This window comes from Buteo buteo, chromosome Z (genome assembly GCF_964188355.1).
Source record: "Buteo buteo chromosome Z, bButBut1.hap1.1, whole genome shotgun sequence".
NCBI classification, from domain to species: Eukaryota; Metazoa; Chordata; class Aves; order Accipitriformes; family Accipitridae; genus Buteo; species Buteo buteo.
This window is the reverse complement of record NC_134204.1, coordinates 56,360,619-56,470,816: the sequence shown is the minus strand read 5'-3', so window position 1 is coordinate 56,470,816 and position 110,198 is coordinate 56,360,619. Positions and strand designations below refer to the sequence as shown.

At 41.5% G+C, this 110,198-nt stretch overlaps 1 protein-coding gene across 14 annotated transcripts; it reads right to left on the bottom strand.

Annotated features, from left to right (window-relative positions):
- Window positions 1–8,294: 8,294 nt before the first annotated feature.
- PIGG (phosphatidylinositol glycan anchor biosynthesis class G (EMM blood group)) lies at window positions 8,295–100,481 on the bottom strand. 14 transcript variants are annotated; one of them, XR_012648966.1, is made up of 15 exons: window positions 100,293–100,481; window positions 97,288–97,493; window positions 95,915–96,124; window positions 94,216–94,404; window positions 92,597–92,735; window positions 89,903–90,115; window positions 84,633–84,850; window positions 81,660–81,941; window positions 71,281–71,738; window positions 62,570–62,761; window positions 57,495–57,804; window positions 45,868–46,031; window positions 11,789–12,027; window positions 11,214–11,251; window positions 8,295–9,922 (listed from the first exon to the last, which is right to left on the bottom strand). XR_012648966.1 is itself a non-coding variant. In XM_075020507.1 (14 exons), the coding sequence occupies exons 1-13, from the start codon at window positions 100,450–100,452 to the stop codon at window positions 11,802–11,804; spliced, it is 2,967 nt and encodes a 988-aa protein (XP_074876608.1). In that variant the 5' UTR covers window positions 100,453–100,481; the 3' UTR covers window positions 8,295–11,251; window positions 11,789–11,801. The 14 variants fall into 14 exon arrangements, 5 of the variants coding, with proteins under 5 accessions (XP_074876608.1, XP_074876607.1, XP_074876609.1 ...); XR_012648965.1 differs by having other exon boundaries at window positions 11,214–12,027; XM_075020507.1 differs by having other exon boundaries at window positions 8,295–11,251.
- Between the last annotated feature and the right edge of the window lie 9,717 nt (window positions 100,482–110,198).

Sequence of the window (110,198 nt, the reverse complement as noted above, 5' to 3'; positions counted from 1 at the left end):
TCAGCAGCTGCAGTAGATAGAGCAAGAGAGAGTAGAAGTTGCCTGGGAGGTAGAAGGGATATCAAGGAAATAGGCAAAACAAGCAAACACACATGCTGTCTTCTACTTGCAGTGATCTTGCATGTTCCTGTAAGAGGGCATGTCCAGAAAAGGAGGGATTTCCCAGATATAATACCTCTTTGCAGATTGCTGTGGTTTTTCTTTCACCATCAAACCCCTCTCTCTTTAAAACAAAGAAATTCCCAACTACTTTTAAGACTTCTGGCTTGTTCCTTCTTAAAACAAGCTTCCCTCCTTCATTCACAAGCTGTGGGCCTTTCCTTAGACATTACCTTCAGGGCACAAGCAAATCAGTGAAGTAAGAGTCATCAAATGAGTGTTTTGTAAAACATTCATGCATGAAAAAGAAAATTGTTCTGTACTATCAACTCTAGCAATGCTCAGGGTGTAAAGCCTATGGATATTTGTACATTACATTTACAGCTTTCCCAACCCCTCCCTGTTTTTCATAGGATCATAGAATCATAGAACAGTTTGGATTGGAAGGGACCTTTAAAGATCATCTAGTCCAACTCCCCTGCAATAAGCAGGGAAATCTTCAACTAGATCAGGTTGCTCAGAGCCCTGTCCAGCCTGACCTTGAATGTTTCCAGGGATGAGACATCTACCAACTCTCTGGGCAACCTGTTCCAGAGTTTCATCACCCTCATTGCAAGTAATTTCTTCCTTACATTGAGTCTGTATCTACCCTTTTTTAGTTTAAAACCATTACGCTTTGTCCTACTGCAACAGGCCCTACTAAAAAGTCTGTCCCCGTCTTTCTTATAAGCCCCCTCTAAGTACTGAAAGGCCACAGTAAGGTCTCCCCTGAGCCTTCCCTTCTCCAGACTGAACAACCCCAACTCTCTTAGCCTTTCTTCAGAGGAGAGGTGTTGCATCCCTCTGATCATTTTTGTGGCCCTCCTCTGGACCCGCTCCAACATGTCCATGTCTTTCTGTGCTGTTTTTCTGCCTCCACTACATCAAGACACTGCTCTGAACACATTTGTAGCTGCAAGGGTGACCATGACAGGATCCCATGAAGTGCTGGCTAGTCAGAAAACCAGTCTAAAGATTAATAGGCAACACAAAACACTACGGATTATGAGATCTCAGCACCCTTAGCTTGTAATGAGGGACACTGCTCAAGAGAAAATATGCAATGTAAAACAGAATTAATATTCCTCAAAATGGAGAGGTAGGGTGCTCAGTAAAAGCAGACATTTTGAACTGGCAACTCTTATAAATACTACTGGTCTTTGAACTGGTCTGATTTTCCAGCACTGCTCATTCTGTCCAGCCTATCTTTCCAGACCCCCGCTTTATTTTCTTGGTATTTCAATTCAGGAATAGAGTTGAGCAAAGCTAGTCACAACAAGCTCTCTACAAACACCTTGAAAACAGATTTCAACCTAACTTTTTCTTGTTACCACCAGTAATTTGAAGGATCACTGACTGACCCTGGATTCACACATTTCCCAGTCCTCCTTTCTTTTTCCTCTGTGAATTTGTCTTCCTGGTGTTCTCTATGCCCCATCTGGCTACTTCCATCTGATTCCAAACACTCCATTTGTGCTGCTCTTCTCCTACCTGCATCTGTCCTCACCAGTCCTTCTCCTTCTCTCCTGCCAAGCCCCTCCCTCCAATGACCAGTACTGCTCAGGGGTGAGATGCTGTGTGCTTCTGCTGGTTTCAGTCTGCTAAATGTGGTCTCCAGCCTTGAACACAAGAGTAGCTGGATGTCTGTGTCATCCCTTGAGAGGGCTTTCTCCACATGCTTAAGCATCTGCAGGATTTGGATCTTTGATTCTCAGACCCTTGAGTCAGAGAATGCATCATTCTCTTTGCACGATCAACAGCACTTAAGGCAATTACACTCAGAAAATAATACTCAGTATGCATATGCCTACATAAAAGCAGCATGACACTGACATTTCATATGCAGAATTAAGCCGATTCGGCCTTTATTTTCTAAGAGTACTTAAGACATTTTAAACAATACAGCATCAGGCAAGCAGAAGATTTCAATGATGGGAACTGGAAATGATTTGCAAGTTAGGGTTCTCTTGGCAGTATGAGCAGAACTCCCCTGATTTCAGTGGGAATGGAGCAAGGCCATTAAACAATAACATTAAAAAGCCCATTCCAAGCAAAAAGTATCTTCAGAAGGGTTTGGGAGGCATGTCACATGTAAGAATGTAACAAAATCTAATTGATCTGATGAAAAGAATCCAGCAATCTGAGTTAAGCATCCAACAGCATGTGAAACACTTCCGGAGAAGTTAGACTTGCTCTGTATTCAGCTAAGACATTTTCAAACCATCACATACAAAAATACGCAGTAATTATAATCTTTGCATCAAAGAGGAAAACTGCCCAATCTCTGTGCTTTTGTTTCAGCTAATCTATGTTCACTGCACTCTTCATGTAAATGAGGACATTTGTTGCAAATGGAGTAAAATTACTTTGCTAATCATCTAGTATTTTATCATCAGAATTTCAGGCTTTAAATAGCTTTTTTTGTGCTATACCTGTCTGCTAGCCATGCTATAGCACATGGTATACTTTTGGTATCATCATGTTGGCTCTGCAAAATTCACCCTAGGGCAAGCAAGCAGGGTCTACACAAGAGTTTTGCAGGGGACACAGAAGGAAAGATTGACCTTTCTTTAACTGTGTCTGCTTATCTGCAAGCTGGGAGAGTACTGTGAGTCCCGTCTGGTAGCCGATAACCCCCAGGTATGTCTCCACAACATTTTGTGAAGGGGAAAAGTCTTTCACCCCCAACTCACAGTCCAAGTCCCAGGCAGGCTGTGTGACACTTATGGCTCCCCTTCCATTGAGGTGAGAGTCCAGTGCAGACAGTGTCATATATACTGACAGATGCAGCAATGCAGAGAAGAATGGAAGGGGTGTCTCATTTCTACACTGCACTTGTACTCAGGAGCCAGAACAGGCAACAGCAGTCCAGACTCCACTGCAAGGATGCTAAGGCAGAGCTGCAGGTGTTGACCATGGTCTGAGCTAAGAAGCCTACATCAAAAGCCTAGTAAAATTCTGCTACTGAGGCACACTTGCCAGGTGACTCCAGCTACTACTCTCTGGAGGGAGTAAGAAGGAACTTGTTGGAGCTTCTTCAGTATGCATTTAAGGAAAGCTGTTCCAGAACCAGGAAAACTAGAAAAACCTGGTTTCAACATCCATCCTTTGTCCAAAGCATACCTGCATGGACTGGTCAGATAGCTGCTTTTATGTGGACTGGACACTAGCTAGGTCCTGACTGCCCAGCCTTGAGCAGGGGCATGCCCTGAGATCCTTGTCAATGACACATTGCTGATGCTTAGCAGAGAGTTACAAGAACTCAGGTTATCCTAAGACCTCTGCTTTGCTCCAGGTTTGGTTGAAACAGGTCAGCAGTACAAATAAGGTCACGCACATTTTGTTTCCTTACGTCCCCTTTCTCCCCCACCAGTAAAACTCTTTCTCTGAGTTGGATGTTGAGAAGAAGGCATACTGGAATTCACCTACTGTGAGCTTATGTGTAGGTGAAGTATTGCTCCCAGTCAGACAACTGTCTTGATTTTGTGGTGGTTTTTTTTCCCTGCAGTTTTCGTAAAATGGCTTAATTTTGGCTCGCTCAGAGATGCTGCATGTGTTAAAAGGGCAGATGGGATTTACAGCACTCTCCCCTGGCCCTGCCCACCCTGCAGAAACTACCTCACAACAGGAAAATTCTTCCCAGTTGCCTCCAGCAACTCTTATTTTGTTTTGCCCCTGTACCTCCCTCCCCACAGCTCCACTTTCCCTGAAGTGCTCTTCCCATCCCACCTGGGGATCATCTCAGCTGTCTACTGAAAGCCTCAGGAAGGAGCCCCAGTGCCTTCACAGGACTTCCCCAGATTCCCCTCCTCCACACCTGAAGAGTGTGGAGCTCCTAACCCCCCAGGGACCTGCTTCTAGAAGGCCAAATATGTGAGTGAGAGTAGTTCTCCATGCATTGATCTTTAATATGTTTCACACATGAGGCTCTGCTTTGTAAACCAAAGCTGTGTCCACGCTGCTGTTCACTGAAGGATTTATGACATACATGCACCTCAGTGCAAGTGCCTGCACGAAGTGCTTTGCTGCAGTCTCCTTGGCAGTACACACATGTCTACCTTCTGTGGTGTATCTCCACAGGCTAGCCCAGTAAGTTTATGGGAAAGCAGGAAGCAAGCCCAGGATTTCTGTGCTGTGGCATTCTGCCTAGCAAGATTAAACCAGCAATGCTGGATGCTTTCTGTCAACACCCACAGCAGAAAGGAGGTGTTTACATTGCCACAAACATGTCACTGGCAGAGCTGCAGGCAACAAAACCCCAGTCATAACTGCATCTCCAGCTGTGGCAGTCCTCTCTAATGGGCCTCTGCCTTTTCTCAGCAACTGTCTCCTGTGTCCCAGTTGTGAAAAAGGAGGACCAAGGACCTTCTTCCACTGGCAAGGCACCTCCAGCATGGCTTTTGTGGAGGAACTAGGCTCTAAGTGACACTGCCGAAAGTCCTGAGCAGTGACGTTCAGGGGAAGTTCATGTGCAGCCAAAATGCAAGAGGCTGCTCACCCACTCCTAAGCTGCTCCTGTGGGCTGTTGACTCCAGCCAAGAGAGCTGCACTGGTCATGTTAGTCTCTTTTTAAGCATTTATTCAAAACAAAAAGCCACCCACAATACATGCAAATGTTGCCCCAAATCTTCCCTTCTGTCCCCATGCCTTGTGTTTCTCATGAGTCAAGCACCTCTGGAAGTCTACAGCTTACTACACGCAGGGACCAAGGCAGAATTGGGGCCAGTGGATCTGTTTGTCACTTTCCCTTTTAAAGGCCACTTTTTGATAATAAGATGTTGATTTCCAAGGCCCTAGGTATGATTCTGTGGCATGTTTTCTTTAATTTGATCCTGTGCTCAGCCACCCAAAGGATCTACAGACTAACTCTACTCAGCAACTGCTGTACACAAATAGTGACAAACTAACTTGTGCCAAACCAGCAAGGCTTAACAACTGCAGACACTACACTGCTCTTCAGCACCATCACTGGAATCACAGACTCAGCTTTTTTGAGGGACCATCCCATACAAACAGGTTCTGCAGCTCAGCAAAAGCTTGGGACCAGGCAGGGCTATTTTGACCCACTGGAAGGTCCTACAGCCTCCAAAGACAGCGCTCTTCAAGCAGCTTTCGGGGTTTTTTTTGTATCAGGAAAAGTTCAGCTCAAGTCTTCCTATCTCACCAGATATAACCAACTCTCAGGGTAACAGCTGCAGAGGCTTTTGAGTGTTTTGGACTTTGTGTCTTCCTGATGGTGACCAATACACCATCCATGCAGTATGAGGTGCACATTTGCTGTGTGAGCCCTGCTGTATCATTCTGCATCACCAGTGGTCTTTGCAGTCAACATCACCAAATATAACACACCACAGTGGTAAAATCAGAGGCATGAAAAAGGCATAGCTGATGCAAGTTTTACCATGGGTAGCTCGTCTGGAGACTAAGTGTTATCCTGAAGCCCATCTCTGCTGGCTAGCACCCTCATCCTTAAGCTGACAACAACGTCATGCAAAAAGGGTGTGCTTTGAGCTACAGATTGAATTGAGTTACACCGTCAGCTAGTACCAGGCTGAAAATGTGTCCTCAACACCCTGCCCAGCTGGGAGGACAATGGTGTTACACTGAGTGGGGGAGACAGCGGCTGAAGGAATAAGGCTATTCCTCATAGCAACCCCAGGTTTTTATCAGATGTTGGGAGAGAACATGTCCTGTGGGATGAACCTATGTCCCCCATCAGGCAAATAGAGGAATTAATGTTCATAGGCGTAGTTCTCAGTCTGAAGCCAGAAAAACACCTTCAGAAAGTAAGTCACCTGTGTGTGTGTGTGTGTCTTCCCAGCATGGGCCTGCAGTGATAACAGCAAGCCCACAAACTTTCATTTCAGGCCTAATAGGCAAGCTGAACATTTTGGGGAATCATCTGAATCATAACAGAAGCAATGGCAAAATAGCACCTTTCATCATCGAATCTGGGAATCCTCAAGCTATGGAGGCACTGAAGCTGGCAAGGCTACGGGCAGATGGCATTAAACTTCTCCTTCCAGTGATGCTCACTTCTTGTATCTAACATATAAATACAGGGCTGCGTAAAATAAAACCAAAACTAACAACACTTTTCAGCTGCAATGTTTATCTCTTAAAAAACCCAGTGATACAGATGTTTTATTTCCTGCTTGTTAATTTTTTTTAATTTTTGTTGTGAAATGAATGACAAAGCTCTTTGACTTCAGGAAACAGCCTGTGAAACAGTCAGTAAAAATGGTAGAGTCAACTTTAAATATAACAAAACCACAGAATCCCTGAAAAACACTGGCTGGAAGAGACCGCTGGAGCTTACCCAATACAATGTCCAGACCACAGCAGGGCCAACTAAATGAGGTTGCTTCACGGTGGGAAAATCCCCCACCTAGAGAGTAAACACCCAGAGGAGAAAAGGCTCCTCTGACATCCTGGCAATGTCCCATACTGCAAGTTGTGCCTGTTGCGTTTGGGGCTGTCCCTGTGCCGTTCTGAGAAGAGTCCACCTTCAACATCTCCATGCCCTCCCTTCTGGGAGCTGACTGCAGCCAAAAGGGTTCCCTGAGATTTCTCATCCTCAGGCCATAAGAAGGCACTAATCACTGTGAACTTACGTAATTAAAGACTATTCATGATTAACACAAAGGTCTGGAGAGGGTCAGATGAACAAGGACATGCTGAAGATCTCTACTAAGCTAATTGCTTAATCCATAGTTTATAGTAATTTATTTAGATGATGATCTTATCACTCACTAAGCGATTAGACAATTGTCCCTGCTGTGAAGCCCACCAGGATACTGCCTGAATGAGCACAGGACTCATTATGGGATGCAGAGGGAAAAGCACTTGGGGATTCTGTAAAACTTACAGGACATTTTTAAGGGGACTGATAGAACATGTAAGTCATCATGCAATGCTCAGGGAAAGGACCAAAGGAGGGGAAAAAGAAGGATCAAGATGGCTTGGGGAGGAACAAACATGGGAGCACAGAGGAAAAAATGGATAAAAAGGGCTGGCTGAGTATAAACAAGTTGCTAGTCAGTGTATTTCTCTGATGGAGCCCTTCACTTCATTGCCGCTATGTGCCCCATCCTCTCACTAAATCCTACTTCTTCTTTGCGAGTGCAGACTCTACTCTAAGTAGGTATGTGTGAACACCAGTGAACTTCAAGCAGGACTCACCAGTAAGAGAAGAGGTCTGGATACCAGCAACCAGAGCATGGCTGCAAACGTCTGGGGTTCCTGTCTGGGTGCCAGCAGCAGGGGAGGCCATGGGGATTTGGGCCAGGTGTTGGATAAACAATCTATGCAAACATGTGTGTGCGTGTCTGTGTGTGAGTGTGTGCACACATGTGTGTCTGCTCCATGAATACTGATCAGCTGGGGAACAGGATCGGGCTGTCAGTGCTGCTCATGGTCCACTTTGCTGTCTACTGGGGCTCCAGAGCTGTTCCTCAGCCCATGGGCCCCATCCTGCACCACTACCAGGCTCTTCCCAGCCAGGGGCAGGACTCAGTGTTTGCCCAGGCCATACTGCAGCTTCACAGAAGCCCATTTCTCCAGCCTGACAAGGTCCCTCCAAAGGGTGGCCCTCCCCTCCAGCATATACCCAGCTCCCCACAGTTTGGTACCATCTCCACACTTGCTCTGGTCTTGCCATCCCCTCATCCAGCTTAAGAAAAATCTTAAATTGCCTTGCCCTAGCATTGCCCCCCAGGGACACCACTGCTTACCAGATAACCATGAGACCACAAACCACTCAAGTCAACCCTCAGAACCCAGTGATCCAGTACACCTTCAAGCCCACTGATCTATAGCTCACCACCTGGGCACCAAGTACACCATGTTGAAGGCCTCGCTAAAGTAACGTTGTCCAACATCCAGTGCTCTTCCCTTCTCCGCAGAGCCTGTCATCTCTTCAGAAAAGGGAATCAGGCACCAATGGGCAGGCACAAGTTGTCCTGGTAAATCCCTCTTTGTCATTTTCCCTCCATCTAGCTCTTGGGAAATAGTCTCCCACTCCATCACCTGCCTGGGGACTGTTGTGGTTTAACTCCAGCCAGCAACTAAGCACCACGCAGCCGCTCACTCACTCCCTCCCCCACCCCAGTGGGATGGGGGAGAAAATCAGGAAAACAAGTAAAACTTGTGGGTTGAGATAAGAATGGTTTAATAGAACAGAAAAGAAGAAACTAATAATGATAATGATAACACTAATAAAATGACAACAGTAGTAATAAAAGGATTGGAATGTACAAATGATGTGCAGGGCAATTGATCACCACCTGCCGACCAACACCCAGCCAGTCCCCCAGTGGCGATTCCCCGCCCCCACTTCCCAGTTCCTATACTAGATGGGACGTCCCATGGCATGGAATACACCGTTGGCCAGTTTGGGTCAGGTACCCTGGCTGTGTCCTGTGCCAACTTCTTCTGCCCCTCCGGCCTTCTCACTGGCTGGGCACGAGAAGCTGAAAAATCCTTGACTTTAGTCTAAACACTACTGAGCAACAACTGAAAACATCAGTGTTATCTGAAAACATTCTTCACATACTGAACTCAAAACATAGCACCATACCAGCTACTAGGAAGACAGTTAACTCTATCCCAGCTGAAACCAGGACAGGACTGAGGAGGGGCTGATGGCCAGTCATTCCCCAGACCCTCTTTACACTTCTGGAAGACAGCGCAATGCTAGCCTCATGAACATCCCCCCATCACAGTCTTTCACAGAGTGGGCAGCCTACAATGAGATCAGCCATCTCCCTTTCCTGCCCCACTGATCAGTTGCAACCAGTTTCCTTCCCCTCCTTGTGCTGCTGAAGCACTCAGGGAAGTCTTGGTTATTCAGAGGAAGCCCTTCATGGCAACTTGCATCTGTGCCCCCTCCTCCTGTGACTGTGCAGTTGTGGACATAAATCTTGTTTAATTTGCAAATGCTTTATGTGAGGAATTCCAAAAATTGCCCTGACCTTTACAGACGGCACCACACAGGAGCAGTGGCTTAGCATGTATTCATTGCCTGCTGCAAAGGCTGTGGCGGATGGTGTGGATGTTCTGCTGTCTTATACAGAGCCAAGGAAAACTTGTTTTTTTTTCTACAGAGCAGAAATACAGATATATAGTATCTGAAATATCAATAGGTTGGGTTTTTCTTCTTAAACCTGAATTCATTTACAAGAGCCTTTTCTTAGCTCAAGTTTCATCACACTCTGGATCTTTAGCACCATACTGGACATATGTTACAAGCTTTGAGTGGCAGTGAGCCACACCGACCAATGGTGATCTAGTGAAATCTAGTAGAGGAAGCTATAGACTGGCTGAACCTGGCAGTGACCAGCAGCGAAGATGCTGAGTGGAAAAATTTACCATGTGTCAAAACTTTATCCAAACAGAGAAGTACACAACATCCTTGCTTAGAACATATTTAAGGAGGAGTCTGTGCCTGCGCACAGGGTACTCCTGTGGAAGCTGCACCCCCAGCTGATAACCACACCAGAGCAGCAAGAACCAACTCACTTCTTCACTGTCTCCCCAAAAGCTGATGAAGATAAAATAGTATTTCATTTGCCTATACCCAAAGAGAAAGGGTGAAAAAGAATAAAAATGGCAATTCTGAAGCTGAAAGCACCATGTTTTCTTGAAATATCACCCAAACTCATGTGTTAACCCAAGACAGAGTTGCAGTCAAAGTTCCTCCTTCTTCCTTCCTCTCCTGGTCTTGAAAACCATAGTTTTTCCAAGCCATTTATTTTCTCCTGGATTCAGTCTGGACATCTTTCAACTTCAGAGAAGAAAGGGGACACTAGGATTATTTAAGTAAGTAATCTGAAGAAATGCAACCTTAATACACACACAATAGTTTAGATTCCACTATTTGATAAAATGTCCAAGAGATATACTAGAAGCAAAAAATACCAGAAGAAAGGAATAAAAGATCTTGTGAATGTCAGGCCACATTGTTTTAGGATTCTGTACCCCAGAAGCAACTTCCCCTCCACCTCTTCCATCTCTTTATTAGCACCCTTTCTCTCTGAGTTAAATCTCTTATGAACATATTCTGTATGAACATTAGGGAGAATTGCTTAGGAATTAACCAAGTAAGCAAACAGAGAAGATGTCAATAATCCCCATATGGTTGCTAGGCAACAGGTAACCAGAAAAATAATGAGAATGATGAAAATGGTAAATGTGTACAATATTCACAAATACAAACTATTTTAAATACTCCGTAATTTGCAGTGAAAAAAAATTTATTAAAAGTATTTAATTTTCAAACTTCCAACAGGTCACAGTGAATCATTAAGATCCAGTAGTCCCTTCTCCAGGTGAACAGCAATATGTGGCCAGGGTACTGAAAATTTTGTTGTTTTACAGGTGAAAAAAATGTCATTACTAGTGATCAAGATGGTGTACTATTAATGTGTAAAAACGAAAGGCCTACTTTTTGAGATTTGCTCTATCTGAAACATGAGATGAGAAGTTTATCAGTGATCCTAACAAATGTGCTGTCAGCTATATAGGGCCTAAAAGCTTTTTATTTTCAGGTTTATAACAAAAATTAGAGTTCCCTGCATGCTTCTCTTCTGCTACAGCTCTAATACATTTAGATTAAATCCTATTGGCTGCTAACATGGACAAAAACATGAGGCAAAAAAAACCACATAAAGAATACTGATGCTCAGTATAGTCATCAACGTGTATCTTCTTGACAGAAGCAAGGAAACCAACATTGTTAGGAATTAATTATAGCACACTCAAGTGAGGTGGCTGGACAGGTCACTAGGGGAAAGGTGATGCAAACACACCTTTTATTCTGTTGGTAACTTAGCCCGTTAAACTATTTCCCTGCTCATGGCTCATAAGTCTCTACACTAGTGTGGAAAACACGATCAGATGTTCAGCACAGCTGCCACCAATCTGATTTAACATTTATACATTAATAAAAAGAAACACAACACTTTAGTAGTGAATGGACTCCATAGAAGATTCATGACTTTGTTAGCCCATTAGCATTTCTTATCCAGTGCCTGAAGTGCAGATCGAAATCCATTACAGATAATGATTGCACTCACCTTACAAAGAAAATACCGCCTTTAAGTAGAAATGCTGCCTATGCAAAACAAACAAAAAAATCTCTTACCTGGGATATTTGTAAAATATTACAATAATTTAATAATACTTTCAGTGCACATGCTAGAAACAAAACTAATGAAAAAATCCCCAAAGCTAATGAATATAAGATCTTGTGAACAGCACAAAGAAATCCTACATATTTTTAGGATTCTGTAGTCTAAGAAGGTAAAAAAATTGTATATGCAAAAGATTTTTCCAGTGCCCATGAGGTGCGGGTCTGTATTTATATTAAGATGTACATTTTTTAATTCAAATCATGTAATATTGCCATTCTATTATTTGGAGAGTGCTATAATGACAGCTATAGAACAAAAGTTATCCATGAAGGAACAGTTTATTTCAATTCAACATCGTTAAAGCAAACTCAGTTTTGAAATAGGACAGGCCCTTCAAATCCTGATCTTGACTAAAATAAACAAAGTTACTCATCAAATTCTACACAACAATTTAAAGCCATTATTCTCCTTCTCCAATTCTAGTGACACACTGGACATTGCAATGCAGAACTGCATACCACACACTTATTTTCAATCTTGCACTTTGTGAGAGTGGTTCTGATCCATGGCTGTGAAGAACAGGCAGATAGCGGCTGTGATGAACACATGCACTCCCTCATAAAGTAGTTTTGGCGAGAAGACGCTCCATATGAACAGGTGGTAACGCAGACTTGTTACCAAAACAATGTAGATGGCAACTGGAATTGAACGCATTAGGGCGTAGCAGAAACAGCCGTGACCCACTGCTGCTGAATTCCTGGTAACAAAAACAGAGAGTTCATTCTCAGGCGAACTTAGTACAGGCATCTGAGTTCCTCCACTCTTTAGCATTATTTCACAACACAAAGAATATTCACAGATCTCCACTTTGTGTTAGAAAACTGATTATTGATGCAACAATGTAACTAATAAAGCTTGTCCTTATCACCTCTATATATGCTATAATGTGTAAGTATGTTAAGTGTAAGCATAGCAACTGTCACCGCAGTAAAGGCACCCAGCAGTTCACCTCACACTTAGAAGGTTCTGTGCTTTAATATAGTTTGTTCTAACTGTTAAAGTCTCCATTAAGCAGTTTCAAGATAGGTTCGTCTCTTGTTGGCCTTCCAGTGCCTTTCCACAGAATCTGGATGGTAAGAGGCAGAGAAGAAAGACTTCAGTACTCTTCACAAAGCTGCCTAACCTGTACGATGGATAATCAGATGGAGTCTGCTCTCCTTGTAAAGGGCATAAAACTTGCCAGAGTACACTGCTGCCCACAGCAGCAACATTGTACAAAACAACACAAAAATTGTGCCATTAGAAAACTTTGCAAAGCTAGCTAACGTAACATTCTCCAGAGAATACAATATTCTTAGGCTTACATGAGCAATAGATTGCATTCCTGTCACAGCAGCTTAGATCAGCTGGGCCCACTGTATTCCAAGAAATGTCTGCCCCATACATAACTTACATGGCCCATATCTGCTGCACTGAGGTATTCCGGTGGGTGACAGGAGTCAGATGAAAATGGAAGTGAAAGGGTTTTCTGCACTTTGATTTTTCTCCCTTCCCTGAGGTACAAACGTGCAGCAATGATGCTGCGTTGGCATGTGTCCACTTTCCCCAAACCACATGTGCAGAGACTAATTCACACCGAATTCAGATACTCACCTGTTCAGACAAAGGAAGGAATAAAGCTATTTCACTGGAATAATAAGCAGAACATTTTCCTCTCTGGATCAAAATATTTTATATCATCAGTTCCCCAACGAACATATTGGCAAAAAGCGGAAATGATTTACACTGAAATCCTGATCTGAGAATCTGTTCTGCTCCTCCCGGTTTTTAATTCTGATCTTGTTCCAAGTAATAAAAATTAAGGTGACTAGCACTTCCATCAGATGTAAATTAGTCACTTATGGCTAAGTAAGGTACAGAATGCAGTATTTTACATAAACCATTAAACTTATTATTCTTTAATTCAAAATAATTAGGATACAGTCCTGTTTTCCAGCAAAGTCAAGAGCAAATTCCGAAGGCTTTCAGTGGAAGGAAGAACAGGTCTTGAAAGCCGAGTTGAAAAATCAGCTGAGAACAGCAGGTGTGAATGATTGCAAAACATACATTCAGTTCACAGAAAACTATCTCCCTCGCTGCTTAGCCAAGGAAACTGTGACTTAGGAGTGAACTAGGCTGTTCCCTGCTTCTGCATCACTATCTTAAGTCTTCAGTGAGCCTGTGTAAATAACCAGCTTTATGTTTAATAACTGATTTTGTTGACAAGGATTAAACAACTGCAGTTCACTCAGTCTTAGCTGTTTTCATACTGTAAAACCAGTATTTGAAATAAAACCAGTAGATGAAATAACTGAAGAAACAGAGAAAATGGTTTTTGAGTCAGGCAAACAGGCAATTTTTAAACCATTTTCTAGAGTAAAAAAATGCACTTGAAAGACCAGCTAGATGAAGGCTATCAGTGGTTGTGGCTATCATATTTATTAAGCGCAATGATGACATTTTCAAGGGAATCCTAAAAGAGAGATGTAAGAGTGTCCACAAACTTATACATTTAGGTTGTTCAAGAGCCCTGCATTTTAAATTTAAATTTCAGTTCATATCTTTTTCCCTAGTTTGTGCTCACCTAACAACACATTTAGTACCCTATTGTGAGAAAGCTCCTAATCGTAAATCAATGGTGTTAAAAATTTTTGAAATCCCTACTTTTTTAATTATGAAGAAACTGGCTGGAAGATTATTTTTGAATCGAATCTCTGTGTGTTCACATCTTTGGCTCAAAAATTAGGTAGATGTAATACTTTAGACACTTACATTTTAAACTAGAAGGAGAGCACACAGTAATCTTTACTAGTAACATTTAAATTCTGCATGTTCACATTATGATTACTAGCAAAGAATCCCCAAGTCAATAAGTATGATTCTTTCTGTATTCTGATACAGTAAAAATAATGAACTGTTTTCTGCTTATATAATACCTTTACATCCAAAAGGTCTCAGCAATCGCTTCATCTTTCAACAAAAGATAGACACCTACCTGCAGAAGGAAATCTTGGGACAGTTTCACAGTATAATACAGTGGTGCAATTTAGAGAAGGCAACAGAAGCACACTGTATCCACAAAGTTAAACTGTTAATGCGGTTCAATAGCAGGATAATTCAGTTTATTTTGGAGCTAGTATAAGAGTTCACACATGTGTTGTTGAAGAAAGAGCACTGGAATGACTGAGCACAAGCAGTTAGACCTACTTGGCTATTCTGATGCTAAGGCAATGACTTAGTTCTTTGAGCACAGCACCATTCTTTCTTGCTTCTGCCAGGCACCCAGTTTGTGGAATAGCTAAGAATAATGACTTTGCACACTCCTGCTCATTCTATGCTCATAGAGTGACCACAGCATACAGGGCTTCGCCAGGCTACAAGGAACACAGTCAACAGGGATCAGGGTGCTGCTGATAACATGACCAAGACAATCCAGGCAGTTCAGCTGGTTCCCAAGTTCTTCCAAAAGAAGTCACCAGGAGAGCACATAAAGCTGGCTGTGGCATGCCACTCATGCATCCTACCATTTATGAACTGGATCAGCCAGTAATGAATAACCTTGCAACCTCTCAGTGCTGTTTTAGTGGAAGATTACAGGAAACATGTAAAGCACCAACCTGTAACTACTCCACACTGAACTGCCTTTGCAGCAGTTAATGCCTTTTCTTATTTAAAGGAGGAGAGCATAGAGGGATGTAAACCGTATGCACTACCTCCATGTTCTGACAGAACCAGCCCAATATTAAGGCCTCTGCATAATGCAGGAGTAAAAAAATAAGTACCCAGCCTCTGACATTGAGCTCATTTAGCAAGTTAGCTTTTGGGGACTTGAATGAGAAATCCAAATTTGTTAAAGATGACAAAGCATATCCAAACTTCATGTGAGACTGATGCTGAAGATTGCTAGATCCAGAAAAAACAATGCTTTTGGAAGCTTCTGAAGCAAAGAACACTACAGATGCACATCACTGAACACACCATATTTAGACTGCAAACATTAAGCATAGTCTAGAGCACATACTGGCTTTCAACAAAAATCCTAATTGAATTTTAATTGAATATTTAATACATAGAAAAATACGGCCAAGAAATTGTGCTATTAATAGGTTTTCTGCTTCTTGGGATCTCCGAAATCCTAACTGCCAATGTTTCGTCAACAAATCCTTCACCTCTCACTCCATCTTTAAGGTGGTATTAAAATGGGTAATACAATGTTTGTAAAATGAAAAAATTATGATGCCAAAAACATGAAAGAAAAACAACTCTTCTCTTGTGAAAGCATGTCTCCCTTTTATATAGAATATTTGGTGGATGGTGGCACAAGTTCTGTAGTTTAAAAATCAAGCAAATAACCTCCACAGACAGCCCTACAAATGCTTCCACAAGGAATTTTAAAATACACTACTTTACATTGTTCCAACCCTTGTTCTAACCCACCAAATTAAATAAACATTTTAGAAATATGTAAGCATATGAGTGAGGAATACCTTAGGATTGTCATTTTTCTGGGATTGAGGGACAGGGGTCATGTCTGGAGGGTTTCAGTAGGAAATGAGCTGAATCCTTTCAACAGAAGCTATCCTCTAGCATTTCTGCCCTTCCAGCTCCTCTTTTCTAGCTGAATATCACTGCCTAGATTACCTCTTATTGGGGATGCTGAATTTGCATATTTGAAGGCAATTTTTACGGTATTAACATTTTTTACTGTATTAGTGGTACTTTTCTTTCTAGGCTTTCTGCAGTTTCAGTTTGCAAGATCTCCCTGTTTAGTGCTCTCTGAAAAATAGTTGGCTTGTCGTTAATCTGTCCTGCATATATTAATAAAAGGTTACAGTCAGAAACAAACCCTGTAGCACTCCAACAGTCTGTGACATCTTACAAGTATCTGCAATCTGTAAGAAATTCGTCTAATCTAAGCAAATATCAATTAGTTTAGCAACAAGAACAAATTTACTATGCCTCTCCCATATGCCTACTCTCAGCTAGTATAATTCTTACAGTGCTGTTTTAGATTATAGCACACAATCCTGCACTGACATGGAAAAACACTTCATATTTTTAGCAGATCCATGGGAACCAAAAGTCCTTTCAAAATCTACATGATCAACTCTGGCATAGACTATCAATCAAAACAACATTAATTCTATAGATTCACAATTTTTGACACCAAATCCTATCAACAGGCAGGTGTCAAAAAGGGTAGTTGCCAGCAAGCTAAAAGGGTTGTTGAGTATATTCTACAGCCATGGAAATGAAGGAACTTGGACATGGCCATTGATTTTCCTGTGTATCCTCCTTCCCAGTAAGAAAGGCAGAGAAGCTACAACTACCTGAGCAAGGTCAAGTGTCCATGGCAGTAAGTTACAGTGGACTGCAATATAGGGTTCAGCAGTTTCTCATGAAGACTTAGCTGTAAGAGGCTATTAAGACCTGAAAGTTCAATTCTCTTTATTTCAGCATCAAGAGCAGGAAAATAGGATCATAAAAATGGTTTTGCCTGTTTTCACTGCTGGCATAAACAGTTGTGCTGGGAGCTTCCTGTCAGAAAGAGAAGTAGTATCAGTCACCCAGCAGAGGTAACTCTTCTCATTGACATCCACTACTAGCTAACCTGCTTAGAACAGAGCTCTATCTAAAACACAGGGCATGTATCAATTAAGTTTCAGATTCCTTTTTCCATTCTTCAGTCAGGCTTGGCCCCTAAAAATAGTTCAGAGGAACTCCCAACAGATTTATATTAGATTGCAAGTAGGAATCCAATTATGCTGGTATTGGGCCAGGAGGTCTGAACAGCCACTCTAAATGGCTATTATCTTTTAACTGCTAGGAAAAGAAATCAGCTGTACCTTTAGTAAAGGCTTCCAAAAATCTTGGCAACCTAACTGGAAAGACATCCCCTGCATGTGCTCATTTCCCCAAATATACTGATCCTGCGGCAATCAATTTACAAAGGACTGGAAACCCTCTGCTTTTCAGCTTCACTTGATCAGTCCTCGCCTTCCCTTACAGAAAAAAACACTTCACAAGCTCAAACATCCGTGTCTATTTCAGGATTGCAGGCAAAGAGATCGCTAAACTGCACTCTTGGCAACCTGGCCATGTAATCTCTAGATTTCTTCACCACAAAGAAGGTACTCCTTTTCAGTAGGTACCTTTGATTCAGGAAACCAGCCTTCTCCATGTAAGCTACAACAGCTATTGATGAGTTCCAGCCATTCTTCAAAGACAGGATTTGCATGAAATCCCGAGTGCTCTGCTTGATATGTTTTTCCTCACTACTTCTGCAGTGGGCCATACTGGTATATATCCAGTTCCTGCCTGTTATCACTGCCTCAAGCTTTCTCATAAGGCTCTGTTCAGCTCCAAGAAAACCTGTTGACACTGGCCCAGACTTTAAAGCAACAAGATATAACCAAATCATTAAAACTTCTAACAAGCAAAACACAAGTCATAATATTTCAAAGCCCAGCATTAGTCAATTTTCTGCAAGTATTCTTCCAAAATCCACTTAGCACTTCTGAAGACTTCCGCTAGCAAAAAGCCTGAAGCATTTTACATCAGCATCATACATGCAGGAAACAACAAGGAAACTTATAGCTTGATTTTCTGTTAAGGTGTATCTATAGGCTTTCCTGCCCACCTTCGTAAACAAACAGCTCTTCATCATCTTAGCTAAAGATGTAAAGAAAAATTGTATCCAAAGATTCTTCTGGACACGCAGACTCTGAAGAGACTTAAAATAGACTGTTACCATGTTATTTAATTAAATTCAAACTTACCAGTTCAGAATACACCAGTCTAACAGGACACGTTAAGTGTTGTAAGGCATTTCTAGAGGGGTGAGGCACAAATATTTAAGTAATGGGCCACATTCGGAGGGTGATAATCAATGGTTTTTACGCAGGCTGGCAGCCTGTCACAAGTAGGGTCCCCCAGGGGTTGATACTGGGCCCCAAGCTGTTCAACATCTTCATAAGTAATCTGAATGACAGGATTGAAAGCACCCTCACCAAGTTTGCTGATGACACTAAACTGGGTGGTGAGGTGGACACATCAGAAGGGAAAGCCATCTTACAGAGACCTGGACAGGCTGGAAGAGTGGGCTAGCAAGAACTGTATGAAGTTTTAACAAAGACAAGTGCAAAGTCCTGCCCCTGGGACAGAATAACCAAAGGGCCCAATACAGGCTAGGATCTGTGCAGCTGGGGAACAGCCTTGCTGAAAGGGACCTGGGGGTGCTGAACATGAGTTTAGCAGAGCACCGCTGCAGCAACAAAGGTAAATCAGGTCCTGGGCTGCATCCATAGGGGGATTACTAGCAGAGATGGAGATGTGATCATCCCACTCTACTCAGTACTTGGCAGGCCACACCTAGAGTACTGTGTTCAGTTCTGGTCCCTACAATTCAAAAAAGACACGGACAGACCGGAGAAGGTCCAAAGGAAGGCTGGAGATGATCAAAGGGCTGGAGAGCCTGCCCTACAAGGTAAGACTTGTAGGAGTTAGGTCTCCTCTTCCTGGAGAAGAGAAGGCTCAGGGAGATCTTATCACAGTATTCCAGTACTCTACAAAGAGATAGAGGTGGTCTCTTCACCAGATAATACATGGAGAAGAGAAGAGGCAATGGGTACAAGTTCCACCAAGAGAGGTTTCATCTCCATATAAGAAAGACGTTTTTTACAGTGAGAATAATCAATCACTGAAAAATCTTCCCAGGGATGTGGTAGAGTCCCCATCACTGGAGGTTTTCAAGATGTGACTGGACAGGATGCTAGAAGATCTCATCGAGGCTCCCTTTCCCATGAAAAGCTGGACCAAATGATCTTTCAAGGTCCCTTCCAACTTCTATGGTTCTGTGAAGCAATGCTTGCTCTTCTGCACTGAGGGCAGAGTCAGTTCTTTCTTGTATTTTTCCATTACAGTAACTATTTTTAAACTTGTGACTTCACTAAAATAACAGCTCTCTCCTCAGATTACTCCTGCCACCCCAGTAACATACACATTTCAGAAGAACTTGTGCATTTCAAGAAAAGGTGTGAGAACAGAAGATAGAAAAATCCTGGATAAATGCAGAAGGACAGTAGCATATGTACAGTCCTATCCACAGCTACCAGAACTAAGCAGTCAGTTATGCTGGCCACAGAACAGAGAAGGAAAGAAAACTAATGGTAAAAAAGAAAAAAGCCTGCAACTAAGAACAGTAAGACAAAGCCATTAACAGCAAAAAGTACAGGTTACTTCTAGAAACATTTCCACAGTAAAGAAGTATGTAAGCAAAAGTCTACAAGTGTGATCCTCTCTTTCCAGAAGTGCCCCTCTGAATGGCTCTGCTCCTGCTTGAGCAGTAATATAAACCACTGAGAACCCAGCATCATCATGCATCCTTTATTAATTGTAGAGAAGAAATAAAGTTGGTACTATGCTTCAATCTGTAGATTTCTGTTTCAGAATTAAGAGGAAGGAATATCCAAAGTACTGAAGAGGAAGGGGAGAAAATTCCTTCAGTGCACTGTGTATACTTCATGCAATGTATCAGAATATTTCCCCCAACTCTCTTCACAGCTTTTTCTGGTGCAACGTGCAGCGAATTCACCTTCAGAGTCTCATTATTCCTTGTGGTGCAATGAGATAACTTCTGGGATTATGCAAGGATACTCTTACTGAGCCCAAGTATCATACGTACTTTTTACTTTGGCAAGTTTATAGGAGTGTTGGACTTACAAATAATTTGGATGAAGTTGAATAATTAAAAGCAACAATACTCAACGTTAGTATAAAGATTGTAAAGCCCCACATGCTTTCTCCTGAAAGCAGAATGGATTACAGAAGGATCTGTAAACCCATACCCTAGGATCTCTGCAAAGGATGAGACAATGCTAATACCATGAAGCACAAAAGGAACAGTAAACAAAAATGGTTTCACCTTGGCAAGAAATCAAGTGCAAGACCAATTTGATTTTTGAGAAAGATACCTTGGTACACTAGCTGCAGACCACCTTCCTCACTGGACTTCAGCTGAGGACAATGCAGAAAAATCAGCACAGGACTTTTCATGCCATAGCTTTGGTGATACTGTAATGCTAATCTTGGCTCTGACACAGAAAAAGTAACGTAAACAGACAGTATACAACTTTCAGAAGACTGCAGATGTTACCTCGCAGTTTGAGTATGTTCAGTGGCCATGGAACCTAAAAAGACAGCTCTGAGGAAAATGTGGACATCATCTGCTGGACAGAGGGAAGCAGAGAAAGAAAAGGAGACAGAAAGAATGAGGGCAATAGCAATGGAAAGAGAGACACTGCAAGCAAAAAGCAGGGGGAGAGAAGAGCAGAGATGGCTGAGGGTGCAGGAGGGGAAGGGCAAGGGAGAAAGAGGAAGCAGGAGAAATGGGAGGGAGAAAATAAGTGCAAGTAAGAGAAAGGGAGTAAGTGAGAAGACAGGGTGCGAGATACAGGGAACAAGCAGGACAAAAAGGAGGGAAGGGCAGAGAGGAAGAGATGGAACACAGGGAAAAGAGCGAGATGGAGCGATATGGAGACAGAGAGAGAGGAAGAGAGTGCACAAGGAGGGGGAGTGAGGGGGGGAGAGAGAGGGAAAGCAAGAGAATGAGACGGAATGCGAGGGAGTGATACAAAGTGGGCTAGTAATAGGGAAAGAGAAATAGAAAGAGAGGGAATGGGGACAGGGTGAGAGGGACAAGGGAGTGAGAACAAGAGACAAGAGAAATAGAGAGGAAAACAGAGTGGGGGGGGAAGAGTGGGAAAGAGGAAAAGACAAAGGTGGAAAGAGAATGTGCATGAAGGAAACTGCATGTGCAAGGGAAATAAAAGAAGGAAAGGGAGAAGCTGGGCATGGGGGGGGGGGGTAGAAAGAGAGAAAGACAGTAAAAGAGCACATGTTGGCATGAGAGAGAGTTGAGGTGGAGACCAAGACCAAGAAAGAAGGGAGCACAGAGCAAAGGGAGAGAGGGAAAGAGATAGGAAGGCAGAGAAAGAAAGGGAAAAGAACAAAAAATAGCATGATGGGCACAGTGACATCAGGAGATCAGGAGTGAGCAGAGGGGATGGCGAGAGAGGTGAGGAGACCAGGTGGAAAGGGTGAGAGAAAACAGGATTGAGAGAAAGGTGAATAAAGAGGGAGAGACAAAGGTGGAGCCACACAGGAAAGGCAGAAAGAAAGAGCAAGCAAGACAGAAAGACAGGCAAAGGGAAAGAGAGCAAATGAGAGGGAGACTTGGAAAGGAGCACATGGGATAGACAGACTGAGTGAGAGGCAAAGAGACAGAAATAGAAGCAGGACAAAGAAAGCTAGAGTATGATTGAGAGGGAAAAAAAGCATACAGCAAAGAGTGAGAGGGAAATAAAGTGAGTCAGGAAGAGGTAAAGAAAAGCAAAGGTAAGACAGCAAGCAAGAAGGAAAGGAGAGGCAGAAGGAAAGACAATGAGCATGAGGTAAAGAGAGCAAAAGGGAAAGAGACATGGTGGGACAGTTTCAGAGTGAAAAGGAAAGGGAGAGACAGCAACAGGGACAGAGAGATTGCGAACAAGGGAGGGGAGCAGGTGAGTGGAGAGAATGAGCAAAGAGAGAAAAGGTAGAGGGACAGACAGCAACAGGTAAAGAGCGGCAGAGGGAAAAGAGAGAATGAGCAAAAGACAGTGAATGGGAAAGAGTGAATGAGAGGGAAAGCGCACAAGTGAGCCGGGGAGAGTGGCAAAGGAAACAAGTGTGAGGAAAGGGAAGAGCAAGAGGAACAAAGAGCAACAGAGAAAGGAGAGGGAAAGACAACTAGCAGGAGAGAAGGAGCTAGAGAGCAAGCAGTTTGCACAACAGTTTCTAGGTTCTCCTTTGGGATCTTCTGGTGACAGGGTCCAGGAACACTGGGGGACTCCTGGGAACCCTCAGAGAAATTTGAGGGTACATGCTCCTGCAAGGTAAGAACAAGGTAAGGGGAGCCACAGGGCTGTGGGCCTGAGGAATGTCGTGGTTTAACCCCAGCCAGCAACTAAGTACCACACAGCCGCTCACTCACCCCCCCTCCCCCCCAGTGGGATGGGGGAGAAAATCGGGAAAAGAAGTAAAACTCATAGGTTAAGATAAGAATGGTTTAATAGAACAGAAAAGAAGAAACTAATAATGATAATGATAACACTAATAAAATGACAACAGCAATGATAAAAGGATTGGAATGTACAAATGATGCATAGCGCAATTGCTCACCACCCGCCGATCGACACCCAGCCAGTCCCCGAGCGGTGATCACTCCCCGCCCACTCCCTCCAGTTTATATACTAGATGTGGCATCACATGGCATGGAATACCCTGTTGGCCACTTTGGGTCAGCTGCCCTGGCTGTGTCCTGTGCCAACTTCTCTTGTGCCCCTCCAGCTTTCTCGCTGGCTGGGCATGAGAAGCTGAAAAATCCTTGACTTTAGTCTAAATACTACTTAGCAACAACTGAAAACATCAGTGTGTTATCAACATTCTTTGCATACTGAACTCAAAACATAGCACCATACCAGCTACTAGGAAGACAGTTAACTCCATCCCAGCTGAAACCAGGACAGGAAGCTCCAGCAGTTTCTAATGTGTTCAGTCAGCTGCCCTTGACCCAGAGTGCCTGAAGCCTTTGTTACAGCTGCTGTCTGGCAAGAAAGGGTCAAGCACCTGTACAGCTGGTAGGCCTAGAACATAGCTAAGAGACACAGCGGTTTGTGCAGTAGGGTGCAATGAATGGATCCTGATCTCAATTCAGGGGGTCATGTGGACACCAAGCTGTCATGAGCCAGCAATGCACCCTTGCGGCAGAAGCCAATGGTAACCTGGGCTGCATTAGGAGGAGTGCTGCCAGCAGGTCGAGGGAGGGGATCCTTGCCCTCTATCCAGCACTGATGAGGCCACACCTGCAGTGCTGTGTCCAGTTCTGGGTTTTCCCAGAAACTACAAAACACATATGGATCTACTGGAAAGAGTCCAGTGAAGGGGCATTAAGATGATGAAGGGACTGGAACATCTCTCCTATGACAAAGGCTGAGAGAGCTCGTTTTGCTTAGCCTAGAGAAGGGAAGGCTCAGGGAGGATCTTATCAAAGTATATAAATACCTGAAGGGAGGCTGCCAAGAGAATGAAGCTAGGCCTGTGGTGCCCAGTGACAGGACAACAGGCAATGGGCACAAACACACACAGGAAGTTCACTCTGAACATCAGGAAATGCTTTTTTACTGAACGATGAGTGACCACTGGCACAGGTTGCCCAGAGAGTTTGTGGCATCTCCATCCTTGTAGATATTCAAAGCCATCTGAACGTGGTTCTCAACAAGAGGGTCTAGGTGGCCTGCTAGAGCATAGGGGCTGGACAAGACAACCTCTACAGGTCCCTTCCATCCTCAACCATTCTGTGATTCTGTGAAGCAGGTATGAGAATGAAAGGAAAGCAGCAAGAGGAAAAGAGGGGGGGCAGGACATAGAGGCAGAGGGAAAGAAAGCAATTGAAAGAGAAAGAAGCAGAAGGAAAGAGCAAGAGGGAAAGGGAGTGAGTGTCAAAAGGAGCAGTCAAGACTGAGACAGGAATAGGAAAAGGTAGCTAGAGGGGGAAAGAGTGAGCAAGAATGGAAGAGAGGCAGAGGAAAGAGCAAGCAAGAGGGGGAAAGTGATCAGGACAGGGAGAAGAGAGAAAGATAGAATGGGAAAGAGGCAGAGTGCAAGAGTGGAAGAAATACTGCAATTGAGAGGGAAAGAGATAATAATAAGAAGAGGCCAAGCAAGTGGCAAGGTGAAAATGTATGTGAAAGAAAATCGGTGGGATAGTCAGTGAGAAAGTGAGACAGCAAGAGGGACAGAGACAGAAGGAAAGAGAGAAAGCAAGCACAAGGGAAAGAGTGAGAGGTAAACAAAGGGAGCAAGAGGGAATGAGAAGCAGACAGGAGAGATTGTGCAAGTCAGAGCAATCAGGACAGAAGGTGAGACAATGAGAGAAAGTGAGGGAAGGACACTGGGCAAGAGGTGAGCTGAGACAGAGGGGAAAAATGAAAAACAACACATGAAAGTGAAAGACATCAAGCAAAAGGAAAGGAGAGGCAAGGAGAGTCAGAGGGGACAAAATAGCGTTAACAGTGACAGGGAATGAGGAAGGGAAGAGTGAAAGAGTGAAGTAAGTGGATATAGAAGAAAATAAGAGAGACAAGCAGAAGGAAACAGAGCAGCTGAGAGGGAAAGAGAAAGTCATCAAGGAGAAATGCAGAATGAAGCTAAGTGAGTAGGAAAGAGAGAGGGACACAAAGGCAGAATGAAAGAGGCAAAGAGAACAGGAGGGAAAGAGTGAGATGGAAAGATTGTGAGAGCAAAAGAGGGGCTGATGGAAAGTGAGTGAGAGCTAAGAAAAGCAAGAGGCAAAGACAGCAAGCAATAGGGAAAGAGGGAAAACAAAGGAAAGAGAGGGGAAAGCAAGCAAAAAAAAAAGGGAAAGAAAGATGGATAAGTAAGCAAGAGGGCAAGAGCAAGCATAAAAGGGAATTAGTGAGAGACAAGGACAGAGAGCCAGCAAGGGGGGTGGAGTGTGAGAGAAGACTAGAGGGAAAGTGGGAGGGAAAAGAGGGAGTGAGAGAAAGGAAAGGAGAGAGAGGGAAAGCACATTGCAGGGAGGCATTAGGAAAGAGTAAATAAGAGGGAAAGAGTGAGCATGAGAGAAAGAGGGAAAGCAATGAGAAAAGGCAAAGCATGCAAGACAGGGTAAGCATCTGCAAGGCGGAAAGCATGCTTAAGAAAGAAAGCACACATAAGGGATATCAAGAAAAAGAAGAAAAGAGCGAGAGCAAGTGCATGTGCAGGAGAGGGAAACCATCTATGACAGAGGGACAGCATGTGACAGTGTTGATAACACACCGGAAAGCACATATGTGAAAGTGAGAGAAAGAGAGGGAGCACACACTGATGTTTTAGTTACTGCTGAACATTGCATGCATATCATCAAGGCCTCAATTTCTCATGCTGACCCCCAGTGAGTAGGCTGGGGGTGCACAGGAAGTTGGGAATGGACACAGCTGGGACAGCTGACCAACAGGGTATCTCATATGTTGCGCTCAGCAATGACAGCTTGGGGAGAAGAGGAGGAAGGGGGGATGTTTGTAGTTACAGTATGTCTTCCCAAGTAACTGTTATGCATGCTAAGGCCCTGCTTTCCAGGCAAGTGGCTAAACATCTGCTTGCCAATGGGAAGCAGTGAATAAATTCCACATTTTGCTTTGCTTGCACACATAGCTTTTCTTCACTTATTAACCTGTTTCTATCTTCATCCATGAGTTTTCTCACATTTGCCCTTCTGATTCTCTCCCTCATCCCACTGAGAGGAGAGCAAGCAAATGGCTGTGCGGTGCTTAACTGCGGACTGGGGTTAACCCACAACAGAGAGAAAATTCATGAGAGAGGGAAAGCCTACAGACAACAGAGGAAAAGTATGAGAGAGACTGAAACATGCAAGAGGAAGTACAAGCAAGCAAGAAGGAAAGCACACAAAAGATATGGAAATGGTACGCACAAGAGAGGAAAAACATGCACTGGAGGAATAGCATGTGAGAAAGGGATAGAATGGAAGAAAAAGCATGAGAAAGTATGATGGAGAGGGAAGGAAAGAGTGCACAAGAGAGGAAATTACAGGAGAGGACATAAAAAGCCCATGACAGCAAGAAACAGCATGCAAGAGAGAGAACATGCACAAGACAGAGGGTAAGCCCTCACATGCAAGAAAGAAGGAAAGAGCATGACAGAAAGAGGAAAGGGGCACAACAGAGGGGAAGCACAAGGAGAAAAAGGAAACATGCATGCAAGAGAAATGGACAGTGTGCAGGTGCGAGAGAGAGCGAATGCCCGAGATTAAGGGAAAGAGTACACAAGAGAGGGAAACTACACAGAATCTATAAGGAAAGCAGACAGGAGAGGTAAAGACAGAGTACGCATGAGAGAGGGGGAACCATTCAAGACAAAGTGTGTGCAAGAGGTAAGCATGAGATACAGGGAAAGCCTGAGACACAGGAAGTGTGTAAGACAGGAGGGGAAGTGTGAGTGTTAGCAAAAGAAAGTGCAAGGCAGACAAAGCACAGGAAAAAGAGGGAAAAGCACATGTAAGATATGTGAAATGCAGGGGAAAGTGCAGACAGAGCAGGAAAACAGGCAAGGGAGAGAGGGATGAGAAAGAGAGAAAGCACTTGTGGAAAAGCATGTGACAGAGAAAGTATAAATGTGACCAAGAAAAAGAAGGCAAGGCAGAATGTCAGGGAAAGTGCATCCATGAGAGAGGGGTGGTAAAAGAGAGAGAGGAAGTGTGCCAGGGAGGAAGGGAAAGCACACACAATAAAGAAACAGTGCATGACAGAGAAGTAATGCGGGGGGGGAGAGAGAGAAAGAGAAATCAAGGAAGACTTGAAAAGCATGAAGAGTGTCCAAGAGAGAAGGGAACAGATGTATGGGACAGAGGCAAAGCATGTAAGAGAGGGAAGGAAACCTTACACGACAGGGAGGAAGAGAAAGCATGCGAGAGGGAGTGAAAGAGCATGAGAGAGACACGTTAAGTATCTGAGAGGGAAAGGAGGCATAAGAGGGGAACATGTGTTAACCGAGAAAGCTCAAGAGAACATGAAAGTAAGAAACATTCACAGTAGAGACAAGGAAAGCTTGAGCTAACAAAAGGGAAAGCACCTATGAGAAAGTGAAAACATGAGGGGGGGAATGTGCATGATAGAGCGGGAAACTGTCTGAGAGAAAGCACATGAGAGAAAAATGAAACAGATGAGAGAGGGAAAGTATGCCAGAGACAGAAAAGGAAAGCAAATAGTGGGGGGTGACAGGGAAGTGCACATATGTGAAAGTGAGAGAAAAGAGAGGGAGCATGCACAAGAGAGGTGAAAGGTGCAACAGAAAGAGCACGGGAAAGGTGCCAGAGAGGGGAAAGGCACACAAAAAAAGATGAAAGATACGAGACAGGAAATATATGGAAAAAAGAAGATGTTCATTAGAGATGGAATGCACACATGAAAGAGAGAAAGCATGTGACAGAAGAGGAAAGTGCACAAGTGAGAGGGAAAGCATGCAAGGCAGCACGAGGGAGGAAGGAAAAGGGTTGCATAAGGAAGGGAAAGCATGCCAAAGAGAGGGAAGGTACAAGCAAGAAAGACAGATGGAAAGCACAACCAATAGACAGAAAGTGCAAGGTAGTGAGAAGGGGGAAGCGTGCAAGAGAGGAAAAGCACATGCAAAAGAGGGGAAACACACAACAGAGAGAGACAGAAAGCATGCATACAAGATGGAAAATTTGAGAGAGGAGGAAAAAACAATAGAGCACGAGGGAAAGAGAAAGGGAAAGTGTATTCACACACAAGAGAGAAAAGTGTACAAAAAAGAGCAAGGAAAACTGCAATAGACAAAAGGAAAAGCACGCATGAGAGGGAAAGCTCACTAGAAATGGAGGGCATGCATGAAAAGGAAAGTGCAAGAAAAGGAGAGGGAGGGAAAGTGTGAAAGAGAGACAGAAAGCATGAACAAGAGAGGAGAAGAGGGAGAGTGGAAGAGCCAGTGAAGGGAGGGAGAGACAGACATTGTGCATGAGGGACGAAAAGTACAAGTAAGAGAGATTGGGAGACTGTTCAACGGAAAGAGAAACTACATGTGGTAAAGGGAAAGCATTAAAGGCAGTGAAGTACAGAAGAGAAACAAAATGTGTGAGAGAGAACCCACAAGAACAGGAAAAAATAAGAAAGGGCACATAAGAGAGGAAAAGGGTGCAGCAGAGATAGGGAAGAGCATACGCAGCAGAGTAGTAGACAAGGAAAACATGCTAGGAAGGGAAGCCATGTGAGGAAAGCATGAGAAAGCATGCAAGGAAGTGAGAGAGTTAAGTGTGTGAGAAAGGGGGACATGGTGAGAGAGATAAAGAGGAAGTAAGAACAAGAGAGGGAAAGCACAAGCATGAGCAAGAGGAAAAGTGCACGAGGTGTGAGGAGAAACAAAAAGTGCACAAGAGGGTGAGAGGGAATGTGTGAGAGATACAGAGGAAAAAGAACATGCACAATGAAGAAGGAATTCATGTGTGAGGAATGGAGGGAGAAGTAAACCATAAAAGTGAGTGAAAGAGAAAGCACATGCACTAGAAGTAAAAGTACACATAGGAGGAGAAGCGCATGCAAGACAGGGAAAGCGTATGCATGCCAGAGAGAAGGAAAGCACACATATGTTACAAATATTCTGATAAGTTAAAATTTTATATATAAGCTGGGTTTGATCAAAAGGTAAAGACTGTAGAATATAGGGGTTTGAAGCTCGCAATGTAGTCATCGAAACTTAGGAACATACAAAATGTGCTGTATACAGTCATAAGAAAATAAGTATTGTCTAAAATTAGTTAACCATAGAAACTTCGACCGATTTGTTAGTTTGTAGTGTTTTGTCCTAAGAAAACTAAGAGAGATCGTTATGGACCTTAGTTCTGTTACTTAGAAACCCCACTTTGATCAAGATTCCAGTTAGTGGAATTAAGTATGATTAACCAATGAATGTTTTAGTATAAGAATATTGATAAGGTGGTGTGACTGAGGGCCAATCACTAGAAACGTTAAATTCAAGAATTAACATTGAATGTACTTTTATGTAAATCTAATACATGATGGCAAAAATCATGCTGCGCAGAATCACATAAGAGAGGTCAACTATTGGACAAAGTGAGGAAGACTATGGAAGACCACCAGAGGGCTTCTGAAGACCACCAGAGACATCACCATGCCTGCGTAAAAGGGACATTTACATATGCTAATGATTTATCGGACAGTTGATGATTATGTATGACATTTCCCAGAAATTTAGTGAATATGTATAACAGGTGTATATTTAACCTGCATGATTAAACCAGACAGGTGCACACACTAGGTGGAGTGATCCCCTGTGTGCCCAGCGCTGCAATAAAGAAGTGCCTGCTTCTTAACTTCTCATTGCTGTTAAGGAGTTTTATTCCGGATTTCGGCAACACATATAGGAGCAGGAAAGCACACCTGTGGAGGCGGAAAGCACAAGGGAAAGCAAGCACTGGAGAGAAGGCAGAAGAAAGGGAAAGTCCATGAGATGGGAAGCACAAATGAGAGGGATAGCATATGTGAGTGAAAGCACACAAGACAGGGCAAATACGACAGAGAGGTTGCAGAAGTGAGAAAGCGGAAGTGTTGAGAGAGGACAAGCGTGCAAAAGAGCTCAAGCATGCTAGGTTGCACATAACAGCATGCACAAGAGAAGGAAAGCATGAAATGGAGAAACTTGAGACAGAAAAGATGTAATGAATATGAGTAAAAAAGCTTGTAAGGCAGAGACAGAAAGCTTATTCAAGGGAGGTGAAAAGTGTGCAAGCGAAGTCAAGACCATGCAGTAGAGGCAGTGAGCATGCCAGACACAAGACAGGGAGAGCACTTGTGAGAGAGGCAGTGTGTCCAAGAAAGGAAAATATGCAAAAAAGGGAACATGAGAGAGACATACAAAGGGAGAGTGATAGATGAGAGAGAAAAGGTGTAAATGTGTGGAAATTATGAGAAAGGGGCAAGGACAGTAAGCGTGAAACAAATGTAGGGGCAGTGAGAGAGAGAAATAAAGAGAAGTAGGGACAACAGAGACACAGAGAGGAGAGGTGGGGAGCAAGATAGGGAGAATATAAGGAACAGTGAGGTGGAGGGAGAGCAGTAGGGGCAGTGAGAGGGAAAGAGAGAAAGGTGCAGTGAGGGGAGAGAGTGAGTGACAGCTGGGGATGGGGGGAGAAGACCAGGAGAGACAGTGGGAGGAAAAGAGTGAGAGGGATAGACAGACAGCAAGAGTAGGGAGGGACTGAAGGGGAAGGGGGGCAGGACACTGAAAGGGAGAGAGGAAAGGATCCAGTGAGTGGGAGAAGGGACACTGTGCAAGTGAAAGGAACAGCAAGGGCAGCAAGAGAGACAAAGGGACAGAGAGGCATCAACAGTGAGAAAGATGGGGGCCACGAGACAGAGAAAGACACAGGGACAGCAAGAGAGATGGAAGAACAGCTAAAGAGATGGAAGGACAGGGCAGGGGCAGGGGGGGAGCAGCGAGTGAGAAAGATGGGAACAGCAAGCAAGACAGAGGGACAGGGAGGCATGGCAGGGGGAGTACGGGGCGGGGGAGAGATGCGGACAGCAAGGAGGGTGGCATTGATAAGGGGGCAACCAAAGAGAGAGGGAAGGTCAGAACAAGGGTGGTACTGATGGGGGGAGCCAGAGGGCCAGCTGGGGTGGGAGAGGAGGGAGAGCCAGAGAGAGAGGGAGAGGGACAAAGGGGGGGGCAGTGAGAGGGAAGAGTGAGGAGTAGAGGGACTCCAAGAGAGAGGGAGCAACCAGGGAGGGGGAGCAGGGGGCAGCATGTGAAACTGACAGAAATTGTGTACAACAGAGTGCAAAAGCATATGAGAAACAGAGGGAAAGGCTGCCTGCAAGGGAGGAAAATGGGGTGGGGGAGCAGGGACAGGGGGAAACAGAGGGGAAGCAAGAGAGAGGGAGTGTTGGGGAGAGAGGAAATGGGGAGTGCTTGAGGAGGAAAGTGAGAGGGCAGCAAGACGAAATGAGGGACTGAAAGACAGCGAAGGATGGGGGGAGGGAGAGAGAGGACTAGCAAGTAAGACAGTGAGATGATGAGTGCTAGTGAGCAAGAGACACAAAGAAAGAGCAAGCGACAGACTGAAAGAGAGATAGCAAGCAACAGAAGTAGGAAAAGCATGAGCAAGAAACTGACAGCATGAGCAAGAGGGAAAGTTTGGACAAGAAAGTAGAAAAATGTGTCAGAGATGGAAAGGCACGAGAAAGAGAGAACTAGAAAGTAAGAGTGATGAGAGGGAAGTGCAAGAGAAAGCAAAAGCACACAAGAGAGGCAAAACATATGAGAGAGGGACAAAGGACATGAGAGAAACCGTGTGAGAGGCAAAAAACATAAGACAAAAGGGAAAGCACGTGAGAGACTGAAAGTGAAAGAGGAAAGTGTTTGAGAAAGAGCAAAAGCAAGGAGGGTGAAAAGAGACACGCGGGGGAGATGGGAGGGTGGAGGTGGGGACAGAGTGAGGCAAAGGGGGGGAAGGAAAGAGGAATAAGAGATTCAGAGGGAAAGTGAGAGAAAGAAAGGAATTGAGAAAGAAGAATAGTGACAGCTAGGGATAGCAAAAAAAGGGGGAGAAAAACCACAACAGACAAAGTGTAAGTGAGGGAAAGTACAAGCAGGAGAGAAAAGCATTGTGCAACAGAGAGAAAGCATGCTAGAGAGGGGGGAAGAGAGGGAGAAGCAAGTGCAAGAGAAAGAAGAAACATGCAAGACTGTGAAAATACAGAGAGATGCAAAGTGCATGTGACAGGGAAAGGGCACCTGTAAGAGGGAAGGCCAAGAAGAGAAGAAAGCAGGTGACAGAAAGTATGCAAGAGAGAGGAAAAATAATACAGAGGGAAAGTGTGTCAGAGACAGAGAGGGCAAACGGGGATAGTGAGAGGGAGAGGTGAAAACAAAACGGGTAGAGAGGGAAGACAGAAGAAAAGTAAATCGATAGGGAGAGAAAGAAAGGAGTGGGGGGAAAGGGGGAGAGAGTAAGAAGTGAAGGGGGAAGCAAGAGAAAGAGATGGATAGTAAGGGTTAGCAAGGACTACCACAAGAAAGGGAGGAAAATCACAAGGCACAGGAAGCATGAGCAAAAGGAAAACTGCAAGCAGGAGAGATGAAAATTGTACAACAGGGAAAAAGCATGCAAGATGAGGAAAGGGAGAATGGGAAAGCAAAAGAGTGAGAGAGGGAAATACAAGAGAAAAGAAATACACAAAAGAGACAAAGCACACAGCAGACAAAAGGGAAGCATGAAAGAGTCAAAGCATGCATGAGAGTGCGAAAATGCATCAGAAGGAGACTGGGATAGTGGGGAGTGTAGTGTGCAAGAAAGAGGGGTAATGAGCCACAGAGAGGAGAAAGCATGAGGACAGACTGAAAGCATAAACTGGGAAAGTGCATGCAAGAAAGGAAATGTTTCAGAGATGGAAAAGCATGCAAGGGATGGGGAAAACAGAAGACAGAGTGGCAAAGTGAAAGAGGGAGAGGGAAAGTGAGACAGAACAAGAGAGGAAAGTGCAAGGGACAGGAAAAATGAGAGGGGAGAGAGTGTGTCCAAGAGAGAAGACAAGCAAGGGGCAGCGGGGCGAGAGAAGGAAAGTGCATTGGGGGGGAACACACTCTTAGAAAGGCAAATCACATATGAGAGAGGCAAACCATGTGCAACGTGAAGCAATACAAAGGAAAGGTGTGTCAGAGAGAGGTACAGCATGAAATAGAGAGAAGCAGCACAAGAAAGAGGAAGAAAGAACACACAGGAAAGTAAGCAAGCTGGAGAGTGCATGGAAGAGAGGAGAGAAAGCACGCAAGACAGGGAGAAAGCAAGAGACCATGACAAAGAACATGCTAAAGGATGTGTAGTGAGTGTGAGCACAGTGCACAAAGGAGACAAGGAAAGCAAGGAGGAGAAGAGAAGCACATGCACCAGGGAAAGCACGTCCAAGAGAATGGCAAAGCACATCCAAAAGAGAGGGAAAACATGTCTGAGACAACTGGAAAGCTCAGGAGAGGGAAAACAACAGAGGGAGGAAGTGAGCAATTGAGAATTAAATAGTGAACAACAGCACAAGAGCGCAGGCAAGAAACCTCAAGCATGACAGGGGAAGTACATGTAAAAAGAGGAAAACTGTCAGAGATGGAATAGCATGTGAGACACAGGCAAAGACAGTCCAAGAGAGAGGGAAAAGTGGGCAGGGGGCAAGGCAGGTGAAGACAGAAAAGCAGGCAAAACAAGGTGGGTGGGAAGGGCACAGGACAGAGGGCGGGGAGAGAAAGGGTGAGGGCAAAAGGGAGCAATAAAGATGAGAGGGAGAGGGAAGGCAAGAGAAAAGGGAAATGTGAGAGATGGACAGCAACAGATAGCAAGGAACAGCAAAAGAGAGAGGGAAGAAAAGCACAAGTAAAAGAAAGCACAAGTGGGAAAGCGCAAGCAAAAGAGGAAAACTGCAAAAGCAGGAACATATTATAGAAAGAGAAAACGTATCTGAGAGAAGGAAAGCACGTCTGAGAAAGGAAAATTTGAAGCGAGGAGGGGAGGAGAGAGAGAAATACATAGGGAAAGTGAGAGCAAGGGAAAGAGAAAGCAATAGGGAAACAGGGGCAGAAGTGGGGAACAGGGAAGAAATAGAAAATAGAAAAATATGCAAGAGTGCAAATGCTCACAAGAACATGAGAGATAGGGAAACCAAGAGAGAGGCGAAGCATGTGTGAGAGGCAAACTACATCAGAGAGGAAACATGTATTTAAGATTTGTCAGAGAGGGGAAGGGCCTGTGACAGAGAAAGCTGATCAAAATGAGAGGGAAAGCACATCTGAAAGACAGAGTGTCTGTGAGAGAGGCAGAACATGACCGAAAGAGGGAAAGGTTGGAGGGATGGAAGAAGCTGAGACAGCAAGAAAGCAGATTGCAAATAGGGGATGCATGTCTGAGGAAGAGAGATAAATTGAAAGCCAGAGAGAGGGAGTACAGAGAAAGGCAGAGACAAAGAGGCAGAAGCAAAACAGAGAGAAAGAACGTAAGAGTGAGATTGGGGGGTAATTTGTGAGGGGGGAAGAGAGCACATTTGAGACAACGGGAAAGCCCAAGAGAGAGATGGGTAGCAGGGGCGGGGAGCGGAGGGGAGACCAATACCAAGAGCGAGAAGGAGGGATAGGGAGTAGCAGGGAAATAGCAAACAATGGAGGGAAAGCACAAATGAGAGACTGAAAGCACCAGCAAGAGAGAAAGTGCATGCAAGAATGTGTCAGAGATGGAAAAGCATGTGAGGGATGGAGAAAGTGAGAGAGACAAGGCAAGGGAGAATGAAAAAGGCAAGCACAAGAGAAAAAAGACATGTAAGAAGTGAAGTTTGTGAGGAACAGAGGCAAAACATGTCTGGAAGAGAGGAAGCAAAAGGGAGAGGACAGAGAGAGCTGGAGACAGAGATAGATGAGGAGGGGGAGGCAGGAAGAAAGAAACTGAGAGTTAGACAAGTTCGAGAGAGAGGAATGGTTGGGGGTTTGATTGAGAGGGAGGGATAGAGGGAGAGAGAGAGAGAGTTGTATAGCAAGACAGGGTGGGATAGCAAGCAAGACAGAGGGGGATAGTGAGAGACTGAAAGCTTAAGTGAGAAAAAGTGCAAATAAGAGAGAAGACTGTGAGATCAAAATGCATGATAGGGCAGGAAAGAATGTTAAACAGGAAGGCAAGAGAGAATGAGAGAGCAAAGTGCCTAGATTGACACAACAGCAGCAAAGCACATAAGACAAAGCAGCAAAGTGCATATGAGAGAGCGAACAAGTGGCAAAGCATGTGCACAAGAGGCAAAGCTTGCAGGCACAAGAGGTAAAGCATGAGCTCAAGAGACTGAGGAGTGAGAGTGAAAGAGAGAAAGCATGCATGCATACATGAGAGAGAGGGAAAGCACATGCGTGCGAGAGAGGCAACGCACATGAAAGGTAAAGCACACACAAAAGGCACAGTGTGTTAGAGAGAGGCAACATGCACATGAGAAAGACAACATGCATGAGGGACAGAAATGCACATGAGGGGGAAGCAGCATGCAAGAGGGGGAAAGTGCATGCAAGAAGAGGAAGCACGTGAGCGGAGGAAAGTGCACAAGCACATGCAAGGGCCAAAGTGACAGAATGAGATAGGGAAGTAGGGAAGTAGAAGAAAAAAGCACGAGAGAGGCACAGCATAAGACAGGTGAAATGCAGGAGAGTCGAAACATGCAGAAGAAATGCATGCCCGATACTGGGGGCAGAGAAAGCATAAGAGAGGGAACATACATGCAAGAGGCAGAGCACATAGAATCATTTGGGCCAGAAAAGACCCTTAAGATCATCAAGTCCAACCTAACACGACCAAGTCCACCACTAAACCATGTCCCTAAGTGCCATGTCTACACATCTTTTAAATACCTCCAGGGATGGTGACTCAACCGCTTCCCTGGGCAGTCTGTTCTAGTGCTTGACAACCATTTCGGCGAAGAAATTCTTCCTAATATCCAATCTAAACCTCCCCTGGCACAACTCGAGGCCATTTCCTCTCATCCTATCACTTGTTACTTGGGAGAAGAGACCGACAACGCCCACCTCGCTACAACCTCCTTTCAGGTAGTTGTAGAGAGTGATAAGGTCTCCCCTCAGCCTCCTTTTCTCCAGACTAGGCAGCCCCAGTTCCTTCACCCATTCCTTGTAAGACTTGTTCACTAGAGCCTTCACCAGTTTCATTGTCCTTCTTTGGACATGATCCAGCAAATCAATATCTTTCTTGCAGCAAGGGGCCCAAAACTGAACAAAGTATTTGAGGTGCAGCCTCACCAGTGCCAAATACAGGGAGATGATCACTTCCCTAGTCCTGCTGGCCACACAATTTCTGATACAAGCTAGGATACTATTGACCTTCTTGGCCACCTGGGCACACTGCTGGCTCATATTCAGCCGGCTGCCAACCAACATCCCCAGGTCTTTCTCTGCCGAGCAGCTTTCCAGCCACTCTTCCCCAAGCCTGTAGCGCTGCATGGGGTTGTTGTGACCCAGGTGCAGGACGTGGCACTTGGCCTTATAGAACCTCATACAGTTGGCCTCAGCCCATCAATCCAGCCTGTCCAGATCCCTTTGTAGAGCCTTCCTACACTCAAGACCACCAACATTCCTGCCCAACTTGGCGTCACCTGCAAACTGACTGAGGGCGCACTCGATCCCCTCGTCCAGACCGTTGATAAGAATATACAGGAAGGACAGGCAAAGCACATCAGAGAGAAAGGCAAAAGGCACACAGGAAGAGTGTCAGAGAGAGGAAAATACAAGTGGACAGAGAAAGAGGGGAAGCCTCAGGATGAGGAATGAGAGATGGGAAGAGAGGAGCGACTCAAGAAAGCCTGAAAGACAGAGGTAAAGTGCACCCAAGAGATGGGAAATGCCCAAGAGAGGCAAAATGCAACTCTAAGAGGGAGGGAAAGCAGGTCTGAGACAAGCAGAAAGCTGAGTATGGTTAGGGGAAGCTTTACAGATTGAGAGGAAAAACTCTACAGATAGAAGGGACAGAGAGTAAGTGAGAAGGAGAAAGCACAAGTGAGAAACTGCAAGCTTAAGAGACGGAAGGTGCAGGCAAGAAAGTCGTCTGTCAGGGACTGGAAAGCATATAAAGGAGAGGGAAAGTAAGAGACAAAGAGGCAAAGAGAGAATGAGGGAGGGAAGTACAAGAGAAAGAAAAGGCATGTGAGAGAGGGAAGGCATGAGAGAGAAGGAGGACCCAGGTGAGAGGTTGAAATGTGTGACAGAGAGGGAAAATGCAAGGAATTTGAATTTGTAAGAATTTGAGTGTGTGTGTGTGTGAGAGATGGAAGAAGTGTGAGACATGGGAAAGCACGCAAGAAAGGAGAAAATGTACAGAAGGGAAAGGAAGACAGAAGGAAAAGCAAGAGACAGAAGGACATGTAAGACAAAGACACACAAAAGTGCACAAGAAAGCAAGCAAGCAATGGAGAGACAACGCATATTCAAGTGAGAGAGGGAGATCATTTGTGAGGAGAAGCACGCATGTGAGAGGGAGAAAGTGCATATGCAAGGAGGAAAGTGCATGTGTGAGACAGGGAAGCATGTGGAGGGTAGAGTGTGCAAGACTGAGGGGCAAGTGTGTGGGAGGGGAACAGACAAAGGAGGGGAGGAGCACACAAAATAGATGGAAGTGTGCCAGCCAGGGGAAGAGCACAAAGGAGAGGGAAGCAGGCAAGAGAGAGGGAGAGAGCCATGTGGAAGAAGGTGGCAGCACATGCGAGAAGGGAAGAAGTGTGTGACAGAAGGTGGAAGCATGTATGAGAAGGGGAGAAGCATGTAAGGGAAGGTGGAAGTGTGTGCAAGGAGGGGAGAGAGTGCACACAAGGCAGGGAAAATGCATGTGTGAGAGGGAGAAAGCACAACAGGGAGAGGGGAAAAGCATGATCAGGGATTGTGAGGGGGTGCAGTGTGAGGGAGGAAGAGCATGAGGAGGAAAGCGCATGGGGAAGCACGAGACGGGCGAAGCATGGTTGCAAAGGTAGAGAAGCACAAGAAGGACAGAAGCATATGGGGGAGGAGAGCGCAAGAGTGGGGAAGCCTGTGAAACAGAAGTAAGCATGGGCAAGGAGGGGAAGCACATGCATGGGAAGTGGGAAGCACACAACTGAGTGGTGGGAAAGGCCTGCACACAAAAGAGACAGGGAGCATCCACACCTGAGAGATGATGAAAGCCCAGGCATGAGAGATAGGAGAAGTGTATGAGGTGGGGAAGCATCTGTGAGAGGGTGGGGAAGCGAGAGAGAGATAGGAAGAGCCGGGGGGCGGCAGGGCACAGGCATGTAGCAAGACAGAGAGAGACGGAGAGACAAGGATAGCAAGAGAGAAGCATGAAAAAAGGTATAAGAACCCTGTGTAAAACCACATTCAGGGTGCCCCAGTTTGGCTGGGACACCTCAAGCACATGAATAAATATTTACTCATGTAATTCTATACTTTGCCTCCTCACCTCTCTCCTCAGTTGGCATGGGTCAGTTGCAAATTTTTGTGACAAGACAGAAAGCACGTAAGAGAGGAGGCAAGTGTGAGAGGGAGAGAGGCAAAGCACATGCATGTGAAAAGCAAAGCACATCAAAGAGGTGTAAAGTGTGTCCAAGAGAGAAGGGAAGCTGGGGTGTGGGGTGTGAGGTGTGTGTGAGGGAATAGCAGAAGAAAGAGAGGAATGGGGAAGATACCGAGCAAGGTAGAGAATGATACCAAGCGAGTGAGAGAGAGGGATAGCAAGCAAGAAAGAATGAGGGACAGTGAGTCAGAGATAGAGGGGAAGCACTCAGGAAAGTGTAATTTCATTTTAGAGCAGCACCAAGCTTCAGGGTCATTCCTCTACTAACAGCTGTGTGGACTAATCAATGTCCACACTAACTTAGATGTCAGTATAGACAAACCTAATCCCTTTCATTAGAATTTACTAAAGTTCCTTTTATTGCACCCCAGTGCCTATGATTTTTGAAAATAACATGCCACATGACCACTTGCTATCCTGCAACTCTGATGCAAGTTAGCTCTCCTGTGTTAAGTTCCTATGGCCGTGGTTCAGTAGCAATAGGAAGGACTAACAGAAGTTTATTTACAGACACAAAACTTAACCAACCTTCCTTTCATTTTTTTTTTAATATTTTCAGAGGCTTTTCAAGTCTTTCTAGAGCCCTGCTAGCATATCCTGTCTTGATTGTCATTATTCTTTGAAGAAATTCTGGTTGCTTACCATTGGATCCTCAAATTTCTGCCTGAAATTGATGTCCCCTAGGCTACTCATGCCCAATGTCATTAACGTTGATTCTCCTAACAGATTCAATAAGCTTATGTGTGTATTAAACTTAATGAACTCTTTTGTGTAAGCAGCATTTGTAAATCTATCCATACAGGATTGCAGAAAAATATTGTCTCACAATGCAGAGGTTCCAAATAAGAATAAATGTCAAATCCTACACCCTTTTGTACAGCAAACTGATACGGCACACCTGCACTATAAGTAGAGTAAGAAGCTTGTAGCTCTACAAATACACTGAGAACTGGAAGGCTGTGCAGTCAAATCAGCTATTTGCTTCTGAGCATACTTCCATAAGTCAGATGAACACCAGAAGAGCAAGAGGAGGAAGACAATGCAACCATAAAAAACTCAAATTAGAGCTTGGACAGAAATAAAAAACAATTGCAGAACTCTTTCCTTTCAATTCAAGATTACCCACAAAGAAAAAGTGATAGACCACTTAAAAATTAAAAAGCATATCTGACATGCTTATTTAAAGTGGTCTCTACCTAAGCCAGCAGTTCTGTCAGTGAGAAAAATCTCATAGCAATGGCATTACACAGCATCAATAAGACCATTTAAAAGCTGTGTGGCCAACTCTACAATGCATTTGGGCAGTAGCTAGCACACTGGACCACAGGTTTTCAATCAGTCATTACTACAAAACAAACCTCATGTTACATATGCCAACTCTACCAAAAATTAGATCATAATCCAAATCTGTTCAGATGCTTACTTCTATCTACACAAAACGAAAAAACCTGGCCCACCCCACATCTATGTATTTATAAATTCTGTGCACAGAACTTTCCTTAACACCTACATAGAAAGTGTTTCAGCTCCTAAAACACAGCTGCATAGCTGGTCCATGGAACAAGACGATGACATTTATTTTGCAAATGGCTTTGAAACAACTTATCATTTTTTTTATAGCATAGAGGCAACTGCAGGCAACCCTATTTTGCTGGATCACTTTTTACTACTAAGAAAATACTTTTCAATAATAAGAGCCATGGCTGCCTGAAGGAAACCTCATAGGAAAAGTCAGTGTCTCACCAGCATGGCAAAGGAATGAATGAAGAGGTATCCATCACAGAGCACTAACGATGTCTAAAAGAAATCTCCAGCCATCACTGCAATGACAACGTGTCAGGAGATACCTAAGTGAGTAAAATACTCTTTCAGCTTGTGGCAGTAAAACCCCATTCCAATTTTATAAAATCAATTTCAGATTTCCATGCACATCAATGAACAAGTAGATACCTTCTTCTACACATTTTATTAATTTTTTTATTTAGAGAACAGGACTGCTGGCAAACACAATAGATAATACGTATTAGCATTCTAGAGAGCACAGCAGCAGTCTATTTTTAGTTGCAAACATTTTTTCAGCTTTAATTAACCTAAGGAAGAGAGAATGGAGTGAAACCATAAGAATTAAAAACTATTTATGTAAAATACTGAAGGGTTCAGAGAAAAATGTTCGGATTGTTCCTTTGTCTTTAAGGAGGGCTGCACTTTCTACCTGGGACTCAAAAAAAAAAAAGGTATATTGAAACACTCACTGCATGTCCAGTTTATGTCAGAAGGAAAAAGGATTAATGTATTAACATGGGTTGTGAATGGGGGACTCAATGAATCAAACACATTAGGTTGAAGATGGCAAAAGCTGATGTTAACTGCTGAAATTCCTTTAGCTAGCATGCCTTCCTAATTCTGTTTAGATCAGCATTATAAAAGAATTCACAGCAAAACTCAAGTTTGCTGTGCCGGCATTCTACATTGACAAAGTCATGGCATAACATTAAAAGTTTTGCAACTATAACACCCTCCTGTTGGCCATAACTTTCATTTTCAATACCTGAAATCCATCTGCTAACATAAAAGCACTGATCACTAAGGAAGAAAAGCCAATAAGTATGCAACCTTCTAATGCTAGGAAACATCCACCAGTTCACCCTGATACATTACTCATTAAACCTATTAAAACACAGTTTCCAATGTGGAAGTAATCTGAAAACTATCACGATGCCTAGCTGAAGAGTGGTAATTACACAACACTGTGAACGTCACCCACATAACAATTTTGTTTGGGGAGGAGCTTGAAAACTGAAGCCATCTGGAGTGTACTGCACAGTGATGTCACACAATATAGGTCGAACTATCCAACAACATGGCCCCTTTCCCAGTCATAAGGATCCCAAAATAACAAAGTTCTACTTCAGATCAGAGCAATAGAGCGCTCACTGTAAAAACTACCCTTTACATGAATCAGGTGCTCTCTGGAATTTATGCAAATCACACAGAGAATACTCGGTTAAGTTCAGGCATCAGTTTAATCAGTACGCCCTGTCTCAAAAATAGTTTCAAGAGTTATTGCACAGTTTCCATGGAAACCGAAGCCAAAGAGTACTTCTTACTATTTCTGTCTGTGAAAATCCCATCATATTTAAGCTGCCAAGTTTCTTCAGGAGACCTGAAGGACTAAAAGCAGCAGTAATATCCATGTTACTGTCTATCACATGCCACTTAATTATTTTAGAAACATATCTACCTTTCCATATGAGGAGAATATTTTATAGTTCCACATTCTTGATCAGATGGAAGCAAATTGTTTAAGGAGTTCCAGCTACATTTCCACTGCAAATGTGTTATTTCAAAACCTCCTTATCTTCTATTCCCTTTTCCCATATCAGCCAAAGATACGTGGGCTATATGTATCTAATGCACCTTCACGTCACAAGGAGGCTTTTAACACTGTCTCCCATAACATCCTCAGAGGTAAACGGATGCAGTCCAGGAGGAACTGTCCGCTAGGAACGTGGACAGTGGGGAGGACTGAGAAGTGCTCAGATGCCGGACTCACAGGGTTGTGATCAGCAGCACAAAGTCCACCTGGAGGCCAGTCCCTAGTGATCAACCCCAGGGCTTGACACTGGGGCTGATACTTCTTTAACATCTTCATTAATGACCTGGACAACAGCATAGAGTGCCCCCTCAGCACATCTGCACACAATACAAAACTGGGATGAGTGGTTGATACAGTAGATGGGTCTGCTGCCACTCAGAGGCACCTCGACAGGCTCGAGAAATGGGCTGACAAGAAACTCACAATGTTTACCAATGGAAGATGCCAAATCCTGCACCTGGGGAAGAATAAACCCCTGCGTGAGGACAGGCTTGGGACTGACCATCTGGAAAACAGCTTGGCAGAGAAGGACATAGGTTCCTGGTGGACAACAAGTTGAATGTGAGCAAGCAATGTTCCCTTGAGGCAACCCAGGGCTGTAGTGGGAAAAGTAGAGCCAGCAGATCAAAAAGGTGATCTTTCCTTTCTGCTGAGCAGTGCTGAGATCAAATCTGGGGTTCTGGGTCCAGTTCTGGGCTCCCCAGTACAAGACAGACATGGATGTACTAGAGCAAGTCAACTGAAAGGTCACAAAAATTATGAAGTGACTGAAGCATCTGACATAAAATGAGAGGCTGAGGCAGCTGGGATTGTTTAGACTTGAGTAGAGAAGGCTCAGCAGGGATCTCACCAATGTTCATAAATATGTGATGGGCAGAAGTTGTACCCAGACTCTTTTCAGTGGTGCCCAATGAAAGGATGAAAGGCAATGGACACAAACTGAAATACAACAAACTCCCCTTAAACATCAGAAAACAACTGTTTTACTGCAAGGGTTGTCATACACGGGAACAGGTTGCCTAAGGAGACCCTGGAGAGTCTATCCTTGGAGATACTAAAAAACCAACTACATGTGGCCCTGAGGAACCTGCTCTGGTTGACCCTCCTTTGGACAGGAGGGTTGGACTCCAGACTCAAGTATTCTGTGATTTCATAAATGCAAAGTGCAGAGAGAGGGAAGGGTATGCATGTGTACTTGCCCCTAGAAAGTGATGCCTCAGTGGAGCTCAGCTTCTAAGAACTCCAGCAAGAAGCTCTGGTAAGCCAGCCCAACTGATGCAGCTATAAATTACATGGGCTCTGCTAAGTGGCTGGAATAAACAAAGATAGCACTGAAGTCAGGCCTCCTTGTCGAGGTCAAATTCCTCAGATGCAACAGCTCTAAACAGGCTGCAGGATGCTAGGGACTTTGCTAAGAATGGCACTGCTAAGCAGTTCTGGGCACATCCATTCAGCTAAGACTGACAACATCGTGTGGCAATCTAACAGGACCCACTCAACATACTCCAAAAAAACCAGGGCTGTTGGATTCATTTAGACCTTCCTATCTGGAGGAAGTAGGGAAAGGACCTTCATCTTGCACTCAGGACCACATAAAAAAAGGAAAGGGTTTGAATTTCACTAACCAAGGCATATTGCGTATAAAACAGTTAATAAGAAGCCTTTATAAAGAACATTCTAAAGCATCCAGCAGTTTTTTTAAAAGGTCAGTCTCCCATACATTTAAGAAAACACATGAAGCAGCTGAACTTCTGCCTTCTGCAGTTTCAGATTTGGCTCCAAGGAATAACAGCAAAGTAATGAAACAATCATTTGGCCAGCAACAGCAAAACACAAGAGTAAAATAAAAAGCATACCAACCAAGTTCCAAGCACCATAACATACCAATTTAAACAAGTCCCAGCAGCTACAGAGATTCCAGGCCAGAGTTATGTACTGTTTCGTAGAACAAACAACCTTACCAGTTGACCCAAATGAACCTTAAAGTGGCCACACGCACAAGCTGCTTGATGGAATCTACTTACATAAGTGATGTGGGTATTACAGGTCACAACTACCCACTTGAGAGCAGTTTAAACCAGCACTGTACCTGGCAACACTACTAGCTGAGCTTTTAATCTGCAAAAATTCAACCAAGAAAACATCAGAACAACAACTAACACTACTACAGAGGCACATTATTTGAAACAATACTAAACAAGTACAGGTTCTCAAAGATTTTGTTACTGAAAGTTTTTTATTATTTTGTTAGAAGAGCTTTAAAAAAACATGCTATATGGTATCATTTTCTCTTCATTGTATGTTAGTGTTCATCACAGTCTGCAGTCTAGGTTTTAAACAACATTAAAACTTCAGCTCTTTAAAAACATTACAGGAGCTCTTTTTCTTTCCCTCTCCCTCCCCAGACAATGGCACTGAGGTGGCTTACTCCACTGTGCTTGGAGTCCTCCAAGCACATGCAAAAAGCTCCAGTTCCAAAGCACCTACAGTATAATAATGAAGAATGGAAAGTGGGACTGCTAAAAAACCACAACACAAGAACTGGATGAAGTGAACCCATCTAGCACTATTTTAAACAAAGCATCGCAGAGGTATAAAGGAATTGGGAAAAACAGTAGATTAATAGAAGGTAAGTAATACTCAGGGTCATGGGTCATATGTACTAGAAGACAAGAGGTGGGGCTTTTTATATGTACATGGTAACTCTTTTTAAAGAAAGTTGAAAGAACGGAGAAAACTTAAAGAGCTTGGATACTGGAAAGATGTACTGAAGGAGCAAAGCTGTAACTAAAGTTAAGCTGAGGAGCATTAGAAACACAGAGTTAAAACTGAGTTTGGAGTGAAGACACCAGGTACTAAGGAAAATTCAAGAAAGGGGTTTCTGTGGTTATACAAATCCAGACATCAATAATTAGTGTATTCTACATCTACTTCTCCTGAAGCAAAAAAATATCAGAATGAACACAGAAAAGGCTGGTTTTCAGAGGCATTATACATAAAGACCAGTACTTTGCCAGTATCAATAAGACCAAAGATGACTTCAAGGTAGCTGGCCTTAGACTAAGAGGTTATGTTCTACACTGAGTCTCAATCTACACTAGGGAGTGCATTATAAAGTAGAGAGCTAGACATCTTTAGAGAGCAATATGGCAGACAGGCAAATCAGTGAATAAGGTGAATAATAAATCTGCCTGCTAAAGATGCCTGTTAATACAGTGCAATGGACAAAATGACTGTGCAGGAATTTAGCCTGTTAGAACAGGTCCTTCCTGGTTCAGAAACCTCCACTAGCCTACACAGCTTGGTCATCTGGGGATCCCATCTCCTTACACCTTTGATAAGCACACACGTGCCAACACAAGTTCACAGTGTAGGTATAGCCCAAAACAAACAAGTGAAACGAGAAGAGAAGCCAGAAAACAAAAAGCACTGACAAGATGGGACCTGATGACACTCTGTAGATAAAGGGAAGTCAGAGATTTACAGCGGATGACAATGCATAAGGCAAAGAGTTGCGATAAACTAAATACTGTCTAAAATCCTACCTGCCAAGCCTGCTGTAACATTTTGCTCCTCGTTTTAAGAAAAAAAAAAAAAAAAAAAAAAAAATTACATTTATATTCCATGATAACAGAGAAAAGACTCTGGGATGGTAAGAGTTTAGTCACTGTCAGATGTTATTTCTGTGAAAATATATCAAGTTTTTGCATCTGTGCACTAATATTATATGATATGGAATTTACAACGCTTCTCTCTATTTTAACACACTGCAACTCTCAGTTTGGATGCCCGGGATGATGAGCTAAATGCAATATTAGAGAGTCCAATTGGATTTTACATGCACACTCAACATTACATAAGCATTTTGCAACTGTCTTCTTAAAATTCCAAACGCACTAACTCATTTTACATTAATCCATCCACTACACAAGATACCCAAAAGTACCAATATTTTAGTTACAAATGACTGCAATAACCAGTAACATACAATAAAATAAATCTGTTTTATTTATAAAATGTTGTATGTCACTATGCAAAACAAGGACAGACATTCAAAGAACAGCAAGTTAGTTAAGTTTGAATTCTATTCTATTACTTTAAAAAGCGCTTCTCAGATGTCCTACTTAATAGGTTCCAAGAAGAATGTTTTTCGGCAGCACATGCTGTTACAACGGAAAGTAATAAAATCTTAAGTAATTTAGCACAGCAAACTGAGAACTTGTTAAGAAAAAAAAAATTAGTAAGACATACACATATATTCCCAGTGCAAAACTTCTGCAGAGAAAATGAAACTGGAAGAGTGAGGTGATACAAAAAAGAACATGCATTTTCTTAATAGAAAACTAACTTCCATGGAAAAAAATTATGTGAACAAAACTATTTGTTTGAAAAGGTATAAACTATATGGATAGTATTTATATCTGCAGCACATAGAGGAGCATTACTTTAGTTCAAAACATGATTACCTGCTAACTTCAGAACTCAAGTAGCACAGCAGATGAATGGCCCAAAGCAAAGGTCCTGCATATGTTGCAAATGCTGTAAGGAAGATAGCTGGTATCTCCACATAGCTTTCTAGTCCCACAAAACCTGCTGAAACATCCACAGTAGCAATGCCATTTGAATTCCCCTGAAAATGGGAATAAAAAAGTAAAGATTAAAATATCTCCAAAGAAACATTTAGAATACATTAGAATAATATTAATTATTGCACCCATTGAAGAAATTACTCTTTAAGCCACTTTACAGTACAGCCATATTCTTTACATCGGAATTTCAATAAAGCAGCTTACCAAACAAGAGCTTCTATTTAGGATTTACAGACTAATGAGGGCATGAACAGCATGATCTTTTGCTTGTCTTATTTTGTCTGCAAACTAACAAGCCTGTTGTTTAATACATTACATCAAAAAGAGTTTAAAGCAAGCAGCTATAGTTGCTGATTTCAGTCACAATAATGAAAAAAATGCATTTTTCATCATACATGGTTCAAACCCAAGATTTTAGGCCTGTTGCCTTAAATTACACCAAGAAATAAATACTTCTTGTCCATAGAGACAACAGGGTGCTAATTTAGAGCTGTAGTAGAACACTACAACGCCCACCTGCCTGGCCCACAACACAAGTTGTTGCATGTAACCAGATTAAGACAGGCAAATTCAGAGATGTTTCTGCTTCCCACGTCTCTATAGCACAATAGATTGCATTGAAATAGACCATAAGTCAGCCTAGATAGCCTGAATCATCAATAAAACGCATTTAAAGCCTAGAAAGAGAAAACCACAAGGAACACACAGCAGTGAAAGTATCAAGAGCTGTCAAAGACTTCCACGTTTTATCTAGTTTTCTTTTTCAGTGACTAAGACCACTAAATAACGAGTGATAATATAAAATTCAAGGAAGTATTTTCCACTGGAAATGCCCAAGTATTTAACTTTACTCAAACATCTAAAGCAGCAAACACACACTGTGATTAGCTTGGCACGTCACATAGGTTTCCTCAAATTAGTGCAAAAGCTCGTGGATATTCTTTACCTGGAGAAGCTGATCGGTTTCTACAGCACTGGTATTCTAAGAGTCATCAAATTCTTCTTTCCTCCCTACAGAATCCCTGAGCAATCCAAATGTAAGGGCTGTCACTACCAACAGCCTCAGAGCATACGAGGAATGGCAGCTACTCCTTTCCCTCCAACCTGATCTCCTCTCACCTTAGTGACTGCAGTCTTCTTGAACCACAAGTTACCCCAGCAAAGAAGAGCCATCATCAAATACATGTCTGGGTTGCTTACAAAATCCAGAGCACACAGGGAAGCACGAAAAATAGGTAGCATTTTCAGATACATAAGTAACTAGGCACCAGGGACAGCAAAAACCCTGTTCCTGAAACAGCGCTAAAATCTAAAGAAAAAAAAGCCATCCTTGTTGACAGAACCATTCAGAGCTCATTATCCCCCATGAATCCTACCATGAAGATATCCCCAGAATGTAAGGGGAGTCTGAATCTGTAAGAGGGCAGTAAGGTATGGATTTTACCAAGACATCATACAGGAGAAAAATCTTGAATTATGACTGTCAGTCTTCCTCCTTTTGACCTTCACCATGCACCACTGTAGTAAATTACTCTTACGCTGCACCAGTGTAATAAGTTATTGTTATGCATTTAGCATAATGTTCAGCGATGACAGGAGCAGAGCAAAGAATAACTAATGACGAGCAGCTAAAGAAAAAGACTATATGTGCCCTAGAGCCTGTAAGATGAGACTGGAAAAGAAAGCTGTAAAACAAGGCTCCTCAGGTTTAAGGGCTACAGACTGAGGACATGGCAAGAACAGATGGGTCAGGTGCAGCACCTGGAGAGCAGGGCAAGGTGCTGCTCCTCAACAAGCAAAAGTTTGACAGGGACAGGTAGGGAGAGAACCTGCTCTCTTTTCCCACAATCCCTGCCCACAGCAACAGGTCTTTTCCCCACCACATCTATTTATTTTCTCTGCCCTCCTTCTCTGTATGATGCGCACAGAGTAGAAAAGCTGAGACATCAGGCAATCCTGCTCTATCTCATGAAGAGCTGAAAGGTCTCTTCACACTGCTCCACCTGCACATACACATGGTTGATTCTTGGCACCTCAGGGCCACTCCTCATCCCACTGCATGTGAGAAGGAGCAAGAATAAATGCAGCACCTGGAAGTGCATGTCACTGGTCCTGCACAACATGGCAAAAAGGTCTGCTCTCCTCTGGAAGGTAGTGAGGGCAGAAGGAAACAGGAGGAAGGAACACTGCTTCCCACCTTCTCCCCAACTCCTTGTGGTTCCTTTCACACAGGGCTCACTCCACCAATCTGACTTTGTTTAAAGTGATGCAGCTGTAGAACAAGGAGAGCAAGGATGCACACATTTGGATCCACACACTTACAACTCCAACCACGCAGGATGTTAAGTGTCCAAACACCCTACTCTCACTAGGAATCTGCTGAGCCTCATGGATGGCTCCACAGCTACTACTGGAAGAGCCCTGCTGAGCAGTAGGAAGCATTTTTTCTTCACATTAGATATCTTTCTCCAAGACTAATTAATATATTTGAACTGAATTTTAGTAACTTATGACTTCTAATAATTCACGCAATACATAAATAACTGACAATTCAGAGTGTTTGGTTTTATTTTAAAGTATCACCCAAGTATTTCAAACAGTGCAATAGCTTATTGCGGTAAGGGTAGAAAGCGACAGAAGACAATGCACTATTGCATAAAAGCATTCCATGATAATCCGTCATGAGATCAACGAAGCACAAATATAAGAACACTGGCTAGAGAAACTACCCAGCATATTTGCTACAGTAACAGAGGAGAATCCCTACATAGACAGTAATGAAAACATTCTAAAACCCTCTTCAAAGCTGCAATGATTTTTCTGAAAAATTTTCAGATACCACATCACTCACTGAATATGAGCTATTACCTGCAATATCTCAATGACTCTTGCTGGCCTGAGAAGTACAGAAGTGCAAGACAAAACTGACATGCTTCTGGCTTGTTTAACGACTGGTTTAACACAGCAGACTGTTACCACACTTCCACTGAGCCCTTCACACAATTGTATGCCTTTCTAGTAACTGGAATTCTATAAACACGCATAGAATGAGGAATTTACTTTAATTATTTGAAGCAAATAATTTAAGGTGAAAAAATAAAGTCATTGGAAAAGGTTGGTCAGAAAGGTTCTGCTGTCTCCGTCTTCAGAGGTTTCAAGACCCTGAGCAACTTGGTCTGAACTCACAGCTGATACTGCTCTGAGAATGGGGTTGAACTGTGGGCCTTTGAGGTCCCCTCCAACATAAATTATCCTACAATGCTTTTAAATCATAACAAGAAAAAGCCATAAGCCACTTTAAAATGTCACTCAGTCCATCTCTCTACCTAAAGGCAAGATGAATCAGATATAAATGACTCTGAAAATTTACAAACCTATTCTGTTCTCCTCCAGTGATAAAAAAATACCAGAAAGTATAAACCAGTCTTAAAGGTTTTGAGACTGTATTTTCTTTCTCCTCTTCTGCAGATAGACTGCTCTAAGGATGGGAACAAAAAACCAAAAGACCAATAAATAAATACATGGAATTTTTGTTCATTTATGAGCCTTCATTCAATGTAACAAAAAGGTTTTAAGAAATATTTACAGCAGCATAAATTTTTTAGGAGCTGCTATAGTTAAGAAAAACAACTAAGATACTTATTTCCATTCTCACCACATCTGAAGGGCAAGTAGCAATGATATAGTATACTTCTGGGAAATGACTGATAAGTTATGAGATGTGGACAACTCAGAGCTTAGGAGAAAACAATCAATCATTCAAGCTTGTTGAAAAATTCAATAAGAGGTTCTCAAGCTTGCAATAATATCCTAACAAATAAGTAGTGTTCTGACTAAATGTATTAATTTCATATCTGTTTAACAACACTGGAGTATTTTTAACTTTGCTTCTCCTCACTGGTTTACACAAAGCAAAGATGCTAACTACTAAAACAAGACTAAAAAAACCCTATGTAGTTTCACCTAGCTTCACATAAATAACAGAGGATTTTATCCAGCCAAGCTCTGAAAACCTTCAAGCATAAAGACTGTTCAGCCTGTGTGAGCAACCTTTTCCACTGCTTGCTATTCACAAAAATCTTGCTGAAGGGCTGGAAAAATGAGTTAATGTGTAGTCTTCCCATGTAAGTTACAACTGTTTAATAAATTTGCCTTCTTGGTACACATTGTCAGAGAGCAGCAAGGGCCAACTGGTTCTGCAAGGGAAGGTAAGCTGGGAAATGAGCTGGAAAACAAGGCAGGTGAGAGCAGTAAGTCAGGAGGACTGGGAATGCTCAGTGGCATGTCCAGGTCAGGCCTGGATCCAGAGACAGTGATTAGGGCCAGACGCAGCCCAGGGATCACACAGCAAGCCTGCAGTGACAAGGCAGGTCCAAGATTAGCCAGGAAGCCCAGTCACCAGGTCTAGGTCCAGATCAGGTTCAAGAAGGTACGAGACAGGTAGAGACATACCTGCTTACAGAGCTGTGACACAGCACAGGCAGTAAAGCATCAGATTAAAAGCAGTTCCCAAAAGAAAGGAGGGCCAGGCCTTTCCTTCTAAGGCCGTGCCTAATAATACAGTCTTCTCCCAACAGCTCCTCTCAGTGAAGGAGATAACCTTGAATTCTGCTAAACTAAACTCCTAGACAGGAGATGCGCTCAGGGCCCTGGCACAGATAAAGTACAGAATGCAAAACCAAGTGTAAGCTCAAGGCATTTGTTTTCAACCCATACTTAATTTGGTTTTTTTTCTACTTCTACTTAAGATCAAAATATTAGCTTCCACACCCAGGCACTTAATTTCCCCCCCATACTTTTATCTATACCATATCTTAACTATACCAACTGAATAATGAAAAATAGTATCTATTCCTATGAACCTTGCTTACTCTGTACACTTAGGATTTTCACAGCTATGCTTCCATAACATCTTTAAGGACCCTACAAAATTTTTTTCAAAAGAACACTGCCTCATTCATTAAATATGCTATCCTGAACAAGGCTATTTTTACTCACTAACATATTCAAAAGGCCATCACTTACATTCCACACTTAGCGAGACAGAGTTACTGCTTTTGTCATTACGTACCCTCTTGCCTACCAAGATTTAATAAAGGCTCAGCAACATGGGCAAGAAGTCTCATTCTCCTCATAATTACACCAGGACATGCACAAAAAGTAGTTCTCCAAATCTCACTCCTATTTCCAGATGAAAGGGTTTTATATTTAGTTTATGTTCCTCTTCTCCTGCCTCATTTAGCTAGCATGGTTTAAATTTAGTATCCAATCTGATCTACATCAACAACAAATTTCAGTGTTTTTCAAAGTCTGTATTTCAACCATAAACCTACTATTATTTTTGTATGCTACATTAGATCTTTATGCCTGCCTAGAAATTAAAAACCTAGCACCACTCTGAATCCACTCAGTTTAATAGTGCTAGCTCTAGTAACCACAAAACTTGAGGAAAGTAAGTCACGGAACATATTTACACCTCTGCCAGCAGTGCACATCATGCCTAATAATACAGTTGTGCTTCCCTCACATCTCTCCCCTAGCATTGAAGCATATATATTGCTCATTCCAGAGGTAGCAAACAAGTGACTAGCTGGTACCAAGGTAGGCTGAACAGAGGTCAATATTGAAGTTGAGAAATTGATGGACTTCTCCAGCAGAAACAGCCCAGTTGTACTTCCTTAATGCTTATTCAGTATTTAAGAATAAATGTCACATACTGTCTGAAATACAACCCTTCCCTAAGTCAGCCAAAATGTGACCTCAATGTTGATAGTCATGGCAAAGACAGGTAGTTGCTAAATCTGAGACACCTGTACTTAGTAAGAATGGTGTACCTTCACTGGAAGACATTGGAAGGAACAAGGGGATCTGAAAGTTGTCACCAGGTAAAGACCTTGTTTTTCCCACAAGGTAAAGGAAAAAGATTAAATGGGTTATTCAGACAATTAAAATCTGTTACTAAACAAAAGCTACATCATGAAAAGTACAGGTACTTTCAGAGTTCCACCTTCCATCACTCAGGTAAGGAAGAGCTGGAAAGTGTACATAACCACACAAAATCATCTATGGCTTCTCCTGAGGTCACTTGCCTATGGTACTCTTGAGATACACATAAACACTTACAGATTGAGTGCCTGCATCTGTCACAAAAGGTGTGAGTAAACAGGGGAACCTGCATTGCCATGAGAAGAGAGTGTTTGTAACACACCTGAAGAGGAGGTTAACTTCTATGTGTTTGGGAGAGGGGAGTCCCAGTGTAGGGGTGGGGGCTAGATCTTTTTCAAATCAGGTGTACAAAATGGCATAGAAATTGGTGAGTGGTCATCTGTTGTAACCTGGTACGGAAATTGCATCTATAGTTCAGTGACTGCCAGTTAATTAAGTGCCATTAATATATGATTGCCAGTTAATTACGTGTCACTAACAAAACACTTCAATCCTGATTTTAAGCTACACAAACTGAGCAGTTTTTCCCTTACAACAAGTCATTTGTGCTCTAGACTCTGAACTTGAAGGAAAGGGAAGGAAAAACTTAAATAAATCCAAGAAAAATAATTAATGAAGAAGTGGGGGTTGTAGGTTGTCAGATTTTTTAATTTTACCTGCTAGTGCAGATCAGAATGCTACATAATGAGGAAACCTACATACAAAGAGCATGAAATTAAACATAATTTCTAGAAGAAGTTTCTTCCATCCTGGGATCTACAGTCCCAGACAGGAAAATCTATTCTCAGAACAAACTGGGAGAAGTTTAGCAATTGAAGAGAGAACATTAATTAGATTTTGAGGGACCTTTGTAGCCTCTGTAATTTTATGAGCTACCAGCTCAACCATTCTACTTCTCTACACTAATATTTTGCACATCAGATAATTGCTTTAACTGAGAAGGGAAAACAAAAACCCCTCTTAGCCTTGTATGATTCAATTTGTTCTCTTCCATACCTGCAGAACAGTTTTTTCATCAGAAAGTAAAACAACAAAGCTAATGTCTGAAGAGTGATATTTTGGTCAAACTCTTAATCTCCATCCTAGAAAGGGCATCTAATGTAAATGCACTTACAGCATTTTCAAAAGAGAACAAAAAACTTGCTCTCTAAGGAGTGGGTGGTGGAAAAAAATTCTATCTGTCTTGACTCTTAAAAGCACTTTCTCCCTTATCAGAATTGATTTCTCTATTTTTGAAACATCTCTAGGATGTTTTGAAAATAGAAAAAAAATAAAGAAATAGAGATAAATAGAGAAAATAGAGAAATAGGCCACAATCAAAACTGTTCTTTCTAAACTCTCTCCTGTTCTATTACAATTAATTTGTCATTTTATTCTGCCTTGGGCATGCTGAATAGGCGCACACCTTGGTTTTCCAAGTAGACAGCCAAAAAAATTTGCAAAATACTGTTGGCAAGTTCTTCTGAAATGGATATATTTTTTAAGAGGCCCTATGCTAAAGAAAGAATTTGTCAAAATTTTTTCTAAGCCGTTGCTAAATTCAGAATAATCTCTTCAAAGCTGAAGTTTACAGACACATGATGGGACAAAAAAAAGGGAGCTCTTTATCTGGATCTACTCTACTTTGTATCTTGGACTTGGTAATAAACAGCATAGGAAACAACATGAGGAAAAAAAGCTTTGGTCTGCTTCTACCAGAAATTTTGATAAGTAACTATCACCCTTCATTCTCCAGATCTTAGAGTGACAGGAGATGACCAGTCAAGCAATCTGGCTCACAATGAAGCAATGGAGAATTTCTCCTTCCTGAGCTTTAGATGCTGTGACTCAGCAGCATTTCTATGTGCAAGAGACTCCCTTGTCAGAGCTAATTTTTAAAATATCCTCAAGTTTGCTGAAATCTGTATCCTCTTGGAAGTTATTTTTTCCAAAGGAAACACATCTAGAAGAAATATCAGAATTGCCAGAGGGGTGATGGGGCCTAGGTGGATGCCCTGAAAATGCAGGATATCCAACAGCACAATGTGCGGCCAATTAAAATGGAAATCACTTCTTCCAGTCTTCTAAAAACCAAAAAACTCCTCAATTGCAAGGGTAGTTGAAAGTGCAAAATATAAGTTATTAAAAAGAAAAAGAAAAATCTTAAAACACATTTCTATGTTCCCACTAACACCAGTATAAAACCACTAAAAAAACCCCAACACGTGCTATTAGATCTGTTAGCTTTTATTGGTCTTGAACAAATACATTTTTATTGGTATAGAAAAAAACCTTTGGCATAGCATTGTCAAATGAAAGGAGGTATCATGCTCTTGATAGCCTCTGATAGCTTATTTCTGAAGCAGCTAAACACATTTTCCAAAGTTCATGGAAATTCTTCCAGAAAAGTTATTCCCCAATTTTTTGCAGCATTCAGATCAGAGAATACACAAAATTTAACCTGCCCAATTACACTTCCACAGCAAAGATATTATTTCAGGAAGTCCTTACTTTCTATTCCATCATACCATATTGGCCAGAGATACATGGCCTATATGTATCTAATGCACTTTCACCTCATAAGGAGGCTTTTAATCTCCCATAACATCCTCACAGGCAAACTGATGCAGTCCAAGCTACAAAAGTGGACAACAAGGTGGACTAAAAACTGGCCCAGCTACCAGGCTCACACAGTTGCAATCAGCAGCACAAAGTCCACCCAGAGGTCAGTCATTAAGGATCAGCCCCGGGACTTGGCACTGCGGCCAATACTGTTTGACATCTTCATTAATGACCTGGACAATGGGACAGAGTGCCCCCTCAGCAAGTCTGCACACAGTACAAAACTGGGACTAGTGGTTGATACAGCAGATGGGTCTGCTGCCACTCAGGGGCACTTCGACAGGCTAAAGAAATGGTCTGACAGGAAACTCATGATGTTCTGCAAAGGGAAATGCCAAATCTGGCACTTGGGAAGGAATAAACCCATGCCCTTGGTCAGGCTGGGGGCTAACCATATGGAAAGCAGCTTGGTAGAGAAGGACATAGGTTGTTCCTGGTGGACACCATGTTGTCTGTGAGCCAGCCATTCACCCTCTGTGCAAAGAACAAGAGCACCTGGGACTGCATTAGGGAGAGCATCACTAGCTGGTTGAGGGAGATGCTCTAGTCCCTCTATAAAGCAGTGATGAGATCACATCTGGGCTCCTGGGTCCAGTTCTGGGCTCCCCAGCACAAGACAGACATGGATGTACTGGACAAAATCCACTGAAGTGACACAAAGATGGTGATGGGAACGAAGCATCTGACATACAAACATCTATCTGAAAGGGCTGGGTCTGTTTACTCTCAAGATGAGAAAGCTCAAGAGGGATCATAACAATGTGTACAGATATCTGATGGGGGGGAGTAAAGAAGACATAGCCAGACTCTGACCACCTCAGTTACTCAGCAGTGACTAGCGAAAGGATGAAAAGCAACGCACACAACCTGAAATACAAGAAGTTCTGTTTAAATATCAGAAAAAGCTTTTTTACTGGCTAGAGTGGTCAAGCACTGGAACCAACTGCCCAGAGAGACTGCAGAGTCTTCATCCTTGCAGGTATTTAAAATTGGACTGGATATGGTCCAGACCAACCTGATCTGGTTGACCTGCCATTGGACAGGGGAGGTTGGGTTGAATGATCTCCAGAGGCGCCTTCCAGCCTCAACTATCCTGTGATTTGGTGGTTCTGTGAAATTCTCACCCAACTGTACCAAGAATTCATCAGTGAAAATGGGTGCTTTATGAAAACATTCAAACCATTCTTTATTAGTCCCTTCTCCATAATTAGGATTTTCTTGCCAGCCTACCCACCATTAAATTTCTGACAGCTGCTTTTGCTTGGTACCTCAGTACTGAGAGGGCCCTGCCTTCAGCCTCCTGCCAACCCAACTAAGGGCTGCTCTCAGAAGGCCATAATCAGAGATGACTGCCTGAACAGTAACATTCAAGACATGCAAAAGCCATTCAACGAAAAAACATTACATCCTCTGAGCCGGAAAACTGGGTAGGAAGGGATGAATCAGGATGATCTTATCCTCATCAGCAATTCCCTATCCTTACAGGCACTCTCAGAGCAAAGTCAAGCCAATCCTCAGCCAGTACTAACAGGATCAGCAACTGAGTAGGTAAGTACCGTAAGCTTGACCACAGTTTTAACATCCTCAGCCATGCCTCAAAAGTCAAGCCAACACAGGTCTCACCTTGAAATTTTGCAACAAATCAGAAAGCCTATCCTCCTAAACCAGAAACAACCTGATTTCCAACTTAACAAATGCCCTCTTAAGACAGTGTCCTGGTTTCAGCTGGGATAGAGTTAACTGTCTTCCTACTAGCTGGTACAGTGCTATGTTTTGAGTTCAGTATGCGAAGAATGTTGATAACACACTGATGTTTTCAGTTGTTGCTAAGTAGTGTTTAGACTAAAGTCAAGGGTTTTTCAGGTTTTTCAGCTTCTCATGCCCAGCCAGCAAGAGAGCTGGAGGGGCACAAGAAGCTGGCACAGGACACAGCCAGGGCAGCTGACCCAAACTGGCCAATGGGTTATTCCATACCATGTGATGTCACATCTAGTATAGGAACTGGGGGGAGTGGGGGCAGGGGAATTGCTGCTCGGGGACTAACTGGGTGTCGATCGGCGAGTGGTGAGCAATTGCACTGTGCATCATTTGTACATTCCAATCCTTTTATCGTTGCTGTTGTCATTTCAATAGTGTTACCATTATCATTATTAGTTTCTTCTTTTCTGTTCTATTAAACCATTCTTATCTCAACCCACAAGTTTTACTTCTTTTCCTGATTTTCTCCCCCATCCCACTGGGGCGGGGGGGGGGGGTGGTGAGTGAGCGGCTGCATGTTGCTTAGTTGCTGGCTGGGGTTAAACCACGACAGACAGTCTGCTACACTAAGTCTCTAACATTATTGGAAGTGGAAAGAACTTCTCCAGCTTCAGTGCTAGGGAAAGTTTTTGCCGAATTGCAACCTTATTTGCAATGCAGAGAACTATGTGACTTGAATTAGTAAGGCTCCTCAGGAAAGAAGATACCATTTGATATAATAAGATTGCCAATTAGCTATGATTCTCATAAGAGACATTACCTTGTCACAGAACTTCCCTTCCATCTTAAACTGTACGTAGACCTATTGTGATGCTACCAAAGGTTTTGTAAGCCTCAAGAATCAGGGACAAAAAGCTTTTTACTGGTATTAATCAACTCAGCTGAAATTTTTAAATTTATTATCACCAGAACAGTACTTAGGAGGCCCACTAACAGACCAAAATGACCCCTGGTACAGGTATCCAATACTTTTAACACTTTTGGAAATCTGTATTGAGGATAAGTTATCACGGTATGCATCTTTCCCTGATTCTGAAAACAAAACCTTAATAATACTGTTAAAAACTAAACCCTTCTGACAACTCAGTAAACTCTTCAACTCTGAGACTTAGTTGGCATTTTACTCATAACAGACAATATTGCTTTCAAAACCTATTCCCCCTTCCCACTCCTGTAGCAGGGAGAGTATTCAAGCTTACCTGAAAATAGAAGAAAGCTTGGCCAAACCAATAGTGCATGATAGTAATCTGTGCTGCATCAAATTTCAAAGGTCTCCAGATATATTTTGTCATCATTGTCTGTATCAGCAGACAAAACACCAAGACTGGTAAATTGTGAGGTCTAAATAGAAGGGCTGCGAGTAGAACCAATCCACTATATACTTCCCATAATCCTGTACTCTTCACACTGGAGTCTGCAGAAATAACCTGTGACTTTAGTAAATCTTTAGTGCCAGTGAAGACTATGCCAAGAACAAAGACATAAACAAAACGAGCTTCAGTAATCCCCCTAAAGAGGAAATTAAAAAAAAAAAAAAATTAAAAAAAAATTAATAAATAAATGAGAAAGATGAGCTACTTACTAATATCTATTTCACAGGTCAAAAAGTCTTTCAAGAGAGGTGCAAGACCAATGCAATTCTGCCAAACAGGTTAAATTCTAAGGCTAGTTACTGGCCAATTTAATGAGAAAGCTTTCTCAAATACAAAATCTCTAAAAATGGTTCATACTTAAATTACAACACCTCCAAATCAACTTTAGCAAAGAAAACTGCTTGTGCTAAAAACTAAACTAACCTAAAATATAAAAATTAAATTATATGTCAATTAATGTAACCAAAATAAATTTATGTTATTACTATTCAAGGTCTAGATCCATAAATACTTTCATATAAGTATGCCATTTTTATAGTGTAATGAATTTCCCCCCAAATACTCCCTAGAGGGATATGGAAACTTTATTTCAGGCATTAAATTGACTTAAAAATTACTATTCCCTTTAAGTTGTTCAGTGATTTTTCACAACTCACTCATACAAACGTGTTTCCTTTTAGTCAACCAAAAAGACTGTGACAGTATTTGAAGATCCTTATTTGTCTGAAACTTCTGCACACTTCAGACATTTTCTCACCTTACAGAGCTGCACAGATATACAGATACACTAGTTTATACCAGCACATTTTTTCCTTGTAACTGTACACATTTTTCAAATCCCTAAGCAATCCCAGTACAGAAAAATGAATGTTTTAAGCAGTAAGTGTAATTAGCATCTACTGCTATGTTCATTGCACTTATAAATTCATTGGCTTCTTCATTTGCAGCAAAAGTCACCTTCTGAAGAAAACACAGCATCTCATCCAAAAAGCTGACAAGGACAAGGACCAGTAACCTTAAAAACTGTGACCTGCTATTCTAGAAGTGCAAGGCCCAAGAAACAAAGAAAGTGAAAGCAGACATCAATCAGAATGCACTCATATTCTTATGGGCAAAAAAAGTCGCAGATCATGTTAGTGTGAGCTAAGCTACAATAATCCATTGAACTCACTAAACGAGCATATGAAAAACTTTGTGGTTATAAAATTATTTTTTTATCTTGCAAAAGGTAAAAATACACATTATCTACACACTTACTCCATAATTTTATACACATTATCCTTAGGGATTACCAGTCACTTTATATTTATACATGAGTGGTGAATGAACATGGTCTCCTGCAAAGTTAATATGATTCACTCAGAAGTGAGGATTCTTGAGTTATCTGGACTTAATAATATATGGAGGATTAGACCACGACACTAAAAATACTAAAAGCGTGATTACACTTGGTGTAACTAGTGTAACTAGCTGACCACAGAAAACACCACTAGTCAAAATTTCTAAAAATAAATTTCTCCTTTTAACTTTAATTTTTTTTTTCTGTCTTTGGAAGGTCACCTTCCTTCTCAAACAATTACTAACAAATGAGCTTGAATTCAATCTCTCTTTTCCACATACAGGAAAGAGAACCAAAAAGCAAGACAAGGAATAATAAGCAACAGTATTTACATGTTCAGTTTTCTTTTTGCACCCACAGAACCAAGAAAAAAGGCAAAACCACCACATGATAGTGATGTGGCCTTCCTAAACCTGAATACAGTGTTCTGTTTTGTGGTTTAGCTTTCAAAGGTTCAAACTCATACCTAATGGTCTATGCAAAGGGGCTTTACTATTTTATTCCCTTAAATAGCAAGCCTTTGTAAAACCCCTGTAAGGCCCACTGGCTTCTTCCTTTAGGGGGAAAAAATAAAAAACAGTAAAGTTTAGAGAGTTCCTGTGTTTCTGGCTAATGCAGAAATCCAGTGCCCTTTTGCAGCATCTCTGGTGATTCTGATGTAATTATTACCATAAAATATTCAGATACATTCATGTGACTTAAAGGTAAAACTTTAAGAAATAGCTTTGGGTATTTGTCACTATTAAATGAGTTAAGTGAAAACTGAAATCAACCTGTTTATGGAAATTCAAACTAAAAAAAAACAATTTCTCAGCAAATTATTTTGTTTCAGTATGGTATATACTTACCTTTTTCATTGCACAAACTATCATTTTTTAAAAGAACTCTGAGGAAAACAGAAGGCCAAATGACTTCCTTGCATTTTTTAATTTAGAGGTTATCTTAGTTATTGAAGATGGGACACACTTCAATTGCATCTTCTCCCTCATCCACCTCCCAGCAGTTGTCATATTCAGAGAAAAAAACTTATCTTCAGTAAAGGTACAAAGAAGGGGCATTTCAGAGCAAAGATCCTCCATCTTACAGAAGAAAGCATTATGCATGAAAAATGCAGTGGCTGCCTACAGCTTTTTCTCATATTACACAAAACTACCTCTACCTTGCACCTGGATCTGGAGCTATTCCGTATCATGAATACACTAAAGATACCTCTAGACACATTTAAAAGAAAGTCCTGTTTTTGTTCCTGGTGGCATTTTAAATAGGCTTTTACTATTTATCACATCAGCTACCTAATAAAGATGAGCTAGGATCACTATGTCAACGCATCACTTCTGAAATCTACTAACGTGTCTACCATCTTTTTTGACATGCTGTATTGGGAGCCTTGCTGAAGATAATGAGTTTGAGGAGTTAGTGATCTTGGGCAAACCATGGCTGCTCTATTAGGCCTTGTACTTCAGCCTCAAGAAGCCCACGTTAGCCTGAGTAGCTGCTGCAAGGAACAATGCTGGAACCCCTGTGCTGGCCTGTGTTGTGCCACTGGTGGGCATTATGACAGAGATAACATTCTGACCTGGCAAGAGTAGGCGCATGGGTTTATTTTGGTTTGTTAGGGTTTTGTTGTTGTTGGTGGTGGTTTGAGTTTTTTTGTTTGGGGTTTTTTCTTGGTTTGGTTTTCTGGTTGGGTTTTTTTTTTTTTTACACACAAAATAAAAGGCATCATGGTATGGTGAGGGAAGCAGAACCTCTTAAGAGATGGGACCTGTGTGCCACAGCTTGCCATGGGAAGATTCATCTGGAGTTTGTCTGATGCTGCATGAAAGCAGGGTTCCCAGCATCTGAAGGCACTCACTACCTATATTCCTTTTTCTATCTTATTAAAACAGCTATCTGTTACATATTTGTTGTTGCTCCTTTCTTACTGACAACTGGAAAGAGCCCTGCACCACGCTTCCCGCCCCAGGTGCGGAACACAAGGTGACACAAAGGTCGAAACCTGTGTTTGCTAACCCTACTAGCTTTCACCAAACTGCTTACACAGATGATCTAAATAAAGGGTATAAAGCTTTGAAACATGACAGTAACTTTTAAACTTGTATATAACAAGAGATATATAAAGGGCTGACATAATTTAAGCAAACCACCATATTCACTATTTATTTAAGGCAAAATAATACTAAAAGCCTGTATCTTTCTTGTTATAATTGCGATCAATATGCTGATTATAGAATGAGCAAGTTCCCAGTAAATGCTCTGCCTTTAGTATTTAAGTACTCCACTTCTTTCTCTAATCACATTTTATTTGTGGCTCAATTGCTGTAATTAACGTTCTGTCCCACATTGCAATATTTTTCTTCCTATTGCAAGGACAGTATTCTTCTCCAAGGATGTTACGCAAACACAAAGCAAAACTAGAGGTCACACTCAGAAATCAGGCATATTTCAAACACAGAACCAAATCCTGCAGACTAAGTAAAGATTACCATTACTTTTGCATCCAGCAGAGCTGGCACACAATGTTAACACTAGTATACAACTAGAATTATCTTCAATATGTGGAGAGATGGAATGTATGTAAATATATCTAGATATACATACATAAAATATTTGTTATAAAACATGCCTCGTTAGCAAATCTGATCTTCTATATGTCCTAAGATCTCCTACAGGGTTTTTTCCATCTCTGCACATCTTGTGAATTTCTGGTCCCTGATTAAGAAGCTCCAACAGAAACCATCTGCATCCATATCAAATTCAAAATGAGTGCAAGAGAAAGTTTATTATATCTAGAAGACAATTGTTTTACAACTTCTCTTCCATGACCCCTTCCTCCTCATCAAATGTCCTAACTAACTCTGGGAGTTTTCTGCAGCTCTCTGACATTTAGAAAAACTTGAGGTTGCAGAGCCAGGTACAATCCAACAGCAAAAAGTATCCTAAGAAAACTAAAGCCACTTAGCTACATTCCAAAAGTAGCTACTGGTGAAAGAGCTAATAGCTTCCTTACAGTTACAGACTAGTTCTATAAGAAATGTAACATCCACATAAAAATTCTTTGTATGCATTGTGCTGCACAGCCTAGGCCTCAAAAAGGATGTGGTTGTATCTTGAAAGGCCATCCATTACAGAACACTCACCTGCAAAAGAAAGATACAGAAAAGCAACTCTCTCAATTACTGCCTAAGAATTTCAAAACTAGGAATTAGCTAAATGATCTTGGCACATGCTCTGCCAAATGTGGCAAGTCCATCTAAAACAAGAGGAGATGGTACATTTGGAGTTTCTCTGTAGCAAAAACACAGGGTATCGCCATTAGATTTTCCTCTTATTAATTCTTATCTGATTGGCTTCTGATCTGTCACAGTCAAAAGACCCTTCATGGGGCTCAAAATTATGCACATACCACAAAAACTGAGTGCTGGCCACCTACAAAATAGAGTTTTATTCACAAAAATGTGATTGCAGCCTAGACATAACATACCCTCCCACCTTATCCCCTGATATCCAAAGTGTTAACACCTCTCTAGAAATACAGTTACATACCTGTTGATTAACTTACTTTGAAATATCTTTGCTGTCATGTTGCCATGGAAATATGACATTTCCAATAGCTGCCCGGTAACTATAGACTCCCAGGAGCCCGAGCACCATAGCAATTTTTGAAACCAGGGAGCATCTTCTTTGAACCAGAAAGAAGATCATAAGTAGAGAAACTGCAGCCAAGAAGGAGAGTTCAGATTTCTGTTCAGAGCTGGGAAAACAAAACAAAACAAAACAAAACAAACCCACAACAAAAAAACCCTTCAAACCACTGTAATTACTGCTAAACACATTTGACAAAGCCTTAGCTACAGCACCGTATTTCCAAATTAATCACTGCACTGACATCTGTTATGAACTTTCCAAGAGGTATGGTAAAATATTTGAGTATTTTTAGAAAAGTGGTTTCATTAATGAGGTTTTCTATTCAAGCATGCATGTTTAAAAGTGTAATTATTGTGTTCCATCATATGCTAGTTATTCTGTTAATTATATAAAAACTGAGCTGCATATTGCATAATAGAAAAGGGTCTAATGCTTTTAAACTAGGGGTTTGTTATTTATACATTTTGAAAGAGTGCATTTTGCTTATACTACAGCATTTCATTTTCTAGCATAAGGCAGAAAAGATTTTTTCACTATAGAATTAGAACTATTCTCTCTTTTTAAATAACTGCACATGTATTTGATTTAATTTTAGACATATAAAACATTACCTAGCCGACATGACCAGAAATATACTTCATAGTTTAAAACATACACGTACAAACACTTCAGCACAATATGATTAATTCCCTTACACAACTACAGCACCTTGTACTGGATCAGTACATACAAGAGATAGACACAAAATTTGCATCATGGCCAAGAAGATTACAGGTACAGTTTGTTTGTTGCCCTGCATCCTAAATAGGTAACACCCACTCCAGAATCAAGGGCATTTCATTGAGTATGCTGCCAACATTTTGTATTTAAATCTACAGTAATATCAATTAGCACTGCAAAATGTAATGGGGTAAGGTAAAGGTCTGCACTCAACCCCTACTCTAGCTAGCTATGCAATTTCAGAAAGCCCACTGTAATCCAAGAACTGCTAACCCTTGCCTACTGCAAATATTCCCAGTATCCCAAATGACCTAGAACCACTAATTTTGTTAGATTGACCTTCTGTTAAGAACATCACATAGAATGTGAGAGCCAAGGGCTCCATCTTCTGTCTTCCACACTTCAAAATGCCATAATAAAAGATCACTAACTTCAGCAAACTGACAGTGAGCCTGGGCTGTTACCTGCATTAATTTTGACTGCACTTAAAAAACTCCAGTTTTATCGTTGTTTTAATTAAAATTATAGTACTTCAAAGAGGTTTACTTTCCTATTCCCTAGTATATGCTTTAACATGAGTTGGACCAATAACTGTTGTGCTTGGAAAGTCACAGAGGAAAGAATATGGGGCAGAAGAATTGTCCTGTTAGTCCTCCCTGCAGGACCCAGTCAAGCACTTTATACAACTTAACGAGACTCCCAAGGACTAAGAACCAGAACACCATGGGAGAGAAAATGTAGTCTTGATGTTTCTCCTCACTATTGTTCTTCCTCTAAAGGAAAAGACAGTAGCAGCAGTGAATGGATTGCTGCAGCAACCTGTGAAGATAGTGTCTGTACTATCTCTTATCATCAACACATAAAAGAATTAATTTAGTAGCCACTGCATCTTTCAAATGAACCTTTGTGGAAAATTTTAAAAGCTTTCAGGCCATATTCTCCTTTGGCTGCTCATTGTATGAGAGTGAGATAAAACAAATCAGGGATAAATAAAAGCACATCATCATCATCTTTGTCTTTGGCTCTTTACCTAAAAAAGTCAATGCACGTCTGTTAAGAGACTTTTGCAGGCAAACCTAACATAGCAACACATAAAAATTTAAAAAATATTCCTACCTGTAAGAAATAATTGCTGGTGCTATATCAAAGGAAGATGCTCACCAACAGCTGCAATTTCCTACAGTGTACATTTGAAATCATACTCTAACCCCCGCCAAAAGATAGAAAATTCTCAATGAAGGCCCAGTGGACAGCAAGGGTATGTTCAAAGTCACATGTACATCAGTCACTAATAGTGCATTCTTGACTGCTAGCAAAGGGTTTTATATTCAACTTGTGTCCAGGTTTTCTGGTAATAGTCCTGTGATTTCTGTTTTGGATTTTTGTAAATTCGTTGCAAAAAAAGTCTACTCCAGTGTTTCATAGAGTTTGCTGAAGAAACTATAAAAGAATTTATAGCAAGTGAAGTCAGGTCAGCATAAATCACCTACAGTTTCAAGGTTTTCCAGCCAAGGTTCTTACAGTTAGGCAGCTAAGTGCATATTAAATTAGCATCTATTTTGAAAGAGGATTGTAGTTGCTCAACCCAGAGTCCAGCCATTTAGCAAAGTTCTAAATGATTTTGATATTCTACTCAGAAATACAAGCATGAACGTGGCACTCTGATCTCAGCTGAAATGTAGCGGGTTTTGCCCAAACCACAAAATTGAAAGTGAAGAACTGATCATTTCCGAGAGAACCTAGGGAAGGGGGAAGGAGAAAAAGAGACCTTCAGCTGTATGTTCTTCCTGTAACAGCTTGTGGTCTACACTTTCATACTTCGGGTATCAGAATGAAGATTGAAGACATTTCCTCCCACTGCTTTGACCTCACCCCACTACTGCAAATATGAGTGAAAGGAATTATAAATGTGCATATGATTCATATTTTATGTGGATAAAGCCTTTTTTAATTGTTTACTTTCATTCTACTATGTACAATAGAATACACAGGAGTCATATGGTATGCCAGCTTCAGGTGGAAGGGCATTTGGGGAGAGTTAAGTACATTATTAAAAGAAAATATTATCATCTTCCCATGGCACTGCTTCTCGTCCCTTCTCTTCAAGCTGACGCTGTCATAGACAGTTTCACCCCTTCCACAGTGAGCCAGGTAGTAGCTCTGACACCTTCCAGGTATCAGCTCTGACCAAGATTAACAGCCAAATGAAGCTAACTGAATACCAACTAATTAAAAAGAAAATCCAACTTCCAGGCAAATTTAGGGATTGCATGTTCTCCTCCACTTCATCTACTCCCTGATTTTCTTTTTCTTTTTTTCCTCCAAAGTATTTTTTTTTTCCTTTGCAGTAGGCTTCACAGAGTGTCTCTGCAAATAACGAAGAACATTTTCCATATTTCACCCCTGTTCAATGCATCCCTAGTAGCCAAATTCAACACACTATAGCTGGATTGATTTTCTGTGGTTTGCTGCTTACATTTTTCCATGCACAAACCTGCACAATAGTCTCTCTGTCTCAAATGCTGAGCCCCTTAAGCACTGTCCAGATAAGCAAAATATGTCTGACCATGAGCACAGATATCTAAAAGGTCAATACAAGGGGAAAAAAAGAGGGTAGTTTGTTCATTAGTTTGTCTTAAGACACAAAACAGAAGGCTGGCTAGAAAAAGCCTGAGTAGCTTTAACTCAAACTAACAAGGGTATACATGATCTAAGCAAGGTTCTGATTTCTTACTACTAAAAAATGCGCTATTAAGACATAACTATGCAAATTAAACACATACTAAAAATAGAATAACAATCAACTTTACAGACTAGCAAGGCATTTTGGGAAGAGGAATAAGTGCTTTATGCAACTCAGCTTATCACCAACTTTTAATTTACGCTATAAGGAACACACATCATCTCAATCCTGATGAAAACACTAGGGAAACAGACATCTCTACCACACTGTTCTCTTGTGAAGGAGAAGCAACAAAGATATTAAAACCTCCAACCAAAGAAAATGCAAGCATGCTTGCCAAATAGGAATTCACAGATACTCTACAAACCACAGGATGTGCAAAGATTTATTTGCGTTATTGACTGATCTTTCCGAAGCTTGTCCAGTGAACCATTTCAGACCCAAGAACTCACCTACGTCCCATCACTCAAGTCCCAAAACTGTGCACTTCAAACACTGCTATTTCGGCAATCTTTAAATCCTATAAAGCAACTGAAGTATATGTCAGCATGGTGACATATAATATATTCTCCTGGTAGGCTAAAAGCAGCTCCATTGATTTAAGTCAGGATGTAGCTCCACAGTAGCCCAAGTCAACCTGTGCCAGGGCTGCTAGGGTTCTGCTTTTTCACCCACTCCCTAAACATGGGAGAAGTAGTTACACCAAAGAAAGGGAGAAGGCAGAACTGTGGCAGCCCCAATGACACACCCTCTTATCCTGCCATGGCATGGCACTCTGGACTGTTCCACAATCTTTTTAAAGCCCCCCAAAGTAGAATTTGTGAATTGTTGCTTCTTTCTCAATTAGATTTGAAAGGCAAGTGGGTTTTTGTAAGGAATGCTTGACAACAGCAGAAAGAAAAAACTGTTTGTGTTTGTAGCACTTCAAAAAATGCAGATACTTCCACATTTTGTTTCTACAGGAATTTCAACAGCAGCAGTGCTGGCTTGCACACTCTTCCCTTCCTGCGTTCCTGATACTAAACCAGCCCATTTGCCTGTGAAGCTGGAGGGTAAATCAGAGTGGAAAGTGATCCATCTGAAAGCCAAGAGTTTCCCATGACATCTTGGGTTATTTTTCCAGTCATATCTATTCAATGATTTAATTCACCATACTGACAAAGCAACAGCTGTGCTGGTAAAATACAGGGCCATTAGTGAGGGGAGGAGCAAGACAGCAGGTACCTTGCCTTGTAAGGCAAGAGCTCCTTTAATATACTATTATAGCCAAACAAGTAGGATAAGTGTTACTGAGCCGCCAAAGTGAAGTTTCTGGAAGACCTTCACATATTTGTAAAGGTGCCAAGCTTGTATGCCTTAAACAAAAGCAACACTTTCAACTCTGAGTGCTTGTACTAGTCTTCCCTAGTGACATAATGCAATTACAATGCTGTAGCTCTGACTATATGTTGCTATTTTTCTATGCATTTCATAGAATCATAGAATCATTTAGGTTGGAAAAGACCCTTAAAATCATCAAGTCCAACTGAAACCTAACACCACCGAGTCCCACTAAACCATGTCCCTAAGTGCCACATGTACACGTCTTTTAAACACCTCCAGGGATGGTGACTCAAACATTTCATTGGGCAGCCTGTTCTAATGCTCGATAGCTCTTTGGGTGAAGAAATTTTTCCTAATATCCAGCTTAAACCTCCCCCCAGTGCAACTTGAGGTCATCTCCTCTCGTCCTATCAGTTGTTACTTGGAAGAAGAGACTGACACCCACGTCACTACAACCTCCTTTCAGGTAGTTGTAGAGAGTGATAAGGTCTTCCCTCAGCCTCCTTTTCTCCAGGCTAAACAACCCCGGTTCCCTCAGTTGCTCCTCATAAGACTTGTGCTCCAGAGCCTTCAGCAGCTTCACTGCTCTTCTTTGGACACGCTCCAGCACCTGAGTGTCTTTCTTGTGGTGAGGAGCCCAAAACTAAATAGAGTATTCAAGGTCCAGTCTCACCAGTGCCGAGGACAAAGGGACAATCACTTCCCTAGTTCTGCTGGCCACACTATTTCTGATAAAAGCCTGGGTGCTGTTGGCCTTCTTGGCCACCTGGGCACACTGCTGGCTCATATTCAAGACCCAAGCAAATATACTCAATGTGAGGCTATAATTTGGTGGGGAAACACACTGCGCAATTCACCTGTAAAATTCTGAAGTCTAGGGTTTGATATCTAGCTGCTGTACTTCAGCCTTACTGAAGGGGGAGGCAGATAGCTTTAATAATATGGCTGTGATGGCTTTATGACGGGGAAGCAATACTTAATCAGTCTGACAGACTTCTGTGATGAGATGACTAGCTCAGTGGAAGAGCAGAGAGCAGGCAATGTTGTTTATCTCAGCTTTAACAAGGCTTTTAACACCGTCTCCCATAACATCCTCACAGGCAAACCGATGCAGTCCAAGCTACAAAAGTGGACAACGAGGTGGACTAAAAACTGGCCCAGCTACCAGGCTCACACAGTTGTGACCAGCAGCACAAAGTCCACCCAGAGGTCAGTCATTAAGGATCAGCCCCAGGACTTGGCACAGCAGTACTGTTTGACATCTTCATTAATGACCTGGACGATGGGACAGAGTGCCCTCTCAGCAAGTCTGCACACAATACAAAACTGGGACTAGTGGTTGATACAGTAGATGGGTCTACTGCCACTCAGAGGCACCTCATCAGACTGGAGAAATGGCCCAACAGGAACCTTATGAAGTTCAACAAGGTGAAGAGGAAAGTCCTGAACCTTGGAACAAATAGCTACACACATCAGGACAGATTGGGGGCTGACCATCTTTTCAGAGATGGCTCTGAGCATCTTGGTGGACACTGAATTGATCATCAGCCAGCAATGTGCCCTTGCAGCAAAGACGATCAACAACATTTGGGGATGCATTACAAAAACGTTACTAGCAGGTTGAGGAAGGTATTTCTTCCTCTGTGCTCAGCCCTGGGTCCAGTTACAGGTTATCCAGTACAGACAAAGATATGGACATATTGGAGTAAGTGCAGTGAAGGACTGTGGAAATGATGATGGGATTGGAGCACCTGTCATACAAGGAGAAGCTCAAATCACTGGGACTGTTTAGACTCAAGAAGAGAAGGCTCAGTATGGATCTTACCAGCCTAATTCAAGGTGGAGGGTGTTAAAAAAAGATGAAACCATATTCTTCTCAGTGGTGCCCAGCAAAAGCAGAAGAGGCAATGGACACAAGTTGAAATAAAAGAAATTATTTTTAAACAAAAGGAACATTCGGGGGGGGGGGGGGGGGGAAGGGGGGGCGGAACAGGTTGCCCAGAATAGCTGTGGAGTCTTTATGCTTGGAGATAGCAAAGACCCAGCTGGACAAGGATCTAAGCAATCTGTTCCAGATCACTCTGCTCTGAGTAGAGGGACTGAACGAAATAATTTCCAGATCCTGTGACTCTGTTGTTTTCAAAGATAGACAAGAATTCTGCAAAACACACCAATTCCAACTCACAGGAAAAATAAAAGAAACACAAAAATAGCCTCCTCCCTCCCTTCTCCCCCCTCCCTCCCCAACAACAAAAAACAGACTAAGCCAGAACAGGTGTAAAGAACCTTGGTTTACCTGAGTGGGTTGCATGGAAGCTCCTGACAGGCAATAGTGTTAGAGCTGGACATACAGGATTTCGCAGCTTTTGGTACAAATCAGGAAGCCCTAGAAGCACCTGCTCTAGCTACAGACTACGCTCTACCTGTGCTATCTCCCTGAGTCCCCACAGCCCAAGGCTATAACAGGTTTTGCTACTCTACAGGCATATCTAGCACCCGGAAATCAGAGGTGGGAGCATGCTTAAGCAAAACAGGATCTTTGGAAGTTAAGTCCAGGCATGCACACACAATTTTTAGAAGGCTGGTAACATTTCCAAGTGTCAGTAAACATTCCTGGGGGACCATACAAGCAAAAGCGTATCTCTGAAACAAATCCAATTTTTCAACTGCAAGAATATTAAGTCCTTGTTTCACAGCATTGTGGCACTAGTACACACCAAAGAAAAGTGCTGACAGTCTGAAGAAGATATCTGGCCCAGGAAGCTATTGGGCAAATGAATCTTTGGAAGATGCTAAGGATTAATCATAAGAATCCTCCCAGTCGTACCAAATCACACCTAATCCTACTCACACACAGGCTTAGCTCAAAATGAAGGAGTTCTCTGTCACGTGGACGTAATGTTGGGAATACGACATCCCTTCCTCAAACCCTTACTGCATCTCAAGAGGCGGAATGCATGGCAAAAGCTTTGGGATAGAACAACTGCTATAATGCCATAAACTCCCTCATAACTTATGTCTTTCAGCACTCATGCCTGACACAGCAATTAGCATTTTATCTGTGAGGTTGCCAATAAGCAACTAGTCTCATATTAGTTCATTTGCTTATGTCGCTTTTAATGAATGATGAATGACATTTCATCCACATGTTGTAAGACACTGGCAAGAAATCTCTTTATCTTACACAGCACAGCCTCCCCATCTGCTGTCTGCAAAACCTTGACTAGCCAGTCACAAGGTATTGCTTCTCCGTCTACTAGCTGAAGTACAGAAGACAGTTCAAATATCAAGTACTTTTATTACTGAATAATGACTGTAGCTCTTCACAATACTAAAAGGTAGTAGAAAAAGTAGAAGCCCTTCTCCAGTGTACTTCAAGCTGTAAAAAATTCCCCTTCTCGTTTATCATACGACGCTTGAAGAATTCCTTCAGTTTTCCACCCACACGATAAATGTCTATGACAGACAAGGAAGAATTCTATGTGCAGCACCTCCTCCTGCAACTTCATAAAGTTTGGAATTCAGCAGAAACTTCTGCCTTAATTTCAAGGGTTTAATTCTATTAAGCCATTTTTAATTTCCCAAACCAGACACTGTTGACTTATACATGGAAAATATTTACTTTTTGCCTCTGATAAGCCTATCGTGTATAATTGGCATTAATTAGATAAGTCATGGCATAGGGCAAAGATTATAAACTATTGATAGTATACAAAGAATTACTCCTGCATGAAACAGCAGTGAAAAATTCCTTTTGATACTTCACTGTTTACCTGCTTTGCACGTTTGCAGCACTTTCTAAACAGAGACTGTATAGAAATGTATACACCTTTCACCAAATGAAACATACATTAATTTTTAAATAAGACAGAGAGTATGACAATAAATCAGATACCCACCTTGTCAACCAATGGCCAAAGTCTGGCCGATGAGCCCACTGGACGCCTGTCTGATTCAAGGATCGAAGTAGCCGACAGCAAATAAGGATGATCCATGGACTTGCTAAGCTTATCCACTTATCTGATCTTTTTATGAATTCAGTTGAAGAGCTGGCTTTGCCCAATTTTGAATTACATGCTGCTGGAATGTCTATATTCTTGCACTCAGAGGCTTCCCCAATACTATCAAAATTTTGTTTCACTGTGGTGCTATGCTGAGGGTCACATTCTTTCAGAAGAAAATTATTCCTACAAAGTTCCTGACACAGCACCAAACAAAGTGTATTGATAAGAAAATACCAGGTTTGATGTTCTTCTTCTATAAAACTGCTTGCCCCCAAACTCAAAACATGGCCAATTGTTCCAGCCAGAATCAGCACATCTATTTCTGACCAGCTGGAACTGGACACAACTGGATTCTGCAAACAAACAAAAAAATAGCAGTGATGAAAGTATATAAAAATTTCATTTATTTAAGCATTCATAGTGTGCTTACAGCAATTTCCTCTAAGAAAACAAAATAAACAATGAGACAAGTTATTTCTATCTTGACAAATCCCCCAAATTTATAAAAGAATCATTTTAGTATAGCCTATTTTGCTAGCATTGCATAATCACATATTTTAAAATGACATTCTGTTTAAGGGAAAAAAACCCTCTATGAATAATCATCACAACTGTACAGATTAAGATTCCCTACCACCCTGTGACAGAAGGTTCAAAACAAGCTGTCTCCCTGTTGCACATTTGTAGAAGTAAAAATAGAAATCCTGCAGAAATCAAACTTGAGATAGAGATAATAGGTAATTTTCTAATAGTTTAAATGTGTGCTACCCTCAACTCAGTACAGTGACAGCTTTCACTACTCAAATTAATAAGTTACTTGCAGACTGATGGCACCCCTTAACCTTGCTTAGCTTGAAATGTGTCTTTCATCATAAAATCTACTTTAAACCTTACCCATCTATTATTTACTTCACATGCTGTGCCTGTCTAAAACCATAGTATTCTTTGTCTAATGCCTCCATTAGTTCGATTTCCTGTTCACAGCAGCTACATGGAACTGCCTTATCATCACTGCCCTCGATGATACAGCTAAAAAGAGAATGTAAGGGCATGTGGAAGATGATACAGCTAAAAAGAGAACGTAAGAGCATGTGGAAGATGAGAGCATCTGGTTCATTGACATTACCACGTAAAGGACCTCACATGGAATAAGAAGTAACAGGGAAAACCATAAAAAGACCACACAGACACAAACCTGATAAGTAAGCACGAAGGGAGATCATAAAGATGACCAAAACTCTTCAGCCACTAATTGACAGGCCATTAAGAAACCACAGGCATAGCTCTGAAGCATGTCAGCCTGGACTTTGTAACAGATAAGGGGGAATCGACAGAACATGACTCTTACGGATATCTGATGATGCCTGTGGATCTATACAAACTCATTAAGCAATGCTTCAGGAAAGTGTCAAAGGTGGGCGAGAGGGGATAGTGAGGAACAGGCTGGAGGCAGGGGGCAAAGTGAGAGGAGGAAGGATAAAGGCGCCAGAGCCACGTATAAGCAGGTGCCAGTCAGTGTGCTTCTCTGACTGAGCCCTGTGCCTGATCACTGTCATCTATCCTGTCATTAAATCCTCTCCTAACTATCTTTCTGTTCAACTCCACTCTCTGTCCCACCTGTGGGTGCTGCAAGGTCTGGCCGCAAGTAACTGGGGACAAGCCTGCAGGCCAGCAACTTGAGCCCAGAATGAGTAAAAGTAAATGCCAGCAGCTGGAGTGGGATTATGGGTCATTGAACCCATGCACCTGTAGTGCCAGTGACTGCAGCGCGTGAGAGTCCACATGCCAGAGACCAGAGTGGGGACCACAGGCCATCGGGACTGCGCGCCTGAGGTGCCAGCAGCTGAGGGATTAGAGTGCAAGAGAGGTCAGGGTGTCAGCAACAAGAAAAGCGACCATGGATGACCAAGCCTATAAATCTGCATCAGCACTGGAGGGCCCAGTGTGCACACCTATGTGTGAGAGGTCACAGGGCCACTGACTGGAAGGACTTGTAACTTCTCAAAGTCTGAGTCCAGAGGTGGGGACAGGGGCCCAGGCTGGGCATGCACAGCTGCGCTCCAGCAGCAAGGCAGGACAAATGCCCCAGCCCTGGAGGCCAACAGAGCCAGCAGGGGCTTCCTAACATGCCTTAGCAAATAGGGTTACATACTCATGAAGCATTTTGGGAAAGACACTGTCAAAAATCATCCTTTACTATTTTATTTTCTCATTAATTTTTCCTCTATTAGAGAATATCACAGCGTATCTCTTAAAACGGTATTTTAAACACCTGATAAACAACAACTTAAAAGCCAAATCGAAACTATGGCATGCCATTTTTACTTCTGACCAAAGATCTCTGAACCTACTTTCACGTTAATTTCTTTAACTGTACGCTTCAGCTACATCATCCTCCTATATTTGACCTTATGAACAAACTTTAAAAAACTGCCTTGAATATTCATTCAGATAAATCTCACAGAGAACGTACTCACATTCAAAGATGCACAGTGTACTATGATTCCTGAACTGTTTAAATCATTTGTTAGAAGAATATAGAAACTCACTAATCTTAGAGCAGGTAACATGAAAATGGGTGTAAACGATATGAATATCCCTGACTATCTTAGAAGCAAGTCTCACTTATGCTTAAGATTTACTGACAGCAGCATATGTATTTTTGTTCAATAAGCAAGACAAAGTAACGTGGAGAGGACAACAAACACACTTGATGCAAGAAGCAAGAATTTTGCTTTGAGGAAAACAACTTTTGCAAAATTAAGATTTTATAAGATGTATGTGAAAGAATGCAGGAAGGATAGTTAAAAGTTATCACCTATTCACATCCCCTCCATTTCTTGTGTTGTTAAAGAAATATATTACACCAAAGTCACTTCACTGAAAAAAAACCCACAAACAAAAAACCAATGAAAAAGTTCCCATGAGGTTACACACAACAATAATGGGGGGGGGGGGGGGACGGGGACCACTAAAAATTTAGCACAAGAACAGTCATAATCTGAAAAACTGCCCAGGCCCCATCTAAATTGATTAGCACTTGAAATTTCTTTGGTGCTCTAAGGACCTGTCCTGGTTTCAGCTGGGATAGAGTTAACTGTCTTCCTAGTAGCTGGTACAGTGCTATGTTTTGAGTTCAGTATGCGAAGAATGTTGATAACACTGATGTTTTCAGTTGTTGCTCAGTAGTGTTTAGACTATAGTCAAGGATTTTTCAGCTTCTCATGCCCAGCCAGGGCACAAGAAGTTGGCACAGGACACAGCCAGGGCACCTGACCCAAACTGGCCAACGGTGTATTCCATACCATGGGACGTCCCATCCAGTATAGGAACTGGGAAGGGGGGGTGGGGAATTGCCGCTCGGGGACTGGCGGGGTGTCGGTCGGCGGGTGGTGAGCAATTGCCCTGCGCATCATTTGTACATTCCCATACTTTTATTACTACTGTTGTAATTTTATTAGTGTTATCATTATCATTATTAGTTTCTTCTTTTCTGTTCTATTAAACCGTTCTTATCTCAACCCACGAGTTTTACTTTTTTTTTCCGATTTTCTCCCCCATCCCACTGGATGGGGGGGAGTGAGTGAGCAGCTGCATGGTGCTTAGTTGCTGGCTGGGGTTAAACCACGACAGGACCACTCCTTTTTTGTTTAGTACTCTACTACCATAAGCTAGTATCTGGAACAAAAGAACAAGGTAGAGATGTAGTCCATGCAAACACCAAGGACCATGAAATTCACAAAGCTGGGACAAGAACAGTACATGACCAAACTACAAAAAGTTTAAACTCCAATAATTCCATCATGCTGACCTTAAAGATCTTGGCTAACTAAATAATGAGCAAGCACATAAGCACCGTCTGCTTGCAGAAACAAAGGAATCTGCGATCCTCAACAAATGAGAATGAACCAGTCTTCAATGCAATACATCTTCTTTATAAGACACAACGTAAAATCTATATAAGGATTGCTCTCTTGTATCTGGTTGCTGTCAGCACTGATAAGAAAACTGAAGAAGTGATGTATTATCTATGGGGAACGTGCAAAAGCCTCATGAAAATGATAGTGTGTGAAATGTCCCAGTTCAGAAATCTGTATTTCCTCCCTGCTTGTCTGACTCTAACAACTCCAGTGAAAAGAGAAAAAATTTACTCTTATATTCACAAAGGATTAAAGCCCAATGGCATTTATTGATAAACCACATTTCAGACCAGAGTTAATCACTATGCAAAATGAAAAATTATCCTGCAAATTATAATGTCCTGAGCCTTGATGATCTAAGAAATACTGAAAATAGCTTCATCATTTTTTTCTAAATTTGCTGGTAATCCCTCATATATGAGCTGTGCCTTATTAGGAATGCCATCATTACAGTTTTTTTATACAGCCTGACCTTAGATTACTTAGATTGTACTTAGTTTTCAAATCTGGTTTACAGGCACAGAAATGTGGGTCCTACTCTGATATTCACAGCTCTGTCTAGCTGCTGAACATGTCCAGCCCTCAGGAACTCAGCAGGCACTCCAGGTACTAAAAGACTCCTATGACTTGCACCGCTATCTTGGCAAACAGATTTAATACAGAATCTTTGGTTTAGAAATTTATAAATGCCAGGCTTTCAATTTAAGCCTAAAATGTCTCAAGCCAAGGTAGCTTTAACATTTGATGCAACAGCATTAGTGATTAAGTAATACAGAAACTGACCTCTTTGCCCTATCTTCGAATGTATCTTGCTAGGTTGCAGAAGTGCCAGTACATAAACAATGGAGTATATGTATCTCTGCCCATGAAACTTGTTTTCTTCACTTTGAAATCAAACCTCCTGTAGTCTGTCTTCTGGGTCCAATTCCAATTATGTGTCTTCTGTATGGTTGAGAGCAAAGTTCTTTTGCACAAAAATTAACCATCCGTAGTTAATGCCCAAGGAACTTCACAATCGCTTTTCAGATGAAGAATGTTTTCTTTTCCATGCTCACCATCACCCCAAATTTAAATACTTACCATTCTTTTCCCCTCCTATATTTGAGCTCTCTGCTCAAAGACCTTGTCTTGATTCTCAATGATGATAACTTTCCTATGACAGAGTACTACAGACCACACTTGCTCCTACATTTTCACAGCAGTTTGGGATCACTTTTGAAACCTACCCAGTAAAGGCATCATCCAATCACCTTTTTTGTTCCCCAAGTCAAAAAATGCAAAAAAAAATTTAGGTACAATTGCATAAAAATGTTTCATTGTTCAATTCAGTAAGAGTATCACACCGAGGAGGAAAAACAAAAATATTTTAAAATAACAGGGCATTTTAAAATAAACAGAAAGAGGGACTTTTTTTTATGTAATGAATAAACCACCATAATTCTGCATAATGCAAATTCTCAAAAGCTGTATTGGACAAGCTTTAACTTTTGTGTTCTGTTTCAAAAAGACTATTCGTTTTGGTTTCTATCAGAAATAGGAAAAAAAGATACAACTACTAGTGGTAAATACTGTACTTAGGTCAACTATCAAGCAATTAGAGTGAAGCTATGAACAAGAAGTTAAAATTTTTGATGATTTTCTGGAATTAATAAAGGGCTGCAGAACTATTTAAAGCCTGAAGTGTCATTAAAAGAAAGGACTGGTGCTGCTAGAAACATAGTAATCAGAACCTATAAATAACAGTCAGGAAGCAGATGCTAACACTGCCTGCACTGGTCTTCCGAAAATTCATGAACTTGGTAATCAGTTTCTATATTCAGCCACAGTGGAAAAAAAGCATTACAAATGAGAAGCACTTCAGAGAAATCTTTAGATGTGAACGGAAACAATTTGAAGAAAAAAAGCTCTGAAGCCATTAACAGGAAAGCTTATCTTAATTACTTTTAAAATACCTACGTTTTATCATATAGCATGAGCTTAGAAAATGCTTTTAGCTTTTTTAACTGGCAAGACCCTGATTCAGGCAGGATTCTACCTCTGCCGTCAGAAGAGCAGGTTTTCAGAGCTCTTTCAGAAGTGGTACCCTTACGCAGATTTGCGCTGTGGAGACACACAGGTCACAGACACTTGGATTCAGAGTTATTTTAGCATAAGTAATACTCCTAACTCACATAGAAGGCCCTTCAGGATCAACACACAGCATATAGAGGCAACCAGTTTCTCCCCCAAAGTCTAGGTATTCTATTGGAAAAGGGGATGGAAGGTGGGACATGAATGTTTGTGAATTACAGTGTTTGTGCCTCAGTTATCAGTAAATAACCTCTCACATCCATACTGCAAGCAACACCAGATTATTCACTGCTCCTGTCACATTCTCCAGGCAATATCTTTGTATAAGCAGCCACCTGCAAAAAAAACCACCATACCATTCTGCAACAGCCCTGAGACTGGTAAAAATGTAAATCAAATCCAGGTCACTGTTTTTATACATGGAGTGGAGGAACTTACTAAATCTACAAAATATTTCAAGCTTGCTTTGGAACTTGAACAGAGACAGCAAAGCCTATCTGACTGATGAGATGAGATATACATCCAACAATCCAGCCACCTATGGAATAGTATTAAGGATGGAATGATGAAAACGGATTTCTACAGGTCTGGATACAAAGTCATGTCTGCCTCAATGAGCGTTACTATTGCCTACACTTTTTAAGACATACTTCAGCTTCCCACATTTTCAGACATGTCTCAGGTAGGAATATGATCACAGACAGACCTGGAATGGAGAATCCAGGGTTTTTTATTCCTATCTGCCCCAGCCTTGGAAAAACAAACAAACATACAAAGCTTCCGGAAAACGTTGCTGAAAACCTCCTAATTCACATATTATCAACTTGAAGCAGATGATCTGATCATCTGCTGGTATGTCCTGAGGTCCCAGCTAGGTAAAACTCCAGAAAACATGTATGCACCAATTTCAGCTACTCCCCCACCTTTCTAGTTCCAAGAAGAATGCTTGAATTGATAACTATTCCACTACAGCCAAATGGAGATGTTTTCAAAGGTGACATGAAAATAAGCATCTTCATGTCCAAGAAACACTAACTGATCCCTGTCCTAAAGTGACAAAAGTGTAATCAGCAGTGACACCAAGTTTCACTTGTGAATAAAAGGGGTTTTTTCCACTTCTTGAATTCCAGATGGTCTCATAGTTGGTACCAAAGAGGAAAAGGAGACAAGCTGCTGCTGTAACATCCTTCTTCAAGCAACAGGGGATAGGATCTAAAGCCCCAACATCAACCAGGGAGAAAGCTCAAGCTGCAGCCATCTTGCATATGCAGAATGTGGGGTGCTGAAGGCAAAGATATGAAACTGGATACAGTATCCTGGATGTAATTTCTAATCAGCTGGGTTTTGCTCAGTTTGTCCTCAAAGGCAGATGTACAGACAAAGCAGGGGTGGAGAAGGAACACAACTGAAACAGAAAGGATAGATAAAGACTTCTCACACATACTCCTGTCTCTGCTCCCTAGGCATAGCCGACCAGGTGGAATCATCAGAAATGGCCAACAGATTACAGGTATGGAAGTGGCACTTCCTCCTCTAAACTTCCTCAGAAAGATTAATTCTAAAAATAGAACAGCATGGATTATATGCGTGCTTCTTTTTATGTGTTCCTTGAGGAATTATTTGCCTCCATCAGGGAGCTAGCAATTAATTCCTTTCATAAGAAAAGCCTTTCCATCCAACTCAAGTTTTGAATACCAGGATACATTTTGCAGTTGCTGCTGTGATCACTGACAGAGCAGCTGTATTAGCAATATATAAGCCACCTGCAGGAAGCTGTTCATACCAGCAGCTGTCTCTCACCAACAAGGATGAAAACATGCCAAGAACAGATGGGAATGAAACCCTAAGACTCAGGCCAAACTAAAAAGGCAAAGCTCATACCTGTCAACCAATACTTGGTAACAGCTTATTCTAAAGTTAGTAATAGCCAAGGAATAGCAGCATCTTCCTAGATTCCAGTCTTTGACCTAGCAGGAAAGCATTTTTCCTGGGTCACAAAAAGTTACTTTAAAGTTACTCCTACAGTAGTGGGTTTCACAAGGAATTAACTCATCTCTAGCCATATAAGAAAGATTTCTGGTCACAGACAGGCTGAATTTCTTTGAAATTATCAACCCGGCGGAGAAAGCTATAATCTGTTGTCATTGCTCTCATCTCTATTGAAGTGGAACGTCTGTAAATTTTACACAGGTCTGGACAGTCATCATTTTTAGGTTCTTACTGTTTGCTAAAATTAGAAAAACTGGTAACAATTAAGATGAAAAATGAGCTTGTCTTCCATAGTTGTCTTTGTTTATTATCACACAAGTAAATGTTAAGTTTCTACAGAATACACTGGATCATTAATTATTATTTCAAGACCATATTCTTTTACTTTTTCTAAGAATAATTTCTACCTTGTTTACAATAAAATACAGAGAGCTAATAAAGGCCCTAAGTAGAACAACTCAGAAATGGCAGAAGTGAACTGAGTCCATTTAAAGACCAACGCACCCCTAAGTACCAACACTGTTAACAAACTGTACAACTAGACATCTCATTCAGCATATCTCTCTACTCACACTGGTTAATTTTATGTTCTTCTTTTATTTGGCTTTAAAAAAAACCTACACAAGCATCACTAGCTTTGGCAGCAAAACATTAACACTACTTTGACACAAAAATTTTCAGTACCAAAAGCAAACTGTGATTTACGCTTACAAAGACTGTTCTGTTAGCAGCTATACCCGAGATGAAACTTCCTTCCCTGGTTTCATTAAGCAGATGTTGCTGGCTGACTTGTTACTCTATTTTAGTCTATCTAAATGATCAACAGACAAACCTAAATCTTATGTGGCTGATAAATATAAACATAAGAATGAAACACCATGTTCTATCAGCAAATCCCTTTTTAATCATTTTGAATACACTGAAATTAATTGCACTGAAGCATACTGAAAAAGAGGAAAAAAAGAAAAAAGGCTGTGCTCAGGAGAGAAGGGCATTACTTTTAGTCCAAGGCTTCTCTCAGAAAAGCAGCATTTCCAAGAAGGAATAACACAAACACAGAAATTACAGAAACAAAATTATAAAATGGTATAGTTTGAATAATAAAAATCAGCAGTCTTACTTACTTGTAAGAATTTAAATTTATAATTAAGCTCAGTAATTACAGCATATAGTTGCAGAGAGTGCAATATTAATCTCCACTCAGGAGTAGTGAATTTTCTGAATTATATAAAGAATAGCCGTTATTAAATGATTCTCTAAGTCAGAAAGTTTGCTTTTTTGCCTGAAGGAATATGTCATCATATCTTTGAAGCAAGGTACTTGCCACACATTGTCACACACTAAAAAAAAAAAAAAAAAAAAAAGGTACTAAAACCCCAAACACGATTCAAAGAAACCCAGACTGACAAAGGACTGTACTGCATAGAGGTTGCAGCACTGAATAGAGCGCTGTGAGCATTAAAGTTACTGAATTTCAGAGACCTTTGAAAGATATGACTAACGAGCATCAGAAAAAAACAGCTAGAAGCTGATTTTATGGTGTGGCTGACAGTTCTTGGCACATAAGTTTCACAGTGAAAGAAGAGTAAGACATTGCAAATTCTACTTCCTTGGAATTACCTGAATTCTATACAATACAACAATAAAACTCATCAAGTACTTTACAAAAGGTAACTGCTCACACAACTGAGAACACTTCTGAGCATTCCAAAGACTGTAATAAACTCAATTTCCTAAATTTAGAAAACTGAAAAAGTTTAACTTAAAAAGTAGAAGAGACAGATTAGATTTGCTCCCTCTGTTAGAGTTTCAAAACTATTTTTAAAAAAGCATTACAAATACCAATATAAGAAAGGGTACTGGCAAAGTATTTTCTTACTAGCCTCAGAGCATTCATGTCTGTGGTATTTGGGAAAGGACAGATCATCACCAGTGCATGCTGTTGCAAAATATCATACATCTTGCTTTAACTGCAATTGTGAAACATCACTGTGTAACAGCATAAAATTTATACACAGCGTAACTGTTTCTGATCTCATAAAATCAATTGCAAAATAACTTACACTAATTAGAACATTTCTTAAAGTAACATGAAAATAAGCACTTCTATGATCTTCATTATAGCAATCGGTATCATGCCACAGTGAACACACCACAGTTCAATTACAATTCTAAATTATTCAAATCACATTACAAGTAACAATTTCTTTAAGCACACACACAAAAAACTTTTATAACTGAAAGTATGCCATGAAGAGCAAAACATTTTGAACCCTAATTAACACATGCTCTCACCTTCAGTGGAGGTCTGGAATTCTCAAAGATCTTTGCAATGGCAGATAAAATACTGCACATGAGTGCAGAAATCAGCATCATCACTCCAACTGCTGTTAACCAGGACATACTGCAGAAATAGCATGAACTTTCTGCCGATGTGCATACAATGACGTGAACTGCACACAGCATCAGACACATCAAGTAAAACAGCAGAGAGAACAGTGGAGGGGACAGGGATACTTCAAATTCTGCCTGGCTGCTCAGGGCTTTTGGAAGACTGAGCAAAAGCAGCAGCAGAACCTAGGGAAAAAAATAGAGAATTAATACTTAAAGAATTGGGGTTAGCTAAAGCATGCAGTGAGAATTCACACAAAAAATCATACTGTCGTCATCCACATCACTCTGCTAGTCTACATACTTCATCAAAAAAAAAAACCTGTGAAGAACTATGCTGGATTTTTTATCCCCAGTAAGATATTACCATATAAATGGGAGAATCAAAGATCATGTTTTCATCTATTAAGGGCTTGGGCACACAAGTTACCAGAGTTTAATAAATTGCCATGTGCCTCCTCACCGGTGGTAACTGATCACATGCATGATCTTCATTCCCTGCAAAAGTAAGAGCTTTAACTCCCAGTATCAAAATAGTTCTGAAGCAAACAAATTTGACCCATTATTTATCACCTGTAAATGCCTAAAGTTACATACAGACTCTGCCAAAGGCTATTTATTTCACAATGTGTGAGATTCCCTAGTCTGGGAAGCTATGTGTATGTGTAAGTTCTCATACTATCACACAAGTGTATGATTTCTCCTGGTATTTCTTTTCTACACATCTCCTCATCTTAATTTGATTTATTGGTTTTACTTTCACTTTGCTCTAACCTGCACATAGATCAGACAGAATTCCAAGTTTCCTCTCAGGTAACTGTAGCAGTGGAGATTAATAATATCATGAATAATTTCTGCTACCCATGTGCAAACCTTTACAAGTAAAGGGAAAATTCAGCCGCATGCTAAAATACTTTGCAAGGGGCACAGATGGAGCAAGGACTAGACTGAGCTCAATCAGCTTGTGCTAGGGCAAGATTAAAACAAATCAAGAAAAAAACAACTGTATCAAACCATTGCCAACCTGTAATCTTTCACTGGCACTTGTGAAGACCTCTGCCTAAAATTTTTCCCACAATACAGTGAGGTATAGTAAAGTAGATCAAAAAAATCCAATGCACTGCATTAGTCTTCCTTCTTCTTCATATTCAACTTCACACAGTTCACTTGGTAATGAAAATATGAGGTTTCACAGTATCAAACTGGCTTAGGTATTGCCTTTTAACACAGCACTTATAAATAAAACAAGACAGCACTCATGATAGGAAAATGCTCAAATTGTAGTTATCTACAAATCTAAATTTAGCTTTTTTGAGTAAACGCACTGTTATCAGCTCATGTCCCAGAGGTATTCTCATCTGAAATACAGGATAAATGGCATTTATAGCATGGTGTAGTTTGAAGTCACCTGTGAGACTCCCTACCCTTATCTATTCAGTGAAGGTGGAAAATACGTATCGAGACAAAAAGACTTTGGAAAGCAAGGTGGTTTCTTGAGTACTGCACTGGGGAAAGGAAAAAGCTCCAGCAGTTTTGCACCAAGTCCTCCAGTGATGCTGAGCAAGCTCTTCTCAACCAAAATTTTCATGGTTAGTAGCTGCACGTTTCTTTTGATAAAGGCCCATTGAGCAAAATACCCAAGATCTGTTTTGTAGAAACAGTAAGCACCTACAACTGCATTCAAGAAAAAAAAGAAATCCAATGCTTCAGGTCCAAAGTAACTGTCAAGAGCTTGAATGCATACATTCCCAAAACAAAGGAACAACAAAGAAATACAAGCACTTCAAGTTTGTGCTAAGCTTTGTCCACCTCCAGATTTGCCATCTGTAGAGTGGGAACAGAACCTACCATCTCATCTCCCAAAGGCACTGTGGAACTAAGTCCTGTGAAGTGGTCAGCAGAGTGATAAACCCCACTGAGCAGTCTACCAGAAAGCCATTTCAGATGTACTCTGCACACACAGAGCTGTGCATATGAGACGAGGCATAGAGTCCTGCCAGGACAAAGGAGACTCAAATACTAAATAGCTGCTCATGTACTGTTACCCATTCCAGGCACCAAACGGGAGCAGTACTACAGCAATTACACAGTCTTGTACAGCACCACACACATGCAAGGACTAAATTAAGCTTGTAGTAGGTATTTCCATCCTAGGGAACAAAGCTTATTATTACAAAAGTTGACACCTGTGTCTTCTAAAACGCCAGTGCAAGCTTCTGTGCATAAAAGTTCAGTGTCCAGGCATGGTATCCCTTCAGCATGGTTCTCAAAGCATTACCACAGAGGATATTTTCAGCATTTAAGATTTGCCCAAAATATCAATGGCAGAGAACCACTTATAATTCCAGACATGGGATATCTTATCTTTATTCCTACATGAGATACAAAATGGCAACCCAGCACCTTACAGCAAGTATTTATTTCAGGGCTCTACACCTATCAGTACAAAGAACAATTCTTGGAATTGTGGAAATTGCCCACAGAAGTTATTGCCTGTTCCAAGCAGCTACACTCACTGTTGGATAAAGAGGAACAGGTAGGAACTTACTTGCCAGACTTTTTTTTTTTTTAATGTAGTAATGCTACTCAAAAAGTAGAAGGTTAACTAATATGGGAGTTACTTAAGTTGTAGCATATCTGCATATTTACTGTAACTAGTTACATCAAAACATAAGTAGCTTCTATCAAAAGCTCTCTTGAATCATTTTAAGGGCCAAGTTACACTTTAAAAAGAATATTAATCTCATCCAAGAAGAAAGTCAGCCAACTCTTAAGAGTTCATACTCGGTAATTCTAAAGACCAGTAAGAGTAGTCAAAACCCAGAAACTTTCACATTTGTGCACTTAGTTTTTTCATAGAAAGGTGTATTTTCGTACCTCCATAATGATCACAGTCCCCACCATCATCGAATACACATCATATTGTGCCACTTGTTTGCTTAGTGAAGAACTCAGAGTCTTCAGGGCGTCCAAATATTGTTTCAGGACCTTTTTGCCAAGGTTTAAGAGTATTTCTGAATTATTCCCCTCTAAATACAGTTTGATCCAATTACCATGGGACTTTTCTGCTATCTTAAAATGTTCATAGCCAGGATCTAAGGAGGAGGAAAGAAAAAAAAGGAAAAGAAAAGAGGTAAGAGGATCCCTGAACAAAGGAGGATTAATTAGAGATGTGATCGTATTTTTAAATTTGTTTGTATAGTATAAAAAAAAAAAATTGCTATGGGGGTTGAAACTTTTTTCACACCTAGAAAGCTAAATTATTTTCCTGCAGCAAGACCATAATGAGCCAGTTACTCAGAATAAAAGCAATTAATCCCTAACCTGATAAAATGTCAAGACCTCTAAAAGTAACAAACATATTAAAACATCCACTTACTCTTACAAAAGATTTCCAGGACAAACTTATCAAAATGCTTTAAATCCTGAAAAAAAGTCATGTTTTCCATTGGAGCCACTCATTATCCAGGCCATATTGTACAAGCCAAGGGGGAAATGATCAAATAGCTGATCTCTGGAGGAAACACCAAAGGACACACACACTGTATTGGGGACCTCAATTTTGCTGCAAAGCTAAGGAGAGTCAGTTGGTAACACAAAGTTAAAGACACAGGATGCAAGATTTTGAAGCAGTAATAGCAAAGTTAACAGCTGAAGAGCACAGTTTGGCTTCAGGCATTTGGACTATGAAGCTGGTGCAAAGCAATCCTCAGCAGTGAAAGTTCGTAACTCTGCTACAGTGTAAGGATGGCCCATAGTCTAACTTAATGAAAAGAGAGAAACCCTGATGCTGCCACCAACCTATGGGAGCCAGACTCTTGCGGCAGAAGGTTATTTCATGGTGGCCTATCTACATCTAAAAAATTCTGACCTGAAGCAAAATAAACAAAAACCAAACCAAAACCAAACAAATAATAAATTAAGAAAAACTCAGGAAAAAAAACCAACCTCCAGGACACATATCCGTTGCCCATGCCTAGTCAATATTTTCTTGTAGAAATGTAGTTTTGATTAAGTCTTCTGGTAAATACATTTGTAAACAGGACTGCAGGTGAACACTGACAACACATATGAAGACTGTGGTCTGCTTTTGGAACTGGGGATGAGGACAAGACTAGCACTACACTGTGTCCCTGAAGGAAGTAATTTTAGATCAGCCATTAAATTCTGTGGGTTCATGTTTTAATGTGAGTACACTTTTTATCTAGGTACAGAGACATTATGGTTTCTTTTCTTTTTCTCCTATACTGTACAAACACGTCTGCCTTACTCTATTCCCTCTAAATTTATTTTAAAAGCTTGAGTGAGGACAACAGGAGACACAGGAATGAAGGAAACAGTCAAATCCTACATTTTAGAAGTCCTTTGCAAGTACAGCTGCAGTGGCCTTTCTCCTACCTGTATTTCCCCTCACTAGTTATTCCACAGAATCCTTAACTTTACACGAACTGTTCTCATTCATACACACCAAAGGGTAGGTGTGGAGAGACGATTTAAGTTGATTCAAAGGACACATGAAAGTACTCTACTAATCTCCCATCAACTACCATTGATTTTCATCATCAACTTTCCTATTACTGAACATTTACACAAAAAACTGCAGCGCAAAAAGCTGAGCCTTGATAGCCTTTTTGCTTCCCCAAAAGATATATTCAGCTGTGACAATAACCAGATTCTGCAAGTGAAAACAGAAGAACATCATTTTGTTCTTACATGGAAAAAAATGTAAACACTCACTACAAGCATAAAGGTAAAAAAAAATAAAACAATTTCTGCCAAAATTATTATTGTGGGTCCTACATGCACCTGAAGAGCATTCCATTCACTTCATATAAGTTTAATTTCAAGAGCATTTATTTAAAATAGAACAATTAGGTCAGTTTCTGTGTTTTATTGTAAATGTGGAAAATGGCATTGTTCCTGAAAGCACTTAAGACATGTTTTCCTTCTTCATTTTATAGTTGCATCACCCCATACTCCAATACGCCATATGATATTTAAAATATTGCTCATTGAGTATAGTAAGCAATCACAATGTAAATTCAGCTGACAACACAAGGAAAGCAAGAGTATAACTTTCAGAAACTTGTATCTCACTGGACATCATGCTTTGTGTAAACATTCACATATATCTGTATTTTTTGCTAGAAATAAATGTTTAGTTTCACTTCACATTAATACGTGATTTTACTTGAAAGTTAATGACAACTTAAGGGCAAAAATGCCAATTTGGAAATTTTTATATAGTAAGCCTATCGTTATCTTCCCATTTTGCAATCCTTACCTTCTTAGATAAAAGTAGGGTAAAACATTTGCTGCACAGTTTCAGATGACAAGGGTTAAAGCAATGACTGAAGTAAGTTTGGTGTCACAAAGACTTAAGTTACAGCTCATTTTTACTCCTGGTAGATCAACAGTGTATCAGACTTGGAAAAAAACCAATGCGTTCTTTGTTAAGCCTTTTCAGCAAAAGTACATTATTAAGTCCAGAAACATTTAAAATTTTATTTCAAGTGAATGAAGATGAATGAAGTATTTCTATTGACAATTCTTGTACAGTTATGAAAGTATCGTGCTTATCATTTGTAAGTCTCTTATCTGTATAAGACACTTTGTGATCTACTACAGGCTGAATTCAAAGCAAGAATTTTAGAAAGCAATGTTTAACTCAAAATGTCCAGTCTGGTCTCCCAAGACTTTGAACAGACTCCAAAGCATGCTGATCCTGCTATGCAGGAGGCTTGCAGGTATCTGCTAGAGAGCACAATTCAGCCAGCAGCAAACACCTGTATATCAAGATAGCTGCCAGTGCACATGGAGACTTTCATTTCCCTATGGTAGTTCTTTGAACAATGAATTCCCTAGAAAGTTCCTCTTCCAATATATTTGAAATATTTAAATATTCATACTTTTGAGGAAATCCAGAAATCCATAAAGGATAACCTAAAATAAGCTTTAATCAAACTGAGATTTGACAAAACACTATTTCATTAAATAGAACATTGAAATGAGTTCAAGTTATATTTTGAAATCTAAATAAATTCTCTCCACATCTTCTGCTCCTGTTCTGCTCCCTTTTCATGCTTTTTTGCCCTGTTTACTTCTTCATTCCTTTTAGCGTTTTTATTTCATTCTCATCTACCTCTTTCCATGCTGCTGCCCACCAAACCTATTCTGTCGATGTTATGAAAGATGACTGTTTTAGTCACATGCATATTTCTATCGCTGATATATAACAAGGAATGATTTAAAGATCCTGCAGAAAGGAATAAGGGATCACGGTTACCAAATTTCCTTTGAGAACTCCAATGATATCTGTCCAGTGGCACATTTGTATGCAGTAAGTGAAAAATGAGAAGGGTCATAGACTGGGTTGTTGAAGAAGCATTTTGGTAACTTGTGGGTAACATTTCCAAGTCACTCCTGCATTGGATATTCACAAGACAAGTTAAACTTAAGGCAAAATCCAAAGCGAGCTTGCCTAGTTACAAGTGTCCCAAAGCACTGGCAACTGTTTACTTGTGTAGTATTACATAAGCAATTTCTGCTTCAGCCCCCCTCCATTGTTATCACATGCAAATGGCTATGCTTCCCAAGCATCTGTTTGATAACAATTTCACTTAGTTCCAGTCACAGGCAGCAATCATTTTAAAAAAAATTATAAATATACGGAAAGAATGGATAATGTAAAAGTGACTTCTCCAGTTTCAATATACAAATCTCCCGCTAACAATCGAATTATTTCAATACACACATGCATGTAATACAAGTTCAGGATTAGTTTCAAACTGAAAAGTGGATGCTCATTTTACTAACAACATCCAGCGCGTTCTCAAGTGTAACTCTTCATTCCACTGTGAAGTGCCTTTCAAGAAACAATCCTAGTTCATCATTTAGATGCATGTTCAGAAGTTCAGAACATGAGGGAAGCATTACTAGATACCCACAGCTGCCTACCTTACACTGAGGTATGAGCTCGCTCAGAAACCCAAAGCTGGAATTTTGTGTAACACAAAACACAGTGCTGGAATTTTCAGTAACACGACCATATCCTGAACTCCACCAACAAGGGAAGTTTCCTCACTTGACACAAATGGGTTAAGTGAGGAAATATGTGCAGAGAAAAAAATCAGAATATATGGAGCATGGGTCCTGCTATTGACATGTTCCTACTATAAGCAGCATTTGTTTTGTTAGACTCCTGGACAGGGTTTAATTAAGATTAGAAGCCGTGATGTTGAAAGATAATTAATTCTTGACCTACAGTGATCATCTTGCTAAACTTTACATTGTTACCCACTTTAATTATTCATAGCTGTAACACAGCTCTGCATTCTCATCCAGTTATTTTAATGATTCAACAGATCATAAATCAAGTGACAAGAACTTCAAGCTTCACAGTCACTTTAAGACAATAACATCTTCTAAAGTCCATGGTAAAATTTTCTCCTTCATTCTCTGACTCAATTTTTTTCACATAATTATCATATTAACTTGCTTACTTATATTGCAGTTTATATCATGCTTCCTAACAAAATACTACATTTTGCTAGGTTTGGTTTATTTTTTCCACTTGTTTTTTTATTCTTTCCTCCAAATACACACACACATACACATATATATACATGCACACATATGTGTATTTTTAATAAGCAACTTTGCAGTTCTCTAGGTTCTCAATCCAAATAAAGTCATACTTAAGAATGAAATAAAAAGATAACTTATCCTAAATTATTTCACAGGTTTACTTGAAGCACCTTTTTATTTGAACTAGAAAATTCACTTCATTGTGCTATTCCTCCAAATAGCTCAGGATCAGTGCCCTATGTAGGATACCTCACAAATAGCAGATATGAAACCACTGAGATTTAACTACACTGGCAGTTTTACTTTAATCTTACTCTTTCATCATTATTTACGCTCTTTTGCCTACTAGGAGTAGTAATGGTCACTAAAAAAACTTTATTCAGAGGCAGTGTGCCAGGTAGGTTACAGTAAGGACTGAACTCAGTATCATTTCTCCGAACACTGCTCTCAACTGAATGGCTAATTTGCAGTGCCACGCTGTACTCTTGAACTTAAAAGCCCAAACTGTGTTATAAACAATCTCCTTTTGTATATGTAACTTTTTTTTTTAGCTGATTTACCTTTTTCATACGCAGGTGTATTCTCTTGCAGCAGTCTGCTAAGCTGGAACCCATTCAAGTGCACAAAACGTAGTTGTTCTCTCATTGTCTTGCCTCCCACAACTGGCAATATAAGGTTCCCAACACTGTTTCTTGAAATTGGTAGACCAAGACCTACTGCCAGCGTGCTAGCCAAATCAGTTTGCTGCACAAATCCAGGTTGGGTTAGTGGACCTAGAATCAACAAAAAAAAAAAAAAAAGAAGAAAAAAAAGAGAGAGGAAAACAGTAATTCAATAGCAGGCCCATTCTATTTCTCCAGAGACAGCTGGCATCTTGTTAGTTTCAAAATTTTTTCATTGGTGTTAGATTAGCTAGTTCAAGTGGTCTACAGAGAGCTGAGTGATCTTTTTCAGCTGCTGTCCTCTGCTGTTGTAAAACCAAAATTCATTCAATTCTCAGCAAGCATCACTCTTCAATGCTAGCAGCTACTGTAAACACAGCATGAATTTTATACAGGTACAAGTAAGGAAAGAGATGGTCCAGGAGATCACCTTAGTATGAAGTTGCAGCCTACATTCTAAGAGGGTTTGATAACTTCTACAGTAGAAAGAATAGAAAGCACTACAGTAGAATAATTTAACACATGAACAAAGCGTGAGAATCTATAATAATGCTGACAGCATTCTAGAAGCTTCTCGATATAATGATAATAGCTCAAGATTTAATTAATATCAGGTTGCTAGGGAAACAAAATTAGAGGTCAGGTAAAGAATGCTGAGGCCCAAATCCATGGCTCCATGCAGGCAAACCGAGTGATTTTTAAAGGGTTCTGTGCAGGATCCCATTACCTTACTGCAGTTATCAGAATTAGCCTTCAGTCCCACAGACACCTACACATGTGAATTATTTCACTAAAGTAAGTAACCTTTTGTTTGTCTTGCCAATTGTTTCTTTGTGTGCTTTACTATTTACATAACAGTGGTTTTCTATTATGCTTTACTTCATTCTCTTTGTAACTCCAGCCATTGAGTGTTTTGACTTAAATATAGTACAGAAAGAATTCTATATACAGTCTTTATTACTTTCAAGGCTCCCTTTAAGAGCATTAGAACTTCTCTCATTTCTCATCTAGCTCTGATTAATCCCACACTTGTATAGAATGCCATCTATAATCCCTAAAGCCTCTTTGCATGTGTGCCTGTTATGTCAGCAGTTTTCAGATTCCATCTTTAAAGGCAAGTTCTTAACTGGTTAAAAAAAGCCAAACTAGCAAATGCATTTAGCCAATCATGGGTGACACGTCTCTGTAGAAGGCTACACAAGTAATATTCAGACAGCATACTAAATGCAAAAGCCCACAGGATTACTATTTTGAGGTCTACCAAATTAACCACAGTACATTTTGTTTACAGTAGGATCATAAGGAGCAGTTGCTAGAATACTGATTACTGTAGCAATGAGAAGCAAGCTGCTGGATGTTTACATGGGCATCATTAGAAATCACAAACTCGATCCCAGAAGACAGGTAAATAGATACATTTCACTGTATTGTAAAAACTGCACGTTCAATTTAAACCTAACAGAAACTAATCCCAGTAAACAAGAGATTGCATTTCCAGAGTCTACACTCATGTGGCCTGGTTGTCAACACATACCAGTGAAATTTATAAAGCAAAACCTTACCTGAGAGCTTTGGTCAGCTCTTGACTTTGTTTTGGTTTTGTATCTGAAAAGAGTTCAATGACTCCTCAAGCAATGCTTTCTATTGCAGCTGGATAACAGCTTTATAAAGGACAGGCTGATAAATGTACTTCCACTGTGCTGCAGGAACCTCCAGCTAGATAAACAAGGCAAGGTTCTGCAAACAGGCTTTAAAAGCAAGGAAATCAGATGGAAATGAGCAAGAGGCAGAAGGAAAGGCAGAGGGAAGCGTTATTTTGAAGAAAGTATTCGCTCCTGGTATAACTACATTTCACCAATTCACTCAGTCAAGGAGTTTATTCAAGCAAGACTCTACAAATGTAGGCTAAAGATTCTCTACCACACCATTCCCTTCTTGCCTCTTACCCTAAGCTATACTATACAAGTAGAAAATGAGTTTCAGAAACAGATAAACTCACATGAATGAGTTAAAATTAACTGCCTGGCCAATACAGTAAATACACACATGCTCCATATTCTTTCATAAAGCTTAGCAATCAATAGTCATGTTTTCACTGCTGTCATCTCTCACCCTTTGACAAGAGCAATTTTCCTCTTTCCTGTTACTCTCAGCATGAGAAATTGTCATTCACTCATCTATCCTGGCTGCCTGAGAGGAAAGAATGGAGGCCAGGGAAATATTCTGGCCAAGAAATACAAAACTTAAAACTCACTTCCAATAGGATTCTATTTCTAATCCTATCCATTTACCAGTATCCCAGGATCCTGACAACAGAACTCATTAGCTCTCAACACTGCAGTAGGACAGTGCTGTAAAAGGTTATCACCTGAGAAATACCCAGTTCTCTCAGTGGTTACAAAGCTTAAGCCATGATTTCACCATGACACAGATGCAAACTGTGGCTTTAAACCAGAGGTTTAGGTCACACAGAATGGGCCTTGCCAGATATCTGTAGAACAAACCAGAGCACTTTTGAGGAAGAATTCTAGAGCTAATATAAATTACAGATGGCAATGTGTATTAAAAAGGTCAAGCCTCTTTGATCCTTACCACTTCTCTTTTCAAAAGCAGAGCTGATAAACAGCAGTGGTGTGTGCACTTCTCCGTCTGAAGAACCACCATGACTACCTGTTTCAGACATCCCATGATCCCCACAGACAACTAGCAAATTTGGCAGAGAAGCTTCTTCCTGCAAGTCACAGAAATAAATTTAAGTTACTGTACAAACAAGATGTGTATATATAATGCTTCACTATCTTTATAACTTTCACACATGAATATTTCTCAAAATAAATTTCATTTTTTAAATTGGCTCACAACACCTGGGACAGATTACAAGAGATGTCTGCAACTAAGCGTTATGCAGTAATATTAATTTTTAACAGTTAAGGCACACATACGTATCTAACATACTTGTCAGGATGTTACAAAAACCACAAAAAAGCTTTTAAAAAAACCCTCATTTACAGAGTCACAAGAAATTGACTGAAGGATTAAATAAAGGTCATCATACTGTGGGAAGAAAACCGGGAGTCCGGAGCAGCAGTATTAACAGAGAAGTATTTCTCACCTACATTCCTTCAGCATCATTGAGTTTTTAATATAAATGCTAAATTATTAGTATTGTAAATATTAATATAATAGAAATTTAATATAGAACTATAACCCTATTTCTAATAGTCTCTAGTCTCTCAAGTGCTTTTGGGGTAGAAATTTGACATGACTGATATCAAATGATGTTTCTTTTTCTGAAGAAAGAGAAGCATAAGAGAAGCCTGTCCAACAGTTTTGAGCTTACAAATCAAAGACACCAGAAAACACTGTCATTCAAGCTTTTTGTCATCTCTAGTTAATACCAGTACCTGTTGTATCCAAAAGTAAAGTGTTTTTATTATTTCTGTAGTCTAAAACAGAGATAAAGGCTTGCATACAGTTGGCAAAAGGAAAACATACCAACAAACTGCAGTAAAACCGCTGCAATGTTCATGAGATTGTAACCTGCACAAGCAGGACTTAACCTCTCTTGTCATACAATAGTATCCATTTGTCTAAAAATACTATTGAAATTTTATGAGCAGCTATTCTGACTTACAGTTGCCAAAAACAAACAAGAAAAAAGCTTCAGGCCATTTGGAATTAGGACTTGGTATTTCAACATCCAGACTATTTAGATAAGTGACATCATATATTTCTGTATCTAAAACCAGATTCAGATCTGGTAATTTATGTGCTACATTTAGCATAAGAAAAATGCTGTTTACAACCACCAGTTCCATTTGAATCTTTTCAATATCTAAGAATTAGGTATGCCTTCACAACTGTAGAAATCAGAGCCATTAGCTATACATGCCCATTATTCCTTCTGCTGAATTTCATTACTAGAAAGCACACCAACCACCATTTTAATTCATGAGTGATAAGAGAATTCTGGCACGTATTCCTCTCCTCTTCCTGCACACCAAGGGGGAGTTATTTCCCAGAGCTGTTCAGCCAGCAAGTCCTTAAAAATGCTACACTATACTGTTAGCTGGGGAATGGCCAGGGAAGGAAAAGAAGAGAACAATACCCGCTTTGGTCTAGGAATAAACAAGCTACCACCCACAAACAAGCAAGCATTTTAAAGTTAGTCCACAACTAACAGACATTGATCCAAGAAGGAGCTATATTACCTTTGAAAGAAGAGAAATATGAATCTTCTTCAGGATGTTATCCATTTCACGAAGTTTTGGTCCCACTAATGAGCTATTTGGCCCAGTCATATGTCCAATATGGTCCAATCCCAGGTAATGCAGTATTAGGAGATCCCAGTCTTCTCTCTTCAAAACTCTATCCAAATGCCTGGTAACATTATCATCAACCTCAGAAATAAAAGGAAAACAATGAAAAGGTAAAAATAATTTCCCTCTTGTAAAAAGCATAGAAAAATTAGATCACACTACCCACGAAAACTCTGTAGAAGCTGATGAGAATTACAGTCACTCACAATGTTAACAAGGAAAAAAAAAAGAAAGAAAAAAAATCAGATTAATTACTTCAATGCCAGGCAGTCAAAAAATCTGCCTTACAAAACAGATTCTTCACCCCATTTCACTCTTTTCTGGTTATGGGGCATCAGGTTACATACAAACAGAGAAATTGGGTTGCTATGCTTCCACAGACACTTTTAAAAACTGTTTCAAGAAATTTTCAGTCACTTTTGTCCTTCATGCTCCTGACTTACCACTTCACAAGAAGCAGTTACAGGAACAAAGCCTCTCTTTGGTGCTTGGAAGCACAGGGGAAAAAACTGACTCCTGCTCTTTCAACTCAATTTTGGCTACTGTGCAAACACAAAAAGATTGTACTTGCTGTGAGAAAAAGAACTGACAACATAGCAAGAAAGAAAAATTATTTGAAAAGTGCTATTTGGGCCCTGACTCACACGTTCTCCTGCTAAGGTTGACAACCTATTTTTGGTTGCATGTATTTCTCCCTGGATATTAAAAATCCTTACAAAATTTCACATGCAACACTGCTTTGTTGACTGTGGGTGTAACTACCTAAAAAATGATAAAAAGCTTTCTGTCTAATGGACTATATTCAGAAAGCATAGACTGCATAAAGAGCTTGAGAGACATATAATCGCAGACCCAGCAGCATGTTTGCACTTTTCCACTCCATATTGAAGCTTCTGCCAGTCTTATTAGAGTAACCAATTAAAACTGCCTTCCAATTCACATGTTAGACCTATATAACTTCCTTAAACATGATAATAAGTCAGTAGCAGCAGGCCAATCACCTGAGGTTTTACATATTATAAAGGTTCAAAATATGAACTAATATTGCCTAGCCATTTACTCTTTTGCCCAGAGTGTGCCCAGAATAAGATTCTTCACAATTAGTTTCATTACTTTGTATGCTCCTTCTTTGGAAACATACTGAAACGCTACTCATATTGCAACTACAAAAGTGATACAATACTATAGAAAGTATGCCTCTAAGAGACCAAGATTATATATTAATGGGCCTTTTAAAGATGGCACATACTAATATAAATGTGATAGCAAACTGGAAATATGTATAGTGGAATTTTTAAGCAAAGCAAGTGGTCTAACTTCCTACCACAACAAGTTTTGTGAGAATATATGTTTAGGATAAAGTTATACAGTAACACACTATTTGTTACAGTATCATCCAAACGCTTCCCACAGCATATGTATGAGGGACTGAAATGCATAGCTCCATATTGTCAATACTGAAAAATCCCATTCTATTTAATTGCCAGGTTCATATTTCAGAACAAAGATAGTTTTACTCATTCATTCTTAGAAGTTGCCACTTTGTGTCTGTACTCACATAATTTAACTTGGGATTATCAAAGCCTCTCACCTCTGTAAAGTCTGACACAAAAAAGGATGTTGTTCCATCATATTCCACAAAATGCTTTGGAAACAATTTAACCCAAGTATCATCACCGTAGAAGATTATCCTTTTCCCAGCTGTTTTTGCCTGCCATATCAGGTTGTCATCCAACAGAGCTGGAGAATTGAGGTTCACAATAACATCAATGAAACCAGGTATACTACCTGTCATCAAAGCCTACATAAAACAAGAGAAGAGACATACTAACAGAAAAAGTTTACAGTACTTAGAAAACAGTATTACTGTAAGAGGAAGCAATAAAGCAGAGGGCAGATAAATTATACTTTCAATAAAGAAACATAATAAAGTAAACGAACACATGAGCTGCCATGCCACATCACATCACCTGGTACAACACGGTGCTAGCTGATGTCTGAGATAACTGCTTTAAGGAAAGGTAAAAATAATATTTTCTTAACTAGTGGACAGCAAAATGACTTTGTATGCCAGCTGAAATTTGCCTCATTTACTGGTCATTAAATCACCAAAAAGGTGGTTTAGAAGGCCTAAGTAAACTGACTTAACACAACAATAACAATGGTAGCACACTCAAAACAGTAACTAATAATCTTCTAGAAAATGCAATGAAGTCCACCTACCAAGAGTTACCAGGCTGTCTCCCACTCACTCTCTCACTGGCCTTCCAGCTGACCTACCAAAGCTCACTCCCTCAGCATCTTTAATGCAAGAAATGTCACTCAGATCGACCACTGAGAAGCCTGGTTGATCAAGTATTTTGATGACACAGCCACAATTCATTTTTTAGTTACCTGGAACTTGGCACAATTTTCTTTAAGCTCTGCAAAAACATCCCTATGACAAAACAAATTTACACTAAACTGGATTTCCTACCAGAAGTTAAAAGAACACAGAGAAATACCATCAAAAGTGTTCTTAGGTAGAAGACAAATGGAAAATTTGATGACTGAGAGGCTACTGCCTTCCTGTGATTACAAATAAAAAATTATGTCAAACATTTAAGCTTGCACTAGGGCCTCAACTGCGCTTAACTGATTCTCACAGACCTTCCCACCACAGAGCTACCAAATGAAGGAATGAAACAAGGCAAGGGAACTTAAGTGGAAGTTGCCACCTCTTCCTCTTACTATGCCTCTCTACTCTCCTTCAATCCCTGACCTGACCTTTCCTGCAGGAAGCACCTCTGGGCCATGGCAAGTCAAGACTCTATCACAGGCACTACTACAGCAAAGCAAGTTCCAGCCACAAATTGCAGTAACACAGCAAACCTGCCTTTTATGTCAACTCCGAACATATGTAACAATTCAGCCTTCAAAACTTTCTCAAACAAAACAACCCTAAGTGGAAAAAAAAACACTTACCTTAATTCGAGGCATAGTCACAGTGGGTGGCTTTGCTTCAGCGATGAAACTGTAGGATGTCCCTTTTTCAACAACTTGTGTGGTATACGGCATGAACTGTTTACCTTTGGATCCAAACACAAAGTCATCTCTCAAAGCATCTATCAGCACAATGACAACTTTTTTGAAAAGTGGTGGTGGAATTTTGGTCCAGTTAGAAACCATTCCTAAACAACAAAAAAAGGGTATATAAAAGTCATCAATGAATTTTAACAAGGGCTACACATAAGTTAAAGGACAACTTTACCACAGAAATTAGTGCTTCCAACATTCAGAAGCAAGAAGTTGCAAACAATAGCAAACATGAGGAATAATCAGAGGAAGCTGAGTTTTCAGGCCATCCAGCACAGGAATGACACAACAACAACAAAAAATCCAATACAGCATCTAGGAAGGAAAACAAAATGTGAATGAAATGCACATAAAGTCAGGGTTTTACTCTCGTTCAGAGTAAAATGTGTTCTGAATAAGTGGTTGACAATTTGGAAATGTCACAATGTTGTGTCTAACAAGAGAACCTCAAAAAACAGCCTCAGAAACTGTATTTTGGGGTATGTAGATAAGCGTCAATAAATTGACATTCACAGACTCGTTACTGCTAGTGATTTTTCCAGATAAGGAAATTGGGGAGGGGGGCACAGCAGGGGGAAGAAGGAAGTCTCAACAATAACAAAGTGTTGCTAACTGCCAGCAACACTGATTAAAATTATAATGTTGTTTTTCCAGGACTTGAATCATCAACTTAGCAGGCATGCTTTGGCTCTCAGTGGAAAACAAGAAGGCACAACTGGATGTACTGTACTGTTAGTTAAATCTTTCTCATAGCTTGCTTAGGGAAACAAAACCTGCTGCACACCAAAAATGTTCAGATCACAAACACATACACCCTACTTGCAACTCCGTGCTACAGTGTTATTCATCAGTAAGTCAAATTATTGAGAAGTGCAAAGGAATTAGGAGTCGATTACAAGCCATCTGAAAATACTTACTATAAGATGGCTAAAGCAACACATTGTGCAACTCTTGGCATGCAGCATGCTTATTTATCCCTGCTATGTTTATTTAGAAAACAGTTATTTTAACTGAAGCCGAACTTCTGTAAGCAGTGAAGAAAACCAGAGGTTCTACCAAAAGTTTACCACAATGATGTGCTGCAAGGACTCACTGTTTTACAAGCAACTACACCATTTTATCAATCATCCCACAGGCAAAACAGCATGGATTCAATGGCAGTTAGGGCTTACAAAGTGAAACATTCAGGAAATACAGAAGCACTGAAGAAATACTTTTCTGAACAGATCTAAAGTAGGCCAAAAGCCTTCTGTATCATGGTTTAGTAAGCAATCCCCTGCCTTTAGAGCTTATCATCCCGACCAAGAGATCACTCTGCATGCAAACTGTAATGCAAAAACTACAGAAAGGAAGTATTCTTCCACTGCCACTCCATTTTTGCCTACCTATACCTAGGATTACTACTGACATGCCTAAATTTAAACTGTTTGTAGAGCCCTGAGGTAGACATCTATACTCTTCAACTCAAACGAGTCTTTTCAAAACCCAGTTGTATGACACTTCCCTCCCACCCAAACAGTCTCCTTCCATGTTAGTCTCCTGCTACTAATCACATGTGAATGTGACATTTCACTCACAGTGGCCTATCAAACATCTCTTAACAGTCTCGGTAACCACCAGCTAAAAAGCAACCTGTCATTTGGCAGCATCCACTCAGGTCTGTTACCAGATTAGATTCTTTCAGTGTTCCTGCTAAAGTGATATCACCACACCATGCTCTGAGTTACACAACCTTCTCTTCCCTCTACCATTTCTCACAGTTTAAGTAAGCCTGTCCCAACATACATAATATCATACACTTTAGAAGAATTAACAAGTGGCTAAAGACCCAGTTTGGCAGTTACAGCAAGAGCTTTGTATGAGCAAAATACCAATTAACCTGAAGTTTCACCCCATGAGTTCCAAACACTGGTGAAGAACGCTCCTTCAAGTACACATTCCTCTTCTTCACCTTATTTTAATGCAACTTGTGACTGGACATATAAGACACATATGTATCAGCACATCCTCTACCGGCTCTTCATTAAAAGATGCTTGCAAACTTTGGTTTCACAATTTCAGCTAAGGAATACAGCAGGATCTGTAGAGACCATAATTTCAGAGAAACGGTACTGGACAGTAATACTGTGCATTTTGCAATCTGACTGGACTGTGAAGGAAACCCATATTACGACGGTTGCTTTCCTCACTGCTGAAGTGTTAAAGTCTCCCTAAAGTGGTATTAAGCCACTCACACCGCAGTGAGCACCACAGAAACAATGATCCTCAAGCACAACATGACCAGTAAGTTGACAGAGCAAGCACGTGAAGCGTTACAACTGAAAGGTCATTATTTCATACAAACAGCTTACCGTTAAAAAGCACGGGTATGGCAGCTGCATCAGAGATAGGGAAAGGAGAATAAAACCACAGAAAAGTGCACCCCTCCAAAAACGTGACAGCCGATGCTCAGAGGCTGTTTTGCACCTGCGAGCAGATACTGCTGGCGGCCGTCAAGGACCACAGGCGAAGTCAGTTAAGTTCTAAGCTATTTCGGCAGCGGGTCTGGAAACACGGCGGCTCTACAGAAAGCCGTCCCGCGGCACCGGGGGGCCCGACGGCACAGGGCTGGCACCAGCTGCCCCTGCCTCCGCGACCTCCCAACCCGGGAGGCTCAACACGAACCGAGGGCGGCAGACGCAGCGGTGAGCGGCAAGACACCCGGCCCCGCCGGGGCTGCCCGGCCCTGTCCCTCAGCCCGCCTGGCCCAGGCCGAGGAGCGGGGGCCACGGCGGCAACCGTTGCCCGGGGTTGCGGGCATGGTGGCCCTAGTGAGCAGGAGCCGCCCGTGCTGGGCGGCGGGGGAGGAGGGCTGCCTCGGCGATCGGCGGGGGGGGGGGGGGGGCTTCGGTTACCTGGGCCGGGCGGGGCCGGTTCGGCGGGAGGGTCCCCGCGGGCCTCTCTGCGGGGCAGGGACCTGACGGGCACCGGGAAGAAGCCGCGGAGGAACAGCGCGACCCCCAGGGCCTCCACCAGGAGGCAGGAGGAGGCGAAGACACCCGAGCGCAGCCGCATCCTCCCCTAGCTGCGCCAACCTCCACATCCCCGCCTCCTCCCGGGCGGCACTGGCGGCGCTCCACTCCGCCCCGCCCCGCCCCTTCCGGCTCTCCCCGCCCCTGCCCCATCCGCCGACCAACCAGCGACCACAGCACCTGGCCACCGAGCCCTACTATTGGCTGGCGGCCAGCCAACGCCTCCGCTAGAGGGGTGACGCAGAGCCGGAAGTGGAACGCCGCACTCCCACCAATGGGAAGCCGGGGGGGTGCACTAGGCTTCCCAGCAGCCTCCGCATTACCGCGGGGTCCGGGCGGGACTGGCCGGAGGCTCCCGCCCCAGCCCCGCGTCCCCCGGCGGTGGGGGAGCCGCTGCAGCGGGGCGTGAAAGGCCGTAGCGTTAAGGGATGGCTTCAGCAGGCTGCGTCGGGCCAGCGGGTGGCAGTGTGCTGGAGCCCGGCGCTCGAAGGGCCCCGGGACGTGAGGCCCTGGCGAGCTGCCCTGCCGTGCGGCCTTCTGCGGCCCGGCGGTAGCGGCGTGAGGCCGTCCGGCCTCGGAGCGGCGGTGCTGAAGGATGAGAAAAGTGCGAGGTGCCAGGGCCTCAGCTTCCCGCGGGTAAACTGTGCTGCGGCCGCTTGCTTGTGCAGCCTGTGCTGGGAGCTGATGTTTGCTCCAGAAACCAGCAGTGCTTTGAGCTGCTTCCCCTAAAACACAGGTCTGAAGCCTGAGCTGTGATGGCAGGGAGGTTTTATGTAAAGTTGCAACAACGGGTGCACGGCAGGTGAGGAAGGAAACAGTCACTGACTGTTGCAGGTGTTTGCAAAGCAGAATCTGCCCCTTTCTCTCCCTTGCCTTTTTAATAATACTGAATAGTAGTAATCTTTTAACCTTTCCTCTCTATTGGAAAGGGAACAGGCTGTAGCGGGTGGGTCATGGCAGATCAAAGAGGAGAAATAAGTTTTTTAAAGGCTTTCATTTTCTGAAAAATGAAATAAAATACATTCTGCAAAGTGAGGCAGAGTTGATAGTGGTCTCGCTACGCTTATTGATCCAGGACGATAGCCTCAAAACTCAAAACTCCATTCCCCCAAACAAAACTGCTTCCCATCTCTACCCAAGCGATTTCTCTATGACCCACCTCTTTGCTAGAAAGATGTGGCACCTTTTTTTTTTTTTTAGCAGCATACAGAACAACTCCTTAGCTTTACCTGCAAGTGGCACAGTTTCCCTGATCTGACAAGTACACTGTCCCACCAGCCACAGACTGCCTGTTTGGCAGTCACCATCCTGAGCCTCAGCTTATTATGGTCTGTTATCAGACAAAGCTGCACTGCAACAGCTGGATGCCAGTGTGGCACCTCGCCTGTATACAGGCATTATCCTGTAGCTGTGTATTTGTTGATGTGACTCTACAAGTACCATGTAACTGGGGTCCAGAGCAGTTTTCCTGCTGGGCCATTTCCCTCAACTCAAAGTAAGATCTGTTTTGTTTAAAGATGGGCCAAATGCATTGTACGTTGCTTTTAAGAGTGTTTCCCCACTTAGGTTGGGCAGTTTGTGCTTCTACTACCAGTTTTTACTGGCCAGCTGTTCATACTGGGTTTTGCAACAGCTGTCACTAGGGGAAGCTGCCTTGGTGTGAAAGACATCTGTGAGTGAGTTCGGGATAAAAGCTTTGTATATCTTTATATCCCTCCAAGTGTTTCCTAGGGCCTCCAAGTACAGAGAAGAAGTCAAGGAGCCCATGTCCTGTGGGCTCACACTGTTTACGTGCAGATTAGGTAATACATCCCTGAGCTACATTTAGGCCACATAGTAAGTGCTTTTTCTGGTCCCTCTTACCACTTCATGCTTCTGGTCTGACTGCTTCTAACATTTCCTAAGAAAATGCAAAGCCATTATGTTAAAAAGAAATTGCACTTTTGTAAATACGGCTCAGTTGTTTCTTTTCAGAAGTATGGCTTTCAAGGCCCATAAACATTAGTATTCACTAATTAACTGCAGCTGACTATGGACGGTGCAGTGAAATTCAGAGAGAACGTGCAAGGCTTTAAATCAGTAGGAAAGGGCAAAAGGAAACTTCTGGCTTTTATTGCAGGCCTTTGTATGTGTGCTTGAAGCTCTAAGATGTCTTCAGGTAACGTGCCTCAAAGTTATGTTATTTGTATGTCCAGAAAAGCTGTATTTGTTACTTTTTATGGGCATCTTCTGCTTTCCTTTAAACCTTGAGCTAGTAAGTGAGACTCTCCAAGCAGAAAATGAGAAAAGTTAACTCCACTAACAAACATAAACACCCTAATGTAGGCAGTGTTTATAAATCACCAAACAGCGACTGAGAAAAGTCTGTCTTCTTTTTATTTCCTGGGAAAATACTACAGCACTTTCCCTTTCAGGAATAAGATGGAAGTTCACCAAACACTGCATGTTTCTCCATGGTTCATACCTTCAAATTCCCACATAACATGATACGGTCTGTTCAGACAAAAGGATTTCTCCAGAGAGGTAATTACACTAGCTGGCATGTGGTTCACACTCCCCAGGACCCATCTCTGGGCATTTACTGAGTTACACCATTTCACAAGTTCTTGCAGCAGCGTGCTTTCAAGTTCATTATTACTGCACTTAACTGCAGGCATTGAATATCTGGGAAAAAATCTGAGTGCTGCACAAGACTTTAGATCTGACTGAGTAGTTGTCTGTTGGTCTACAAGTATATTGTAGCATAATATACTCAAAATCACTGCGGTGCATTTCTGTGGCCATTTTACAAGTTTTTGGGTGTAACCTCTTCCATTGTGCGTAACAGGTTTATGCCCTGTGAGACTTGGTCATTTCATGAGAATTTGGAGGAAGTTTGTGTGCTCCCCAGTTTGTAAGTGCACAACCAGCATTGTGTGCACCAATTTATGCCAAGGGGCACTGACTAACTTAAGTAGCCTTTAGAAAGTTAAATGTTCATGTCAGAGTGTTGGGAAGGGTTGTGCAGCAAAGTGCGATTCATGCCACTCGGAAGGTTGTCATTTCATCAGAGCCAGCAAGCGTTTTAGACCACAGTGCAACTCATCCACCTGGGAAATGAAGCTGCATCTTTCTCTACAGGAGCAGCACATTGCTACTGCCACTGTTGTGAAGAGCCACTCAAGCAAACTTACATTGGTGTGTCTTCAGGAAGAAGGAATTTAAAGCACTGTGCCCAGCCCTCACAAGAGGCATTGCCCCAAACCTGCTGAGAAATCAGCAGACAGAAAGCCAACCAAGCCTTGTCTTCACCAGGCCTACCACTGATTCCACTAAACCAGTAGCAACACATTTTGGTGAAGCTGTTTGGAATCAACACTTAAAGCACCCAGGTCATGTTGTTAATCTCTCTGGCATCTGTCAAGGGTTTGCTTTACTAGGGCAACAATTAAAAAGCAGATGAGACAAAAGGTTGGTGCATCCCATGAGGGAGGAGCACACCACCTTCCAACAGTCTCTATGTCCTCTGCCAGCACTTAATGAAACACTGCTCATGTTAGTACCCAGCACATCTGCTTCCCTAGCTCCTTTTCTCCTGTTTTTTTCACTTCTTGTGTTTCACATTTTGACTGGAAAAAAAGGCCCAATCTTCCCCTCTCCTGTAGGTTCAAATACAGCCAATAAGCAGCCATTTTCCTTAGTTTCTTTTTCTTATTTCCCCTTCTGTTCCTTAACCTTATTTTGACTGATTTCCTTGTAGTCTTGCTCTCAGGTCTCTATCTGCCGTTAAGTTAGTAACTTGGGATCTGCAGCTTACCACCTTGCTCTTTGAACTGCCTCAGGTATTCTCCCTCTCTGGTCCTAATTTAACAGGATTTCACATGTGAGTGTGTGTGTGTTTATGTGAAACCTGCACATTTCTTCTGAACTTGACAAGGTCACATATGTGAACAGCTCATGCTGGTGGCTTAAACAAGCATCCCTCTTCTGTAATGAGAGTGATGCTTCTTAAACTTGTCCCTAATACATCTAGTATTGTACTGGGGAATACACAAGAGGAGCAGAAATGGGGACAGTGGCAAAATTGATTGGTGTAAGTAAAAGCCGCCATTTTTACATACAAGGTGTGTGTAGCATATCAGTTAATTGAAGCTGTAGTAAGAAAATGAATTTCCAAAGTGATCTGACACTGTGAAAGCACTACTATGTAGTTAGAAATCCAGAAGGGCACATAGTATTTTTTTCTCTCCTATCATTTCTCCATTCTTCAGTACCTGGCAATTTGAATGTATGTCAGGTCTCTGCTGATATTAAGCTGCAGTAAAACATCAGAAAATGTTATCAAAGACTGTCTACTGAAGTGTGAATCTTCCTCCTCCATTCTGGTGCACTGCAAAGTCTCCAGAGGTCTGTAGAAGACAATGCAGAAGCACAATGATTGTAAACCCCTCTTCTCAAATCTGAGACCGAATAGGAATTTCTGCACATACAGGAGAATTAATATATTAAAAAAAAATTCAATAGCTTTATCCACATCAAATAATTGATTGTCTATCTTTATACACACACATGTGCATGCACAAGCACAGAGTCTTCCTTCAGGTTTAGTTACTTTGGAGACCATGCTTGCAGAGCTTTCGGGATTTGAGACTGAGGCAGCCAGTGATCATTGAAGAAGGTAACCCCTGAAGTGGTGAGCTGTAGGAAGCTGAAGTCTGGTTTGTTTCTGTAGACTGCAGACTTGCTCCTTGCTGCAGTATGAAATTAGTTGCTTTCAAAGGCGAAGCAAAGCTGCAGAGCAAGAACTAATTGAAGAAAGAGGCTGCTTGTTAGTTTCCCCCAGAGCCCTGCACTCAAAGCTTATACTGCTTAGTAACAATACCTCTATCCCACTTTCTCTATACAGGGTTGCACAAAGATGTAAACAGTTGTTCCTGCATAAGAAAGCCCTGACTTTAGAACTGCATTTGTGCTCCCATCCAGGCAGGTTCTCTGAGAGCTGCAAGCCTAGGCTGGGATCGCTGAGCCTGAGCCCCACATGTGGTGCTGGTTAGAATGGATCTCGGAATGCTGTGACCCAATGTTAGTTTTTTCATTCAGTCTAAATGGGCTGGATAAAACACAAATGAGAAAGAATCAGTGCTCAAGGAAAACTTGCAAAACCGCTTAAGTAGATGGACTGATTCTGATGGTATAAATGTCTGAAAACCCCCAAATGTTAGCAGACTCCACCAGCTAGAGTAATGCTGATATAGGGAACTAACGAGCTAGGTAACTAACAAACTATAATAATTTTAAGTATTGCTTAATGATCTAGTTTGCCTTGATTATCTCTCTGTAACTTTGCTTACCAAGGACTGGTGTTTGTCAAGGACTAAGCTTGTCAGGGACCGGTACTCGTCAAGGACTGATATGTCAAACCAAGGAAGTGATAACAAGAACTGAAATATAGGTCTAAGATAATGTATATGAGAAGCAACCATAAAACTGCTATAATTGCCTAGGAAGAAGAGAGCATGCGTAGATGACTAAAGTTCATCTAAAGGACAGAAGAGGAAGAGGAAGATAAGACCCCTGAAGAAGTAAACGACCACCAGAGACAAATCTGAGCCTGCTCAATGATAACATATACATTTTAGAATTGCTGACACAAGCTTTTTTAATTACTCTGCCTCACTTATGCATATGTATGTTTTGTATTGAGTAACCCTATGAATATGTATATTTACATTGTATAAATTTCTGGTAAATTATGCAACTGTGTGCAAGTTAGGAGGAGTGATCCGCCTTGGACCCAGCACTGTAATAAACATACCTGCTTTATAACTCTTTGTGAGTTGTAGAACTTGTTTCCGCGCATCAACGCCAGTCATCTAGCCTTCAGGACAGGCACTGAGAGAAGGAGACAAATCAGGGCACAGCTGAAGCAACAGCTTTGCTTTATACAGGAAAACTGACCAGAATCCCTCCTCCCCCTATTTTTGCCCCCTTTTCTTACTGTTTCCTCCTTTAATCCTACTCTGCTTCTTATTCCTAAGGAAAAAGCTTGTGCAGCCATGCTCTTAAGTTTGATGGTCTCTCAGTGATAATGTGCTCTTCCAGGTTTAATGAGAACTTGGAAACAGCAAACAAACTCTATCAGTGCCCCCACCAAAAAAACCCTCTGTGGTGTAAGCTGAGCCCTTAGCAGGTGCCAAAGAATCCACAGAGCAGTGGGTGAAAAGGGGCATGATATGAACAAGCCAACCAGAACACGCGCAACAACCATCTTTGCATCTTGGTCACCGGGGAATCCAGCAAGTGCACCCCACAACTGTAGGAAACAAGACTGCCCCTTTTCCTGCTTAGTTGCTCCCTCTCCATGACATTAGTACATTTGTCCCCAGCATGCAAGTGACAACATCAGCCCCCTCCAGCCCTCCTTGTTTGCCTGATCTGCCTAGTGCTATAGAGCTTTCTTTAGTTACGTGGTCTTCATCCTACTGAGAATTTCTCATGGTGCAGAAGTCCTCTTTTCCTTGGTCCCTATGAACAATGGTGATAAACAATTACAATGCTGAAGTAAGAAAACATTCTTCCACCATGTATTTATTTACTGAAATAACCTTCCTAAGTAAGAAATCCTAGCCAAGCTTTTTTTTTATCTTTATAGCCTTCTTGCCTGACATCTGTCCGTCCTCTGAGCCCAAGTCTTTATTTTAAAATGAACTAACTACAAAATTCACCTGCAGTGAATGTTCAGTAACACTGCTTTTTATTTACTTTAAGCCTAGATATTTGTTAATAGCTAAACACCACATTCTTTATGTTAAAAAATACAACACGTAATGTAAGCACTTCTTGTTTTAGAAACCAGCTGCCTCTCTGACACTTCCTACCACAAATACTTCTTTCCAGGAGACAGGTCCTTATGTGTTGCTTTTAACTGCTGGGAAATGCCATGCTGTACCAAGCTAGCATCATAAACCTGCTCACCTCAATGCCCAGGTGCTATTCAACTGTTTAGCCTCAGAAAGAAGAAAATGAGAAAGGCTAGCAGGCCTTAAGAATGCAAGCTGTTTGCCCATTTGCTAACTGAAGTGTGCACTTTGTCAAATTCGGTAATGTATAGCCAAGCCATCACCAAGGGAGGAGCTGAACCTATACAAGGGTCCTTAATAAGATGTGTCAGTGGCTGCAGAGAGGTCAGGAAACACTGCTTGTTACAGTGCAGGCACAGGAAACAAGAACCTGTCGGTGGGCAAACTACTATAAGCAAAAGTAAGTGTGAGGGGGGGAAGAAACAGTAACTTAGCTGTCTTTAGTCACCTGAGGTATGAATCAGCATCATGAAACTGCAGCATCAGTAAATTCTCAAAGAGGTTTTCAAGTGTTTATATTTTTCAGGACAAATCTCTTCTAATACCCTGTAGCTAGAACATCTTGTTTTGATAACTTCATCACCAATTAGCAGCCTGCCATGCAGTCGTACCCCACTTCCTCCCCAGTGGGGAAGGGCTTGCTGCTCCTGGGTGGGCCAGAGTCATTCTGCATCATACCTGGACCCACTCTCCTCCATGCCCCGAATCAACTAGGGCTCCAAGACCATTGCTTTGGGGGTTTCCCCAGCTTGCTTCTGCAATGGCAGGGTGCTGCATTTTCAGGGTGAAGCTGAGAGTCGGTTGTTGCATGCCCTGGGAAGGAGCATAGAGTAGCAGAGGGTACTCATCCTGTCTGGGATGGTCACAGGGAGCCAAGCCTGGTGCAGTGATGGAAGCTGGTACCTGAAGCAGACGATCTGCATCACCGCATTTGCGTTACCTGTCTCTATGTTCACACCTGCCCACTGCAGACAGGCCAAGAAAATGGTGATTTGCCAAGTAGAAAAACAAAATCATCTGGGTTTTCTACAGTTTCATTTCTTAAGATGACCAGACCTCTTGCTTCCCCTGCCATTGAGGCATTTGTGAAGTCTCATGGATTCCTATTGTCTAATAAGACAGAAGTTTGCTTTACTGCTTCCAGCCATTCACAGGTCTTCCCCGCTTTACTTAGCCACCTATTTCCTCAAGTCATGCAGCATGGCTGCTTCTCTGCCATGTTTCTTTGTACTTAACAAGCGGATTAAAACATTAAGATGGACCAATGCTGACTTACAGAGACACTATGAGCCTGTAAGTCCTATATATAGAGGAAATCAGGCAAGGAGTCCTTACATTCAATTGCAGGCTGTTAAGCTTATCTGCACTAGTAAACTGACAAAGTTTCCTTGTCTGAGCTTTCTTCTGATGTTCAAAACAGCTTCTGGCACATCCATCAAGTAAAACAAGGCTTAAGCAAGACCTCTCCCTTACTTTAGCTATTCTTAGTGCCTATTTTCTCAAAGTGGAGATGGAGAATGAGGCTTGGGTCACAGCAACACTGAAACTGCCTGAGCTTTTAGAAGATTTTCAAAGGTCACCAGTGTTCCTGATAGCAGAAAGAAAAAAAAAAGTTAGAACTATTTTGTGTCCATTTTAATGACTTTTGAAAGCTTTCAATGAGCACAAGGATTACTGTAACTAAGAATCAAGAACTAGAACTGTCAGGAAGATGAGATTTCTATATAGCCCCTAGTAAGAATGGTTTTCCATTCCTTGAATGCCTCTACTATTAGGACAGGCATCAGAGTATTCCCTTTTATTGAAACAGAAGTCTTCCATTACCCACTACATTTTAAACTGCAGCAGACTGAACTGAGAGTTTAATTATCCACATATCCAGAACATCAGAACCACACAATATAATAGCTACAACAGGAGGTCAAGATTTTTGTCTTTGTTTTTCCCTCTGTTTTGTGTGGGTTTTTACTTGTAACAGTGATTCAGCTCAGTCCCAAAAAGCTGTCTGATACAACTCTACAAGGAAGAACTAATTATGACAAATCACATCTCTTTTTTCAAGCAAAATGGCACAGGAAAATAGATGAAGAGGACACCCCTCAGCCACTTTCTATTTAAAAGACCATCCCTTTCCCATAAAACTGTCACACTCGATCTTGCTGTTATTCAGGCTTCTTACGCTGTTCTGAAAAGATGACTTGCAGTTGCTAGAAAGCTGCTGATTTCCACGCTCAACAACTTGTTCCTGTGCCAGCACTGCATGTCATCCAGCTTAGCTCCACTCACTCCCAGTGGGTTTTCCATCCCCCTGCACTGATGACTTTGTAGAGGACACTGTCATTGCACCTCAGCCCCTTTCAGCTGTGCTGCATCCGCCAAGATTATCATTTGTCACACTGGGCCTCATTTCAATATTGCAAGTGACCAGCACTGCACACAGTGTTTCAAAGGAGGCCTCGATAGGTTGCTTGTGACTCTGAAGAGTCCCTTTCCTTTCTGCTGGCAATGAATGTGACATAGCTGAAGAGCTTCTCCACAGTTGTGCCCCACCAGTACTCTGATCATCTTGTAATTGGCATGCTCTCACATGTTTTGTTTCTCCTACACCACTTCTGATGCATTTCCAGCTGATAACAACAATTCTGGCTGCTGGTTGTCAAGAGCATAATCTTATCACTTTAGGTTACTGAAAGTCATGCTGTGTCATCACTCTCATCTCCTTAAACAGTCCAGTTCTAATTCTTGTGCCAAAAATCATTAGTAAAAATGTAAACAAGTTATGACCCATTGGACATCACACATCAGACCTGTCCCTGAATGGGCTATTGCAGTCAGCACCTACCGCCTCTGTCCTTCCCTCTCTAAATCAGGTATTCCTCAGCATCCCAAACTCAGTAACAGTAAGTCTGTCTTCCTCATTTTTGTTGTTTTAACATGACTTTACTGAACA

What these genes read in the sequence shown, in the direction of transcription:
- PIGG (XM_075020506.1), bottom strand. Translation starts at nt 100,452, where the DNA reads ATGCGGCTGCGCTCGGGTGTCTTCGCCTCCTCCTGCCTCCTGGTGGAG. An exon ending in ACCGGCCCCGCCCGGCCCAG is followed by an intron (nt 97,494 to 100,292) that starts GTAACCGAAGCC and finishes TTTGTTGTTTAG; the next exon opens with GAATGGTTTCTAACTGGACC. An exon ending in TTGTGTCAGACTTTACAGAG is followed by an intron (nt 94,405 to 95,914) that starts GTGAGAGGCTTT and finishes TTTATTTCTGAG; the next exon opens with GTTGATGATAATGTTACCAG.